The sequence below is a fragment of the Citrus clementina genome, unplaced genomic scaffold (assembly GCF_000493195.1).
Source record: "Citrus clementina cultivar Clemenules unplaced genomic scaffold, Citrus_clementina_v1.0 scaffold_6, whole genome shotgun sequence".
Lineage (NCBI taxonomy): Eukaryota > Viridiplantae > Streptophyta > Magnoliopsida > Sapindales > Rutaceae > Citrus > Citrus x clementina.
In genome coordinates this window covers 25,290,253-25,427,120 of record NW_006262139.1, presented here as the reverse complement: position 1 = coordinate 25,427,120, position 136,868 = coordinate 25,290,253, and the positions used below count along the sequence as shown (strand labels likewise).

General features: G+C 35.9%; 22 protein-coding genes and 1 pseudogene across 32 annotated transcripts in view; 11 read left to right on the top strand and 12 right to left on the bottom strand.

Moving 5' to 3' along the window:
- LOC18038512 overlaps positions 1-161 on the top strand; it is a 7,898-nt gene extending 7,737 nt beyond the window's left edge. For all 5 annotated transcript variants that reach the window (XM_024182805.1, XM_024182802.1, XM_024182803.1 and 2 more), the window contains exon 9: positions 1-161. This exon is cut by the window's left edge and continues 442 nt beyond it. The gene's annotated coding sequence lies outside the window, so the exon portion shown is untranslated.
- Positions 162-5,635: 5,474 nt separating this feature from the next.
- On the bottom strand, positions 5,636-13,205 carry LOC18038664 (UDP-glycosyltransferase 83A1). The gene is made up of 3 exons (XM_006431221.2): positions 12,711-13,205; positions 12,445-12,511; positions 5,636-6,489 (listed from the first exon to the last, which is right to left on the bottom strand). The coding sequence occupies exons 1-3, from the start codon at positions 13,189-13,191 to the stop codon at positions 5,664-5,666; spliced, it is 1,374 nt and encodes a 457-aa protein (XP_006431284.2). The 5' UTR covers positions 13,192-13,205; the 3' UTR covers positions 5,636-5,663.
- A 5,317-nt stretch (positions 13,206-18,522) lies between these two features.
- LOC18039314 (UDP-glycosyltransferase 83A1) lies at positions 18,523-20,117 on the top strand. Its single transcript, XM_006431220.2, has 2 exons — positions 18,523-19,048; positions 19,213-20,117. The coding sequence occupies exons 1-2, from the start codon at positions 18,565-18,567 to the stop codon at positions 20,115-20,117; spliced, it is 1,389 nt and encodes a 462-aa protein (XP_006431283.1). The 5' UTR covers positions 18,523-18,564.
- A 4,932-nt stretch (positions 20,118-25,049) lies between these two features.
- LOC112097423 (uncharacterized mitochondrial protein AtMg00810-like) lies at positions 25,050-25,802 on the top strand. Its single transcript, XM_024182664.1, has one exon. The coding sequence runs from the start codon at positions 25,050-25,052 to the stop codon at positions 25,800-25,802; it is 753 nt and encodes a 250-aa protein (XP_024038432.1).
- Positions 25,803-26,627: 825 nt separating this feature from the next.
- Positions 26,628-28,063, top strand: LOC18039313 (annotated as a pseudogene).
- A 7,330-nt stretch (positions 28,064-35,393) lies between these two features.
- Positions 35,394-37,586, top strand: LOC18038457 (F-box protein At5g39250). Of its 2 annotated transcripts, none has more exons than XM_006431217.2 (2): positions 35,394-35,520; positions 36,511-37,586. In XM_006431217.2, the coding sequence occupies exon 2, from the start codon at positions 36,612-36,614 to the stop codon at positions 37,338-37,340; it is 729 nt and encodes a 242-aa protein (XP_006431280.1). In that variant the 5' UTR covers positions 35,394-35,520; positions 36,511-36,611; the 3' UTR covers positions 37,341-37,586. The 2 variants fall into 2 exon arrangements, with proteins under 2 accessions (XP_006431280.1, XP_024038478.1); XM_024182710.1 differs by lacking the exon at positions 35,394-35,520 and adding an exon at positions 35,527-35,629.
- A 729-nt stretch (positions 37,587-38,315) lies between these two features.
- On the bottom strand, positions 38,316-39,173 carry LOC18039779 (expansin-A23). The gene is made up of 2 exons (XM_024182268.1): positions 39,053-39,173; positions 38,316-38,960 (listed from the first exon to the last, which is right to left on the bottom strand). Exons 1-2 carry the CDS (start codon positions 39,171-39,173, stop codon positions 38,341-38,343), a joined length of 741 nt encoding a protein of 246 aa, XP_024038036.1. The 3' UTR covers positions 38,316-38,340.
- Positions 39,174-40,401: 1,228 nt separating this feature from the next.
- On the top strand, positions 40,402-52,044 carry LOC18039730 (sister chromatid cohesion protein SCC2). Of its 3 annotated transcripts, none has more exons than XM_024182435.1 (28): positions 40,402-40,896; positions 41,440-41,535; positions 42,326-42,470; positions 42,545-42,641; positions 42,766-43,022; positions 43,350-43,457; positions 43,591-43,702; positions 44,212-44,308; positions 44,386-44,572; positions 44,695-45,126; positions 45,199-45,731; positions 45,809-46,019; positions 46,098-46,148; positions 46,255-46,413; positions 46,521-46,688; positions 47,195-47,494; positions 47,579-47,731; positions 48,074-48,243; positions 48,748-48,856; positions 49,115-49,282; positions 49,366-49,470; positions 49,535-49,768; positions 50,039-50,172; positions 50,251-50,544; positions 50,626-51,058; positions 51,139-51,231; positions 51,328-51,453; positions 51,538-52,044. In XM_024182435.1, the coding sequence occupies exons 1-28, from the start codon at positions 40,619-40,621 to the stop codon at positions 51,748-51,750; spliced, it is 5,463 nt and encodes a 1,820-aa protein (XP_024038203.1). In that variant the 5' UTR covers positions 40,402-40,618; the 3' UTR covers positions 51,751-52,044. The 3 variants fall into 3 exon arrangements, with proteins under 3 accessions (XP_024038203.1, XP_006431278.1, XP_024038204.1); XM_006431215.2 differs by having other exon boundaries at positions 41,440-41,549; positions 42,334-42,470; XM_024182436.1 differs by lacking the exon at positions 40,402-40,896 and having other exon boundaries at positions 41,441-41,535; positions 42,334-42,470.
- A 1,938-nt stretch (positions 52,045-53,982) lies between these two features.
- Positions 53,983-56,826, bottom strand: LOC18038394 (biotin carboxyl carrier protein of acetyl-CoA carboxylase 2, chloroplastic). Its single transcript, XM_006431214.2, has 7 exons — positions 56,259-56,826; positions 55,644-55,697; positions 55,403-55,554; positions 54,963-55,287; positions 54,768-54,839; positions 54,361-54,426; positions 53,983-54,273 (listed from the first exon to the last, which is right to left on the bottom strand). The coding sequence occupies exons 1-7, from the start codon at positions 56,424-56,426 to the stop codon at positions 54,250-54,252; spliced, it is 861 nt and encodes a 286-aa protein (XP_006431277.1). The 5' UTR covers positions 56,427-56,826; the 3' UTR covers positions 53,983-54,249.
- A 1,816-nt stretch (positions 56,827-58,642) lies between these two features.
- Positions 58,643-62,822, bottom strand: LOC18038393 (probable mitochondrial-processing peptidase subunit beta, mitochondrial). The gene is made up of 9 exons (XM_006431212.2): positions 62,020-62,822; positions 61,134-61,298; positions 60,892-61,029; positions 60,645-60,796; positions 60,436-60,544; positions 60,157-60,255; positions 59,581-59,646; positions 59,268-59,375; positions 58,643-59,149 (listed from the first exon to the last, which is right to left on the bottom strand). The coding sequence occupies exons 1-9, from the start codon at positions 62,686-62,688 to the stop codon at positions 59,063-59,065; spliced, it is 1,593 nt and encodes a 530-aa protein (XP_006431275.1). The 5' UTR covers positions 62,689-62,822; the 3' UTR covers positions 58,643-59,062.
- Positions 62,823-63,740: 918 nt separating this feature from the next.
- Positions 63,741-65,367, top strand: LOC18039871 (40S ribosomal protein S19-3). The gene is made up of 4 exons (XM_006431211.2): positions 63,741-63,959; positions 64,603-64,693; positions 64,774-64,957; positions 65,075-65,367. The coding sequence occupies exons 1-4, from the start codon at positions 63,876-63,878 to the stop codon at positions 65,145-65,147; spliced, it is 432 nt and encodes a 143-aa protein (XP_006431274.1). The 5' UTR covers positions 63,741-63,875; the 3' UTR covers positions 65,148-65,367.
- Positions 65,368-67,568: 2,201 nt separating this feature from the next.
- LOC18039870 lies at positions 67,569-70,929 on the bottom strand. The gene is made up of 8 exons (XM_024182089.1): positions 69,823-70,929; positions 69,674-69,719; positions 69,476-69,568; positions 69,253-69,372; positions 68,692-68,790; positions 68,172-68,231; positions 67,990-68,084; positions 67,569-67,886 (listed from the first exon to the last, which is right to left on the bottom strand). Exons 1-8 carry the CDS (start codon positions 70,734-70,736, stop codon positions 67,772-67,774), a joined length of 1,542 nt encoding a protein of 513 aa, XP_024037857.1. The 5' UTR covers positions 70,737-70,929; the 3' UTR covers positions 67,569-67,771.
- A 4,249-nt stretch (positions 70,930-75,178) lies between these two features.
- Positions 75,179-77,691, top strand: LOC18039445 (UDP-glucose 6-dehydrogenase 1). Its single transcript, XM_006431209.2, has 2 exons — positions 75,179-75,223; positions 75,984-77,691. The coding sequence occupies exon 2, from the start codon at positions 76,007-76,009 to the stop codon at positions 77,447-77,449; it is 1,443 nt and encodes a 480-aa protein (XP_006431272.1). The 5' UTR covers positions 75,179-75,223; positions 75,984-76,006; the 3' UTR covers positions 77,450-77,691.
- Positions 77,692-79,649: 1,958 nt separating this feature from the next.
- Positions 79,650-83,602, top strand: LOC18039444. Its single transcript, XM_006431208.2, has 3 exons — positions 79,650-80,286; positions 80,863-81,013; positions 81,615-83,602. The coding sequence occupies exons 2-3, from the start codon at positions 80,869-80,871 to the stop codon at positions 82,760-82,762; spliced, it is 1,293 nt and encodes a 430-aa protein (XP_006431271.1). The 5' UTR covers positions 79,650-80,286; positions 80,863-80,868; the 3' UTR covers positions 82,763-83,602.
- Positions 83,603-85,698: 2,096 nt separating this feature from the next.
- On the top strand, positions 85,699-87,851 carry LOC18038751 (zinc finger protein 90). Its single transcript, XM_006431206.2, has one exon. It carries the CDS (start codon positions 86,076-86,078, stop codon positions 87,558-87,560), a length of 1,485 nt encoding a protein of 494 aa, XP_006431269.1. The 5' UTR covers positions 85,699-86,075; the 3' UTR covers positions 87,561-87,851.
- Positions 87,852-88,808: 957 nt separating this feature from the next.
- LOC18039794 (alpha-1,4 glucan phosphorylase L isozyme, chloroplastic/amyloplastic) lies at positions 88,809-95,611 on the bottom strand. 2 transcript variants are annotated; one of them, XM_024181953.1, is made up of 16 exons: positions 95,132-95,611; positions 94,204-94,442; positions 93,998-94,099; positions 93,531-93,707; positions 93,078-93,353; positions 92,433-92,704; positions 91,849-91,966; positions 91,634-91,765; positions 91,274-91,525; positions 90,987-91,139; positions 90,646-90,774; positions 90,042-90,278; positions 89,812-89,888; positions 89,547-89,733; positions 89,232-89,432; positions 88,809-89,134 (listed from the first exon to the last, which is right to left on the bottom strand). In XM_024181953.1, exons 1-16 carry the CDS (start codon positions 95,358-95,360, stop codon positions 89,018-89,020), a joined length of 2,898 nt encoding a protein of 965 aa, XP_024037721.1. In that variant the 5' UTR covers positions 95,361-95,611; the 3' UTR covers positions 88,809-89,017. The 2 variants fall into 2 exon arrangements, with proteins under 2 accessions (XP_024037721.1, XP_006431268.1); XM_006431205.2 differs by having other exon boundaries at positions 91,274-91,765.
- A 5,191-nt stretch (positions 95,612-100,802) lies between these two features.
- Positions 100,803-104,987, top strand: LOC18039793. Its single transcript, XM_006431204.2, has 9 exons — positions 100,803-102,055; positions 102,260-102,343; positions 102,450-102,944; positions 103,046-103,181; positions 103,307-103,469; positions 103,571-103,699; positions 104,081-104,275; positions 104,418-104,540; positions 104,648-104,987. The coding sequence occupies exons 1-9, from the start codon at positions 101,773-101,775 to the stop codon at positions 104,759-104,761; spliced, it is 1,722 nt and encodes a 573-aa protein (XP_006431267.1). The 5' UTR covers positions 100,803-101,772; the 3' UTR covers positions 104,762-104,987.
- A 1,235-nt stretch (positions 104,988-106,222) lies between these two features.
- Positions 106,223-109,945, bottom strand: LOC18039471 (protein IMPAIRED IN BABA-INDUCED STERILITY 1). The gene is made up of 9 exons (XM_006431203.2): positions 109,235-109,945; positions 108,628-108,912; positions 108,212-108,529; positions 107,912-108,139; positions 107,712-107,809; positions 107,517-107,619; positions 106,903-107,418; positions 106,678-106,807; positions 106,223-106,597 (listed from the first exon to the last, which is right to left on the bottom strand). Exons 1-9 carry the CDS (start codon positions 109,625-109,627, stop codon positions 106,590-106,592), a joined length of 2,079 nt encoding a protein of 692 aa, XP_006431266.2. The 5' UTR covers positions 109,628-109,945; the 3' UTR covers positions 106,223-106,589.
- A 1,463-nt stretch (positions 109,946-111,408) lies between these two features.
- Positions 111,409-115,174, bottom strand: LOC112097229 (probable WRKY transcription factor 4). The gene is made up of 4 exons (XM_024181931.1): positions 114,599-115,174; positions 113,342-114,033; positions 113,099-113,254; positions 111,409-112,148 (listed from the first exon to the last, which is right to left on the bottom strand). The coding sequence occupies exons 1-4, from the start codon at positions 114,983-114,985 to the stop codon at positions 111,878-111,880; spliced, it is 1,506 nt and encodes a 501-aa protein (XP_024037699.1). The 5' UTR covers positions 114,986-115,174; the 3' UTR covers positions 111,409-111,877.
- A 1,741-nt stretch (positions 115,175-116,915) lies between these two features.
- Positions 116,916-120,406, bottom strand: LOC18039820. Of its 2 annotated transcripts, none has more exons than XM_024181930.1 (7): positions 120,017-120,406; positions 119,797-119,891; positions 119,378-119,498; positions 119,154-119,272; positions 118,116-118,296; positions 117,847-117,990; positions 116,916-117,623 (listed from the first exon to the last, which is right to left on the bottom strand). In XM_024181930.1, the coding sequence occupies exons 1-7, from the start codon at positions 120,290-120,292 to the stop codon at positions 117,324-117,326; spliced, it is 1,236 nt and encodes a 411-aa protein (XP_024037698.1). In that variant the 5' UTR covers positions 120,293-120,406; the 3' UTR covers positions 116,916-117,323. The 2 variants fall into 2 exon arrangements, with proteins under 2 accessions (XP_024037698.1, XP_024037697.1); XM_024181929.1 differs by having other exon boundaries at positions 116,917-117,623; positions 118,110-118,296; positions 120,017-120,404.
- A 1,306-nt stretch (positions 120,407-121,712) lies between these two features.
- Positions 121,713-123,329, bottom strand: LOC18039819 (lamin-like protein). The gene is made up of 2 exons (XM_006431201.2): positions 122,964-123,329; positions 121,713-122,162 (listed from the first exon to the last, which is right to left on the bottom strand). Exons 1-2 carry the CDS (start codon positions 123,172-123,174, stop codon positions 121,840-121,842), a joined length of 534 nt encoding a protein of 177 aa, XP_006431264.1. The 5' UTR covers positions 123,175-123,329; the 3' UTR covers positions 121,713-121,839.
- A 712-nt stretch (positions 123,330-124,041) lies between these two features.
- Positions 124,042-126,077, bottom strand: LOC18039461 (lamin-like protein). The gene is made up of 2 exons (XM_006431200.2): positions 125,764-126,077; positions 124,042-124,658 (listed from the first exon to the last, which is right to left on the bottom strand). The coding sequence occupies exons 1-2, from the start codon at positions 125,936-125,938 to the stop codon at positions 124,318-124,320; spliced, it is 516 nt and encodes a 171-aa protein (XP_006431263.1). The 5' UTR covers positions 125,939-126,077; the 3' UTR covers positions 124,042-124,317.
- A 1,735-nt stretch (positions 126,078-127,812) lies between these two features.
- Positions 127,813-132,027, bottom strand: LOC18039460 (chorismate mutase 1, chloroplastic). 2 transcript variants are annotated; one of them, XM_006431198.2, is made up of 7 exons: positions 131,386-132,027; positions 130,011-130,236; positions 129,767-129,853; positions 129,288-129,431; positions 128,731-128,823; positions 128,361-128,598; positions 127,813-128,133 (listed from the first exon to the last, which is right to left on the bottom strand). In XM_006431198.2, exons 1-6 carry the CDS (start codon positions 131,577-131,579, stop codon positions 128,365-128,367), a joined length of 978 nt encoding a protein of 325 aa, XP_006431261.1. In that variant the 5' UTR covers positions 131,580-132,027; the 3' UTR covers positions 127,813-128,133; positions 128,361-128,364. The 2 variants fall into 2 exon arrangements, with proteins under 2 accessions (XP_006431261.1, XP_006431262.1); XM_006431199.2 differs by lacking the exon at positions 127,813-128,133 and having other exon boundaries at positions 128,147-128,598.
- Positions 132,028-136,868: the final 4,841 nt, after the last annotated feature.

The following is a 136,868-nucleotide window of genomic DNA, read 5'->3' as shown; positions in this document are numbered from 1 at the left end:
ATAGTACATATTGTTTCTTGTATATTGCATGAATTCCAAGGAGAATTAGGTGTTTTTGAAGTATCTTTTGGCCAAAAAAGGAAGAGGGTCATTAGCTCGTATAAGTTGTTACATAAATTAGCAAATTTAGCTGCAGTAATGAATGGCTATTTTCTTACCCAGTTTGATAAATTGATGTCTTAACAGGAGCTTCCACTCAGAGGAATATAAACTGCTTTTCAAAAATGCTTTGCTCTCGTAGTACATCTCTCTAAAAAGGATGTGGAACCTTCTAATGGCAACCTTGTTTTGTCCGAAAAGTAGCAAGGATCTCTCTCAGTTCAGACGTTGTTGATTCGGTTTGTCCCCCCGTGTCCTAAAAGTGCATTGTATTTATATTTTAATAAACGAAGGAAGTAAATGACAAGACAAAGCTTTTTCATATGATTCTACGTACTTGATTGATTGTCTTAAAATTGACTCACTGACAGACGCAAACACGTCAGTTGTAACCACAACAAAATCTGCTGCGCCCACATTACGTTAGCGAATGATTTGGGAAAGCGAAATGAGAACAAATAGAAAAAGCTGAAGCTGAAAATTCTCTTTGGATCAGAAGATGGAGAATAAAGAACAAAGAAACAAAATTAGTCAATGCAATAAATAATGCTTTGTGGGGTTAGTTTTGATGCATACGAGGATCTGCCATTGGTGGGCAAGCAATCTGCTGACAACAGATGGTGGGGATGCCTTGTTTCTGTTTTGTTTTCGTTTTCAACACCACCCAACTGACCAAACCAAAACATAGCCAAGAATATTTTACAAAACTCAAAGCACTTTTTCTTTTGTGCTATAATTCCACCGTCATTGCCACGTGGGGCTGGCTCTTTTGCTCATCCAATCCAAATTAATGGGTCCCAACAGATCAACAAAATCACCTGGTGAGATCAGCCCCATTGAAGAAGGGCTTCTTTGATTTTGATAGTTTCAGATTTTGGGTATTAATTTTTTTGCTGTGTGGTCCTACTAAGGTCCCTTCCTCTTCTCAAAGCCATTTATCGTGGGATATATAATTTTAGGTACTTTTGTTCTGCACAAAGAAGTATAATCTCAAAACTATAAACTACAAGGAAAAGGGAAAAAAAATAAATATAATCTCCCTATTGGATCGGAATTTGGGACACAAGTTTCCTAGTTTGTTATGGACTATGCATCTCAAATGAATACTTGACACGTGCATTAGAGAGTTTGATACACAAAAGATTTTATTATGCAGATCCTGAATCCATGCATAAAATCAGTTATTGCAATCAAAATCTTAAACCACAAAGAAAAAAATAACAAAAATCCTTAGAAAGCAACAACACAGAAACCCAAAGAAACTTGGAGTGCAAGAAAACTTCACTTTTTTTGTTTGGAAATTGAGACAGATTATTGCTTGGAGTGCAAGAAAGACACGGAGGTTGTGTAGGCATATCAGGTGATTGAATCTGCAATGAGTGTGGCTTGGTTCTTGAAGGTTGCAACATCAATGAATATGCTGAATGAAGAACATCCGCCGATGATAACAATATAAAGATCCTAATCGTGCTGGAGGCCTTGCGAATCCTCTCCAAAGTAATTGGAACCTTGTAACTATGATGGCTAAGCAGAAGAATAATGATTCTCCAGCTAATGTTTTGCATTCAAAGAAGTGGCATGACCTGGAACAATGTTTAGGCGAAAGAGTCTTGAAGACGTTGCTGGAATGGCTGGTTGGCTAGATCTGGTTACAACTTACAACAATCAAGAATAAGGTCAATGAGATTTACAAGATTGTTGAGGAGCACTGTTCTCGCAGAGGAAGAAGGCTTGTGTAATCTTTGCTAGCTGCTTGTTCATTGCTTGCAGAGAAAGTAAGCTGAAGGAGTTTGCCCTTTTTTCCCCCTCTCTCTCTTTCGAATGGAGTTAAAGGGAAGGAGATTAACAGAGAAGTTGAGTTGATAAAGAAACATCTTGGAGTTGTCGTGGGTGTGTAAAAGCTGGGGAGTTTGTGAGAAGGTTTTGTAGCAATCTTGGGATCATGAATAATAATTTTATGATGGCCGTGGAATAGCTGATGAGTTTGATATAAGGAGAGCCCTAAGTCTGTTTTGGAAGCAATTATTTACATAATAACTTAGCTTTCTGTTGAGAAAAAGTCACTTGAAGATGTGTCAGTGGCTGCTGAAGTTCGCTGAAAACACAATCAAGAAAGTTTATATATAAAGATATTTTATCTATGTGCAACAGGGCTGGTACACAATTGGTTTGCTAAGGAAGAGTATGTTAAGAAACTTTGCGACAACCTTTGAGATTGTGAAGTCAACAATTTTGACAGTACTGTTTAGCAACTCATGATTGATTAGGGTCTGATATTATTAGCATCTGTAAGATTTGTCAATGACTTCCCTTACCTCGGTTTAGATCTTAATTTGATGGATTTCCCACAAAAGGAATTGCTTTTTTTTTGCCCCCCATGAATTCATTTATGTAGATAAAAAGCACTTTTGTCTTTCCGAACTCTGAGGTGGTACTTTATTCTATTTCTTCAATATCTTGGTCTACTCTGAATTTCTATAGTCTGTATGTGTAATGTTATTGTTTTTTGTTAACAAAAGAATAAGTAAAGTGATTTTTTTTTTTCATTAAATTCTAAGATGCTGTGAAGGGACCATTATTTGCTGGTAAAAGAAGAGCCCGAAGACATGAGAAGAATTTGAACCCATTAAAAGGGCAGTTCTGAGAGGCCCATTTTGTGAAAATCAACCACATAATAAGGGACAACCAAGATTAAAAAAAAAAAAAAAAGAGAATAGATTGACACTTCATTACAGCAATTACGTTAAGAAATGAAAATCCACCACATAATGACAAAGTTTTAGCTCACTCCAAGCAAAATTCCCATAAAAGTGTGGTTTACGTGAAACTGCATAGCCAAAAACCCAAAAAAAAAACAAAAATTAAATGAAGTGTTAGAATGGCTAATCCACATGGACGTTACGGTCATACCATATATATATATATATATATATATAGTTTGTTATCCATGCATGCCTTTTGAAAATATGATCAGTATGTAAGTTAATTTTAAAACTTCACAACATAAATAAATATTTAAAACACACAAAATTCATTCAAGGTTTGAATATACTACAACAAAGTCACAAAAAAAATGAAGTAATACAATAGTTGTAACATAATAGTAACCACCCTTAAAAATTAAGATTATTGACGACATCTTAAAGAATGGGAGTGTGATAGTTTCCAATAATAAAAAAACCTGGTGGCTGCCGCTTTATACCGATGACTTCGCCTCTTGCTTTAGCTTCAGCCTTGAGTTCGTCATTCTTCTTCTTCCTCGGCTTGATCTAAAAGCGTCTAAACTAAGGCAAGTGCAGAAGTATACAATTTTCATTTTGGAAATTTTACTCTTCAAACCAAAAGAAAGAGGGACAACTCCTAATTCAACAATTCCTATGAAAGAGACTACTATGAAGATATTGAACCAAAATATCAACAAGGATATGCGCAAAAAAATTATAAATTAAATATGATCAAAGCAACAGCATTGAACTTACATTATTGAGTTTCAAATAGTCATACTTTGGAAGAATAATGTCCATGTTGTGGTTTAAATCTAGAACAGTACGAAATAGACTACTGACAATGTCACCAAGACCTCCAACCTACAAGAGATATCATAGATAACAAAGGACATGGAAATAAAAAAAGACATAACTAGGGCTTTCATGTGTGAAATATACATGCATAGACACTCAAGTTTTAAATAACTTCACAGGATTAACAACCACTAAATTCACTCTTATTTTAAAACCAATTTAACTGTTTTAGTATCACCGCACTTCTTTTTTTTTGCAACTTCCCAAGTCACAGATGCCCAAGTTAAATTTCACAAATACCAGTTGCAACTAAAGAATGTACAGAAGCCTTTTCGACAAGTCAGTATATTATCAATAATTCCTAAAAAAAAAAAATTGTTCTATGGAACTATAAATTCTCTTTCTGGCCTAAAGTCATCAAGCAGTTACAAACAAAATTACCAAAATCCTTTTTCAATACCAACCACCAAATTAACAATTAGAAAGATAAAGAATTAAAGGGAGAGACCGAGAAAGAAACAAAAAAAATGTATTAAATTTTGAAAGTGAAAAGGAAGAGATAAATGATAAAAGCGAAAAAGTGAAGAATTGAATTTAAAAAAAAAAAAAAAAAGAGGAATTGACTCTGTTCTATCAAGAGTCATTCTTTTTCTTGTAAGCATCAGCCATGAATATTTATTGGACTTAAAAATTTAGACAAATAATTCTGATCTAACGTAACTTAATAATTTAAATCTAACACAATTTAATAATTCAAATCAAACCCTAACATAAATCAATTTCAAAATCAAATCAAACCCCAACATAAATCAATTTAAAAATCAAACCGTACTAACTTGTTTCTTGATGATTTTTGTGCTAAAGATAAGGCATGGTGGTGTTGAAGTAGTTTTTTGTCATGTTGCGCGGTTCAGAGCCGTATGTAACGGGCCGCTCAAATTTTTCATTAATGGCGGCTAACTTTGCACGCACGGGTGCATTTAATAAAAATACGCCTAATAGTGGGATGCGCTTAAAAGTGGGGTGTGCTTTGCTAAATAGCGGAAGGTACTTAGCAGCGTGGTGCACTCAACATTGAGCCGCTGTGTACAACCAGACAATTGTGGTGCGCTTAGCAACCATTCAAGCCTGGCCTTAAAATATAGAATTCTCCACAATTGTAAATAGGTTAGAGTTTTTTAGAATTGTGCATTAAAGTCTTATAAAGATATTTATGCAAGTTGCTCGGAAGCTTCATGAGCTTGGCATCCAAGTCTATAAATACCCCATGGCACTTGCCATTTTTGCTCACCACACAAAGCACATTTCAGCACACACAAGCTCTCTTGTAAAATGCTCTCTTGTATTTTCTCTTTGGGAGTAATAAAATTATATTTGACTATATTGCTCTCTCTTCTCTCTAGTATTGTCGCAAGTATCGTTGCTTGACTAGTTTGAGAAAATCATTAGGCTTACTTAGCAACTTTTGTGTTATAAGTTGTTTGAATGCCGCACGGGTTGTTGCACAACAAAACTCATCTTGTTACAAGTAGCTGTGAATGCATGGCATAGAGGTTCTGGAGCAATAGCTGTGGTGTTGCGCCGAGCACTTCACGACGTCGACTAGTTCTGGCTGTGCTATGTTCAGTGATAGATTCGGTGAAGAAGAAAGATTGGGTTTTGAAAAGAGAAATTTTGTTCCAAGCCGAAAGATCGTGTTTCGAAGAAGAAATATTTTTCTCTCACTTTTGTAATGCTATCACGCCTAATCACGACACCCGCATGGGTTTATTTTATGCGGTAGTTGGTGTATTGCAATAATAATATCATGCGGTGTGATATGAAGTCAAATTTTAGCCAAACATGAGATTGTATTAATTTAATACAATACAGAATCATAATACCATGTAATGCTGGGTGCCAAACACATTCTTAATTAATTTATAACATATAATGGACATATGAGAATTTCGAATGACTTTGATTTCAAACATGGTAACAACAACAACAACAACAACAACAATAATAATAATAACAATAATAATAATAATATATGGCTCAATTTCATGCGGGCCATTGCTTGATGGATTGAACGAAATTTTGAATTGCCTTGTTGGATGAACCACCTTCTCTGACACTACTAAGGGCTTTTTCCTTGAGCTTCAAGGCCCTTGCCTTAAAATTTTGATCACCGAGCACTTGATCCACCTTGTTCTTAATTTCTTCTCTTCCGATAATACCACTTTGGTTTCTGTCAAGCCTCAATCCCACCTTCCAAACATCACAAATGTAGGTGGCGTTCATGAATTGTTCAGCAAAGAATGGCCAGCACATGAAAGGGACGCCGTTGCTCACACCTTCCGTGGTGGAATTCCAACCGCACTGGCTCATGAAACATGAAATGGAAGGGTGGCTGAGAACCTTCTGCTGAGGAGACCAACTGATCATCTGTCCTCGAGCGGCTACTCTCTCTCGAAATCCTTCAGGGTATGCATCATTTGCATCATTGGTAATATCTGGCCTCACCACCCATAAGAACGCCCCGTTGCAGATTTCAAGTCCTAATGCTAATTCTTGGAACTGATTTTGCTCGAGTACCGTGTGGCTCCCGAAAGCAACATAAATGACTGAGTTTGCTTGCTGTTGGTCTAGCCATTCCAGACATTTTGAGTCTTCTGGCAAAAAGTGTCCTGCTGAATTTCCTAACCGGTTGCTTGCCAAAAGTGGTCCTATTGGAAGAAGCTCCGGAATCATACTGAATGCTCCACCCTCCAGCTCGTATGTTGAGTTGCATAGCTGGAAATCTGCAGCTCTCGTCGCTCTCATGTTTTTCACCATAAAATCAAAGAAGAATTTTTGCATGGTTAAGTCACCAATGCGAGTCCAAAATGTTAGATTTATTTCTCACATTATGTGGACTGACATAAATCATTCTAATTGTTTTCTATATTTTACCGAATTAATACGTGACTATTGTCAAATATTATGGAGCAATTTTGACATACCCTGTACAGTAGTATATTATGGACAAGTATATCCTTAATTGTGTTATTTTCGCCCATAATGGGATGGGCAATTTTGTACTAACACATGAGGGGTCCCTGCGCTCAACCACTGTATTTAAGTAACTTCAGCCCATTAGAAGTTAACTGTTCAAGAAATCTGTGGCATGAGTGCAGTGCATCTCTCTCTCTCCCGTTTGTCTCCCGTGTGTGTGTACAGTGAAGTTTGAAGCAAGCCGATCCTTGAACTGAGGCAAGAGAAAGGAATTCGGAAGCTAGACAAAAGTAGCAGCAACTTTGTTGAAGCTCCATAACAAGCTGCAAGCTCGGATTCATGGGAGATCGTGGTAAATTTCGAAATTTACTAAAATATGTGTTTAATTTGGAAATGCACGATTAAGGGCATAAAGTGTGTTTTTGTTTCATCAATTGGTATCAGAGCCCATGGTTATGCGTTTCCTTGTAAACCATAGTTGTTTTGTTGAAGAAATCTCACTCATGGAATTTTTTTATTATTTTCGGATTTTTCGAATTCTTCGAATTTGGACATATTTCCTCAAACGGTTGTTAAATAATGCATGAGTGATGATTTTGGAGCAAAGATATAATTTTTTCGTGTTTTTTGGTGGCCAAAATCGGGTTGGTATGGATGTGGATGCTGTAAATGTACTGTACAATACTGTAGCAACAGCCCGAGGTTGAAGATGATGGGACAATTTCATTTGGATCCCTAAATTTTGTGAATTGTCACTATGGCCCAAAATCTTTGCAAAATTTTCGAAATGGTCCTTGACCGAGGGTCAACTTTGTAAAAGATCAGTTGGTCCCTTAAATTTTGGTAAATTATATTATGGCTCAATATTTTATTTTATTTTATTTACAGTTTGGGCCAAAAGTTTTACTATTTAAAACAGTAAGCAGAATTCTGAAAATTCTGCAGTTTAGTCCAAAATCCTTTAAATTTTGGCGATTTTTTCAGAATTTGAAATTTAAGAATAATCCATCATTGTTGAATTGTATGGGCATAATATTCATATATTTTATTGAGGCATGTAGATATTTTATTTGATTTAATATCTTGTTAATTTCATTTGACAAAATTTATTTAGCCACAATTTTGTTAATATACGAAATATATATATGATGCAAAACTACAATTTAGAGTGATTGTGTATCTGCTTATCGTAGGACCAATCATGATAAATTATTTGGTGTTTTGCAATTGGTTGTCCATTTATAATTATGAATTATGGATTATGTGATGGATTATTATTGTTTTGACCAAGATCCATACGGGTGATGATACTGCCCTGTCGGCAAATCACTACTTGGTAGGATGCTTGGGAAGATAAAGAGGTTTGTTGAGTATTTTCTACTGAGTGGCTTGATTACCCTGTCGGTAATAGGTCAATGTTGGTGTTATATTCAACTTGTCTGCTTTATCTTTAGGTTAGTGCACTCCTATATTGCTAAAGGATGCCTAACATATTGTATTGCTATTGGAGAAACTTAGAATGAGGAGCAATTGATTATAGCATGATTTTAATTTTTGCATGCTTGATAATTCTTTTGTTATTGCTTCCTCAGCTCTAGATATTCTCTCCTTTCTCCAAGTAGCCTCCCTCAAGAATTTAACTGGGACAAATTTTGAGGACTGGCGTGAGTCCATTTTGTTTTATTTGTCTACACTGAATAGAGACTTGGCATTAAGAGTTGATGAACCAGCCAAGCCCACAGATAAGAGCACTGCTGCTGAAAAAGCAGAGTGGGCAGCTTGGGATGAATCCAATAGACACTGTCTGGATACAATGAAATACACCATTGATAGGACAACTCGAGATAGCATCCATGCATGTGATAAGGCCAAAGATTACTTGGCAGCTGTTGGAAGGACTTTTAAGAAGGTAGATAAGGCAGAAAAGGGTAACTATCTGAGGCTGCTTGCTAACACTCAGTATGATGGTGTTTCTAGAGTGAGAGAGCACATCCTTAAGATGACCAGTTACCATAAGAAGTTAAAGGACATGGATGTCAATCTGCCTGATGACTACCTGGTCTTCCAAATCCTTGAATCTCTTCCACCACAATTGGGCCATTTACTCCTATTGCCATTGGAGGTTATAAGTACTTCATCACGTTCATCGATGACTTTTCTCGTTATGGTCATGTAGAAGGGGAAATCTCACACTGTCATGGTGGCCACTACTCAAGAGAGTGGGAGTGTGAAGAAAGGCTCTTCAAAGGGCAACAATAAGTTTTTCAAGAAGAAAAAGTTTGGCAAGAAAACTTCACGTGGTACTTCTTCTACCACTTCTGGTTCCACTTCTGAGAGCTTTAATCAGGAATGTGGAATAGAAGCCCAGTATACAATGCCCGGGACTCCTGAACAGAATGGAATTGCAGAAAGGAGAAATCGTACCCTTCTTGACATGGTGCGGTGTATGCTGAGTAACTCTACCTTACCAGATTTTCTGTGGGGTGAAGCCTTAAGAACTGCAGCTTACATTTTGAATCAGGTACCTAGTAAATCGGTGCCCAAAACTCCTTATGAGTTGTGGTCAGGAAAGAGACCGAGTCTTCGTCATTTTCATGTCTGGGGATGCAGAGCAGAAGTGAGGCCCTATAATCCACAATCAAGGAAACTTGATCCGAAAACAATTAGTGGTCATTTTATTGGCTATTGTATCGGCTCAAGGGGTTCTAGATTTTATTGTCCTTCCCACACTACTAGAATCATTGAGTCTGATCGTGCCATTTATTTTGAGGATGATCACAATGGTGGGAGTTCTGAGCCTCGCAGTCTGACATTGAGAGAAGAACGTGTGGTTTTGCCTATTCCATCTTTTCCGACTTCTGCGATGGGATTACCACATATTGATGATTCTTCTGTTGATCCTGAACTTCATCATAATATGGAGCCTATGATTGTAGAGGATGATGGTACTGATGTGCCATTGAGGAGATTAGAGAGGATCAGGAGACCTGCAATTTCTGATGATTATGTTGTTTACTTGCAGGAGCATGATTTTGATGCTGACTCTTCATCTGATCCTATTACCTTTCAAGAGGCCATCAATTGTTCAGAATCATCATCTTGGATACATGCGATGCATGATGAGATGGCATCTATGTATCATAATGGGGTTTGGGATTTAGTTGAGTTACCAGATGGATGCAGACCAATTGGTTGCAAATGGGTTTTCAAAACCAAAAGAGATGCCAGAGGTCAGGTAGAGAGGTATAAGGCCAGGCTTGTGGCTAAGGGTTTCAGTCAAAGAGAAGGCATTGATTACACTGAAACCTACTCTCCTGTTTCTACCAAAGACTCTTTTCGTATTATCATGGCATTGGTAGCTCATTTCAATTTAGAATTGCATCAGATGGATGTGAAGACAACTTTTCTCAATGGGAGCTTGTCTGAAGATGTATACATGGTGCAACCTGATGGTTTTGTTGAGTCTGGTAGAGAAAACATGGTGTGTAAACTTAAAAGGTCCATTTATGGACTTAAACAGGCATCCAGACAGTGGTATTTGAAATTTCACGATATTGTCACCTCTTATGGGTTCCAGGAGAATATGCCGTTGATCAGTGTATATACTTGAGAGTCAGTGGGAGCAAGTATATCATTTTGGTGCTTTATGTGGATGATATCTTGCTCGCTGCTAATGACACTAATTTGTTACTTGAGACAAAGCAAATGTTGTCATGCAGCTTTGATATGAAGGATCTTGGTGAAGCCCATTATGTATTAGGGATAGAGATTCTTCGTGATAGATCTAGAGGAATTCTAGGTTTGTCTCAAAAGACTTACATTGATCGCATTTTGAAAAGGTTCAATTTGCAGTCTTGTGCTCCTGGGAAAGCTCCAATTTCGAAAGGTGACAAAATTTCGAAGTCTCAATGTCCCGATAATGATGTAGACAAAGCTAGAATGCAAACAGTCCCGTATGCATCCGTTGTGGGTAGCTTGATGTATGCTCAAGTCTGTACTCGCCCTGATATTGCTTTTCCAGTGGGAGTACTTGGAAGATACCTGAGCAATCCTGGATTTGAACACTGGAAGGCTGCGAAGAAAGTACTCAGATATTTGCGAGCCACTAAAGATTTTGTATTGACATATCAGCAATCTGACCATTTGAATATAGTTGGATATTCTGATGCTGATTTCGCAGGGTGCTTGGAAGACAAGAAATCCACATCTGGTTACATCTTTATGATGGCAGGAGGAGCTATATCATGGAAAAGTGTCAAGCAGACACTTATAGCTTCTTCAACAATGGAAGCAGAATATGTAGCCTGTTTTGAGGCTACATGTCATGCTTTATGGATGCAGAATTTTATCACAGGGCTAGATTGTATATTGGCCGTTCCGAGGCCACTAAAGATATACTGTGATAATTCTGCAGCTGTTTCTTTTTCTCACAACACAGGGAGTTCCTCACGTTCCAAGCACATTGATATTAAATACTTGTTTGTGAGAGAGAAAATTGCTCTATCTTGTGTATCAGTAGAGTATATCCCTACAGAACTCATGTTAGCCGATCCACTTACTAAAGCTTTAGCTCCAAAAGTATTTAGGGAGCATGTAACGCATATGGGATTATTTGAATCCACTTATATATGCTGAGTCAGTGGGAGTTCTGGTTTGTATTATGAGTTGCAACTTAAATGAGCTTATGTATTACTCATTTTGTTATCATGCATGCATGTTGTTATGTGATATTGATATGCCATATATTGTGTACACATTTGGCTGCGTATGGCATTATGTATAGAATGAGGATACGATGGTCCGAGACATTTTGCTCAGTCTCAATATGGACATTAAAGACTGAAGCGTTATGATTTAGCTTCAGTGTGCTTTCTTGAGACATTTTGATTTAGTCTCATTATGATTAAAAAGGAAGCTCGCTTCTCGAGACATTTTGCTATAGTCTCATTATGGTTATAAAGAAGCGATGGTCTAGGAGACATATTGTTTTCGTCTCATTTTGCTAGACATCTGGACTTTATGGAAATGAGCATGTTGATCACATTGTCATGTTATTTCCATAATTATACTTGTATACTACTACATGGTCACGTGTTTATAAGTGTCTTGTTATATGGAGCATCCTGTCGGTGCACATATGATTTGATATTTATGGCACATTTTGGACTTGTTTATGTTCTGGGTGATTGCTTGTATTTGACCTTTTGTTATAGTCACATATTGATTAATTCGGTTGTTTTCAAAATATTATTTTATTTTAAATTTATCATTAGAGTGATTTCTGTCGTCCAAGTTGGAGATTGTTAGATTTATTTATCACATTATGTGGACTGACATAAATCATTCTAATTGTTTTCTATATTTTACCGAATTAATACGTGACTATTGTCAAATATTATGGAGCAATTTTGACATACCCTGTACAGTAGTATATTATGGACAAGTATATCCTTAATTGTGTTATTTTCGCCCATAATGGGATGGGCAATTTTGTACTAACACATGAGGGGTCCCTGCGCTCAACCACTGTATTTAAGTAACTTCAGCCCATTGGAAGTTAACTGTTCAAGAAATCTGTGGCATGAGTGCAGTGCATCTCTCTCTCTCCCGTTTGTCTCCCGTGTGTGTGTACAGTGAAGTTTGAAGCAAGCCGATCCTTGAACTGAGGCAAGAGAAAGGAATTCGGAAGCTAGACAAAAGTAGCAGCAACTTTGTTGAAGCTCCATAACAAGCTGCAAGCTCGGATTCATGGGAGATCGTGGTAAATTTCGAAATTTACTAAAATATGTGTTTAATTTGGAAATGCACGATTAAGGGCATAAAGTGTGTTTTTGTTTCATCACAAAATAGTTCTCCAGTGCTTATTGCAGGCATATTTGGTGCCAATTGAATCATTTGTTCCTTGATTGGAGTCCCTGATATCAAATTCTATACATTAATGATCAATACAACCACATATACAATGTGATCATGCGCGCATCTGTTACTTTACGACTCTTCAACTCATTCTTCTGCCTACCGGGCGCTCCTAATTACTTATTCTTATAATATAATATATTAATTAAAGACAGAACAAATTAATTATTAAGACAAAGAAAGAATTAAAAATCTTACCGTTACTGTTAATGACCCCATCCTCTATCAGCTTAGGGATACTGAATGTCAAGGCCACTGTTGCTGCTGAGGTTATCACTACAACCGCCCGCCTGAGTTTCATCTTCTCAGCGACTTCAATAGCCCACCCCGCTGCCCCATCTGCAATGAGACAAGCTATTTTTTCACCTTCTCTTCCATGGATCTCTTCTATGAGCCCCTCCAGCTTTCCAGGCATAACCTGTAAACGTTTTTCTAACAACTTTCTCATATCACTCCTGTCATCCCATGGTTCGATTCCATCAGGGATCGACACCAGATGGATTTGCTCCCCAATGTAATTCTTTCCTTCTAATGATTCCAATACCCGATTGTGATTATACTCCGAGTTCACAAATGTGATTCTCAGGCCATGCTTGGCCAAATTTTGTGACAACTCTAGTAAAGGAATTACATGCCCTTGTTCTGGATTCGGTATTACCACAACATGGGGACTGCTCATTTTTGTTTAATTTTTTTTTTCTTACAGATTTTTGTTGCATGATAATAATGATATTTATAGGATCGCTTTGTGAAAAGCTCGAGGGCCTTGTGAAGAGGCAGGCTGCCTACAAAATTCTACAAACGTAGGCTTAATTATTACAAAACAAAATAATAAGCAGAATTGACAGTGATTTTCCGATAATTTGTGGCTTACGCCGTGCCAACGGACCATGTCTTCGGACTGTGCATCCGTAGTTCTGATATTATAGACTAATTAAAAGTAAACTAGCTGTTGTAATAAAATCAAAATAAATAATAAAAAAATCACCGAAATGGAATGGGCGTTATCTTTTATTTAAAACATTAAATTTTTATTTAAAATAAAAAAAATAATAATTAATTTGTCTTTGATTATTTATGTTTATTTATTTATTTTTAAAAAGGGGTTTTATGAGAAATTTTGAGGGGTGAAGACAGACCTACTCTCTTACAAATTAGTTGGCATGTCGCACTTGCGGGGCCCAAACTAATTTATTGGCATTTCCAGGTTATTTTTGATGTCGCACTCGGTAGGGCCAAACCAATTTATTGGCATTTTAACGAGGAGTTGGACTGTTGGCACCTTTTAATGACGCCAATCTCCTCATAAAATATATGTTCTTTTTAATACATTTTCTAGTTTTTAATTTATTTTTTTATTGTTAAATTTAAAGTAGTACTCTTTTATTTTTTTTTTATAATTTTATTGTTACTCTACATGTAAATTAAAAAGTTTATTCGATGATAAATTTTTTTAATGTCAATTATTAACTTAAATCACATATTTTAAATTATAATTTGAAAACAATTTGAAGTAGAAAAATATTCAATAAGTAAGAAAAATTATTATAAATTTGTATAATTTATTTTAGCTAGATAGAAATTACAGGTAGAAAACTTAAAAAAAGATAGATCATGAATGAAAATAATTTAAAAAAAAATCTAAGTGTGTTTATCCTTAAATATAATTTTATTTGAGGTGCGGGTGTTATAAAGATATGTAGCGTGCCATAGCTTCACTCTTGAACAATTTTGTTTTCGAGTTGAGTGGCAATATTTTTATCTCATCCACCCCTCTAATATTCATTTACATGTAAACAAAATCAAAATGAAAAAGAAAAAAAAGAGGACAACTAATTAATTTTTAAAGTAGTAACTAAATCGTTTTGTGTTCAATTAATCCCAATCGTTAAACAACTTATTCATCTTCCTGACTCCTCAATCTTTGAATTGCTAAACCAGCACAGTGAGTACTCAGGACCAAATCATTCTATTCATTATATATATATAAGATCCTCAATGTTTCGCTTCTTACAGCTCGACGAGCTAGCTTGGCAAGAGGGAGGTTGTCCGATAAGATTCTCAATAGACAGACACATTTGAGTGATCTTCTTCTTCTCTGCAGTAATGTCGATGTAGGTCTGGACATAAGTTATAATATTACAGTGAGGATAAATTGAGTATTCAGAAGAAAAAAACAATTTTAATGCTAGTCATCGGGTTGGTTGAGAGGGGGGCCGGCTGATGAAATAATATCTGGGGTTCAAGTATCATGACTCTCTCATGTTGCAGTCATTGGGCCCAAACAATTTATTGGCATTTTAACAAAGTTAGTTGGCAAGTCGCGGGTCCTTAACATTCGACAAGAGCCGCTCACTACTCTATCAGTGTAGAGCCCACTTGAACATGCGAGAGAAAGTCATTAGGGTGGGTAGAAAGAAAATATTAAAAAATTTATAAATATTTAATTTGAATAAATTTCATCCATTAATTTAATCTTGGTTGAATGAGTTTTAAAATATATAAAGATTAGAGTACTTTCAGAGACTGCTCATCCGACTCCTATATAATCATGAATTTTAGTTAAAGTGGGTAATTGGAAATTGGGTCATTGGATTTGAATCCAATGACTTATTATTTTATTTTAAAAGCATTTTAGTTAAAGTATGACATCTCTTAATCAAATTTAGCTCCCTCTTTATATATTTAGGAGTTTCTATTTTGTTAAAGCGATAATATCATTAATATATAAAAAAACATATATTTTAATATATTAAAAACTTTATTTTTTGTGTTTAATTTATTAAAATCTGTGTTTTTTTCATTAAAATTAAGATGTCTTCACTAGTGTATGTGTGTGCGCACATATATGCACACAATTTATGTATGTTCAGAGTTTGGATTTATTAAGGTTTCCACACTTTAATCTTTTCAAAGTTGTACAATGAAATTACTTTCATCCAACTGCTCAATTTTTTTTTCATTCTTAATATTTCGCAAGTTTTAAATGGAGCCAAATAAACTTCACCCTAGTGGCTCAGCCAATCCCACTGCTTTGTTATTAATTACTACAGTGAAAAGTTTAGTTGTAGGTTACAATAAATGTAATTTTGGAAAACCCAAACTAAAATTCATATCATTGGTCTTCTAATTTTTTTTTTTTTAAAGGAACCACCCAAATCCACTTTCTAATCAACCTTCTTAGGGTGCGTTTTGAATTGAGGTTGGGTAGCTGTAACTTAAACGATACAACACTAAAGTGTTTAGTAAATACTAACTGTTGTAGGTTGAAAGTTATGTTAATATATTTTTTCACTTGTTTGATAGAAAATTTACATATCTTGAATGATTTTGCCAAAATTATTATTTAAAATTTATATTTATTACATATTATTAACTTTTATTTTATAGTTACAATTTTTTTTTTCCTACAACAACTATAACTTAAAAATTACAACACCTCAATTTTAAACAGAACTTTAAAGCAACCAAATTTGCTAAATTTGTTGGTCAGCAACTTCCAATAGATAATGTTGCGTAGACTTCTATTAAAAGAAGGGTTTGTCTATCTTGGATCAGCTCCAAGATAGACCACCCACCACAACCATTGGATGCATGTACTTAAACTTAAAATAATTGTGCCAGAGTGCATTCAATGGTTGTGGACCTTGTGGTGGGTAGTCTACCTTGAAGCTGATCTACGGTAGCCACTCCCTTAAAAGAATCATCGTCGCGCCACTTGTAGAAGCCACCTGAAGTGGTGCCGTCATGCGAATCATTGGGCCTCAGGATTCAGAGAATTTACAAGTTGTATTTGCAGTCCAACTTTGTTTTCGTTGCAGGATATATTTTTGGTACTACAATTACTCTATTTAAAAATTAGTAAATAGAGAAGGAAAGATTGATCCTTTAAAATTTAGCCATTGCAAGCATGAATTTCTTCACCTTAAACCTTAATTCATCAAAGATTCTGTTAGAAACATGCAAGTTTATAAGCATAACAAAATTATAAACAGCAACCAACGACAATACAGCTGAAAAATAAATTAAGTGAAATTTAGATGAATATAGTAACTAAACAAAAACTGTAAACAGTACAAAATTATAGAAAAACTTCGAGACCTGTACTAGACAGTTTTCTTAAACAATATTTGCTACCTATGGTCTGGTGTTTTAGGTTCAAAAAGAAGCTGTTTCCGCAAAATGATTCTAGCACACCTCTGAATAATTTCTCGGCGAATTTCCAACGAGTTTGAAACTTTGAATTCTTTGACACGAATAAAAAGTTAAAAGAGGACAGAAATCTCTATGCACTTAGTTTTGTATAATGAATGTTGTCCGTTTGAAATGAAAGAAGCATCTAATTTATAGGCATTGAGAGAGATATTTTGGTTCTAAAAAACTCGATTGAGGAGCTGTAATGGCTGCCTTAAATTAAAAGCTTCTAACCATCATAATTAATTCTAAGCTTAAATTGATAAAATCATAATTCAAGTAGTTTAAGAGCCAATAAATTAATAGAAATTGTAAAGAATGTGGCTAAGGCAAGCCTGAAACAATTTGGCCGATGTTCGTGGATGCAAGACACGGGTGCACACGAGTCAAACTAATCAAGTCAGGATTTGCATCCCTAAGCAGGCGTGTATACAGGTGTATTTTGAGTAGCAAATTTTTATCCATACAAGCATCTTTTTGAGTATATAAATATGCAATTTTGATTTTCGAAGTATTTGCGGAAAAATGAGGGCCCCTAAGAATGATTATATATATGTGGTAAGAGGTAAAAAGTAGAACACGCCGGTTACACTCATGCGGTAACTTTAATTTCCTTGTTGTGTATTCAACTTCAGGAACTCCAATTAGGAAGCAGATGATCCAGTTGGCACCAAATATGCCTGCGGTAAACGAAAGGTATGAGAGTGGCAGATAGATTTCCAGTTAATTAAATAAAGTTTGTCATCAGCTGCCGGCCCTGACATTCCCCAAAATTATTTTAGTAACCAGCAGAACCTATGCCAGCAGATCTTATATGCAAAGAAGAGCAGTTTGAAGGACACGGCAACAACAAAACAAGAAACATCTGTCTCTGTCTGATTGTCCGTAATTAAGTTGGAAGAGAACAAGAAATTAGTTCATTTCGAGGGATGCATATGAAGTTTCTGCATAGGATTCATCAGCAGGGTTAAATCTAATCTTATCAAGGAAAAAGCTCTGAGTAGTGTCAGAGAATGGGTAATTACGGCGTGTATAGGCGATCGATGGCGGCATAATATACCCAATGCTTAGTTGAATTCTCCGGCACTACTCACTCTCAGCGGCTTTTTCCTTACAAGCGAATTGTTCATGCGATTAACTTGACAATTCTCACGCTGAACCCCTTCACCTTAATATTAGCTTTGATTGATCAAATTCTTGCATGCATGAGCATGAATAATTCACTCTGCAGGTTTTATTTTTTCTTGGTTAAAGATTACATATATGATAAAGTTAGACGGCATGTTTAGAAATCTCGCCATTGTTAGTTTGTTAGTCATATTTGTTAACCAAATAGACCAAAACTTACTTTTATTTAACGATTTACGAAATTTATTTCACTAGAAACCATTAATTTCACCAGATTGTTTAGCAGGTTTAAATCTGATCTTATCAAGGCAGATTTTCACATTGCCTAACTAAGAAGAAAAATCAACATTTAACGGCTACAAGCTGAATTTCTAGACGCTCGATCTTGTTCTTGCATGAGAATGACATTGGACTTAGAACAAACATGAAAAACAATAGCAAGCGATGAAAGTGAAGCAGCATTTTCTTTATAGCATCGTAAACGGCAAAACTGTAAATTAAACCATAAACAAAAGAACTCAGCTTATTTGATTCCCCACTTGAGTTTCAAATAAGCATCCATTAACAAGAAAACAACAAAGTCTAGCTAGCATTGGGTCCGATCCTCATCAGTATATTATATTCCTCCCTCACCTCCTATATAATAAAGTAACAGGAAATAGAACTCAGAAACTGCAATTAGCTGGGCTTGACAGCTGAATAATAGTAGGAATAAAAACCATAAACAGAAATGCTCAGACGACCACATGTTTTAGCTTTCCCTTATCCAGCACAAGGCCACGTAATTCCATTGCTGGAAATTTCACAATGCTTAGTTAAGCATGGCGTCAAAGTCACATTTCTCAACACTGACTATAATCACAAGCGGGTCGTGAATGCATTAGGCCAAAACAATTACATTGGAGATCAGATCAAGCTGGTATCTATACCTGATGGAATGGAACCCGAAGGCGATAGGAACGATCTTGGTATGTTAACCAAAACAATGGTTCGAGTCATGCCTGAGAAGCTGGAAGAGCTCATAGAAAATATCAACAGACTAGAAAATGAGAAGATCACTTGTGTGGTTGCTGATGGGAGTATGGGGTGGGTAATGGAAGTAGCAGAGAAGATGAAACTTAGGAGGGCTGCCTTTTGGCCTGCAGCAGCAGGACTACTGGCTTTATCTTTCAGTGTCCAAAGGTTTCTCGATGATGGAATCGTAGATGATAATGGTAAGTCTCTGTGAAAAATATAATATTAGCTTATGTACGTTCTCCCTAGGCACTAGGCAGGGAGACCATACAAGCAGCCAGCAGGAGCCTAAAAATGTAAATCATTCATATTTTTGTTTTAAATTGTTATATATATATATATATTTTTTAATCTCTTCTTGTAGGAACTCCAGTAAAACAACAAATGATTCAATTGGCTCCAACCATGGCTGCAATCCATAGTTCAAAGTTAGTGTGGGCATGCATTGGGGACTTTAATACACAGAAAATCGTCTTTGATTTTACAATTGATAATAATGAAACTATAAAGAAAGCAGAGCGCCTGATTTGCAACTCAACTTATGACCTTGAGCCCGGAGCATTGGATCTGATTCCAGAATTTTTGCCCATAGGACCACTTTTGTCCAGCAACCGGCTAGGAAATTCAGCAGGATACTTTTGGCCAGAAGACTCAACTTGTTTGAAATGGCTTGACCAACAGCAACAGAATTCAGTGATTTATGTTGCATTTGGCAGCTTCACAGTTTTCGACAAAGAACAGTTCCAGGAGTTGGCATCAGGCCTTGAACTCACCAACAGGCCATTTTTATGGGTTGTGCGGCCAGATATTACGAATGATGCAATTGATGCATACCCAGAAGGTTTTCAAGACCGAGTAGCCACTCGTGGGCAGATGGTGGGGTGGGCGCCGCAGCAAAAGGTTCTCACTCACCCTTCAATTGCTTGTTTCTTGAGCCATTGTGGCTGGAATTCCACAATGGAAGGTGTGAGCAATGGGGTGCCTTTCCTGTGCTGGCCGTACTTTGCCGACCAATTCCTGAATGAGAGCTACATTTGCGATATTTGGAAGGTGGGATTGAGGTTTAACAAAAACAAAAATGGGATCATCACAAGGGAAGAAATTATGAAAAAGGTGGATCAAGTGCTTGAGGATGAAAATTTTAAAGCAAGGGCTTTGGACCTGAAAGAAACTGCATTGAATAGTGTTAGAGAAGGTGGTCAGTCTAACAAGACTTCCAAGAATTTCGTTCAATGGATCAAAGCTGAGGCCTCGGTACAAGTTGCCTAGAATTTGAACAATTAATGTTGAGAAAAATCACATCCTAGCAATTGCACTTGCGTTCAGATATTTGGGTGAGATTCTCTCTAGATATATTATGTTATTACCAGAAAAATAAAAATAAAAGATATATAGCATTTAATTCTCTTTTCAGAACAAGGTATCAAACAAGTATCGTTCCTAGCAAAAACTGTTTGATTTACCAAGGAATGCCAAGTGTTAGCATATGTATATGTATTATGTTTAATATCTCTATACAAGCCGCGGCAGTTTGAAAGATATACCAGTAAAACCTCCATTATTGAGTATTAATACAGAAAAGGAAAGAGGCATGCTGAAAATCGCAACCCAGCTCCCAATTGCAGAGGGATAAAATCTGTTCATTGTCACACACTGAGGTGCTTTAGATGGAAATTCAATCAACTAACGCCCGTATGTTCAAAGGTGCATTTATGCTCTTGAATAGAAAAGGGTGCTGACAACAAACTCTTAGAAATTGTCAAGGAAACATCATTCTAAACGTCTTGTGCTCCAAGACCTGGTTACTAGGTGCCTACTTGGAAACATCAAGGCCAGAAAGAGATAAACCAATAAGCCAAAATTTGGCTTTAATTGATTTCAGGGCCGGCATCTAGTCTTCTGCATAGGATGCATCACTTTTGCTTAACTTCACACCAATTGCAGATTTTTCCATGACGCAAATGAAAAATCTTGCGTGAGAATGAAATGAGGTATAAAGCAAACATGAAAAGCAACAGAGAGAGTGATAAACCCAAGCAATCCCACTAAGCATTATAAAGACGAAAGAGTAAGCTGAAACCATTAATTTAAGTCCATAACAAAAGAACAACAAGAAATGAACTGAGCTGAAAGAATCCCCACTTTGAGTTTAAAATAAGCATCAATGCACAAGAAGGCACCAAGTCAAGCATTGGCTCCTCAGTCCATTCCTCCCGTGACTCCTGCCTGTTAGTGAATTGGATAAAGCTGGAGCAGAGCATGATGTTGCTGTATAGCTGGAGCAGAGCATGCTGTTGCTGTGTAGCTGGTTGTAGCAGATCAACTCACTGAGCTAACCTGTCAAAGCTGGAGCAGAGCAGAGCAAAGCGGATAAAGCTGGAGCATAGCATGCTGTTGCTATGTAGCTGGTTGTAGCAGATCAACTCACTGAGCTGACCTGTCAAAGTTAGTTAGCTGGTTGAGCTGATGTGTAAAGTTAGTTATGCAGCAAATGGTTATGTGATGTAACAAACTCGTGTGTGTTGTGAAGATTGTAGCTTAGTATAAATGTCAATCAGTATTCATTAAGTTGAGACATCTGAGTATAATAAAAAAGGTTCTTTAGAGTTCTCTTTCATTTTCCTTTACTTTCTTGCTTGCCAAACAATATAGAACTAAGTTTCTTTCATGGTATCAGAGCCATAAATGACAAATACAGTTCAAAACAACAACTCTTTTAGTTTTGGTACGCCTGTAAAGCTAGATCAAAACAACTATATTTTGTGGCGCACACAAATTCTAGCTTCGATCAAAGGAAATGGTTTGGAAGGTTTCGTCAATGGTGATCGAGAATGTCCTGAGCAGTTTCTTTTTTCTGGCAACAACAATGGAGCTGAAATCTTAACTGAATCTGGATCCAGATCTGTTACTGAATCTGGATCCAGATCTGTTAATCCAGAGTTCGTAGCTTGGATGAAGGCTGATCAACTTCTGCTGAGTTGGATGATGTCATCGATACAACAAAATCTGCTTGCTACTGTGATTGACTCAACAACCTCAAAACAGCTTTGGGAGACTCTTGCTAGTATGTTTATCTCTCAATCACAAGCTAGAATTCAAACACTTAGAATGCAGATTCAAACTATTAAGAAAGGTGCAATGCATATGTCTGATTACTTTGTAAAAGTAAAACGTATAGCTGATACTTTAGCTCTAGCTGGAAAACCTGTTGAGTTAAATGATCTTGTGATGCATGTATTAACTGGTCTTGATTCATCAGATTATGAATCTTTAGTCACTGCTGTGTTAGCTCGAGGTGAAAAGATAACATTAGATGAACTATATTCTTTGCTGTTGAATCATGAAAATAGAGTTGAGCAAAAGAAAGGAAAAATTGCTGGTGATGTGATGCATAACATGACAGCAAATATTGTTAAGAAGAACTCATATGTTGGAAAGAATAATGGAAATTTTCAGAAACAGTATGGAAATAACTCTGGAGGTGGTAATAATTCTGGATATGGATATGGTCAGTTTAATAATAATAGTAATTTCTCTGAAGTTGTTTGCCAAATTTGCTTCATACCTGGTCATGCAGCCTATAAATGCAGAAATAGGTACAACTCATCTTTTGTTCCACAGAGGAACCATGGTAGAGGTAATATGAATGGTGGCAGAGGTTTTAATCAAGGGCAATATGGTCGAGGAAGAGCCTTTAATGGTAATAGTGGAAGAGGTTTTGGAGGTTTTGGTTCAAATGCTGGTTTTGGACAAAATGTTGGTTTTGGTAATGCCCCCAGGGGTTTTGGCTATCAAGGAAATATAGTATATCCAGAGAGCAACCCATCTGCTTATTTCTCATTCAACCCTAGATCATCTAATTTTGTTTCTGGTCTAGGACATAATAATCTGGAACAGTCAAGTGCTTCCTCCTCCTCTGCTATGTCTTCTTCACTTCCACCTGAACACATTGAAGATCCTTCCTGGTATATTGATAGTGGAGCAACAAATCATATTACCAATGATCTAGGTAAGCTTCTGGATTCAAAAGTTTACACTGGTACTGAAAGGTTATTTGTTGGAGATGGAAATGCATTAGCTATTACACATGTAGGGTCAGTTGTGCTAAATACTTCAGCTTCTCAATCCTTATTTCTTAACCATGTTCTTCATGTCCCTTTTATTACTAAGAATTTGCTTAGCATCTCAAAATTGTTGGCTGACAATCCAGTTACTGTTGAATTTCTTGGTGATTTGTGTTTTATAAAGGCCAGGAACACATGGAAAATTTTACTTGAAGGTGTTGCTAAAGGTGGCTTGTATAGAGTCTCTTCTCATGCTGCTGTTCATTCAGTCTTTCTCAGTTCAGTTGGTCAAAACAAAATTCAGTCTCTTTTTGCTTGTTCTCCTGTTTTTAATTCTGCTCAGCTCTCTACTGTTAGCTCTTATGAGTTGAATAAAAAGTCATGTCTGTCAGTTGTTGCAAAGGGTTCTATTGATGTAAATCTTCTTCATAGAAGATTAGGACACCCAGCATCTTATACTCTCAAAACCATTCTCAAAGCTTGTAACAACTCTACTGCTTTTAATAAAGTTGACAGTTTGAAATTTTGTTCAGCATGCCAATATGGTAAAAATCACATGCTGCATTTTGATTCAGTAGAAACAAAAACTTCAACACCTTTACAACTGATATATGCAGATCTTTGGGGCCCTTCTCATGTTTGTTCTACCCAAGGATATAATTACTACTTGTCAATCCTAGATGATTACAGTAGGTTTACCTGGATTTTTCCCTTATCAGCAAAATCTGATGCTCTTGAAGTTTTTACCAATTTCAAAATATTCATTGAGAAGCATCTTCAACTTTCCATCAAAATTGTCCAAACTGACTGGGGAGGGGAGTTCAGAACATTTTCATCATTACTCACTACTTCTGGCATCCATTTTCGACATCCTTGCCCCCACATTCATCATCAAAATGGAAAAATTGAGAGGAAACATAGACACATAGTTGATGTAGGACTGACTTTATTAGCTCAAGCACATTTACCACTCAAATTTTGGTGGAATGCATTCCATACAGCTGTCTACTTGATAAACAGACTTCCAACTCCAGTTCTAAACAGCATTTCTCCTTTTCAAAAGTTGTTTCATTCCCAACCAGATTATTCAACACTTAAAATTTTCGGCTGTGCTTGTTATCCAACACTCAGACCATACAATAGACATAAGTTTGATTTCAGAACAGCTAGATGTATATTCATTGGCTACAGTTCACAACACAAGGGATATCAGTGTCTTCACTCTTCTGGGAGGGTCTATATTTCAAATCATGTAACCTTTTATGAAAGTTCTTTTCCTTATGAGTTAGGAACAGATTTTTCTTCAGTTTCTTCAAACTGTCAGTCATCAACTCATTCTGAGTCTTCTTTTAATTCTTCTACTCCTTTTGTTACTCAGTTACAAGCACCTTTAGCAGCATCATCAGAATATATTCTTAATGATTCTCAGTCACATGCTTCTATTTCCTTCCCAAATTCTACTCCAGTTTACTTTTCTGATAATTTCAATTCCACTTCTTCTTCTCCTTCTTCACCATCCCATCATTCACCTCCACATACCTTGTCACAACCTGCATCATCTGGTCATCCAATGATAACCAGGTCAAAAGCAGGTATCTTCAAGCCCAAGATCTACTTGTCAGCTTTACTAGCTCAAAAGTCAGAACCAACCTCTGTTTCCAAAGCACTTTCTGATCCTATGTGGTATAAAGCTATGCAAGAAGAGTATCTAGCTCTTAAAACCAATCACACCTGGGATTTAGTCTTACCTGCTACTCCAGTGAAGATAGTTGGCAACAAGTGGGTATTTCGAGTAAAGTATAACTCAGATGGTTCAGTTTCAAGGTATAAAGCCAGGCTTGTGGCTAAAGGGTTTCATCAGACACATGGGATTGACTACACAGAAACCTTCAGTCCAGTGGTTAAGTCCTCCACTGTTAGAGTTATTCTTAGCTTAGCAGTATTGAGTCACTGGGTTGTAAGGCAGGTGGATGTTAACAATGCCTTTCTAAATGGCATTTTAATTGAAGATGTGTACATGGCTCAACCTCAAGGTTTTGTTGATTCAACTAAACCTAATCATATCTGCAAGCTAAATAAGGCTTTGTATGGCTTAAAACAGGCTCCTAGAGCCTAGTTTGATAGGTTTAAGGATGCAATGATCTCCAAGTGGCATTTTCAGCATTCCAGGTCTGATAACTCTCTCTTTTATGCCTGGAACAGTAGTCATCTAACTGTTGTTTTGGTCTATGTTGATGATATTATCATCACTGGTTCCAGTCCATCCATAATTCAACAAGTTATCCAGCATATGCATCAAGCTTTTGCTTTAAAAGACCTGGGGGAACTTCACTATTTTCTAGGGATTGAAGTCAGCAAATCTTCACAAGGGGTTTCCTTGACACAAGCAAAGTACATTGCTGATATTCTGGATAAACATGGCATGACAGACTGCAGTCCTGTGCCAACTCCAATGTTTACAGATTTTTATCTCACCAAAGACTCAGGAGAGCCACTTGAAAATGTTTCTCAATATCGAAGTGTTATAGGAGCTCTTCAATATGTTACTCTTACCAGACCTGACATTGTCTTCTCTGTAAACAAGTTAAGTCAGTTCCTTTCCAGTCCTAGAACTCAACATTGGGAAGCATGTAAAAGGTTATTGAGGTACTTAAAAGGCACTATCCATCTGGGGCTGCATTTCTACAATCAAGGAGCTCTGCAATTACATTGTTTTTCAGATTCTGATTGGGCTTGTGATCATGATGATAGGAAGTCAATGGTTGGCTTTGCTGTTTATTTAGGTCCTAATCTTGTTTCCTGGTCGTCAAAGAAACAAGTTGTTGTTTCCAGATCCAGCACAGAAGCTGAGTATAGATCTCTTGCTCATGCTGCTTCAGAGGTTACCTGAATTAAATCCTTACTTGGTGAACTTAGTATCACATTAAGCTCCACTCCTATGATGTGGTGTGATAATCAATGAGCAATTGCTTTAGCTTATAATCCAGTTTATCATGCTAAGACTAAGCATGTTGAATTGGATATACATTTTATCCGAGATAAGGTCACTGCTAAAGAGGTTGCAGTATGCTATGTGCCTAGTCCAGATTAAACAGCAGATGTGTTAACTAAGGCTCTTACTTTCAAACAATTCAATTACTTCAGAAGCAAGCTGAATGTTCATCCTAAACATTTCAGCTTGAGGGGGGATGTTAGTGAATTGAATAAAGCTGGAGCAGAGCATGATGTTGCTGTATAGCTGGAGCAGAGCATGCTGTTGCTGTGTAGCTGGTTGTAGCAGATCAACTCATTGAGCTGACCTGTCAAAGCTGGAGCAGAGCATGATGTTGCTGTATAGCTGGAGCAGAGCATGCTGTTGCTGTGTAGCTGGTTGTAGCAGATCAACTCACTGAGCTGACCTGTCAAAGTTAGTTAGCTGGTTGAGCTGATGTGTAAAGTTAGTTATGCAGCAAATGGTTATGTGATGTAACAAACTCGTGTGTGTAGTGAAGATTGTAGCTTAGTATAAATGTCAATCAGTATTCATTAAGTTGAGACATCTGAGTATAATAAAAAAGGTTCTTTAGAGTTCTCTTTCATTTTCCTTTACTTTCTTGCTTGCCAAACAATATAGAACTAAGTTTTTTTCACTGCTTAAGTAGGATCGAATTGAACTCAGAAACTGCAACTAGTTTCAATTTGCTGAATCTCTAACGAATAAAAACCATAAACAGAAATGCAAAGACCACATGCTCCAGCACAAGGCCATGTACTTCCATTACTGGAGCTTCCGCAATGCTTAATAAAGCATAGCTTCAGAATCACATTTGTCAACACAGAGTATAATCACAAGAGGGTTATCGATGCTTCAGGCCAAAAAAATTCAATTGGGGACCAAATCAAGCTGGTGTCAATCCCGGATAGAATGGAACATGAAGAAGACAGAAATGATTGGGTAAATTAGCTAATGCAATTTATAAAGTCATGCCTGGGAAGCTGGAAGAGCTCATAGAAGAGATCAACAGACAAGAAGATGAGAAGATTAGTTGTGTCATTGCTGATGGGGCTATGGGTTGGGCTATGGTAGCAGCAGAAGAGATGAAAATTCAGCGAGCTGCATATTTGGCCTGCAGCAGCTGGACTACTGGCCTTGTCATTCAGCATTCCAAAGCTTCTTGATGATGGCATCATTGACAATGATGGTAAGTCCCTTAGCCTTAGTTACTTAATCAGCTGATGAAATTCATTTTCCTTATTCATTTCAGGAACAGCAATCAAAAAGCATATGATTCAGTTGGCTCCCACCATGGCCACGATCCACAGCACAAACCTGGTGTGGACATGTGTTGGGTCTTTATCACATGAAAAATAGTCTTTAATTATATGTTTAAAAACAATGACGATGTGAAAAAGGGAGAGTGGATGCTCTGTAAATCAAAGTATGACCTTGAACCTGGAGCATTGGCCTTGATTCCAGAACTTCTTCCACTAGGACAACTTTTGGCAAGCAATAGACTGGGAAATTCAGCGGGATTCTTCTGGCCAGAAGACTCAACACTTGTTTGAAATGGTTTGGCCAACAGCAACCGAATTCAGTCATTTATATTGCTTTTGGCAGCTTCACAGTTTTCGACAGAATCCTATTCCAGGAGTTAGCATTAGGTCTTCAACTCACAAACAGACCGTTTTAATTTATGGGCTGTGAGGCCAGATATGACCGATAATTCAAACGATAATGCATACCAGAAAGGATTTCAAGACGGAGTTGGCACTCGTGGGCAGATGGTGGGGTGCACGCCGCAGCAGAAGTTTCTTAGTCACCCTTCCATTGCATGTTTCTTACGCCATTGTGGCTGGAATCCCACAACGGAAGGCGTGAGCAATGGATTGGCTTTCCTATGCTGGCCATACTTTGCTGAGCAATTCCTGAATGAGAGCTACATTTGTGCTATTAGGAAGGTGGGGCAGAGGTTTGACAAAACCAAAATGGGATCATCTCAAGGGAAGAAATTAACAACAAGGTGGATCAAATGCTCGGTGATGAAAATTTTAAAGCATGTGCCTTGGAACTCAAGGAAAAGGTCTTGAACTGTGTCAGAGAAGATGGCCAATCTAACAAGACTCTCAATCAAGAATTTCATCGAGTGGATCAAAGCAGAGACTATTGGTTAAGATAGCTCAGCGAAGCTACCATTATTGCAGTTTTTTTGTTTTTCCATACATACATACGTACGTACATATATATTCTTATGTAAATACACACTTGTCACACATATATTATGTGAGTGTAGTACAAGGGAGGGATTCTAGAATCTCTCCCATTAAACAGTATCTCAAATATTATTCAGTAATATGTCAACAAGATTTGTTTTTTTTTTTCTTTCAAAAAAGTAAACAACACCATTTTTGATATATTAAAAAAAGAAAGAAAAATAAATAAAAAATTTCTTACCGTTTTAATATGCATGCGGCTACAATTTTGGATACTAATTAATTTGTCTAGACATTCATTCACCTTACATAGCTACCTACGAAGTAAATAAAATGGGTCAACAAATAATAAAAAATGAGAAGAAAAACATTTCAAAAATGTGAAAGAAAGGGAGGCAAAAGATTCTAAAATTTTGGCTTTTGTCACATGATACTCGTGGCAAGATGAGTAAATAGTCACTGTGTCGTTACCACCAAATCCAATACCAAAATGAAGAAAATCAAAGCTAAATAACGCTCCCAAGACTTTGAATTCACATCGACCTCTTTCGAGTTCCAATACCAATCATATGTATAACAAGGCCGCCGTCACTGCTCTTCTGCCGCCAACTCAAGCCTATCTCATTCATGGCTAAGTCGAAATGATTGTGGTGTAAAGAAGTGAAAATAAAAAATTTAGCTTCGATTTTTGTTTGATGAAGGTCCAAGGAGAACATTTTATTACGTGATGGTTAATAAGTTAAAGCAGGTAATAACATGGTTTTCAGTGCAATTTTTGTTTAAGTTTTATTTTTATTTTTTAAATTTCAAGTAATCTTTTACATATTCACCCTCGTTATATTAACATTATACGTGTATTTATACTTAACAGGAGGGGAGGTATGTGTGAGAATATAAACAAACTCACCATGTAAGGTAAATACTTCAAACTCCAGGGGAGGTACGTAAAAATTACCTTTTTGTTTTTAGTTTTTGGTTTGCTGTGTAATTGCAATTTGCAAACAAACAAATGAATGCGAATGTCGCAAGAAATAGAGTGACTCTCACTCTCCCATACTTTGATACAGTCCCATTATATCATGTACGCGTATGACATGGGATGTTGGCTGTGAAAGGGCTGTCACCCACTTCATCACAAGCCAGATAAATTTTGAGTCATAAATAGGAGAAAAAATATACATATATAATGATTTTACGAGTAGGAAACGCAAAAGAGAGAAGGTTCATGAGATTGTGTCGCTCATCATCATATTCATAAGTGGTCACAAGTGTTTTTTTTTTTTTTTGGCTATCTGCCATTAATTTTTAGTTAAAATTTTCAAATTACTTTTTTTTTTTTTTTTTATGTTTGTAGCCTAGTTTGTACCTTCTAACGTAACATTTAAAAAGATATAATAACTAATTTGAGAAGTGTATTAAAACAAATTTGCGACCATTACAATTAATTTATAAAGTTATAATTGGGTTAGACAGATAAACTCGTGATTTCAACATGACCCTATCCCCAGGACCAGGAGTAATTCTCTTCGGCTAAAGCTGAAGGTCGTCCTCGAAGGAAAATTGATTAATCTTATAATTTTGCTATTCATGATCGCTTGATGTCTTTGGCACAAAAGTTTAGATCTATTTTTCTATATTAAACTTTGCGTCTTCATAATCATATATAGTGATTGTTTTGAAACAGAATAAACTTAAAAACTTATGCGAAATGACAATTAATTCACTCAAAAATAAATTTTAACTCAAGCCAAAATAAATAAATTATAAAACAGATTCAAATCCCAATGCAGATACTGGGATTCTTCACATTTCCACCAAGAACAAGAAATGAAGTCACCGAAAAAGGACAAAAACTGAAAACATACATTTAAAAAGAGAAAAGCCGAAGACATTAAGATAATTAATGTTAAATCTCCCTACCATCTTCCTGCTCTTTGTCTTTGTGTCCCACCAAACAAGGTTATAATGGCAAATCCTTAGCCGTGCATTAAAAATAATAATAATAATAATAATGTATAACAGAAAGAAATTAAGAAGAAAAAAGAAACATATATATCTCATAAAAATTTTCATTGATAATAGGTAAATAAACAACAGAGGTTGCTATAATAATAATACATCAACATTATCATTTTGGTCCTCCATGCTAGTTGCAGATCCATAAAACTGAATCAAACTCTGCAAAATGAGCACTCTGGTCCTCAAAAGAATGATATAGTCAGCTGTTTCTTGAAACAACTGATCAGCTTTCACTGTCTTGTTATCGTCATCACCGTTGTTAACTTGGCCGCTAGGAATTAGGTTTTTGAGAGCCTCCAGCTTTGCCGAAACCTTACCATTGTTACTGACGAAGCTGCTTCTGCCTCTGCTTCGGCTTCTGCAGTACGAACTTATTGCATGAGCTGCTCTTCTTCTTCTTCTTCTTCTTCTTAGTAGTTTTGTTCTTGTTCTTCTTAAGGTGGTTTTGAGAGTTTTTTTGGTTCTCATTCGAGAGAAATTAAGACTTAACTAAGAGAGAGGAGCTAGAGAGTTTGATGAGCGAGTTGAGTAGGGGACTATGGGTTTAAGTAATGTTGAGTTTGGATTTTGCCATTTCTTTTTGTAGGTACTTCCATATTGCCATTGTATTGTCTTTGGCTGTGCTTTATTTATTTATATTTATTTGCTGCTTTTTTTTCGGAAGATATATATGAACCATGCATGGAATCATCGTTAGGCCCTTTGATTTGATTTAATTTAATTAATTTGAGTACGTAGGATCACTCCCTACGTACAACAAAACAAAGATGAACTAGATAATTTCATGCATGCGTGAAAACTGAATTATTAATTTACAGTAATATTTAGTTTTTTTTTTTTTTCAGAGAAAAACAAAAAAATAAAAATACCCATTCTCACCTGAATTAATTAAAGAAAAACTGCTGGAAAAGTTAAAGCAAATCAATAGAAGAGAATATAAATATATCTACCATATATCTAGAGCTAGCACAAGTTGCAGTCCCTAAGGATAAGGAGAGAGAGCATGCAAAAGCCTGGTCTGTCTGTAATGGCACATGTTAAGTTGGGCACTTGATGTTCTTCAATTCCTCAACTACCCTCCTCATATTATTCCCATTTTCAAGTTGATTTTTCCTTTATTTTATTTTATTTTATTTTTTATATGAGTCAATTGATTAATACATAAGCTATTAGAGAAACTGTTGCAGCTAAAAGATTTAATTAAGCTAATTAACAGTACAAGTATGCTTAGGGGCTTAAATGGAAACTTCCGACGAGGTTGCATTGCAACCGAGAAAGGAGTGGTACATATATTATTATGTACTCTATATCTACTTTCAATAATGTTTGGTTTTATGCGCTTCAATAAGATTAATAAGTGGGATTTGGATCCAAATTTAATTCTATTAGCTAGGTTTATTACATGCCAGCTCGATAATAAACAAGACTATATATCATATATCAGTATGGCATGCATGCGTTGCATATTATTAAACACACACATGACATATGTGTGTGTGTGTATGTATATATATATACAAACATAGAGAGAGAGAGAGAGAGATTGATTAATAAATTAATTAATGGGAACGGATGGTAGTTTAGATATAATAGAAGAAAAAGAGGGGCAATTCATCAGTGAATGAAAAGAATAGAAAGTAGTGACTAGTGAGGCAAGTGTTATTGGGGTTGTGGCTTCCCTAAAGGGTGCATGTGAAGGTGATATGGGCCAGGCCAGCAAAGCCCTCCAATATGTGGCAAAGGGAGAGAGAAAAAGGAAAAAGCACATGGGAAAGCACATGCAATTGCAATTGCAGCTTTGTGTGAAGAGAGAGAGAAATGTGCGTGACAAAGGCGAGACTCTAGCTAGACAGTGAAGCAACATCAATTGTACAGCATGTTCTGCACATTCCCTCTGCATGCTAAGCCTTACATATATACTGATCGACTCTTCATGTGGAACTGTCCCTGCATTTCCTTTCCGGCCCCTACCCATATGGTATATACCCCCTCCTCCCTTTCTAATACACTAGGGTTTATCATCTACTAATACCATACGTATACGCACACACACACACAAAATGGTGTACGCCGTTGCATCATCTGCGTTAATTAGCTAGAGATTTTAAGTTTTGTGTAGTAGAGATTCAGATTTTGCGTAGAGATTATTAATTAGCAATCTTGCATATGAATGTATGTATGTGTGTGTGTGTGTGTGTGTATTTATATATATATATATATATAGAGAGAGAGAGAGCGAGAGAACGAGAGAGAGAGAGAGAGAGAGAGAGTTGCATGTATAAATATTTGCCTTTCTCTTAGCTTCATATATATATTTAATGGTTTAAATTAATTATAAGTCTAGCAAACATATTTCTTACCTAACGCATGCATAATTAGATTCACTAATTTAATTAACGTGTTAATTTACATTTCAAGTCCAGAATCATACATTATTAAAGAGTCTTCTTAATTATGCACATGCGCGTACTTAATTTATTGTGTAAATTAAATTCGAGAAAGGACAGAACTAATTGATTGATTAAAATACAACGTAAATTAAATTAATTAATTATAATTACATAACACTTCCTAGCTACCATTGTAAGACTAAGTGAATAACACATATAAAAACTATTTTATCTTGTATCTTAACAGCATCACAAGTCATAATCACCATTCCTCTCAAATTTATTTATTCGTATCGATTTGATCAAAGCTGGCCATCAAAAGTGCTAGCTTGTTGCTTGATTTGATTTGATACGCACGTTAACCCTTGGGTTTCAAGCTATTAAAATCAGGCATGTGTGCCATGTGTAACAAGTGCATGTGATTATATTAATTCTCGTTATCTTAATGCATGTTTGAAAACCTTTTCCCAATAAATAAAGCTCGAATAAGGTTAGAGAGAACTCTCTCAGAGAAGCAAGCTGCCTTTACAACCAAACTTTAATTACTCTTTGATTTGGATAATCATAATAACCTTCTCCTCTTCTCCTGGATAAATTGATTAATTCTCATTTTATTTTGAAACGTGGAGTGCTATTACTGGTTTATTATGAGTGTGAGGCGTGGTAAAATGCTAAGTTAAATTGACTCATTCCCCTCTAGCCCTCTAGGTTAAACAAAATGAACAAGTATGAAATGAAAGTGATCTTTTTTTCCCCAAAAAAGAAAAAGAAATTTTTTGGAAATTAAATTGGGATCGTCAATTTAGTAAGAGAATAATTCGGGCAGGGCAGTAGCAGCGCATCTTTAGGTCGTATCCAGGAGGAGGCTCTTCTGCTTTATTCCTTTTTTTGTGGATTGGAATGGAATGGTCGGCTGGAGACCGCCCTGATCAACATGGGTCGCTCACCCTTTTTGTTTGGGAGCCCACGAGTCCATGTGACCCACTTGTTTTGTCTGATTCTAACACCCAACATTGTTTCTAATTTGTGCTTTCCCCACTCCTTCCTTTCGCCCGCTTTTTCCGCTGTATCATTCATGCCTGAATTTTGGGTCAATTCACACTCGCTTCTTGCTGGACCCGAACTTGTATTTTAAAATTCACATGTACAAAGAAAGTTCTTCATAATAAATCACTTAATTTTCATAAATGGTTTGCCCACTCCATATTATTATTATTATTTTTTAAAAAAAATTATCTATCGTCCATCCGTTTTTTCTAACTTTTTAAAAAATACACAATTTTTTTTTTGCTGTAATCCACCTAAAATTACATTTCTTTTCACTTTTCCACTTTCGTTTGGAGACCGTTAAAAAAACGGGAAATTTACACTCGTCCACCTGTTTGTTTTGCCTTTTTCAAAAATACACAAACACTTTTTTTTTTCAGTGCGCTACCTGAAGTTTGCTTTTTGTTGCATTTTTCCACTTCCGTCTAATTTCCGTTAGTGGATTTAACGGAATGTTAACGAAATGACCTTTTTACCCCTCAAAATTACAATTTAACCCAAAATAAATAGAAATTGGAGATAAATTAGATGTATTTAAATTTTCAAAAAAATAAATACAAATTTTCTAAATCTAGCAAGTAACAAACACTATTTTCCTCCAAAAAAATAAATACAAATTTTCTAAATTTAGCAAGCAACAAACATTATTTTCCTCCAATTTCTAGCATCCACATTTGAAAAAAAATTAAATCCATCCAATTTATCTCCAATTTCTATTTATTTTGGGTTAAATTGTAATTTTGAGGGGTAAAAAGGTCATTCCGTTATATTTGCTAACGGAAATTAGATGGAAGTGGAAGAATGCAACAAAAAGTGAACTTCAGGTGGCGCGCTGAAAAAAAAAGGTGTTTGTGTATTTTTAAAAAAGACAAAACAAACAGGTGAACGGTTGTAAATTTCCCTAAAAAAACTAACGGAATATTATATAAATGACATTTTTACCCTTAAATATAAAAGATAAATTATCCACCAACCACTTTTTTGGTATTTTTTCAAAAATACACAATTCTTAATTTTTTTTTTTGCTGAACTCCACTTGAAGTTATATTATTTTGCACATTTCCACCACTGTGTCGTTGTGAAAATGATAATTTTACCCTTATGATGTCAATAAAGTTCTAACGATATTATAACGAGAGTAGACCAATGAAAAAAAAAGTTAACTTTAGGTGGAGCGTTGCAAAAAAAATATATATTTGTGTATTTTTTAAAAACGGTGAAAAAATTGGTGGACGATGGATAATTTCATTTTAAAAAAAAAAAAAGTTTACCAACTCATTATATTAATACATTTTTTGAACTAACGGGAGAGAAGATGATTAAAAAGGTAGAACTTCAATGTAATAGTTAAAATAAATGAAATTCAAGTAACTTTTGACTCAAAAATAATGAATAATGCGACAACATATACTTTACAATTCACAATGAGATATCATGAAATGAGCATTTATCAAGTGCTTACGATTAGTTTTAGTATTTAACCTATAAATATTCAAAAGTAAACATTCCAATTACAAGTGGACATTGGTAAAGAAGTTGTACTTTTAGATTCTAAAAATAGTTGGTGAACCATTTATTTAAATTAAGTGAGGGTTCATAATTTGCAACCATTATTTGAAGAACCGTTATTATCATTGCCTGTTAGAATGGTCTGGGCCAATCTAACCATAAAATGGGCTTAGCCAATTTAGGGTCTTGGGCTAGTCCAAGTGGATCTTTGAAATCTTCCGATTGTTTTCAATTCTATTCAATTTCCCTTCCATGAATATTGACATCCGGAGTTGTTTTTGGTCAATATTTGCTCAGTTTAATTATTGAAAAAAATAAAATAATAAAAATGTTTAATTATTGAATAAAAAACCTTACGCCATGTACATGACGTATCTCACTTTTTCTGATCTCCTTTCTTCAACCGTAACTGAAATCTAGGGTTTTTCTAATTCAATCGAACTAATACTTTAGGTGAGAAATTCTCTCACTGGATCCTCTTTTCACTTCCTTTCTAATCTATTTCACTTCAATCGCTTCAATTTTCACTCTCTTTGTCTCCAGAGCCTGAGTTCGATCTAGGGTTTGCTTTATCTAGTCCTTTATATATGTGTTGATTTTATCTGTACATTTGACGAAATGCAGCACTGGGTTTACTTGAATGATCAAGATTTCATATGGGCATTTGAAATTCTAACATTTTGTTGGATAAAAAATTTAGACTTTTGACCTTATGTAAGAAAAAATTATTGATTTGCTGATGTTTTGATCTGCATGCAAAATGAGTTGCGTATTTTGAAAATAACCGATGTTGTTGTATATATATGATTGTTAAGGATTATTGCTATCTTTTTGTCGAACGGGCCCTCTAGATTTTTTCTTTTTCTTTTTCTTTTTGGTTTTATGAAGTATAGAAGCTCGATTAGGAGAGATTTGAGTTGTATTTGGTTAATATGGTTGCCAAAGATTTGATTTTGGAGTCGGTTGAATTGTCTTTTGCATATGCTAGTATTGGAGCGTGCTTATTATGTTAAGTTTTGTGAGGTAATCAACTTGGCTTTTGATACTATGACCGAAAAAAAAAAACTAGATTCTTGCCCTACATTTGATGCATGTGCATTTGTTATAAATTTTCATCTATATTCATGACTCCCCTGTGTACTGTATGTTTGTAAGTTAGATTCTGTTGGGTTTATTATATTGCAGTTGTGGTCATGGAATTGACTTGATCAGATGAAGGCTTTGTTTTGGCTATTACTTTAATTTAGTTGTCTTTTTGTATTGATTAGAAAAGCGGTTCATAGCCACCTGAAAATTTTGATGCTCGTTTGTATGTTTAAATGATTTTGCTGCTGTCTTTCTTGTTGTCTAGTGCATCTCTGTGTTCAATGCTCTAGTTTTGAACCCCATGATTGCATTTAGTTTACTTTACAATTTGAAAATTTCATATCTTCTCCTTTACAGGGAATTTCTTCTGAATCAGCTGCTTTTGGTGTCTCCAATGCCGTAAGTGGTTGTGGGAACACACTGTTGTTCTGCTTTTGATTATTATTAACCAGCTAGAAATGGCAGACGAAGAGGTTTTGAAGGCAGTTTTCCCTTTTCTGGATGGAAAAGATCTTGCTTCATGTATGGTTGTAAGCAAGCAATGGAGAGACATAGCTCGTGATGATTACCTATGGAAGTGCCTTTGTGCAAGGAGATGGCCTTCGTTTTGCAAGCGACCAAATCCTCCCACGGTAACCTACTACAAGTTATATCAGACCTTTAATAAACGGCAGCATCGTCGAACTCTTCTCCCGCCAAGGCTTTCCTTCGATGATTTGGAATTTTTCATTGACATTTGGAGTGAAGATAAGTTAATCTTCTCAGAAGTGGTTGCTGGCCCTGTCCTGCAGAATGGAATGATGGCTGATCTCAGTTGTGACCTCGAGGTTCGCGAGTACAAGATGACCATACCTGTTGAACCCAGGTTTACTGTAACTTGGAGCCAGACTGTTAGCGTTTCGGTGCTCGTGGTACGCAAGGATTCAAACAGAGTTGCTTGCATAATTAATAAATCTAGGTTTGAGTATATAGATCGGACAGCCCGTAGGGCCCATGCATTTGAGTATCTAGATTTCTCTCCTGATCACCCTTTCACTTCAGGAATCCGAGGATGGATTTCTCTGTGTTTCATGGAAGATGGAGATGAAGGTGTTCTTGATGTTTTTGGGATTGAGATGGATTTCTGTGATGCTGCAAACTCCAAGGAAGAGGTTTTGTGGCTATTAGACATGCTTGATTGGAAGTGAAGGGTGAAACTGTTTGCCAAGCTGCGCCAAAAAATGAAAAAGGTTCGAACTAGATTATAAGTTATGTCCATATCAGATGTTTTACCCATTCTGTGTGGGCTGTCTGTGGAGAGTCATTTGAACTCCCTTGCCTTCAGTCTAAAGACTGGTACAACTGCAAGGGTTTATCAGTTTCATTCATGTTCAAAGTTTGTACATATGTTTTTCATATTAATTACGCCAATAATATCTATTAGAACTTAAGTACGAATATTGGACCCTTGCCAAACAAATAGCGTTAAGCTATTCCGTCAAGTGGTGACATGGAGTCAGAGCCAGCTTGATGACCCAAGTCACCTTGTACTCGACTCTGTGTGTTATTGATTAATTGGAATATATAATAAGTTGTGTGTTTGTGCTTGTTGTCGTTGTTGTGATGGCTCTTTTTAGTTTTCATTGGCTAGTGTCATGAAATTTGTGGGAATTCGTGATGAATGTGGCATGTATATCTGGAGGACCAATTGCAGCTTTGTTTATTTCAAATCCAATAATTGAAGTTCTTAGATGTTTCAAACGGGTAAAAGTTTTTCACTTTATTACCACTAAAGTGTAAAACCGAAATTTCCAAAAACTGTAGCTTTTAAATTATAATACTTTTGACAAAAAATATTAGAGATATTATAAGTTTTTTATTGTTTAATTAAAACAAGTTAATTTTTAAACTACAGCAGCTATCTTCTCCCTAATTTTAATACCAAACAGGGCCTTAGAAAAAAGGTCTAATTACACAAAGATAATCAACAACTAAAACTCAAAATAAAAAATTATCAACCACTGAACAATTAAAACTCAACTGATTGGGCACGTTAATTTGTTGTTTATGACCGGCGGGCAAAATTCATTTATTTCTTCCTCAATACAAAAGCTTTGAAGAACATTTTACCATTAACGGTTCCCAGGCTAGAAAAGCAACAAAAATCACAAAATGAGACACCCAGTCCAATAAATATGGAATAGAACCCTAGAAATTTCGTCTCCCTTGAAAGGTTTGGCCAAATTGCCAATTTCTAGGGGCAACATTATCAAACAGCAGCGTCTTCCCATCACTTGTAGTCACCTGAAATGACAAACCCTGCCCCAGAAGTACTGTTCCTGTTTGCCAATTCTGGCCCCAGTTCCGAGACATGGGCAGCCAGCCTGTGCTTGATCCCTTGACCTGCACAGCGGTAACATCACCAGCACCCCCAACATTGTACACCAAAACCAGTGTCCAGTTCGGATTCCCTTTAACTTCAAACTTGACACCACCTTGCTTGCTACACAAGATTCTGCGGTATCTCACAGGAATGATCCCCGCTTTTGAAGGAGCTAATTTGACAAACATAGGCATCGAAAGATCAAAGTGTTTCTGGGGCGGATTGCACCATATGTCCTTTGACTTTGTGTAGTTTGGTGGGCAGAAATTGGTTGCTGTGATTTTGATTGAGCCGGCACCTTTTAAGCACCATTGAGGATCATTCACACAAATGATTTCGAAACAAGCACCGCAAGTTGAGCCATTGTTGAAGAGTGCTGTGCTTAGAGCTGCTGTCTCAAGGCCATATCCTTGTCTCTTGAGATCACCATAACCACAAGCTCCCTCTGTCATTATATAGTTAATTGTCATAAAAACTTGAATATGTAATATATGTCAGACTATTCTAACAAAAATAATATGATATTGACGCGCTTACGCATGGTTTCTCCTCCAGACATGTCACCATAAAATGTAGCATGAGCATCTTCCCACGCACCATTCATTTTAACTTCATCGTAGGGCAATCTTGAAGCCACAGCCATTGCAAGAGCAGCCATGAAACTGAACCATGCAAAGAAATTCTTAGAACTGTCCATAGCTTGAAAGCTCTATATGATTGATATAATTTTTAGACCAAGTTTAATTAAATTAAGTTTAAGCGAAGGTGAAATTTATGGGCATCATATTTTGATATGAAAGGAAACATTACCTCTGAAATTAAACTGTTGTTTATGGAGATTTTTAATTTTGGTTACTATAGAAAATAAATCAGCTGTGAAAGGAACAAAAATATATATATAAAGATTACACCGGTTGTTGCCATTGATATTGTGAGCATTAAGTGCAAAGAGCCAAATGATATAAAAAAATTTCTCAGTAGGGAAGGTACGTAATTGATAGAATTTCCTTATAAGTATGCAGCAGCCAGCACAGCATGGTTGAAATATCCAAAATGCATATAAGTTTGCAATTTACTTTGATTTCTTTCTATTTCTAATACAACTCCCTTCAATCACGCAACGCAAGCAGTGATTTGTTAGCAATTACTAGATTCTATCAAAGCACATATATATATATATATATATATCCATGGACTACTCATCAAATTGAAATAAAGCTATACGTATAAGTACGTATACCACATTCAAGTTACATATCATAATTATATATATAAAGACACTTTGGAAGCAAATTGACAAACAACGAAAAGAAAATACTTTTTTTAATTTCGACAAAGAATTAATGGATAAAAAAGGAAAAATACTAAAATATTTATCCTTTATAATTTCGACAAAGGGAATTGCATGTCCAATTTATTTGGTGATAGAAAATGCTTGCGCTACTTAAAAATTTATTAATGGGTTGAAACAAATTGTAGAAAGAAAGGTACACATTGACATTGCAATACCCAAAAAGAGTGTATTAATTCCAATCAGGGTTATTCCATAAATACATGAAAATACGGGGCGCAATTATTAAAATCATTTCAACACAAAGCCTGTGAGGCAAGCCTAGGCCAAAGCACACGTCACAACCTGCTAAACAAAAGGGGCATTCCCGGGACTACCCAAATTTAAATCAATTTACAAATTATAAAATATGATTTTAATTCTCCGAAGTTCAGCAAGAACCAGCAAACAAATACAATTATAACAATCCCTTCAAATTCAAAATAATTCCCCCCCATAAGAAGCGAACATCGGAAACTCACAATGACACACATAACAAGGGCATTACCGTAACTTCAGAACCGTAGACTTTTATTTTCTCCCCGCCTATAAAATCCAATCCTCTTTACCATCCCCAAAATTACTTTCCCCGCCATTTGCCTGCTCTCTTTTTTCTCTCTCTTCTAGGGCTCGGAACTCAACTCAACTCAACTCTGCCAGCCCATAATTTCCCACCAATACCCCTCAAATTTCCTCTAATTGCAACAATACCACTCCCTTTTAATGCTTTTGTTCCACAAATTGCGAACTACTCACCGGTTGTTAATTAATCGATGAGCAGCTTCCCGAGCGCTTCGACTTCTGGCTCGGGCTCGGGCCTAGGCTCGACCGGCCAGTGGGGGATCGGCTTTTCGAACACGATACACTCGGAAGTAGCTCCGTGCTTGCCGTTGCCTTCGCTTCCAGTGTTCTGCGGCGCTACGGATCCGAACCTGCGGTTGTTCGATGAAGCTAGCGCTGGTGTCAGTTATAGGTTGTTGAATCGTACTGAGATTCTCACTCAGTCGAGTCGAATTGCTGATCTACTTCGTGTAACCGATGTTTCGTACTTGTAAGTGTCGGTTTTTCTAATTTCGTACTTTCTCTATGCTTGAATTGGTTTGCTTGAATGTTCATTTCGGTTTGTATAAGTTGCTCGTTCTTTTAGATTCAGTTGCAAGCAATTTGAAATGGACTGGTTGGAAGCCAAAAGATTTTCTAAATGCTTTGATTTTCATTTTAATGTGTTTTATAAGTAGCTGAATTTAAGTAAATTGAATTTTAAACGTTTTCAATTGATTTTTTTTTTTTTTAAATAAAACTGAAACTAATCATTTTGAATTTTTGACAAATTCATATTTGAATTCCAAAATAGAAATCAGGAACTGTTTAGGAGAAATATTTTGACAACAAAAAAATATATTCATTCGAAATTAGAGAAATTAATGATTGTGAGAGTTAGTGTTGTTGTAAATTTCACGAGTGTAGCTCTGTTATATGAGGTAATTAAATGATGAATTAGTGGTACCAACAAGTGAAGCTCTGTTATATCGTTGGTTTTCTTTTACATAATCATCAATCTGTTATTGCATTTCTTTTTTTATTGCATTTATAGGAATCTTAGAGATGAGGCAAAGCCAGATCCCTATAGCGATATGGAGCCTTTAGAACTTCACAACCAAGTTCTCCAATATAATGCGGAAGCTTTTGAGTATGTCACTCCTGGTAAACAAAGTATTCTCAGTTGCTCTTTTATTTTTTATTTGTTACTTTTATAAATATCTCCTGCTAGTGCTCGGAATAAATTGTACTCATTGAACTAGACCAAATCTACCTATTTTTTCTGCTGTAGGTTAGTGACAGAACAACTTTGACAAAATTAAATATTTTTCTTATAATTATGAAAAATGAAAGTTATAAAGGATTATCGTCTTAATCGAGAAACTTTTAGTTGGCATGTTGAATGCTACTTATGTTAGTGACTGGTATGCTTGTGGATACTTAGGTGTAGTTAAGTCGATACTTAATTGATAAAAGAGGACAGTAGGTTTAAAACAGGGTTGGCATTGAGCTATTAGTTTTTGCATCACAAATGAAGGCTAGTGACACATTACGGCATGTTGGTATGATGGAGTTGTTCTGTTTTGAATATAGTTTAAATAGCAATTCTATGGGTCTTGAGCGAAATTAAGAGTACTAATGAAAGAATAACGTGCGTCAATTCCATAGAGGTTTGCAGAAGTGGTCATTATCGATTTTTTGTTTTCAATGTGAGAGGAAATGCTGTGTTGCTGCGTTATGTACTATACATAGACATACACTCTCGACCATTCTAATATTGTTGCCAAATGCAGCTAGCTGTGTTGTGCCTTCCTCTCAACCCCCCCCCCCCCCCCCCCCCCCCCACACCACCACAAAAACAAAGAAAAAAACACTATTTTTTATATATGCTGTTATTGTATGATTTAATGTTGCTGTAATTGTTTATTGCATTGTTCAAGTCTCTCAGGTCATATTAAGGAGCAAGTTTCTGGCGGTGAATCATTTGAAAGGAAAGACCGTGAGCCAAGTATACTTGGCGCTAGTGGTTTGCAGAGAGATTATATTGGAGCTCAGAATCCCCACCTCGACCGTATCCTTACAAATGTAAGAATGCACTTTGAGTTCCGTAGACATAATTCAATTACTTCTGTAATGCTAATCTAGAAGTTAAATTGCAGGATGTATCCACTTCATCATCCCGGAAACCCAAAATCAAGAAGAAAGGTGGGGATAACATCTCTTCCTCAGCTCAGCCTGATCCTATTGAGGTTCAAGGTTGGTGTACTTGTGTTTTCCCCCCTTGTCTCATGTTCTTTCTCCTCTTTTTCTTTCCTCCTTTGCCTTTCTTCACACTAAGGTAAAACCATCGTTTTGGTTCCCCCCCCCCAACCAAAAACAGATGCTACCATTATGAACTTCTGTGAGATGTTGGAGGATTTTTGTGGCAGAGCTGAAATTCCTACTGATGATCAGAATGACACAGAGTTGTTGTCTTTACCTGTTGCTGATGTGAGGATTGTTGTGAATGAAATAATGTCATTACGTGCAAAGAAACTTCTACATTTAGTCTCAGTAGATATTCTGGTGAGACTATTGCGGGTTCTAGATCATCAAATACATCGAGCAGAAGGTTTATCGGTTGATGAACGTGAGCATGTAAGTAATATGATTATTTTTCTGTTTATTGCTCTTGTGACATGTAGATATTCATGTTTTTACAAGTTAGTTTGGCACTGCCTTGTCTGTTTCTTCTGATGTGAAACATCTATTTTTAAATTGATGAACAGATACTCTTTTTATTTCTGGAAGTTAATTCTACAGTTTTTATGGCACATAATGCATGTCTGAGAATCATTCAGAGCAGTTTATGTTTGTTGCCTTTGCAAATGTTCTAAATTTCATAATTTTATTTTGTAGAAATTCTGGTTACTTGATAAATTTGATTCTTTATGTTTCTAATCAATTTTGTTAATTATGTTGCAGCTAGATTCAGATAGAGTTTCCATGGTCTTTTGTGCCCTTGAATCGATTCATGCAGCTCTAGCTGTAATGGCTCATGACCACATGCCAAAGCAGCTTTATAAGGAAGAGGTGCATGTTTTATTTATTTTCTTGTTAAATTTATTACTTCTATTTCTGCTAACTCTCATTTCCTTAGTTTTTAGCTTTTATTTCGTGTGATTCGTGTGATCTGTAATGATCGTTTGTAATGTGCTTGAGCCAGATCATTGAAAGGGTTTTGGAGTTCTCGAGGCATCAAATAACAGATGTTATGTCAGCTTATGATCCGTCATATCGTGCTCTGCATAAAACTAGTGAAAGTGCAGCACTTGAGGGTTTGCATTCTGATTTACCCAACCTTGACTTTTCTGTTTACTAAGTTCCAATATATCATTTACTTTCATATGCTTTGGCCACTATGATAGCTCGTATTGATTCCTCTATGTATATCTTTTTCATTTTTGTATAAGAGTGATGATACAGCTACAAACTCTTGTACAAGCTTATCTTGTACAAATTGATGTGGCATTAATTCATTGGTTGAATGAAAATATAAAATAATAGAAATAAATCATGTGGTCCAAGAGATATTTAATTCAACCAATTTTATCATGCCACATCAATTTGTACACAATAAATTTGTACAAGAGTTTGTGGCTATATCATTACTCTTTGTATAAAAGAAGCTTTGATTTATTTTTATATGTTGTTCTTTTCTTTTATTATGTTTCCTTCTTATGCATTAGCTGTTATCTAATACTGAAGCAACTCTCCCTCACTTTTATCATTCTGCAGTTCTTTGGTTGAAAGTAAACAACTGAGTTGAATGTCTTATACTTTGCAGTTGATGAAGATGAAGAGGTGGATGCTGACTTAGGTTCAGCTAGCAAGAGACGGCGGACAATGAAGAATGTCAAAGTGAAGAGATCTGCATTTAATAGGTTTGCCTATCATATATTAGCTTTTAGGGTGCTAGAAGTCAGGTTTCTTCTTATTGTTGTTGTTTTTGCCTTGACAGGGTTTCTGGTGCTGTGAATTCGATACTTCAGAAGCTCTGTACAATTCTTGGTTTGCTCAAGGATTTGTTGTTAATTGAGAGATTATCTGATAGTTGCATTCTGCAGCTGGTGAAGACAAGCTTTACGACATTTTTGGTGGATAATGTCCAGCTCTTGCAATTGAAGGCTATCGGTTTACTAAGCGCGGTAGATATTTTTTAAGTTTTGTTTCTTCATTTCTGCTAATGGATACATGTCAGTCTTTCTTTCATACATGGTAGAATGCTGTTTGAAGAAATCTCCTAACATTTTTTATCAATGGAATACAGATATTCTATTCATACACCCAGCATCGCACTTATGTAATAGATGAAATACTTCTGCTTCTTTGGAAGCTGCCATCCACGAAAAGAGCATTGAGAACTTATCACCTACCTGATGAAGAACAGAGGCAGATTCAGATGGTCACTGCTTTGCTAATTCAGTTGGTTCATAGTAGCGCAAACCTCCCTGAAGCTTTGAGGAAAGCAACAAGTGGTAGTACCATATTAGAAGTCCAGATTGATTCTAGTTACCCAACTAAATGCCATGAAGCAGCAACAGATACATGCTGTTTGTTCTGGACCCGCGTTCTTCAGCGCTTTACAAGTGTAAAGGCTCAGGATGCTTCTGAGCTGAAAGTTATGATGGAGAATCTTGTCATGGATTTACTGACAACTTTGAATTTACCGGAATATCCAGCATCTGCTCCTATTCTGGAGGTAACTTTTGTACAAACTTGTTTTCTTCGTTAGTTTATGTGTTCTACTATGCTTAGGGATTTGTACATGCAGGTTCTCTGTGTCTTACTTCTACAGAATGCTGGGCCAAAATCTAAAGACGTCTCAGCACGTTCAATGGCCATTGACCTTCTTGGTACAATTGCTGCCAGGTTGAAGCAGGAAGCTGTCCTCTGCGGCCGGGAGAGATTCTGGATGTTACAAGAACTGGTCAGAGAGGATAGTTCTGATCAGAGTTACCCTAAAGATCTATGTTGTGTTTGCTTAGATGGAAGAGTTGAGAAAAGGGTGTTTATGTGTCAAGGTTGTCAAAGATTGTTCCATGCTGATTGTTTGGGTGTAAGGGAACATGAAGTGCCAAATCGTGGCTGGAATTGTCAACTTTGTCTCTGCAGGAACCAACTTCTTGTACTACAATCATACTGCAAGTCACATTGCAAGGGTGACATTAATAAGAGCCACAGTCGGTCAGAAAGCAATCCCGAAACTTCTGATACAATTACAAAACTTGAAATTGTTCAACAGATGCTCTTGAATTACCTTCAAGATGCTGTTTCTGCGGACGAAATGAATCTCTTTGTGCGATGGTTTGTACTGAAAAAAACTTCTTTCCTGACTTGTTTTATACTTTTATTGCTTCTAATGGAAGATCATTCATCTGCAGGTTTTATGTGTGCCTATGGTACAAGGATGATCCGGAAGCTCAACAAAAGTCCATGTACTACCTTGCTAGACTGAAATCAAAAGAAATAGTGCGTGAATCTGGGACTATTTCATTGTCTTTGACTAGAGACACAGTTAAAAAGATCACTCTAGCACTGGGACAAAATAATTCTTTCTCTAGAGGGTTTGATAAGATCCTTCATCTGCTTCTGGTGAGCATTTTTTTTTTCCTTTGTTTCCCAACATACTAGGTAACATAATCTTTAGTCTTACCACCTGATTTATTGCAGGTTAGTTTAAGGGAGAACTCTCCTATAATCAGGGCTAAGGCTTTACGAGCGGTAAGTGGAAAATATCTTTTTAAGCTGTTAAGCATTTTGAGAAAGAACATGATCATTGTTGTGGTGGTGCTGATGGCATCTATTTTCTTTTATATGATGGAAGCAGGTTAGTATAATCGTCGAAGTTGATCCTGAGGTGTTGTGTGACAAACGTGTACAGTTGGCTGTTGAAGGAAGGTTTTGTGACTCAGCAATATCTGTAAGAGAAGCAGCATTGGAGCTTGTTGGCCGGCATATTGCTTCACATCCTGATGTTGGTTTGCAGGTATGCCTAATCAATCTACACATTCTTTGTATTTGGTGGCGACACTGATGTTTGAATTAAAGACAACTGCATTTGTTCTCACCCAAAACTATCCGGTTATGTGCCAGTATTTTGTGAAAGTAGCAGAGAGGATAAAAGATACGGGAGTAAGTGTGCGGAAAAGGGCAATCAAAATCATCCGAGATATGTGCACATCAAACACTAACTTCACTGAATCTACAACTGCTTGCATCGAGATCATATCTCGTGTTAATGATGATGAATCCAGTATACAGGTAACCTGAATCACTAATTTTATTTCAACTTTATAATTTATGCTTTGCTTCCTATTGGGGATTCACTTATAGTTCTGTAGTGGTTCTTGTGAGAGACGAGAGAGAGAGAGAGAGAGAAGCACTAATCTTTTATCTATTACAGTTTACAACTTGATAAATTCAGCTGATCCACACTTTTAGCAAGTTCTGCTTTCTATTGAGGGATTGTGTGACTTGAGTTGGAATAAGCTGATGAATGACTTTTATTATTTTATAGATATATGGTTTTAACTTAGTTTTGAGGCTTCATTTGGTCACTGCAAAACTTTCATGAATTTTTTTTTTTTGGTGGGAATCATATAGGATTGGGAAGGTCCATGGATTTGTTAAATCTGCTCACAACTAGTTAGACTGTAAATTGGTAGATATTTGGCATATTGCTTACTAAATACATCCTTCATATCTTGTATGGAAATGTCCCATTTCCTCATACTTGGTCCTAGTATTTATTTTTCTTTTATCTGCAGGATCTTGTCTGCAAGACCTTTTATGAGTTCTGGTTTGAGGAACCTTCTGGATTGCAGACTCAATATTTTGGAGATGGTAGTTCTGTTCTGTTGGAGGTGGCTAAGAAGACTGAGCAGATTGTTGAAATGTCAAGGGGGTTGCCAAATCATCAGCTTCTGGTCACTGTCATTAAGCGCAACTTAGCTCTTGATTTTTTCCCTCAGTCAGCTAAAGCTGCTGGGATCAACCCTATGTCACTTGCATCAGTACGTCGACGTTGTGAACTAATGTGCAAGTGCTTATTGGAACGGATATTGCAGGTAATTTTTTAGCTTGTAAAGTCATTAGATTTTGGGGGCTTTGTTCAGTTTCAAAAGACATGTTGAAAAACTTGATTTGTTCAGGTAGAGGAGATGAATAATGAGGGAATGGAGATGCGTACCCTTCCCTATGTGCTGGTCTTGCATGCATTTTGTGTGGTGGATCCAACACTTTGTGCACCTGTTTCAGACCCTTCCCAGTTTGTCATCACTCTGCAGCCATATCTCAAGAGTCAGGTTGTTTGAATTTCATTTTACTTTTTATTTGGCATGTCATTCTGACAATATGTAATATGACTTGATTAAAGTGATTGCACTTCTTATGTTAAAGGGTTCCTCTTTAAAATTACTTCACAGCTGGTGTTTTGGAAATAAATGTTCTAGCTTCCATCTTGCAAGTCCAACGATATTTGTCTTTTCAGAGCATGTCCGAAGTTATATATTGATGCAATAGAACTTGAAAACTTAAATTCTTTCTTTCAAGATTTAGATCCTTGAGATTGCCTTCATAAGCAACTCTATTTGCAAATTGCCAACTGTTGCCTGTCCCTGATCCACTCCTTTTTATCTGGTGTTTAGGTTGATAATCGAGTGGTTGCAAAATTTCTAGAGAGTGTAATTTTTATAATTGATGCTGTGTTGCCCTTGGTTCGAAAGCTACCTTCGAGTGTCATTGAAGAACTGGAACAAGACTTGAAGCACATGATTGTTCGGCATTCTTTTTTGACAGTGGTCCATGCTTGCATCAAGTAGGTTCCGTACTTGTTTTCAAATAATTGGTTTCTTTGACTGTTCTCATCATCCAGTGGGGGTTTGAACTGATTTAATTGAATGCAAGAAACAATTATTCGGTTCTATGTCAATAACTGTAACTCCTTGTTTTTGAATTGGAAGGAATTGCTTAATTTCAGTATGGTTCTGAGTTACAGCTATCTAGCTGCTGGTGGTGGAAAGGTTGAAAAAGATTTTGTTTACCAGATTGTTGCATCTTGATCTATTCAACTGATGCTATAGAGGGTTTTCAAGTCCTTACGATGTCAACATTTTTTTCTTTGTGCAACTTGTTCTGTCTGCAAGATCTCCCTTTTATTTTATTTTATTTTCTTTTTTGAAATGGGTGGGAGAGCACAGCAGGCATTTGTTTGTGTAGGTTGACAGATTTTTCCTTTCACATGCAGGCATATTGTCATGCTTCCATCTGTCAGAAAGTAATTGTTTACAACTTCAATTACTCTATTGTTTTCTTATAACAGGTGTCTGTGCTCTGTGAGTAAAATATCAGGAAAAGGGTTAAGCACAGTTGAGCATCTTATTTTGGTTTTCTTCAAGTATTTGGATAGCCACAATCCTGATAGCAAGCAGGTTGGTTTGCTAATATCAAGTTTTGATTTATTTGTCCCATAATTTGTTTTGATTGAGTTCATTATTCTATGGCTAGCGTCTTAGACATTTATATATTTGTTGCTTCCACTGTCTGAAAATTCTGTGATTAGATTCGCATATTTTTGTATTTCATTGTACAAACTTGTTTTTGCATTTTATTCTTTTGCTTTCTACACTTATTCAGTACAAAGATTTTATTTTGAATTGAATGTAATTTCTCCTTTTTTCTTCTACTAGTTTCAGCAAGTGGGGCGGTCTCTTTTCTGTCTTGGATTGCTTATCCGTTATGGGAGTTCTCTGCTGACTACCTCATATGAGAAAAATATTGATATTGTCAGCAATCTCAATCTTTTCAAAAGGTATCTTCGTATGGAGGATTTTAGTGTAAAGGTTAGATCTTTGCAGGTATGCTCTTTTCTGCTCAACTTAGTTCATCTGAATCTTGTTTCAACTTTTAGGCATCTCATTTATCTTTTGGATCTTTGTAGGCCTTAGGCTTTGTTTTGATTGCTAGACCAGAGCATATGTTGGAAAAGGACATTGGCAAGATATTAGAGGCAACATTGGCTGATTCTTCTCATATCCGACTTAAGGTAAAAATATCACTTGATATATCCTTCTCCTATATTAATTTTACTAAATCATTCTGTTGACCAGATGCAAGCTTTGCAAAATCTGTATGAATATCTTCTTGATGCGGAAAATCAAATGGAAACAGATAAAGGCAGTGGTAATGAGGTTGAATACACTGTAGAAGATGGCCACAGTGTACCTGTTGCTGCCGGTGCAGGGGATACAAACATATGTGGAGGTATAATTCAGTTGTATTGGGATAAGATATTGGGAAGATGCTTGGACGCTAATGAGGAAGTTCGCCAGACTGCCCTTAAGGTGAGAATCTAGCTTCGTTCTCTTCTCTGTCTATTCTATGATAGGAGCTGGCCTTATGCTGGCCAGGAATTTCTACATTATGACTAGTTGAATTAGAAGTTGAATGGAGGATAAAGGACCTTTTTGTGAATTGAGTATGACCGATAAAATCATTAAGTATTTTATTAACCTAAAGCTAATTAGGAGCTCAAAATAAAAACCAAGGAAAATAGAAGCCTTATATCAGATTAATTTTGTTATCGGACTGTTGACTGTTTGCTGTTAATGCAGATAGTGGAAGTAGTGCTCCGTCAAGGTCTTGTTCATCCTATTACTTGTGTTCCATACCTAATAGCGCTTGAGACAGATCCTCAGGAAGTGAACTCAAAGTTGGCTCATCATTTACTGATGAATATGAATGAAAAGTACGTGCCTTTAAACACTTGTAGTATTTCTGTGTCCCTATCAATTGTTTTTGCCAGCTGACAGAAGCCTTATTTCAGGTACCCTGCTTTCTTTGAAAGCCGCCTGGGAGATGGCCTTCAGATGTCATTTGTTTTTATACAATCCATCGGTGGTGGTTCTTCTGAATGTCGAAACCAGAAATTCCAATCCAAGGCTGCAGGAACTATGAAGGGGAAATCTGATGGAAGCTCTTTAACTCAAGCAAGGCTTGGGGTTTCACAAATTTATAAGCTTATTCGTGGGAGCCGAAATTCGAGGAACAAATTTATGTCATCCATTGTCCGGAAGTTTGATAACCCAAGCTGTAGTGATTTAGTGATTCCTTTTTTGATGTGAGTTATTTGATGCCAATAAATTTCTTCGTTCAATCATTTGAGAAAAAATGAGTACAATTTTTTTTCCTCTTTCTACAGGTACTGTACTGAAGTCCTTGCCTTACTTCCATTTTCTTCACCTGATGAACCCCTTTATTTGATTTATACCATAAATCGAGTTATACAAGTTAGAGCTGGAGCACTCGAGGCAAATATGAAAGCGATGAATACCCATATGTTACAAAGAGATGCTCAGAAGACCACCTATGAGAATGGAATGGTTGATCAGGAATCAGCTGAGCCTGTTTTCAATCACATGACTTCAATGGATTTAAATGGGACAATTAAGGAAGAGCCTGCTGCTCAGCCTATTTTCTATCATATGTCATCAATCGACTTGAATGGAACAGTGCAACCGGAACCCAATGATCAACCACTCTTACATCGAATGCCTCCATTGGAGGCAAAGGTGCATGTCATGAGTTCGGGTGAACCACGTGACATCCCCAAAGATGATCTTCAGAAAGTTCAGGTGGCGCATTTAACCAAATTATTTGAAAAAAAATACAAATAATAAAAAAGCTTAAAGCTTATTCTGTGGTGTTTATACAGGTTGACTGTATTTCGGCTACTGCACTGCAACTTCTTCTGAAGCTGAAGAGGTACCTAAAGATTGTGTATGGTTTAAATGATGCTCGGTGCCAGGTAAATTATAGAGATTGGTGCTGCAATATAACATAAGAGGCTTAGTTTTTTCATTGTGCTACTGAATTATCCGTTTGACATATTTCTTCTAAACAGGCATATTCTCCAAGTGAACCCCAAAAACCAGGAGAACCTCTTACCAAGCAGAACATCCCCTTTGACATCAGTGATACACGTGTTGCGTTGCCATCCACTTATGAAGACCTCATGCAGAAATATCAGGTACTGCGTTTAGGGAAGAAGCCTCTTACAGCTAAATGCTGATCTTTATGAATATTGTTTCTTACTGGTTTTGTTACTCTCCAGGAATTTAAGAATGCATTGAAGGAAGATACAGTTGACTATGCAGTATACACAGCCAACATCAAAAGGAAGCGCCCTGCACCGAGAAAGGGGGTGAGATATGGACGAATTATTGGCGGGGATGATGATGAGGACTATAGTGATGAAGAATGGGGAGGTGGAGCTCGGAAGCTGAGTAATAGCGGCAGGAAAAGTTATAGTTGTAGAAGGAGGTAGGCAGTTATTGTAGTTCCAAGTACATAACCAACCAGTAGGCTAACATGTACATTATAGGAATCGTCAATACAGGATAGGATGATGACAGGGAATAGAATAGACACCTTGAAACAGAACAAGCAAAGCACAGGTAGGATGGAAGTGCTTTCTTGATCCGGAAAACTTTGTAATTTGCTAGGCACTGGATTTAATTACTGCACATTCTTTCTTTTGATGAAATCCAATCTTACCATTTTTTTGGTGGAAATGTAATCCCTCTTTTGCCTATGAAATTACATATTTTGCCCTTTGTAAGATTGGATTTGCACAATGATATTTTGTCGCATCACAAAGCATATTGAATGTACATGGGGATCCAGCAATGTTACAATAGTTGTACCATGCCACAATTTTTGTCTGAATTTGGCAAAATTCTGATCATGAATAAGAAAATGGCCTCTCCCCGTGCGGGCAACCGACAGCCGGATTGTTATGCTATTGGAACGAGTGATTCCGCGTTGAGTTATTGGTGGGCGGGATTCAAATTGAAAGTGAGGAGTCCAAACCAAATGGGTTTTTGATGATTTGATACTTGGGTATGGTAGCAAGTGCTTCTCGAAGTAATGTTCATTTTTTCTTTTTTTGAAACTTAATGATTTGATTCTGTGGTTTTATACTTCAGTTGATTTAATGAATTTGTATAATATTTTAATTATATTTTTTGGTTTAATTTTAATGGGAATCTATAGATTTAATCACTTTCCATCTTTTAATTTTAAAAGAGACCGTACTTACAATTTTTTTTTTTTTTTTTTTTGGGTAATGTTAACCAATTACACATGTAAAACTCTGAAACACCTATTTTCCTCAACCAAATTGGCGGCGAACGAAACCAACAGTAGCTACAAAATTCTAAAACTTTAAAACACTAAACTTTGCCGTTAATCAGTGGTGGTTGTTGTTCTTGACATGAGAAACTGTTGGCCATGATTCATACATCTCAGTGATGGCAGCAAGGCTTTTACCTGCAATTTCAAGTCCAGACAATGGGTAGCAAGATCAAAATGCTTGCCCTTGTGAAAGTGACAGCGGCCTGCGAACATAGGTGGCAAAAGAAATGGCGGCATTGGCAGCTAGAGACTATAAATCTTACCAAAGGCGGATTTTTTATCATTCTCTTATTATATTTAAAGGCTATTTTTATGGTTTGTTGATTGGATTTTTTTGATAATGGTATAGATTATTGGGTCCGTAATGGGACTGCAAATTAGCAGTTGTAAAACCAAGAATAATTGTATAAAATCATGGCAATTGCCTTTGATATTTTTATTCCATAAGTTTGCTACCATTCATTCCCTAAAATTGGATTAATAACCACGGTGTAAGCGTTTGATAAATTACATCTCATAATTTTGCCGCCATTCCCTAGAACCGGATTAATAACCACTCTGTAGTTTAGTTTATTCCTATTCTTATTGCCACAGTGTTGTTACCAAGGACCACGGTTTTAATTTCTTTATTCACAACCATAGTCTGGTTGCCTAGCTCCATTTTTTTTGTTCCCAAATTTATTACCTTCCATTAACAGCATTAACGTCCAGGTGTCAAGTTATTAAGCGTTGGATCACTTTCATTTGAAATCAATGGTATACTAGCAAACAGACAAAAACTGCGGTACCTTACCACAGTCGGAACGCGGCCTGTAAATGGCTCATGAACTGTGGTAACAATTATTTTGCGGCGTCTTGGGAATTTACATAAATTACCTCGACGTCAACTTTCTAAAACGAACCAATTGAAATGTTTTTTTGGTTGCACAAAAATACAAAACTACCACAGTTGATTAATGCTATCTTACTCCGGAATTGGAGGTATTTTTATCTAGATTCAGCTAGCTATGGTAGAGTTGCTCAATACCGTTAAAAATCACACGATCATAAAACAACTGATTTTTTACTATTTATCATTTTCATCGTGTGGTTATAAAATAGTCCTCTGCAGTAGAATAATTCTACCAGAGCCACTGCCTTTTATCCAATGTTTATTATTTTTTTTCCAACAAAAGTGAAGAAATGAAAATGTTTTTAACTGGAATTGTTTTTATATGATAAATTGACCTGTTCTGTTAAATTGCCAAGTGTTTTCTTGCAACAGTGTAACCAAAATATTAACAATCCTCTGCCAATGACGCGAAATAATAATAATATAAAAATAATAAATAGACAATACATTTGATCCCCCCCAACATGACTAGGCAATGAAAGCTTTCCCTTTAATAACTCCACAAAAATGTCTCAAGCTATAATAAACTACTTCAGCACAACTCAACGCTCCTAAATATTAAATTATGCTCTGTTGTAAACATCAAGCATTGTAATTGTAATGAACGTACTTCAAACAAATTTCTGAGAAATTATTACACGAAAATTACTGTGGTCGCAAGAAACTAGATATAAAAAACCTATAAACTTCAAGATACAGTGAGGTCTCCACGTCTTGAGAAGGTCCTTGCGGAATTCCTCACGGTACAATTACAAGAAGAGGCTGCATTGAGACAATACATGAGATAGATAAGTTTACATCATGACACCAAGACCGATAAAGGGAGAGAGGCGGGAAGAGAGTCATTACTGTGTCTACGCTAACTGATTTTCCATCTTCTGCCAGTATCTCAGCAATGGTTCCAGATTGATCAGCCTGAAAATCCGATATGGAAATTAATATAAAGAAAAGCAAATCAGGTTTTACTGCCCTTGGCCTTGTAGAAACAAAAGAGTCGTGATAAGGGGAAGAGAGGGTTGAAGTAGTTGGCTAACATGACTGAACAAAAAACAAGAAATATTTCCCAGAGTTCCTATGTTTGGGCCAATAGGTGGTGTATATATATAAGAAGTGACATATGGAGAGGTTGATTTTTCACAAATCCTGGCTAGACTGCAACAAACTGTGAGAAATGGTAAAAGAAAAATCAGTATGCACAAAGGAAACGAGACACTAGAATTACTACATACAGGATAGAAGATAAAGCAAATACATACTTCAATTTCATTCATCAATTTCATGGCCTCAATGATGCAAACAACTTGACCTTTCTGCACCTTATCTCCAACCTGAAAAAACATGCGCAAGTACTATGACAGAAAAGTTCCCTTACTCGTACTGTGATTTTCGTTTAATTGCTTCTCTGCAAGGACAAAGTCTTAAAACCTAAGCTCACCAACACAAGCACTTACCTTAACAAATGCTGGTTCTCCAGGCGCAGGGCATCGATAAAAGGTTCCAGCCATGGGGCACTTCAGCGGTGGATGAGATGATTTCTTTGCAGGGGGAGGTAATGCTGGCACCGGCACAGAAGAAGCGGGGCTTGCAGGAGCCGGAGTTGGAGTGGGAGCAGCTGCTGGGGCTGCTGGCGGTGGAGTCGGATACATCATGTGAGGCATAGTGGGTGGCATATTGACAATGCGTTCTGGTGGCTGCAAAGCTTCCTTTTTCCTTATTATGAGCTCACAGTCTGACTGCTTCATTTGCAGTTCCATAATATCTCTCGAATCCACAAGTCTGCTCATGAAGATGACATCAATTTCCAACTAAACTGATGCGTCTTTTGTATTAACCAATTTGCATACGTGCAGAAACTGAAAAAAAATATATAAATATATAATTTTTGACTTACTTAACAAGGTCAGATACTTGTGTCATGAAAGCTGAGATAGCCGAAGCATCAGGAATTTTCTTTTCTGCAGATTCAACTTTTTCTTCTGATGATACAACTTCGGACCCGGTGTCAACTGCAGCTGTGGAGTTTAAAGGCTTCTTGGCAATAACCTTAAAATTACAAAGTAGGCTTAAAGCATATTTTGAGAATGTAATCTCATCAAAACACGAAAAATTTCAACCCACTATGAACAACTCACGTCATTAACCTTTGCTTGCACCTTCCAGACAGCAGATTGCTTCTTGATAGAACACTGCAAAAGTCAAATAAAAAATGAACAAAATCAGCAATCAAATCATTTTGCTGCAGCGGTGGTCTATACCGTTTACACACACGTGATGAAGAAGGGAAAATGATATAACACTACAATCCTTTCACAATCTAGAACTCCCGAAGATTATCAAGTAGTTCAAACACAAGATGAGAATCAAAACTTGAAGCAACAACAATCTACCGGCCGTTCTTATGATAGTCACACACTATCAAAGTTCTTATGATATAACCCTCAACTTTCCTCCGTATGAAATAAAGGACCAAGATTTATCATGAAGATAACAAATGTCAGTCGCCGTAACCAAACTGAAGTGAGTTCATTATACAACAGACTTTATATGCACTACACTTAAAAAAGAATAAACCATTTTTTTTGGCATGTAAGTTTAATCAGCTTTTAAGTAGTTAAAAAAAATCCTAGCTTTATGTCGAAAAGACCGCGTAGTACATAACCAAAAGGCCAAATCAATGAAAATGAGAAGTTTGAAAGAGAGAATTGTCTAAAAAATAAAAGAGAAAATAAACCCCGGGACGACATTACCTGGAACCCAGAAAAGGGAGCAGAGGAAGCAAATGACAATGAGGGGTTCGGATTTGAAGAATTCTGAAAGGAAAGCATCTGCTTTTGCTGTTGTGGCTGCTGCCCACCTGTGGATCCAACAGGAGCAACCCAAGAGATCTTGGGACAAGGAATCCAGATAGAAGCCATTGTCGATGATTATGATTTTGGATTTGTTTTTTGGACCCCAAAAGAGTGATAATAAAAACAGATCCAAAAAAACCGAAAAATTAAACCAAAAAAAAAAAAAAAAAGGAAGCAGATTTTGAGAAAGTGTTTCTTTTTTCTTCCTTCTTTTGCTGGCTTCTGGGTGGGTAAGAGAAATAAGTACGAGAGGAGGGCGGTGAGTACAAAGAAGTGAAGTGAGAAATCTAAGGGAACCACGAGGCTGAAATTAAAATTATATATATATATATATATATAATTACACACACATATGACACACCCACATATGTATATATATATTAATTAATTAATTCAAATAGATAGAGAAAGGGGTTAAAAACGGAGTAGAGCTGCTTGTGGGGTTTCGATATTTCCTATGAGACACATTGTTGTTTTAACTAACTTCAACAACTTAAACACACACGACGCATCATATTTGTTAAGAGAGAGACAGAGAGACTTTGGGGGCGGGGTTTCCCTCCAATATCAACACGTGTGTCATTGTGGGGTCCTCTCCTCCTCCTCCTCCTCCTCCTCCTGCTCCTTCTATCATGTGTGTGTTGGTCTGATGACAATCACAATGACAAAATTTGATGCTTAGCTCTCATCGTCTCCTACCAATGTGCAGCTGCGGTAACCGACGGTTCATCTTATAATTTCAAAGAACATATTATTATTATTATTATTATTATTATTTCGTTTATGTAAAATGTCTTCACTTTATAATATTATAATATTATATACATAATAATAGAAGATCACGCAACTCAATTAACTCATCGGTAGGCTGATAACTTAGGAAAGAGTTTGGAGTAAAAAAGAACGTAGCTTTGGATTCTTAAAGGACGATCTCGTCATTGAAGGATGAAATTCTAAAATTCTGAGCAAGTCTTTTTGCATGAAAATTAAAGGTCTTAGGAAAAGAACGGAGTCACTTTGAGGGCCTAATAAAACAACTTTTAAAATTTTTTCTAAAGAATAAAATGATCTCGAAAGAATTGCAGAAGTCTTCAAATTCATGAGAAGCTCTCTGGGAGGCATTTTATGGCCCATATATGGATTTGGTGGGGAAACAAAAAAAATCATAATTTTAGTCCAAAACAAAAAGGCAACAACACACAGTTTTGAGCCTTTGAATGATGATTTTAAAATTTTAAGCTAGTTTCCTTAGAAGTATGTCGATGTTGGTGAAACTAGACCAGAGGAGGAAAAAAAATCGATTTAGAGGCCCCAGATAATTAATATGAATTTATAAAATTAAAAAAACTGAAAAATTAAAAAAATTAGCGGGAGTTGTCGGATTGATGGGAATCTCTTTGGAGGCCTTTCTACAGCAGAGATATGGTTTTAGAATTTTGGAGGATAAACCCCAACTTTGGAGAACCAAAATAATTTTTTGGAGGCCTTTCTACAGCAGAGATATGGTTTTAGAATTTTGGAGGATAAACCCCAACTTTTTTCTTCCGAACCTAATTTGGCCTTCGAACCAAACACTATAACATACAATTTTGGGCCTTTAAATGATAATTTTACCGTTAGAGGCCCAACTCGAGTTAGCTTTTTACACTTGGTGAAACCATACCATAGGGAAAAAAAGAGTCAATTTGGAGGCTCAAAATATTCTTTTAGAAAATTTTTGAGAATTTTTGTAAAAGATTAAAAAAAAATCCAAATAAACTATCAGAAGTCATTGGACTAACGTGAAAATCTTTAGGAAGCCTTTTTAGTGAAACTAGATTGGAGGCAAAAAAGAGAGTCAGTTTGGAGAACCAAAATAATTTTTTTTTTTTTTGAAAAAAAACCTCCAAAAACTAGCAGAACTCGTCGGATTAATGTGAAACGCTAGGAGATCTTTTTATGCCCCAATAGTGTTTTAGTGGAAAAAAACCTAATTATTATTTTTTTCAAGGCCAATTTGGGCACAAAAGTAAAGGCCATATAGCACACAGTTCTACGCCTTTATATGGCTATTTTCTCGTTAGAGGACCAAACCTTAAAAGTTTCCATCTAACTTTTCGCAAGCACGTACATAATGGTAAAATGAGAACACGGGAAAAAGCAAGAGTCAATTTAGAGACCGAAATTATTTTTATGAATCTTCTAAAACATTTTAAAAAAAAAAAAGAGCAGAAAATCCCAAAAACTAATAGAAATTGTTGAATTGATGTGACACTCACTAGGAGGTAAAAAGAAATAAGACCTTTACAGAGCCTTTTTGCTATTAATTCAACAGTAACACTTAATTATTATTTACCAATCAAATTGGAGGCAGGCAGTTGAGCCACCAATGCAACCAACCAGAAACATTAATGCCTTGAAAACCAAAGGCAATATGATGTGATGCAGCTGAAAATTTATCATCATTCAAAGCTGTCACTTGAGCTGTTAAGCTCAAAGCAATGAAAATCCGAGGGCCAAATCACTGAAGAGTGAAGACAGCTTACTTATTTCCTGAACAAATTATGAAGTTACAGAAGCAAGAGCTAGAAAAGAATTCAATAAAATACCATAGCCCTGAAGCCTCTCCCAAGGGCATTGATTGTGTAAATTGCAACCCAAAAATTGTTTGAAATCTCCGCCCAGGAAGGCGGGGATGCAGTAATGAACAACCATGAGATAACTTAGTATCTATTCCAGTAGGTTCTGCGTCTGAACCAGTTGTAGTCGGGTAAACCTTGAATTGGACCCATTGCAGCAATTGCGATATCCTGCACAGACCAGAAAATTAGCAAACCAGTTTTGACAAGCAATTTTTGGTCCCAGAAAAATAATAGTGGAATGTTACAAGCACAATAAGAATTGTGGGGGTACGAATGTAGTACATACCCTGTCGTAAATAAATCTGTTTGCAACGCGCTTGACAGTGCTTGCATCTACGGAGTCTATCCTAGCAAACAATTCAGCAAATGGGATTCTTCGACCATATGTAAGCAGCTGCAAGTAAAAGCAGACCAAGGTGAACAAATAAAAAGAAAAAAAAGGCAATATTTTGGCAGTAGCAGAAACTATGAGCACATGACAATCACATTGGTTATTCTGGCTGCAAATAATCAAGCCCAAAGTGATTATTCAATCGTATAATAGACATTGCAAGGTATAGGTAATGCAAAAAGGCTGGCATAGTGATAGGAAAATATACCTGGCGTCCAATATCTTCAGCTACAGGGCTTGTTCCATCAATGTGAAGCAACAGGGATGATTTCAACTGCAACCAAAATACTAGTCAGCGCCATCCATGAATACATGAATGAGATTCCATCATCTATGCAACACATAAACCAATCAAGTTTCACAAATACAAATATGTCTCTGCTAAGAGGAAGAGGATGATAATGGCCACCCTAGACATGTATGATAGACTAATGATGGATTATGCACTGACATGAAATAAGACCATACGAAAAGAAAAGATGTTTAGATTCTGATTTCACTTGAAATCAAAATTAGACACAGATATACCATTTATCCATCTGATCCTAAGAAGCACACACTTGATAAAAGAATGTTCAGATCCAACAGAGTGAGAACTCTGATATGCATAGCAAAGCACGTAAATGGACAATGCAATTCCAAAGAAAGGCGCAATAGAATATCAGTAAATTGCTAAAAGTAATAATATCTTTATCATTGATCTTTCATTGTATTACAACCCTACAAATGTCGGGAGTAAGCAAATGTCCAAATATCCAGGGTAAGTAGGAAGTGAAGCAGCAACCTGATTACGGGCACGAGTGACATCAGCTTCTGAAACCCGATAAGCTAACTTGGTAGTCTCGTACATAATTGCATAGGCCAAATCATCTAAGCAATCCGGCTAAAAACAATACAAAACATAATAAAACTCGATCAAAATCAATATTCAGTTTTTCAAGTTCAACTTTTCATGCAAAAAGAAGAAATAAATTGCACAGAAGAGTACCATATACATTGGCAGAGAAGAAAGTTTTCTGCAAATGAAAAATAAATACTTGTTCAATGTAGGTAGTGACCTCACCTTAGCAACAGCATAAACACCAAACAGACCAGTGTCTTTGTAGTTCGTGTTGAAGGCCATCATGCTTTCTGCAATTTCATTAATGCCAACTCTCTGTGCCAGCTCGGAACTGTTAAGGGATTCTCAAGAGCAAATCAATATGAATGCTAATGGGCAAGTAGTTCTAATTTGTGAACAAGATGCTTTATTGACAAGGACAAAACACTCACCCCATGTGCTTTCCACCCACTGAATTTTTATTCCATGAACCCAACATTGCCTGCATAACCATCAGGGCAATTGAATCTGGATCTGTCCAAGATGCTCCAGCGAAAGCAACCGCAAATTGTGCCAAAGGAATATCGTCATCAATTATTCTAACCTGTTTTCACACCAATAATCAAAATAAATATCTCAGAGATGGAAATTTGATAGCATAGAGGACAATCAAATGTATTTAAATCACACTTCCCCCACCTCAGAACCAGTGAAAATTGCTGGTTCATTTGCAACTAATTGAGAAGCAGTGGTTGGATCCGCTGATAATTTTGTGAACAATTTCTTCACTTGCTCAACAACTTCTTCATGCTTCACAGCTCCAGAAGCAGCAATCACCTAAAATGAAGGTCCACGCAGAAGGAAACATAATCTGTTGATCAGTACTATGGCCCACACTTAAGACAAAAAAATATCATTAACGTCAATGGTTATCTCAGTACCATTCTGGGAGCAGTATAGTGAGTGTGAATATAGTTCTGCAGATGTTCTTTTGTGATTGTCTTGATATTCTGAGCAGGACCGAGAATAGTTCTCCCCAAAGGAGTGTACTGGAATGCAGTTGCATGCAAATGATCAAAAATGACTTCCTCTGTTTGCCCCTCAACCTGCAACAATAGAAAAGAACATGATTATGATCTAAACAATTTAATCAAACTTAAGGGAGACACTGAAAGAAATAATTTAACTTTCCATATAAAATAACACACTGTTGCATTATGTTATGTAACGAAATGACCATAATTGGTAGGCTTGAAAACCATAAAAAATCATTATTTATTCAACAAGAGCCAAATGCAGCACATATGGAGTTTTAAGCTTACTAATACCGAGCACATTAGTAAGTATTAACAAGAGAAATGAAAACTCCCAAAATTTCATCCAATTCACGGCGTGTTAAGTAAATCAGACAAACACTCAGCATAAGCAAGAACAACCAATCAACAACTAACTTAGAAAAAATACAAAGACATATTTTAACATCAAGTAAGGTATACAGTATTTTAACAATATTGGACAACAATAGTATTCCTCTTCGGAAATATGAAATAGATGCTACCTGTATGCAACTAAAATGAAAAATAAAAAATGAGTAATGTACAATAGAAATAGTAGTAAAAATTAGCAAAAACTACAAAACACCACCGACTATTAAACAATTAATACTCATGACACCAAAAGAGCAAAACAGACATACATTAAGCTAAGCCTACTCCCTGACTAAGAAAAAACAAACCGTTCCAACACCATCAACAAATCAAAACTAGCCAATCCTATCCATAATTTGGAAAAAAAAAAAAATCAAAACTTTATTTATTTAACTCTTACCTCCTCCATTTCTCTCAAAATAACATCCCGTTCCCTGGTGATCCTCGCTTGATCAAACGTCGAGTTCTGCAAAATATCTGCCAAAATATCCAAAGCATTATTCACATCCTTATCCAACACCTTGGCATAATAGGTCGTCTGTTCCCTGCTAGTGTAAGCATTCAAATGCCCCCCCATATTCTCGATCTCCTCCTCCAAATCTCTCGCAGTCCGCTTCTCCGTCCCCTTGAATATCATATGCTCCAAGAAATGAGCCGTCCCGTTCGTCTCATCAGTCTCGAACCTCGAGCCGGCGTCAATCCAAACTCCAACTGTGGCCGTCTTCGCGGCGAGGTTCGACTCGGTGGCGACGCGGAGTCCGTTAGGCAAAGTCGCGATTTTGGTCTCCGGCGCAGCGAGGATGTGCGTGTGGGAAGTAAGGGTTGGGTGCGGGGATCCGTACTTTAAGAACTTCGGGTCGGGGTTTTCTAGGTTTTTGAGCTTGGCTTTGACGGCTTCGGCGAGACGGTCGTAGATCATGACATTTGGGGGAGGCGGGGACGGCGGCGGAGACGATGGTGACGTGGCGAGGGGTGAGGCGGAGGAGGAGGATCGGATGGCGGTAAAGAGGGCCGTGGACGAAGGCCTGTGAGACCGGCGAGCTAGGGTTAGGAGATGCTTAAACGCCATCGTTTGGACTCACTGATGATAAGTCTCGAGTTTCCTTTTCACTCTTGAGTCGAGATTGCTATGGTTGGTTTATAGGGTTTGGGGTGCCAGTTCTATTATTGAGCGGAGGGACACCGTAAAAAGGCATGAGTTTAGTTTGAAACGGGTCATTTATTTGTCTCAAATACGGTGTCGTTTTCGCTGGCTCTGCTTCTTTCTCTTTGACCAATATTTGTTTTTTTTAACAATTACCCGTAATATATATTCTATTGTTATTTTTACGATTATTATTTCTTAAGGAATTTTTTTTTAATAACATGAACGTTCCCTTTTAAGGAATTTTATTGTTATTAATATGTGACTCTGAACTTGGCTTCATCGTACATATTTTTTTGTATTATCATTATTATTGTTATTATTGATCTAACGGCAACTTAATTTCCTCATTACTTATTTTTTTTATCATTTTTTGAAATAAATATAGATAAGATTCTTGTAAAAGTAATAAATTCTCTCTAATTGCACAGTAAAATAACTATAAAAATTTAATTAAAATCAAAAGTGTTTAAATTGATATTTTAAAATTTCATCTCAAATAATATGAGATGTAATGTATCATTTATTAAGAAGTTGATAACTTCTTATAAGATCTAAAAAAATTAATTATATTATCTCACGATTTAACTGATGAATATTGTATATATTTAATAGTAATTTAGTAGATTCAGTTTATATTTATTTGCCGCTTGATGGTAAATATAATTTATTAAAATGAGAACGTTCATATGGAGACGGATTGACTTTGAACATGACAAATAATGATTCAATCCACCTTGCTTGTGGTCCGTATGGACAAACAAATTGATAAACGCAGTTGGCAAGTCATCGCAGGACATTATTTTCCAAAATAATATTTTTGGCAACAAAAATATGAAAAAGTTTTAAGTTGAGCAATATTTGTAAATTGACTAAATAATTTGGCCATATCTACAATTTTATAAATGTTCTTGAAGCCAAAGCCTAATTAGACACTTAGCCCAAGCCCAACAACAAAACGCTACGAACGGGAGCAGAAACCCTAAAATCGACGACTATATATACACATCGAAAATAACCAGCGGAGAAACCCTAGAGAGAGAGAGAGAGCAATTCCACCACCTTCTTGCAAAAGCGAAGCTTTTGAGTCGCTGTCCTGCTCTGTTGTGACCATGGCTACCGCTAGGACTGTCAAAGATGTGTCTCCTCATGAGTTTGTGAAGGCTTACTCTGCTCATCTCAAGCGATCTGGCAAGGTAAATTTACACAAAGCTTCTCACAAACGTATACGTATGTGTATCTGGGTCATGTTTTTCTTTTCTCTCTGTAGTATATATTATGGGTCATTTGGGCCTAATTAGTCGCTGTCCTGCTCTGTTGTGATCTGGTTTCTAGTTGTATTATGTTATTTACTTCTAGGTTTATGGTTTTAACTTGTTTTTGATTGTTTGATTTTTGAATTTAAGTGGAAAAGGAGTTGGATTTTCATTCCAGTTCATTTGTTATTGAGGTGGTTGTGGATAGAAATTTAACTGTTTGGTTCATACAATGTTATTCGACCTTGACTTTAATGGAGATTGTACTAGTGTTTAAACAATTTAATGTAGTTGTTGGTGGGTGTGTAAAGCAAACTGATGGTCGGCATGTTTGTATAATGCTGTACGAGTGTCTTGTTATTAAGATATAAAACTGCCGGAATTGGTGGACTTATTACTGTTCATGCTTACTTTTATTTAGGAGTGTGTAAGAATCATGTATAACTAGTTTGTACATTCCTTGGTAGATTTTCAATTGAAGAGAAATTTTAGATTTGTTCAGCTTTGCTTTTAATGTGATATTTGTGCTTCAATAGTCTTGATTTGTTTTTATTCTTTTCCTCTTTATCTTGTCTGTAAATAGATGGAACTTCCCCCATGGACTGACATAGTCAAGACTGCCCAGTTCAAGGAGCTTGCTCCCTATGACCCTGACTGGTACTATGTCAGAGCTGGTGAGTTTGTGTGACCAGTTAAATTAAGTATTGGTGTGAAGGTTTTATGCAGTGTGTCTTATACTTACACGGCATTGCAGCCTCCATGGCAAGGAAAATCTACTTGAGGCAAGGGCTTGGTGTGGGTTCTTTCAGGAGGATTTATGGTGGAAGTAAGAGGAATGGAAGTCGTCCACCTCACTTCTGCAAAAGCAGTGGTGCTATTGCTCGCCACATTCTTCAACAGTTGCAGAACATGAACATTATAGATATTGAGCCCAAGGGGTAAACTCTAGATATCTTTAGGACTTGTTTAACATGCACCATTCTTCTATTGTCAGTTATTTTTGGGGTATGTTATGATCTTATGCTTATTCCAATCTCTATTTTCTTGTATATCAGTGGAAGGAGAATTACTTCCAGTGGCCAACGAGACCTTGACCAAGTTGCCGGAAGGATTGTCGTTGCTCCTTGAAGCTGCTTGACGGTGATCTTGTTTGATTTGTTGCAGGTTTTTGTTAGTTGATGGAATGATGTTGCATTCTTAAGTAAGTTTTGATTCCAAGCATGGACTTTTTATGATGAACCCAACTTCAGTTTTGTTGCTTTTAGATGTTTGACATTTATCTGTAGTATTCACTATAAATTCCTGTTATCCAAGAGGCTGTTGTTTTATAGATATTATATTTCTGATCTGTTGTTGATTTCATTAATCAATTCACAAGGATGGGAAAGATATTGAGAGATGGTGTCATCATCATAATAATTTTCAATTTGCACGATCAGTACCAAAGTTCTCCTTAGCTTGCATATTCCACCTGCAGTGGAGAAGATTTTATTGTTATTCTAGCAAATCTTTCAGATAGAAGTAAAAAAATGATGTGATCTTTGCAATAAAATAAGTCGACAGTCTGCCAATTGTGTCTGGCAAGTTCTTCAGGAAACAAGCCAATGTTGTTTTAAGTAAACAAATTTAAGCAACTTGGGGAGACGGAAAAGAACTAGCCCGGACCAGGGACTTCACGTCATTAAGAATTTGGCACCATGGGAAAGAATTTTGGGTGTGATTGGTGTCTGGTATTGCATTGTATTAAGGGTGGGCTCAGCATTAATTTATAATAATCACGTGTTTGGGGAATAATTAAGGGTCATTGGGCTTCGCATCGGAGGGCGTGCTAATACGGCAACTACCGCTCGACTCACCTTTTTTTTTCTCTTTTCCTTCTTTTGCGATTGCAGCTTGCTTTTTTTTTTTTTTTTTTTTTTCTTATTTTGCATTTTTTTTTCTTTAACTTTTGCTTTTGCTTATAATAATAATAAAAAATAAATATAACATTGGCATCGGACGGCAGCCCTTTCAGGGGTTTTTTTAGGGACCGATTCACTCTGCATAGATTGACTCCTTCCAATCAACCAAAAAACAAAAAAAAAAAACAAAACAAAATAATGCAACACAATATTAAAAACGAAAGCAAAAAACAACCAACAAAACTACAGGGACCCAACAACAAGAATTCTCTCTTATAGTAATCCTCGAAGGGCCTTTAGATGAACTCTTATCCTAGGCCATAGTTTATTTTTGTCTTGGGCCACTGAAGCCTAACACCAACTAATGGAGCCCCTCAATGACTCCAATACAAGTATATCATCCTGATACGAATAGTGATACGATCCTACCATCTTCGGCACCCAACCTCCAAGAGTGAGACCACCAACTTTAAGCAACTTGAATTGGAATGAATTCCATAGAGTGGAGAGAGAGAGAGAGAGAGAAATAATGCCATATATGGCTACAAAGACGAAGGTCAGGAAACAAATTTCATATAAGAACACTCATCTCAAAAACTTTCAATTAGATGTACCTTCTGCGGCTCTGCCTCTTTCTTTCCATCTTTTATTGCTCTCCTGCCATCTGATTGTCGCGTAACACAGTACCTTTGTTTCTTCTAGTTTCATTAAATAATCATTAGCACCCTTAGAACCCTGAAAAGGCTGCTTCCTTTTGCTTCATGTTCTTTCCTTCTAGTTTGAACGATGCATAGACACCATCACCATGATTGTCCATAATCTGATTCGCAATCAAGATTTTTGACATTGAATGTTGAAGATTAATATCTAGAAATTCTCGGTTTCGGATTTCTAGTGGATTTCGTGTGAATTTGCTATTAAATCATTTTTATAGAGACGTCGTAACCCCTTATGTTGTAATAACGAATTCGCAGGAAATTTACATTTAGACATCTGCATCTTTGGATTAATATCTTCGAAATTTGAGAAATCAAAATTACATTACACCAGTCCTCGCACACATATTTGAATCGGACTAGAAATTTTGCTGGAAGTCTCACTAAAATGTCTCGGATAGTGACTAGAGGCAAGCAGTAATCTCCTCCTTTGGAGGATTCTTATGCAGTCTTGAAAAATATTCAACACTTCTTTTGTCCGAGAAGATTTTACTTTATATTCAATCAATTATTGAAAAATATTTAACACATCTTTAGTGTCAGTAGATTTTAACACGACAGTCACTGTTTATATAAAAATTTACAATTTTTTTCTTTTCAACACAGGAAACCAAGGCCTCAATATACTCGGAGAAGTAGTATTCCCAATACTAAGAGAAGTGGTATTCCCATTAGAAACAAGAAACGACCTGGCACATGGATAAAAAGGTTTTAAAAAAAAAAAAAAAAAAAAAAAAAAGGACTGATTCAGCGATGTGGACCGTGAAGGTGGCTGACGCTGTGAAGTTAATTTGATATATACTGCGTAAATACGACGAGTTTTAGAACTTTTGGAAATTTTGACTAAATAATGTCCAAGAACGCTCGCTACCAGAGCTCTACCATGAACAAGTAAGAAAATGATTGATCTTTCCGTTAATAATAAGTCCGCCAATTACAGATTCTTCAAGTAACAAGCCAGGGGACATTAAAAATTGCAACTAAATTGGTTGCTGCATATACAAATAAAAAATGGATACAAAAGGAAAGAAGGAAAAGAAGAAACGAGGATCAGAGAACTAACATTATTCAGAAGTTGGAATCCAACGTAAAGAGTGATGCCGAAAACTTCTCTTTAGACTTCTTTGATGGCATTTTACTGTTGGCAAGTGAAGGAGCTGATATCATTCCATGATAGGCAGCATTTGATCTTCTTGTGCTGGGGTATGTGAAACTTTGGATCTCTTGGAATTGTTGGATGCTTCTCTAACCTGAAAACAAACCAAAACAAAAAAGAGCTTAATTCATTGTGCCTTGACTGCTTAGCATTAAGTGCTATAAATAATGGCACCTTTGGTTTCAGAAACACTTTACCTTCTGGGAATGAAAGGTCTATCAAAATAGGGCATCGGCTGTGCTTTTGGAACGAGCTCTTTCCTCAACCTTCTTGTTTCTTCCTCTTCTAGCAACTGCAAACCAGAAGGGCAGAATAAGAATATCATTCAATAACATTGCAGAAACATCATCTCAAGATCATGCCTTTTCAAATCATGTACCTTCTGCTGCCTCTCTCTTTCCATCTTGTATTGCTCAATCACGGACATTTTCTCAGCTACCTGATTCATCATATAACCCATCAAAAAACATTATCAATTCCCTTCTAAGAACATTTGTCACAATCTAGTGAGGCCCAGGTCAGTGATCCATGTGTGCACAAAGCACAGACTATTTGGAATTGCTGATAATTAAAACCTAACTCTCAATCAGTATCCAGTAAGAGAGTCAAACCCTACATTTAAGGTGCTATATTGTCGCATAACACATATGCGCAAGAGCACACATTCAAGCCACTAAACTATAGAAGCTTTGCGGCCTATTTGTGCTGAGAATCAGAATCTACCACAAGAGTCAATCAATATCTTAACTCAAGGTTGTCTCAAAACGTGCACAAATGTCATGATCTTATTTTAGATGACCAAAAAAACTTGAAGAATCATGCCTTTATAAACCACCTTTAATTGGCTAATTAAACTGTATATATATCGAGCAGCAGACCATCAAATAGTGACGATTTACCTGTTGGTCGAACTCAGCACGCTCCACTGCCCGTACGTCACTGTGGAGCTTCAGGTCAACCGGCCTTGTACTCTCTTTCACAGCAGGTTTAATTAGACACTGAAAACACAAACACAAAGGCCGTAGCAAGCGATCCCTTCAGCACAAAGATATAATAAAACCTCAAATATCATAAATCCCCCCTGCAAGTAAAAAAAATGCTAATGGTCGTATATCAACATTGTAAGCTCTTATCTTCTCTTAGCAATTGAATAATCTCACAATTGTTGTAATGAAATTCAACCAAGCAATCGAATCCAAAGTTAGTAACCATGAGAATACACAGAAAAACAATTTAGTAGCTCAAACACAAAGCCAGAGTAACTGATCTCATTAGCACAAAACATTTGAGCATTCTCATTATTGTCGTAACAAAATTCAAGCAAGGCATCAAAAATCCCAATTAGACATTTTTTTTTTCGCATTCAATTTTAGAGGCCACGACAAAATTAAAAACAACTTGAACCTAACAAGAGAATTGAAAGGAGATTTTCCTCCATATATTTGAATGAGAGGTCTCACCTCAGGTTCATCTGTTGTCCAAGGAAGGCCTTGAGCAACAGGAATCCGCAACTTCTCCTCCTCATGCACCATTTCTTGCACCTTCTTCATGAATTCCTCCTCCTTCTGTCTTCCTCTTTGCTATAATCATAAACCAATTACCAAACAATCACAATGAGATTCACAACAATCATAAGTTGAATATTGCTTGGTCAACTCAATACTCATTTGAAAAAGTATCGACCTCAGTTCTTAGCTTAAATGGTTTTTGGCTTGTGACTTTAAGTTGCTTCTTATTCCATCTCCTACTTCCCAAGGTCCCACATGATTCAGAGCTCTAGAATTCAAAGAAACACAAGTACAAAAACCATCAACTCAAATTACAACTATGCGAGAAATTCAGCAAACATTAAGGTGACCAATAAAGACATGAGAAGCTTACATTTCTCCTGCTTCTTCTGCCTCCATTCGACGCCCTGCTAGAAATACTGAAAAGGACAAGGTCAGTATGAAAAAAGATAATATAGAAAATCAAACATGAGGTGGTGGCTAATGAGTTGAAAGCAATCAAATCAAAGCATTGTTACCAACCTTCCTCTACTACTATCCCACGAAGAAGAAACTGAAGCACGAGAATCCAGCCCCAAATTCTCAGCAGTCAAGATCAAATCTGATGGACAAAATGAAGAACAAGACGACTCCCGAGACTCAGGGGCCTTAGGCTGTTGGGGAAGCACTTGCAGCCCAGGCAATGCCCATTTCATTGCCTTCTTCTTAACATCAACCTTTTCTTCACACTCTTTCTCCTCCTCTTTTCCCACAGATTCCTTAGCATTCGGTATGGAAAGCAGTTGCTCAAAGGCCTTAACCAAATGCATAACCTTCCCATTTTCAGGAACACTGTTTCTTGCTTCTTCAAGCAACTTAGCCCTCCTCCTCTTGCTTGTTGAACTCCCCTTTTGTTGAGGTGACTCATCCTCATTCAAATCTTCATCATTTTCAACATTTTCACCCTCAAAGTTATCCTTATTTGCATCATCGAACTCATCATTGTCTTCAAGAAAACCATCCCTTTTCTTAAAGAAATCCTCCTGTGAAGCCCTCAGATTCTCATAAGCTACACAAAGACACTTCTTCACATTCCCTGCACCAAATCTTTCTTTACACTTGCACTCAACAACACTTGAAACTGAAACTGGACCTGTACCACCATCTTTCTCTTTCTTCAAATTCTTCTTAGGCACCACCACAAATTTCCTCTCTCTAATCTTGTTTCTTGGCGAAAAAACAACATGATTCGTGTTTTTTGGTGCCGATTTCCGTGACTTTCCAGACTTTGTCAATGGAGAATTTGAGGTTTTAACGACATTAGGGCTTGAATGAGAGATATTAGGATTTACATTCTCTGATAATTTTTTCATTTCTTGAATCTTTGAATGGCACTTCTCACGATCTTTCACTGGAGTCAAAGGCTTCGAATTCTTTGAAACCAAACTCGACTCCATCGAGAATTCGATCAAGAAAACAGTCAAGAGCAGGAAACCAGGGATGGATTTTGTTAGTTTGATGAGAAAGAGGGAGAAAGTCAGGGTTTTGATTTGACGAAAGAACGAATGAATCTGAGGGAATAATTGATAGAGGATGGAGAAGAAAAAGGAACGTTGAGATTTTGGACGCTCTGTGTAACGGCTAGTTTTTTTTTTTCTTTTCTTTCCCTGATGGGTTGTTTGTTTATAAATCGTTGGATTATTTAAATTGAAATTTTTGTCGGTGTTTTGACCGCTGGATTTGCTGAGGGTAGGGCTCAGATTGATTGGATTAACAAACTAAAGAACCGTTACGGAAAATGGTAGTGTGGCTAGTGCTTAGTTGCCAGAATTAATCTAACCGCAATGCAAATTTTAAATTTACCCCTCATCATTAATCAAAAATACAATCAAGTTCAAGGCCCTCACTTCTTTTGGGCTTCTGTTGGCATTTACCTCACTATATATTTTATCGGCCTCATTTTGATCTTGTGTTCGTGACTGAGGGACCGAGTGCAGCTTCATTTTGGGCCAAGTTCATGAGCCCACTTCATCAAGAGAGAGACGCTGCGCTAATCTTTTGAGTTTTGGGTTTGGTAGTAAACATCGGACTTAATTGTAACATTCAAAAAATTTCGAAATAATATCATGTTCATGTACTCGAGATATTTAGGCAGCGTTTATTTTTTCAGAATGTGTATGAATATAAAAATTTGAATATCTGAATATAAGTGATATTTTTATTTGTTTTCATAATAATTTTTTTTTAAATTTGGTTATTTAATATTTATATTTCTGTAAATCAAAACAAAAGAAAAAGGATTATATTTTATAGTTTTGGAAAATAAGTTATTTTATAGAGAATATTTTGGAATATAATATTTACTTTTAATTCAAACATTTTCTCTTTAAGATAAAAATCATAAAAGTTTACTTTTTTTTTATTTAGATGTAAATGTTGAAAATCAAACATAAATTACGAAAAAAAAATAAGTAAATTTTTTTAAAAGTCTAAAATTAATAAAATTTCAGACTTCAAAACAAATAACCTTTTAGTTTGTATCTCAATTGATGTGTCAATAATAAAAATTATCATTTATATTAAAAAAAGATAAAACTAAATAATTATTTATTACTTGAACAAGTCAGATAGCGACATATCATTTATCACATCAGATGAGATACAAATTAACAAATATGAAGATTCCATCCTTTATATATTTGTTAATGAAGTATATATGTATATTGCATCACTGAATGGATTTGTCTTTTTTACTTGATGATAAGCATATGGCCACAATAATCACATACGGTGAGATTTTTTTTTTTTTATTATTGTTTATTGTTTCTTTTACTATTTTTTTGTCTTGAGTTGTGAGAATGATAATTTGTCATCATCACCACGATCTTTTTTAAGTTTACAGTTGGTTCAATTCTCTAACATCTAACCTTCCAAAATTATTTTATTTTATTATACCTTTTTTTTTTTAAATATGAATAACTTCGGATTTACTCAACATATTTTCTGAGTTGTTAAGCAAGTTCATTCTTAGATTTCAAGTTGTCTGTGCAGCCCCTTTACCAAAAATATGGTTGAATTAAATATTGTCTATTTTTTTTCATGCCGTTAATGCACATGAAAATCATTGCCCGCGCTTAGCTGTCACTTTGCCTAATTATGCCTTCGGGGTTTAATTTTTTGAAAGACATTTTCTACCAACTTCATTTCGACCGAGTTTAATTGATCCTGTCTGGTCAAAATATGTGTTTTAGTCTGGCAGCATGATAATTGCATAGGAAAAGGTAAAAAATTATTATCTTTGGTCTGTCAATTTTAGTTACTGAAAGGGCAAAAATAATATCGACTTTCATGACATGATTAGAGTAATTAAAAAAATAAATTAATTAAGCCAAATATGTCTTGTGTCAGTCAGATGATATTGCCCACTTTCATTATCAGGACCTGTCTATGGTACAGATTCTGTAACAAACATCTCCCGTCATCCCACCATCCAATTTTCTATTGTTTAGTTTCTCACTCCACATCCAACCACATCCAACGGCTGATGCTGCAGTCTGTACCTTACAGATTCTGTAAGCTAGTCTAGTCCTCATTATCATTGTAGAATTTCTAAATCTTAGATTTACAAAAACGACAATATCACAATATTACAGTTCCATCCCTCGTAGATTTGTTAACTAAAAACATATTTATTTCAATAATGACTAATAATATGACTATAATTCTTTAGTACAATTTAATAGGTCGTGACATGTTGAATAAAAACATCTCTTACCTCACATGACTTATTTATATTTATTTTATATTTTCATTCAATCAATCATAATATGCTGTATTAATTTGTATAAACAAAATTTTACTCTTCAATCAAATGTATATGGTAATATTTTATACTGTTTTTAATTTTTATACTTTTCTTTTAATATACTGATAATTGAGAGAGTGAAAACAGACAATGTGAATTTTAAACAATGGCAACTATAGAACATCAACCTAGTAACATAAAATTTGATAATGTATGATAAGTCGTAGCAGAAAATTAGTTAGATAATATTGATTGGTTTCAGATTGACAATTTAAAATGTGGATGCATTCCCTTTGGAGAAAGACTCAATGAATTATATATATATATATGTATAACATTGATTAATTTTACATTCTGTTTTACAAAACAGAACAAATTCTAACGAAATTTTTACCCCACAGGCGAAACCATACTTAATTTATGACGGGATTAGTATTTGCATTACAAAAATTGCAAGTAAATCTTGTAGAAATATCCGGGAAGGTTACAAAATCAGTGCTTTGTGTTGAAACCGCGTAGAATAAATCTACAATTTCTATATTCTGGCAGAAAAAAAATCTGTGGGCACTTCTGTAAATTCGTTGATTGACCGACTGACCACTTTACATTTATGCCCTTCATTGAGAGCTCCCGTCAACTATTGGAACAATGGGGCAATAACATCTGGACCCCTAATTTTGATTAAATCACAAAAAAAGGTAGTTTACAACTTTTGGTCACAAAAACTTTTTTAATAGAAATAGCGGCGGAAATGTTCACACCCAACGCTTTAAAAAGTTTTAATATATTAGGTGAAAACCAAAGCTTTTAATATATTAATTTAAAAAGTAAACTAATTGGCAATAACCATCTAATTTTAATACCAGTTAATTTTAATGATATTTGTTGATTGTTTAATAAGTTTTATCAATATGATTTCATTAGTAATGAGAAGATGCATTTGAGAGTTGATCTTAAACATTATAGTTGTAATGTAGTTTGAGATTTAGGATTAAAAAATTTGTCATCTATTTTTTATTTATGCTACGGTGGGTACTTACTACTAAAAGATTAACAATATATCTAATTGTCTACAAATAATTATGCTGGTGTTTACTCTCCCAGTTTCTATTGCAACTAATTAATGATCTTTTTCAGCTATGCGTATTACTAAGAATAGTCTTTGTAATAAAATAAATGTGATTTTTTCACAGGCACATTGCTAACAAATATCTAGAGAAATATTGCCAAAAAGGTTAGTATAGAATCAATTGTAGATGACTTTCGAGGTATGAAAGAACAAAAAATTTGTTTTTGGTATATGATGAAATTAGATGTACATATAATTATTTTGTATTGTGATTAATTTAAGACTTGAATAGCATGTATTTTTATTTGTTCTGACAATAACTTTTTCATATGCAAATAGACAACCGCAAAATCCAATTATTGGCTCCACCTCTGAATAAAAAACAATAATTTGAGAACTTCAAAAAGAAAAAGAAAATATGATTTGAGTATTATATTTCAAATTAGCTTTTAAAAATATAGTAATGTAATTAATGAACTTATTAATGGATTTTACACAAAATTTAACAATAAAACTTATATTGGTTCAATTGGTAAAGCTTCACAATGTGATGTAAGTGAGTTTTCGGGTTTATTATGGGTACTTGACTCTGGTTTGATACGATAAATGTCTTTAAAAATTTAAAAAAAAAAAAGAAAAAAGAAAAATAATCAATCATTTTGATATGTTCATTTGATTTGATTCATGAGTTTAGGATTGATTTAAATTTTTTTGATTGATAAGCGATCAAACTTAATTAATTTAAAAAAAACACAAATAAAATCCAAAAATACCCACTTTAGTTAAATCTCATACACACTTGATCCAAGTGGGATTTAGTAAACTTTTATAAATAGATTTAAATAAAATTAAAAACTTGAGCTTTTCTTTTAAAAAAAGAAAAGTAAGGACTGGGAGGTTATTATCCAATTTGATGGTAATAAACTGGAGAGGACACGGGGGTCATTTTGGTAAAAGGGACGGACAGATCTCGGACAAGAGTTGAGTATTTATACCCACCCCGCTCTCTCAACATTTCATATCGTTGTAGAAACAGTTGTTTTGATTTTGAGAAATCGAAGCTCACTGAGGTAAAAATTAAAATCTCAATTCTTCGTACTCTCTCTTGATCCGAAATGTGATCTTACCTTTTTTTAATATCTGTTCTTTTCATCTCTGAGCTCTTTGTTGTGTTAAAAACTTGTGTTTTTTAGATATGAATCGAATGAATTGTTGTTGGATCTGAAGCAATTATGTGTAGATCTGTTATATGGGTTTGATCCTTATTGTGATTCGACAACTGGGGTTCAGATCTTATTGAGTTTAGTTGATTTTTTAGTTCATTTTTATTTGAGCTGAATCGGGTTACTTGCTGTCTAACGGAACTTACTTGGAGTACAGTACATTGTATGAAAAATGGGTTCGCTTTTTCCTTTTTTTTGTTGGTTCGAGGCTACTTCGCAGTTTGAAGATCAAATTGAGTTTGTTAGTGTAGATCTTGGAAAAAAAAAATTGTGTATAAACTATTCTGCTTGTGTAGTTGAGCTATGCATGTTGGACGTAGTGCGTAGAGTTGCTGAAAACTAAAATTTTCCGTCGTTGTGGATGGAAATGTATGTATTTTTTGCCTTTTTGATTGTTTGAAGATTCTGTAATGAATGACGAATGACTGACCTCGTAGTGATATACTTATTTTTTATACAAGACTAGTTTGCAAATTGTCGATTCATTTATTTTGTTTACTGTTTCGTATTTGAAAGCGGGTTATGTGTTATGAAATGCCGGAAATGGGTAATGTTGCTTGTTTTCTCATGCATGCAAGTTAACTTTTGTTCTTTCCATTTTCTGCAGGTTATATTGATTAGTAAAGGAAAATGGTGAAGATCTGCTGCATCGGTGCTGGGTATGTTGGGGGGCCGACAATGGCAGTCATTGCACTGAAGTGCCCATCCATTGAAGTGGCTGTTGTTGATATCTCTGTGTCTCGGATCAATGCCTGGAACAGTGACCAGCTCCCCATCTATGAGCCTGGACTTGATGGTGTGGTAAAGCAGTGCCGAGGGAAGAACCTGTTCTTCAGCACCGATGTTGAGAAGCATGTCTCTGAGGCTGATATTGTCTTTGTTTCAGTCAATACCCCAACCAAAACTCAGGGTCTCGGTGCTGGCAAAGCTGCAGATCTGACATACTGGGAGAGTGCTGCTCGTGTGATTGCCGATGTGTCAAAGTCTGACAAAATTGTTGTTGAGAAATCAACAGTTCCTGTAAAAACTGCTGAGGCAATTGAAAAAATTTTGACCCACAACAGCAAGGGAATCAAATTCCAGATCCTTTCAAACCCGGAGTTTCTTGCTGAGGGAACTGCAATACAGGATCTTTTTAACCCAGATCGGGTCCTTATCGGTGGTAGAGAAACGCCAGAAGGCCAGAAAGCCGTCAAAGCCTTGAAGGATGTGTATGCACACTGGGTCCCAGAAGACCGAATTTTGACCACCAACCTGTGGTCTGCAGAGCTTTCGAAGCTTGCAGCCAATGCTTTCTTGGCACAGAGGATCTCATCTGTTAATGCCATGTCAGCTCTCTGCGAGGCAACTGGAGCTAATGTCAGTCAGGTGGCATTTGCTGTTGGTACAGACTCTAGGATTGGGCCCAAATTCTTGAATGCTAGTGTTGGGTTCGGTGGCTCCTGCTTCCAGAAGGATATTTTGAATCTGGTTTACATCTGCGAGTGCAATGGCCTTCCAGAGGTGGCTGAGTACTGGAAACAAGTCATTAAGATCAATGATTACCAGAAAAGCCGTTTTGTGAACCGCGTAGTTGCCTCTATGTTCAACACGGTTTCAAACAAGAAGATTGCCGTTCTGGGATTTGCCTTCAAGAAGGATACCGGTGACACCAGAGAGACCCCAGCCATTGATGTCTGCAAGGGGCTTTTGGGAGACAAAGCTCGGTTGAGCATATACGACCCACAGGTCACCGAGGACCAGATCCAGAGGGACCTTACAATGAACAAGTTTGACTGGGACCATCCTCTTCACCTCCAGCCAATGAGTCCCACCACGGTGAAGCAAGTGAGCGTGGTCTGGGATGCCTATGAAGCAACAAAAGATGCCCATGGTGTCTGCATCTTGACCGAGTGGGATGAGTTCAAGACTCTTGACTATCAGAGGATATATGACAACATGCAGAAACCAGCATTCGTGTTTGATGGCAGGAATGTTGTTGATGCCAACAAGTTGAGGGAGATTGGTTTCATCGTGTACTCCATTGGTAAGCCACTCGATCCATGGTTGAAGGACATGCCGGCTGTTGCATAAAAGAGATGCCAATGGGCATGCTCGTGTCATCGGGCATCAGATTATAGATGATGAATAAGTCAGTTCAATTCTTTACTATATTTTGATGAGTTTTTGTTGTGCCTTTGCTTTTGCTAAGTAAGAGGCTCTATGTTTTTGCCTTGTCACTTTATTTGATGATACTACTGTCTGTCTGTTACTTGTTTGTTAGAAGACTATTGATTTTTATTTGATTTAATCCGTTACGACCATTATTATTAGAAGCCAGATATCTCATGCGCTACTCAAAGCCGCACGTTGCAGTTGCAGATATAAATATTTAGAGTCGCTGAAGCTATGAGAGATTCATCTTAATAAACAAATGGAAAGTGGGAACCATTTTGGCTCACGATCCAAGACAAGTTCTCCAATGAAGAGCTGAGTTGCAATGGAATGGTTGACTTCTATAAGATTAAAAAATCATATATTACACAAAACACAATAAGTGATGAGAAGTACTTCTATCAAATCCTCCTCACTTACTATATTTTAGAAAGATTTTGGTAAAACTAGAATCTTTTACGGGATAATGTCCTTTTTTTTTTTTTTTGAGAAATGACAATGTATATTCTTTCTTCAAAGAGTGGGACTATTGTCACCTTTATAAATTTCTCTTAACACCCCTTTTCTTAAGTAGTCCCATTAAAATATTTTAAAAAATTATAAAATTCTTTTAACACCTCCATCAATGATAAAAATACTCTTAAGTAAAACTTATTGTGTAAACTCTATTTTTTATTTTTCATTATTAAAACACATTTCAACAATCAGATCTCTTCCATTTAAAAGAAAAATACAATAACTTTTTATTCTCTCCATTATAACTATCGGTGATAAATTCTTCACCCGAAAATTAGAGAAAAAAATATTTTTTATTTATAAAATGAAAAAAAAAATATTTGACTTTTGAGTGAGGTTTAATTAGAAATTGTCATTTTATATAATTTTAATAGAGGTTAAAATTGTAAAATAATTTAAGCGGTGTTTAGTGGGGGGCAATAGTCTCACTCTTCTTGAAATTATAAGTTACTCTTTTCATTTAATATTAGAAATCTCTTTGAAAGTTAATTTTTGTTAAAACAATAAACAAAATATAAGAAAAAAACTATTTTTTTTTAATACTCTTTTGCAGGTCATCTGAGACCACAAAATATTTGGCATTTTTTCAATTAGAAAATCATATGCTAAAAAAAATTATAAAGTGACGAGAACTTCAATTTCTCGTAACAGTTTCATTATTTTATGGTCACTAGTGTTTTAAAAATATCTAGTTAATAGAATTTTTGTTTAATGAGAAGATGTCAATTATTTAATCTTACAAACACACATTTGAAGTTTATTTGACATTGCACCAAAAAAATAATTATTGTATAATTTTGTAGTCTATTTTTACAGTATATGAAATCTTTTGAGATTATGATTAGATAACAATGTAAAAATATTACATGATACATCAACGAAGAAAGTGATTTACCACCGCCACTTGAGTTTAAACTTTGATTTTTTAGTCTAAAATCTTATTATGGAAACGTTTTCAGTTTGCCTAACAAAATGTAAAACCCTTTTCATCCCTACGCCTTTTTATCATTTGACTTGATTTTCGTGCTTCAATCTCGTTATGGGTACCAATGGGCATTTGGTCTAATGGGAGAAGCTTTACACTTATAATATTGAGTGTAAGGGTTTGAGCCTCCATAAGAACATTATGGATGTTAGTTTCAGTTCTTCCTCAATTATCAACTAATTGAGTGAAGACAATTTCTCTCTTACGAAATGTGAGTGGAGTTAGCACCCCTCGAATATTAGAGAGAGTTTAAAGTATTTGGGCAAGTGTTTCAGTGGGTTAACGTATGGCAGTAGTCCCAGTTATTTAGTATGATTATAAATATTATAATTATAATATCTATTATAATATCAGTAACAATATGTTTATAACATAATTCAAAAAAAAAAAAATCGTTATGGGCATGGGAACATTCCTTAAACAGAAATGTGAACTGCCAAAATAATAAAAAATAATAAAATAGATTTCAAAGAAATAGATTTTTATGACTTCTTTTGCACATGGCACAGTTGTGTACACCCACGTGGCAAAAAGACACTGCCCCACCTCCACTGACTTTGTTGCATCAAATTCACCAGACAGAATCATTTGCACATTCCAGGAATCATAAAGACATAAACGACATCATGTAATTTCCTACAGGATACTTACCCCTTTCCGTAATTTCGCAATCCAGTTCTTAGATTCACCAAACACGGCCTATAAATTGTGCCCTAACTTTACCCAATTAGGTGACCGATTTCGTACTTCAAATTCTTCAATTTGGTTCCTAAATTCTTCAGATTTCATTCATTTCATCGTCAAATTCCACCAGTTTCGTTTAATTTGATCTCTTCTCTATCGATCGATCCCGATATCTTCGTTATCTGTTCCTTGTTTTCGATTCTAGGGTTAGGGTTTTTGAAACTTTTGTAAAAAATATTTGATTCGTATAGGTTTCTGTTCGATTTGTAAATTTAAGCATATAATCTTGCTTTTAACTGTTTAAATTCATCTGGGTGGGACTCAATTTTTTGGATTTATAGAAATTTATAACTTTTTTGGATTATTGATTTTTTTTTTGTTTTAAATTTTACAGTGATTCTGGGGGTAATTTTTTAATTCGTTTTTCCAGAATACTTATTTTTAAATATTCAATTAACAGGGATCTAGATTTCGTCCTTCTGTAAATTAGGGTTATTCTTTATTTATTTATTTAATTCATTCCCTTGTTGTTATTATAATATCCCTGCGAGCCCGAGGGAAGATTTTGTAGGTAAGAAATGGCTCCTGTAGCTTTGTGTGTGTATGTATATATATTTAATTTTTTACCATTATGAATTTGTTTATATGTGTTTGTTGTGATAAGCTGTTGCTTCTAGTTGTCGGCCCATTGAATTGCATATTTGGATGCTTTAATAGTTACATATCATGCATTTTGCAATTTGCATTGCTATATGGGTAGTTTATCAAGTAATATTGGGGTTTATGTCTGCACTAAGAGCTAATTTCTTTTACAAGAGTAGAAATGGCATTAAGGTCAATAGAACTGGAATTAGAGAGCTTATAGGATGTTCCTGCCTTTTCTTTAAATAAGCTTAAAGGATGAGTGCTGATTAATGTTATGAAATGAGTATTTACTGGTTCATAATGGGGCATATGTATTTAATTTGGTACTTTATCATTCATGAAGGTGGATAGAATAACATGCTTTGTGCTGAAACTAGATATTACATTGAAAACTTGTTATCTTCCGTAGTTTGAAAAATACAAGGTCATATTTTTCAAATTACAGATATATAAAGCTTTGGATTTCATTTCTGAATCTTCTGAAAACAATTGTGACTTTCAGGGAGAAATGATTCACAAAAGAACTTTTCATGATGAGGATTGTTTTGAGTTCCCTTGTAAGCACCCAAAACAATGGGAATGCACAAACTACCTTGCTCCAATGGTGCATATGAGTCCTCCTGCTGATGGTCATCAGAAACCTCAAACTTCAGGTAGTAAATTAATACCTGCATTTATACTTTTGGTGCATTACTGGGCAGGTGGATGGGATACATTTTGATTTATCTCAATTGCCTTTGTTACTTATGCGGAGGCTATGCTGCAGCTGTTTGCTAGAGTGACATGTTGCATCTCCATGATTAGCTTTAGACTATTTGTGATCTTAGCTTTTTTTTTCCCCCCTCCAATTGGACAACTTACATATGTTTGCTGTCCTCTGGAAGGATTTGATTTGTTTCACTCCGACTTGCATGCTTTTGCTTTGTGGTAAACAAAGCAGACTTACAAAGCTATTGTTGTCTGTCAATAATAGGGAGAACTCATCCAATGCGGACTTTGCTTTATTGATATTTTATTTTCATGTTGCTAATATTCTGGAGTTTAAAGTTCTGGTAAATCAATTGCTATATGTTCTGACCATTAACTTCTGCATGTTTGGTGATGGGGTTGAACAACTAAATTGATGTTCTCTATAAATACATACATTGCTTAAATTGCAATGGGATATACATGCACATGCTTCATGAATTTAATATGATGTGGAGATGTTAAATCTTGGTAAGCTTTTGTTACTAACCTGGCTTCATTATGAAGATGGTGATGGTGAGCAGAACATCAACAGATGTCGAGATCAAGGAAGGTTTCTGTTTGGACCAGTTGCGGAAGTTTCAAATGGGACTGAAAAGGAATTTGAAATAGGTTCAGACTGCATTTCTCCCTTTTTATGGGCAAATGGCCTCTTTGCTGAAGGAGATGCTAATTCAGAGGAGGTTTACCTCTCCCTTTTCCCAGAATATTTTGCAACTGAACACCAGATAAGGACTTTTCTTCAATCTGATGAGATTTACTCGTCTCATCTTGATCATCCCCCTGTGAAGTCAGTTTCAATTGGTCCTGAGTATCAAGCTGATGTTCCAGAATGGTGCTTGCAGGGTTCAAAGAACTCTCTTGCTCATCTAGATGGGTCTGATCGTCAAGTTAGACTTGAACGATTGTCGGGTTCTTGCCTTGTGGTTGATGACGATCAGGGGGAGAAGCTGTTGGGTACTTGTGTCATATCAATGCCTGATTCTGCACCATCTGCAAATTATTACTCTCAAAGCTTGGTAACCAGAAATGACTGTGAATGCCTTGATAAGGGTTCTATTAGATGTGTGAGACAACATGTCATGGAAGCTAGAGAGAAACTTAGGGTGAATCTTGGCCATAAGATATTTGAGGAATTAGGTTTCCATGAGATGGGAGAAGAGGTATCAAAGAACTGGACTAAAGAGGAAGAGAACAAATTCCATGAGGTCGTCTCTTCTTACCCTGTATCAATGGGGAAGAACTTCTGGGACCGTCTTTCGTTGGTTTTTCCCTCCCGAACAAAGAATGAACTCGTCAGCTATTATTTTAATGTCTTTATTCTCCAGAAACGTGCTGAGCAGAACAGATTTGACCCACTAAACATTGATAGTGATGATGATGAGTGGCAAAGATGTGACCTTGGAGCAGCAGAGGAAGATGAGGAGTCTGGTGTGGAATTTTTATCTAATCAAGATGTTTCTGCTTATCAGCAGGATGATCATGTAGAGAATTGCCAAGATGATACAGAGGGTGGCTACTTGATAGATGATTGTAAAAATGATGCAAATGTAGTCCATACAGTTGCGACTGATGAACAGGAGGATGGAGATGTTGATGATATACCAGAACCACATATTAGGGACTTATTTAGTCATTCTAGCACTGACACTTGAGTTACAGCTTTTGTGTAACACTCAGAGCAGTAAGTGTGGGAATTAATTTCTTTGAGATGATTTGTGGACGTCATACGAGTATCAGCTAGACAATGTTGATTGCTGAGCTCCACATGATACAAGGACTGATGCAAAGCAGTACCCCTATCAAGAGTGATGTGTTTGAAGGGGTGGATGTTATTGTTTGATTGAGACAGACAGTCAGCATTGTAGAACTGTGTAATGGTGAAGCTCATTACTAATACAAGGTTGTCAATACTAGGTGAAGGAATTGATTTTGTTACTCAGTGTGAATGAAGTGATATATAGCGAGGAAAAGAATGAGGATGTAAAGGTTTTGATACTAGCGGTAGTTTAGTTATTGGTCATGGCCAAACCAACTCAGTTTGGCCTTTGTCAGCATAAATCTTCACATCCTTGGAGGGCTTGATGTGACTTCGAAGAAAATTTTCCGGACCTGACAAGTAACCAGAATGAAGAAGACGGATGATCTGGTTTTACTGGTAAATTTTGTTATAAATGAATGACGTCAAAATCTGTTGGCTTCTCAGAGGAATGCTCGTGGAATTCTGCCTTCAATCTGCTGCAATTATCTAGAGTCGTTGGTTTCTTATTACTTATCAAGATCAGGAGGACTTCACCACCAGAAATTTGGTGGGAAGTGGATATCAAAATTAATTGAATTGACATCATTTTTTCATATTCCTGTATCTTTTCTTGCACTTGGTTCTTTTATGGCAAGCATTAGCGATGAGAGTATTGGATTTTGGGGTTAGCGGGGGTGGCCTTGCTGTGCTAGCCATTTTGATAGGAAGTGAATAAAATTTAAGTTGTATGCAATTTTAGTTTTGTTTTGTTTAATGGACAACTGAGCACGATACATATGAACAGAAGCTAGCTGGTAGTGCTATTGAGAAATCAACAAAATGAAGCTTGGTGCTGTCTGGGAAGTAAGAAAATGAAGGGAAGTTACAGAATTACAAAGGAAAAGTAACGGGCAAGTCATATTTATTAATTAATTAATTCTTAAATCCAGATTCTTGCCTTTATTATTCTTTTAATAATAATAATAATAATAATAATTAATATTTTTTCTGTTTTAAAATATTAGTTCTTACAATAAAATAAATACATCTCTAAACCCTTTGTACAAGATGCTCAGAAAAGCAGATGCATCAAGACATGAGTGGTAATTATTATTATTATTATTATTATTGCTATTTTTGTGCTATATTATAGTCTTCCTCCTCCACGTCCGTACAAGAAAAGAAAATTTCTGTTATTTTTGGAGCTTTTGCTCGTTAGTTGCATGTATAGCCAGCGTGATACCTGAACAAAGCTGGCCATTGCCGTGCAGACGGTAGCAGATCCTGCAGTGTCCGGCCCCTGCCCCCAGGCTGTGGCGTGCAATTGCATACCAAATACTATATAGCCAACAGCAATAGCAAACAAAAAGGAAGTGAAATATAAATAAATATAGCAGCAAATTATGTTAATTGCTTTGCTGCTGCTAGTTGATACATATATATGCAGTATAATAATAAACTTAACTTCAAGAGGAATCAATATTATTAATTCCACTACTCGCTTCATCTCACTCACAGCAGTTCAATTGTTTCGAGGCAGCGTATGTTAGTTAATTAAGAGATGATGAATGTTTTCAAGCTTTACCCATTTTCCCGCTATATATAGTCCGAGTCTCTTTTGTCATTAGCTACCTATAATACATTACACTACGCGCGCGCTTCATGTAATAAAACACACATAGAGTTTACCTATTCTTGCATTGACCTTGACCAAGAAAAAATAAAAATAAAAAATTACTTGGTCTCAGAGGTCTAAACTCAAATCGATTTCGACTTTATTATTATTACTATTGAAATTTCCACAAGTTTACCAACTTAATAAATAAATAAATAAATAGGGGGTTCCTTCCTTCGATATCTATAGCAGTAATTAATTGTTAAGTCTTTCAAAGTCTGGTTAAGTAAGTCCTATACTGGAGCTTAATTAAAAAAAAGAAAAGAAAATAAAAGCTAACTTGTGAAAAAACTGAACGGGGGATGCGTCAATTCTTTAGCTCACTGCCAAAGTGCTAAAAGCTTGGAACAGATTGATTGGATGAGTCACTCACTCAACCCATAATACCAAAATGAAATGAAAAGCTTTTTGATGAAGTAATAATAATGAGATCCATCATCCATAAAAAATGAGCACGTGGTGCTTTCATCACACCAAAATTGCGTTGCCATACTTGTATTAATTATGCTGCAGTTTTCAACTCATCATTGAAAGTGTTTTGATAATGGTACGATGGTGCATTAATTATGTCAAAATTATATATATATATATAGAGAACAAAAGCAAATGGTACCCGTTGATCAATTTAGGATCATTGTAATATCACAATTGTTTTTTTGGCTGTTATTTATTTCACAAAGACACAATCTAGAAAATAGATAATTGTTTGTCCTTATTTATTTGAGATAAGAATTATTATTTAGTAATACATTCCAATTTAAAATTTAAATAGACAGGCAGGCAAATAATTGTTTTTTCTTCCCTTTTTTAATTAAAAGCTTTCAATTTTGTTATGTGACTTGCAATAACAATTTTCAAAAATACGGATACCATAATCATATCTGAGCCCGAAAAATTGTCATTATGTTCCGCCCTGGCAGAAGATTTCGATTTTGGTAAACTATTTAATGGAACTCAAATTAACTAATATTATACAATTTTTCATTAATTTTTTCTCAAAAGCACTAAAATATATTGATTGTTTTCCTAAACGCCCCCCCCCAACAAAAAAAAAAAACAAAAAAAAAGTGAGTTTGGCTCATAAATTAAATGTCATAAAAGAAAAAAAGTGTAGAGTTTGCATTTTTCATTTGCTTTCCATGCAAGCATTTCCCCTCAATTGATAGATAGCATCAAGTATCAAGAGACAGTTTGAGAGAGAGAAACGGATCTTCTCTCTCTCTCTCTGTCAGTCTCAGTCTCTTTGTTGTTCCTATTCCAGTGCTGTGGCTACTGCCAAAAAACAGAGTACTTATACAAACAATTTGTTTTTGGTTTTGGGGCGCAAACAAATTCCTCTTCTTTCTTGCCTATCAAGAATACAAAACAAATCTCCAATATGCGTTTCTGTTTGATCACTTCAAACCCCAAGATTTTTGCATTTTTCGGTTAAAGTTTGATATTTTGTTTTTTGGGACTTGGGCTGTCGTTAATTCATCTGTTTCTTAAGCGTTCCTTTCATTTTCTCCAGAAAGTGGGATTTCTTTTGGTTGGTTTTATCAGCTGGGTTTCAATGGATTCAGCTAAAGGAGATGATGGGCACATTAGTTATGACCTAAGGGAAAACCCCAAGAAATCGTGGAAATTTTCAAGCTTTAATCACGCTGCTTCTGCTTCTGCTTCTGCTTCAACGCAAGAAAGCCAGTGCAAAGTTTGTGGTAAAGATTTCGAGTCACTGAAAGCACTTTATGGTCACATGAGGCATCACTCGAGGAGAGAAAGGGAAAGAATTCAATGCAAAGAATGTGGGAAAGCGCTTCTGTCTGCTAAGTCTCTTTCTAATCACATGAGGGTTCACTCTCAGAAGTTAAGGGCTTGTAATGAATCTGGAGCTGTGAAAAGCTTAGTTTTGAAGAAAAAGAGGTCAAAAAGAAAGAGGTACAATTTTATTGGAAGTTCTTCGATTTCTACCTTGAATGAATCTTTATCATCTGTTACTGAAATTGATCAAGAAGTAGTGCAAACGGCTATATCTTTGATGATGTTATCTAGGGGTGTGCAGGATTGGGGTAAGTTCTGTTCTTCCAGTGAGTTTTCATGTAATGATTCTGTAACTATTGAGGTTAAATCATTTGGTAAGAAAAAGAGGCTTTTGACAAATAGGGCTGGTTGTTTTGTTTCTAATGGCAATGGGTGTTTGCTGAAGAAACCAAGACTTGAAAAGTTGGATTCCATTGTTTTGTATGAGAAGGAAGAAGATGAATGTCATGAAGTGGGTTCTGGAGCTGAGAGTGATGAGGGGAAGAAGGTGAAATTGGAACTTTTTATTGAGAAGTTTTATGAGGAAGGTGAATTTGAGATGCCTAAGCTGGATGTTAAGCCTGGGTCGGTAGCAAGTGATGATGACATTGGGAAAGAATCAAGTGAGGATTTGATGGAAGAAGATGGATTAGATGCAGAGGCTGGAAAAAGAATCATTACTTCAACTTCAAGCAAGAAAGTCGGTTTCAATGCATGTTATGCTGAATATGGGGGAGATTCCAGTAGCAAGGCAATGTGTAATGCTTCTGATTATGATGTTTTCGATGATCCTCAGAAGGAAAGTGAAATCAGGTGCCAGGCCTGCAACAAGATATTCTGCTCTCGCCGTGCACTTGGAGGGCATCAAAGGATGCATAGCGCCAAAAGAAGCTCCTTACCGGTAAAGACTACAATGTTTACTGAAACTGAGCCTCATTCCAAGCTTGTGAAACTTGAATGTATTGAGGATTTAATGCAGAGAGGAAACAAGGAGCACACGTGCCGAATCTGCCTGAAGGTTTTTGCGACAGGCCAAGCATTGGGAGGTCACAAAAGGGCTCACCTTGTAAAGAACTTGGACAATATACTGCAAGATATTACTGTGGAGCAAGATTATTCTGATCTTAGCAATGATTTAGATCTTAATATCTCAAACACGCTTGAAGAAGAGGTTCATGGTGATGCTGGGTCTGAGCTATGGGTGGTTGAAGGTAAGCAGCACAAGCATGAGAGACTGCTGAGCATGATGGCCAGCTGAGACATATGAAGCCAGACCTAGGTGTAGTATTTTGTTACTTGAAGTATATAGTTCATAAAACGGTAATAATCCATTTGCTGGTTGGAGATTAAAAATGTTTTTACTGAACCTAGGTACTGCTCTTAAGCTTTAGTATCTTCAGACTTCAGCTATCATTTGCACTGGTAAGTCTCCATTATTGAACAAGTGGGGGCTTGCTCACACACTTTTTCATAGGAAATTTTGATACTGTAATAGGAAGTTTTCTCCTTTTACATTGTTGTTACAAAATGATCTATCAACATAATGGACAAGCGGATGCATTTTTCATTGATCTCGATATGTTGTTGATGTCCTATCATTGATCTTGATTTGAGTCATCAACTTTCTCTCATTCTTTTAGGCCAAAAGCTCAAAGAACAAAACAGAAAGACTGGACCTTTGTGCTGGATTTCCTGGTGGTTGTTTTATGTCTGGTGACAATCGAAATTATTTAAATATCTGAGCTGACAATGGCTGTTTGACACCTATCTTAAAAGCACCCGCATATCAAACCATTTTACTTTAGGGGAAATGACACCTGAACCCCTTAAAGTTTGTCACAGTAGATGGTTAGAGCTGGTCTTTTTCGAAATAGACAACTAAATCCGACTATTTACTGTTCTGCAAAAGTCACATCTAAACTGCCTTTCATTGGTAAATTTCATTTATTTGGATGAAATTTGGGACTTTATAGTGTATTAATCTTGTCGGTGATATGGTACACTAATAATAATAGAACGGATGGGACTCGTTAATAAAGGGTTTAAATGTCTATTTTAACTTCATAATTTAATAGGACCATTATTCATAGCGCCAATTTAAATCCGATGAATCATTATTAAGTGCGTCGTTTCGAGCCCAATAAATTTATCATATAATTTTATTTCCATCTAAATGTAAATTAGGGGTGAATATATTTTAGATCTCACCTCCAATTGGCCATAACCAATTAACGATGCGCAATAAATACACAGAATCTTTAAAAAAAAAAAAAAACAATAGGGTCCAAAGGTTATTTAATTTATTTTTCAAAAACGATAAACCTAGCTTACAATTACTTGAAGCAAATATGGCCCACTGAAAGACATTTATCTGGCACCACAACCGAACAGTAGGACGGCACTACAAAACATCTAAAATTTGATATGTAATAAAGATGAAGCCTAATCTTCTTATTTTTTTCGCAAGAAAAGCTTGGAAAGCGCACTACTTTTTTAGAAAAGGTGGTGAAACAAGATTTTCAGTTCTTATTTATTTTATTCTATTAACTACGTAATACAGTAATTATATTCATCGAAGATACATTTATTCACGGCTTTCATCCAGGGATCATAAGCATTTTGCTTTACATAGAACATATATCAACAGGATGCCATAAGTGATCAGAAAAGCCTGTGGTAGTCCCAACTCAAGTACTAGGAACAAGCATTACACAGTCACGGCAATTCGACGGGTATTATGTTCCATATGTCTCGGGCATATTCCTGAATCGTTCTGTCGCTGCTGAACTTGGATGAACCCGCTGTGTTCATGATCGACATTCTCGTCCATCTCTGCCCATCAGTTACAGAATGTTAAATTGGGCACAGCTTTGTGGCTGCTACGCTTAAAAAGTGCAGCGATGACATGAAAAGGAATTATAGCACTCACCTTTTGATCGCAATATGCTTCATCAACCTTCTCTTGGCATTCCAAGTAACTAGGGAAATCTTTGCCCACGAGGAAATAATCTGCCTGGCCAAAACCTTCATTTCCTTCCAGTGATCCCATTAGTTCATCATAGTTGTAAGAACCAAAAACACCAGATTTGACAAATTTCTTCACTTCTTCAAAACGTGCGTCGGGAACAAACTATGTAAGAGGCAGATAGGTTAGAATACAATGAGGGTGCTGAAAAGTTCGTTACAAACAGATCAAAAGAGAGAGGGAAAAAAAATAACAGAAATAAAATGGCAATAAGCTTACTTTCCCCTCAGATCTTTCTTTTCTCAATCCTGCAATCTCGTGGGCTCTGGCACCAAATAGGAAAAAGTTCTCCTCTCCAACCTCTTGCCGTATTTCAACATTGGCACCATCCAAGGTTCCAATCAAAATGCAACCATTCATTGCAAATTTCATGTTACTGGTACCACTAGCCTCCATCCCGGCAGTACTACAGCAGCAGACAGAGAGAATGTAAGACAATCACCTAATGCCAACCTCTCAATTAAATAAGAAAATTGCAATATACCTGATGTGTTGTGAGAGCTCACTTGCAGGTATAAGCAATTCAGCCACACTTACATTGTAATCAGGGACAAAAATAACCTAAAAATAGGACAGAGGATAATATAATAACTCTAATTAGAGATACAACAAACTAATAGAAAGCACCACAAATAAATCAGATTTAAGTTACAAAGAAGCTCTTCCACATTCTCCTTACGGTTCATTAAAAGATATTCAGTGACAAAAGCATACCTTCAATAAGTCACCTATTTCAGGATCATGATTAACCGTGGCCCCAACATCCGTAATAAATTTCACAATTCTCTTGGCTTGCACATATGTAGCAAATGCTTTTCCTCCAAATATACAAACTCTTGGTACAAACTTGGCCTTCCTTTCTACTGCACTCATTTCTTTCATCTTTTTGTAGCGGTAAACAATTCCCAAGATATTCATCAATTGTCGCTTGTATTCATGGATGCGCTTCACCTAAAATTATGTTATCCAGTCTCAATTTATCAAATATAAAAATAAGTGTGATAGACAATCGGTGAGGAGTGAGGGAAAAAGGATAATCTATTCTTTTGTGTATAACCATCACAATAGTCTACATAAAAGAAAACTAATAAGCTTAAGCAAAGTAGGCAAATAATATTTCAAGTGCAGAGGTTGAAAGCCTTGTATCACAGATTCTTCTCAAATTATTCAACATTAGAACCCATCTAGCATTTTACGCCACTACAATCGGAGGTTCTCTACAGAATTCAAAATTATCAACTTTTTTGTATTTTATAAGAATTTTTGTAATGTAATCTAATGCTAAAATGGAACAAGATTAAATAGGAAGAAAATTAACCTGGATGTCAAACATTGCATCGGGGCTAACAGAATAGCCTGTTTTTTCTTTGATGAAAGACACAACCTTCATCTTGTTGTTCCTTTTTGCCGCCCTAAACTGAGATTGGAGATCCTCATTATCTGCAAACTATAAATAAACCACAATGCTTTAATCAGAGATATAGCAATAACCACAAAAAAGAATTAAAATATATCTTATTTTAAAAAAAATTAATAATGAGTACTTCTGACAACAAAAGGATATCCTTGTCAATCTGTTTTCAGCAGTGGGAACATGTGATCCATTAATAAAGATAACTTGATGCATAAGAAAAGTGGATATGGTTGATTAGTGATTACCTTTCTTAACTCAGCCAACTTCCCAGTATTTGTGACCCAGTCTTCTGTGCCTAGCCAACTAGTTAAAATACTACTTAAATCTGGATTACAAAAACGGATCCACCTTCGTGGTGTGACCCCATTTGTTTTGTTTTGAAATTTCTCAGGCCATAACTGCCAAAAACCATAGCATAGAGATTGATATTAAGAGCATTCTTTGAGATAACAATAGCAAAAGAACTGAAAAACTTTAGTCTTCCTAAATTATATATATATATAATGGAAAAATAGAATTTCCAACATTTTACCTTATAAAATTCATTAAATACTTCATTTGTCACTATTTCGCTATGTATCTCAGCAACTCCATTTACTGCATGACTGCCCACAACACAGAGATTAGCCATACGGACTAATTGTGGTGGTTCTTGTACTGCCTCTGCTTCTTTTTCCTCTTCTAGGACGTCGTCTTCTTGTTCAGACTCTAATTCTTCATCAACCGGTCCACCTTCTTCGTCACAATTTTCAAGTTCATCATCAGGAACAACATCAGTACTTTCCTCTTCTAGGACGCCGTCTTCTTGTGCAGACTCTAATTCTTCATCAACCGGTCCACCTTCTTCGTCACAATTTTCAAGTTCATCATCAGGAACAACATCAGTACTTTCCTTGGTTTTAACAAACAAATCTGCAAAGGTGGCAGGCAAATCAACATTTTCTAGGATTCTCATTTCTTTCAGTCTTTTCTCCAGTAAATCGGGATCTGCTGTACCGTACTCTGAAACTATTGTGTGAACCAACTGGAAATATGAAATGGTAGAAATTAGAAGATGAGGACACCAAAAAGAGAAGGCTTTGATTTATTTTTGTATTCCAGAACTACCTCCTCATCAATCATTTCTATAATCTCCATGTGTCGAGGTAGCAATTTTTGCATAAGTTCAAAACTCCATTTCTCCAAAGCCTCTGGTAGAACAGTGTGGTTTGTGTATGCCACAGTCCTAGCACATAGGATGCAGCATGTGAGGGATATAAGTTGCACATAAGGTACTGAAAGAAGATATAACTTGAAGATATCTATGCTACTTCATGATTTTCACACTTGAGAAAAATTATGAGCTAGGCTGGCTGTATTGAATCCACAACAAGAAATAACAGCAAGCAAGGCACAAATGGCTAATTCTGGATGATGCACAAGCCAATGGAAAAAGAAAAAGAAAGCAGTCAATTTCAATAAATTATATAATGTTTGGATAAATAAAGCACACCTATGAAGAAATAAGAAATGTCAAACATTGGATCACATTCACTAAACTCATCATGATTTTTTCTAATTTCAGTTATCCTTAAAACATAAACTACACTTCAGAAGAGTCTATTTCCACTTGTTCAAACATAAATCAAAAACAGAAGACAGTAAAATGAATCATCGATGCACATACACAGGAAAATAATAGTAGGAGTTACCTCTGTGTGATATTCCAGGCTTCCTTCCAGCTTAAACCTTTCAAATCTATCAAAATTCTAATCAGCTCAGGGATGCAAAGAGTAGGGTGAGTATCATTCATTTGAACAGCAACTTTCTCAGGAAATTCTTCCCAGTTTACATTTGCAGCAGATCTTTTCTCAAAACGTGCAATGATATCTTGGAGAGAAGCAGAGCATAGGGTGTATTGTTGTTTTAAACGTAGGACCTTGCCCTCAACTGATTCATCCCCAGGGTATAGTATATAGCAAATCTGATAGCAAAGAAAACGTTATAAAGACACTCCTTTTACCAGTTGCACCAACATAAAGGTCAAAAAAATGAAGAAAATGTACCAAAGACAAACCCAGATGCAAGGAAAACAGAATTAGACCCTATAATTTGTGAATGACTGCTTTTTCGAGTACCAATACCCAACTTCATTATTTCAGTTTTTTATTTTACTTTATTTCTTTTTCTAGTCTAGAACTTTGGTGGTCCAGAAACTCCGGTATGAGTAAGGGCTCAAACAACATCTTTGCTGATTCAATTTGAGGAGATGTGCAGACAAGATAGTTAATAAAGTTCTAAAACAAGCACTCACGATAATTATAAGAAAATAAAAACAAGTACGACTGTACAGGAACCTTTTCAGCATTGGTTAGGGCTTCAGCTGCTTTGGTGTGATCTCCAGCATTAAAAGCAGATAGATCAAAATCTTCCGAAGGAACCATAGTAGACCAAAGTCGCAGGTTGATTGTGGTTTTAGTTTTATACCCAGGTATAGGGATATCATATGCAACAGCTTTTATATCTTCTCCTCCAATCCAGTGACTTTTCCCATCTGATCCAGGAACAATTTTGCCATAAAATTTTACTGGGTATGAAACATCATTTCTCTCTATTTCCCAGGGATTTCCCAACTACAAGAATAACACCAAATTCAAATAAAAAAAGTTAGTCAACCACAATAGAGAGACACAGTTTAAATTGTAATAAAAAAAATAAAGTAACTAAAAAAATTCAATGACATAAAAATGCCTTCACAAGCACCACTATACAACGAACCGGTTGAAGTTGAACAGAAAAGCAAGGGATACCTCAAGCCAATCTTCAGCAACTTCCTCTTGACCATCTTTTGTAATCCTCTGTTTAAATAACCCATACTTGTATCTAAGTCCATAACCCCATGCTGGGTAATTTAGTGTTGCCATAGAGTCCAGAAAACAGGAGGCAAGACGCCCAAGTCCCCCATTACCAAGTGCAGCATCCGGTTCCTATCATTAATTGACCAAAGAGCTTAGTCTCCACAACAGGTCTGGGCATGTATATACTCAAGCACGCAGATTGACAAAATGAGCAATATCAAGTTCTCACCAAGCCAAGAGAGAAAAATGGTTGGTAATGGCCCTTCCCAACCACCCAAAGACTGGTATTCATCTCAATTCAACTATTTAATTAACTTGGTCATTTGAAATAATTTTATCGTGAAGGAAGAGGAATTCTTGACCAAGATCATATTTTTTCCAAGTTTATATTCAAGGAGAAACTTATAAAATAACTTCACCTGAGAAACCACATTTTCAAGACTCTGTCCAAGCTTGCTCAGAGCCTCTGCATAAGCACCAGTAAGCCCCAAATTTCCGATTGCATTCAACAGTGCTCTACCCTACAAAAAAAGAGGAAAACGATGAAACCAAAAATACTGAAAGTTGTAGGTTACAGAAATCAATGTATCACCAGAGGGAGTCCATTCAGGAGATCATGACAGACCTGCAGAAACTCCATTGATAAATAATAAGCCTGCTTCACATTCAACCTCTCATAGTACTCGTACGTGGAATTCCAGTTAATTATGAGAGAATCACGAACACTTTGTGCGGTAGCAAAGAAAGCCTTTGGAGGTTCAAATTTCTCAGGAGAAAATAAAGGAGTGAACTCTGCATGATATTGGATACTTGAGGCAACAGAGGCAGTATCTGGACCAGATGAATTCTGAGAACTTGAAGTGTCTAAAATCAAAGTACCACCCAAACAACAGGATAAGTATCAAACAAATTGACCACGGTAATTTTAAACAAAAATGTCACCTCATTCAGAAGATACAGAGAACAAGACTTTCATCATTATGATATCACCTTGCAGATTTTAAGTCTGCAATTGACTTCGAATGTGCTAAAATCATAAATGCAAGCTTCTACTAAGCAAAATTCAAGCTTATAAATTATTATGTGATATTTTTATAAGCTCAGGAGGATCCTAAACCAACTCCTCCATCATGTAGCATTGGCGTCACAATGCTACTGATAGAAAAAAGCTACATTTCTATATTCTAAATGACCAATCACACGTTGCCATATCAGTATCAAAAAAGGATCCGGACGCACTTAGCATCTCAACATAACAAAAAAAGAAAAAAAGAAAAGAAAAGAAAAGCTAGCTTAATTAGATGAATCTCAATCAATTTGAGGAGCAAGACAGAGCTATTATCACCAAAATAAAGTATAACTTTTTCCTTTTTTTTTTCTTTTCGATATATTTCACCCAATAGTGGGTCCCAATCCTTTCTCAATGCTGACATAGCAATAATATGATCATCACTCCCTATAATCACATTTAAAAAAAAAAAAACTTGTTCATAATAAGATTTAAGATTTTTAGAAACAAATAAAATTAAAAAAAAAAGAAAAAGAAATCGGACCTTCTTCAGTAACGCGATCTTTGGTTTTCGGCGACGGCTGACTGGAGACACATTTGATGCAAAACGACGTCGTTGGAGGACGAGAGTTGAAGGTTCGGATCAGCAGAAGCTTCTGCTTCGACGTTCTGTTTCTGGAACCGAATTCAATGAATCTAGAAAGAGAGCTAGTGCACTGCACCAACGCTTCCGAAGGTCGGGTCGACATTGAAGAAAATTGCGAAACTGCCATTCTCTCTTTCACTCACGGATCACAGTTTCAGTGAGCGAGTGTGAAGTGAAACTGTCACTGAAACTGACACTGAATGAATATAAGTGAGGGGGTGAGTGAGTGAGTGATTGACTTTTCTTATCTCAGCTCGATGATTAACTTATTTAAATATGTTCGGGCATGGATTCCCTGCATTAGGAAATTACGGCACCACTTATTTCACCCGCAGTGTTGTGCCACGTCAACAAGAGAGGCTAATCTCTTATGAGGTGTCTCCTAGTGAGTGGGACCGGGCTGGCTTAGTGGAGTGATTCTAGGAGGTCTTGAACTGATACGAGCTAGTTAAATAGGGGTGTTTTTTTGCTAGAAACGACACGTCGACAACATGACCCGCCGATGCCTGGTTGTTTTAACACCGTCCAGTTTGGAGCATATGATTGGTGGACGGAGAACCATCTGGTGCAGCCAGATCTATATTGTGTTTTCTACAACTCCGAGTTGCCTCCTAGATTTAATTTTTTAACTTAATCATGATTACTATATTAACCATTAGTCACCATTAATTAATGTGATTATTTCTGCGATTTTCGCTCCACTTGCTAGCATTATTTTATTTTCTTTCTTGTCCAACACTCTATTTATAGGCAACTTAGCGTTGGCAGTCTCAGGAATTGACACTTCGCGCAAAGGGTACGCAGCAATTTACAAAGCTTGTGTGCTAGTACTGCCTATAAAGGGCACACGTTACTCAAATGGCTCTACCGCTGCTAGTTCTGCTCACAAATTTCTACTTACTTGTCATTGAAGCCTTGTTTCACTAAGATTACACAATTATCTTGGGAGATTTGATGCACAAGTTGTTCTAGAGGTAATGTTGATTGCGTGGTTCCATATTCTCTTATTGTTGCCTGTTGTGAATCAAGCTTTGTGGAGAATCAAAGTGATCAAAGAAATGATGTTGTGATGGTTTAAGAAAATTAAAGGAGTCTTAGGCTCCGTTTGGTACAGCTTATTAAATAGAGCTTATAACAGTAGAGCTTATAGCAATAGAGCTTTTCGACAAAAAGTCATTGGGTGTTTGGTTGTCAATAAAAAAAGTATTTTTGAACTATTAAACTGTGTGATATTTTTTTATTATATATTTTTAGAAAAAAATTCTCTAACCTCTACTCCCAAAAGCTCAAATTTTGGGCTTTTGCTAGTATAGGTAAATTAACTTATTTAAGCTAAAAAAATTCTACTAAAAAAATAATCAAACACCATAAAAAATTTTAAAAAGTGCTTATACGATTAAATAAGCACTTATGGCTCTTAAATAAGCCATACCAAACAGGCACTTAGAATATGATGATCTTGAGTTGATGACTCCTCTCAGCCCAGGACTATATGATGACTCTAGGCCCAACCATGTTGCCATAAGATAACTTCATGTTGTAACTATACCAACTCTCTATTACAAGGCAGTTAGAATATCATGAAATGAAAATGCTCTCTATCTAGAACATTGGGAGAAGACTGAGAGAAACGGTAACTTATATGTTGTCATTTTGACTCTCTTCCTCTCTCACTGTTGTAAATATTTTTTATTGTTAAAAAAATTTTAAAAAAAAAGTGGAAAATGATGAAAAAGTTGAATCTATTCACGTATATCACTCTCTTTCTCTTGGCATTGTAATAATTTTATATTGACATTGTAGATATTTTTGTTATTTTTCACTTTTTATTTTTTTAACAATAAAAAATATTTACAACGATGAAAGGGAAAAAGAGGCGAAACGGGCAACACAAGCTGTCGTTTCTCGCAGCCTTCTCTCAACATTCTAAATATTTATCATGACTCTATCTGGAATCTATCTATTATGGAGCAATCTGAATATATGACTCCACAAATGCATACGAGAAAATTCGAACTTTCTTTCCAAAATTATTATAGAAATAGAAAGGAGTTATCACACGGCAACCAACTCCACTAGTAGTGACCAACACAGCATAGAATTATTACATCTTTCTTAATTTACGACTCCGGGAAAAATATTAGTTGTTGGATTCTCAGAAGATCCAAGAGAAGAGATACATCATCGAATATTACTTTTTTCAGGTTCATGGAAAGGAAGCTACCTGCTGGAAGTCAAGTTCTTAGTACACTGACATGCTAAATGCATTGAATAATAATAATAATCTATCCACCTTCAAACATTTGGATATTGTATTTGAAGATCACCTCATTTTGCATAGAAACCCATCAAATAAATTTAAATGGAAGAAGAAAAGCAGACAAATCAGTTCGAAATAAATATATATCCTCCAGCAACATTTTCCAATACAATTAAATTGCCACTCATTATATTTTAATCCGACACGAAGTTTCTCACTCACTGATCATACCACACAAACAGGATTCAATAATTCTTCATAATATCCACTTCTAAGCTTCCATGTGCCAATGCCTTGCATTTATCAAACACCAACCTAACTTTGTAAAATATGCGTGCAGTCACAATGAACCTAGAATCATCACTTTAAATCTTGTTCCCTATACACACGATACTCAAAATGGCACCTGGGAGTTTGTTCTTGTTTCATATACATATGTCAAAATTCTCAATAAATAACAGAGCTTCAAAAAGTGGAGCAAATTAATAAAAGTTAGAAGACGTATAATTAGCGTATACACAGTAAACTTCTTTATAATGATACCCTATATAAGTGAATAATCTCTATTTAATCATAAGGAATTATGGTTTTAATTTGAGGAGGAATTTTAGAATATATTAAAGGTAGTACAACCAACTAATTAATGCATATATGATATGTGTAATTAGGGATGGTAAAATCCTCCACGAGTTTGGGGCCCCATGGAGCCCCACCCTAAATGGGGAAAATTTTAAATAATTTTTGGGGAATGAGGTGGGGAGTGGGGGGAAAATAATCTCCAAATTCGTAATGGGGTGGGGTTTGGTTTTGTACTCCCCACCCCACCCCCACCCCAATCCTCATTATATATAAATATATTTTTAATTCTTATTTAATAATTTTTATTTTATCAATTATAATGTCAATTAATAATTTTTTTTAATTTTTATGCAACATAAACAAGATATGAATGAAAGAAAATCCTATAATATTTTTCAACTCTGAAACATTGTTATATTTTCTTTTCTCTTTTAAGGTGCTACGCTCTTTAAATATTTTTCACTTTTAATGTCATTTTAAGATATTGTTTCAAATTTTTAGATATTTTTTTAAAAGAATTTAAATATTTTATAATATGATGATAATTTTATTTTAAGTCTCTAATTTTTAACTTACTAAAATAATATATTTATACATATTAAAAAATAGATAAATGGGGAATGAGGTGGGGATGGGGAAATCATTCCCCACATGGGGATTCTCCATCCCCACCCCACTAAATTTATTGGGGAATGGGGTGGGGAATGGAGGCAAAAATTTCTAACGGGGTGGGGAATGGGGTAGGCCTCCCCACCCCCACCCCACCCCATTGCCATCCCTATGTGTAATTAAATTTAATATAATCACTACTTACATGATTGTTTGTCAAAATAAATACACACATATCATAGTTAGTACCATTTACTTATTGTATGACTGATATAATACTTTTAATGTATTTTAGAATTTCTCCAATATGAGCTAATTATAAATAAGAATAAATTTCACATTGTAATAAGTTATATAAATTCTTTTTTCTAGATCCTACCAAAGGAATTTGCCTCCAAATAGTAATAAGGATCCATATTACAAAAATTATATGTTATGTTACATTAAAAGTTTAAGATGAAATAAAATATTTTTCTAAAATTATTTGAGACAATGATTTATTGATTAGAATTTTAATGTTACTTTGCATATATTCTTATTTATGTGAGATAAAGTACGTGCCATTACTTAATGATTTTTTTTAGAAATCTATTCTTATTTATGTGAGACATCTATTAGGACCACTTAAATTTTTAAGACTATTATGGCAACAATGCAACTTTTATTGTTTATCAGATAACTTATTTTTGGAGTATTATTGGTGCGATATCTTAGACATTACAATAGCCTTGCTACAACCCTGCCCACCTCGTTCTTGAAAATTCGCATTACTCGAGTAATGAAAAATAAAAATTAAACACTTTTTGCTATCTAAAAATTAATATGCTCAGTTTTTGCTCCACGTAAAATATTTATTAACGAGACTTGAATCTTACATTTTTGTATTATTGCCATAGATCTTACACACCATTTGAATTGTTATGATGTGAGTGGATTTCGAAATTAAATAGATCTCATGAGTTGAATCATCTAATAATCATAAAAAGTTAGCTCTTAAAAAATAAATAAATAAATAAATAAATAAATAAACGAATCAAATTATGCACTTAATAAACAATTATAATTGATGCCAACTATGTGAATAAAGAATTAGACTATGAATTAGGATAATATATTGTTAAAAGATAATTTCATTATCGAGGAACAAAATAAGAACTGTCTAGGGTTTTCATTTTTGTTAACAAATAATTGCCCTCGAAAAACCCTCCCTGACTAATTAATGATTTTGGAACCCATGAATTCTGTGACAATGAATTAATTTAAGTGGTCATGATTTATTCATTAGAATTTAAAACCTTTAATTAGCTAACTAAATGGTTGATTGCTGATTTGACATGCACATGTCACCTGGCCATTGACTTTGTAATCCCCGAAGAAAGTAATCTAGAGTGAAATTAACGGCTGAGATCATCAAATTTCCTCGAAAACTTAATACCAAATTTGTAGATCTGAATTTGTCCTCATATTCTCATAGCCCAACAATTTGTCCTCATATTCGAAGAAAGTGGTAAAAATATCTCTTAAATAGATATGATTGGAAGTGACTTAATTATAAAGGTATTTCGGCTTGAAAGAGACATTTTGTGTAACCTATCCAACTATTAAACAAACATTAACAAAAAAAGAATTTATCAAATGCTTTGGACAATATTCTCAAGAGTTGTAATCAAATTCTTACATCTCATCAGTAGTGTTAACGTATTACACTGACTAAACCAATCTTTTATTTTTATTTGATAAAAAAAGAATCTTTTATTCTCAAGAGTTGTAATCACATTCTATGTCAAGGACATATTAGAAGTACCGTGCGGAATTCGTCTGGAAAATATATTCTAAAATAAAATGAAGTAAAACAAAATAGAAAATTAAAAAATAATAATAATAATTTTGCCGCGTAAATTAACAGAAATAACCATAACAAGATAAAAAGATTTAGTGGGCATTCGAAAAGAAAGAAAAACAGTTAATGGATTAACTGACAGAGAGATGACGTGTCACCCAAAAAAAAACAAATCACAAAAAGCTTTTGACAGCGAAATTTGGAACACGCAAAGCAAGCTAAACTCAGTTAATAAAAAACATTTTACCCAAACAAAACACAACCGAATTTGTTACTAAAAAGAAGGAAAAAAAGGCAAAAAAAATAAAAAACAAAAGCTCTAATTCATCTGTCATTCTTTCTTTCTTGCAAGTATAACAAACAAACCAACAGTTAACGGGCGTTTTAGATTCCTTACCCGTTCTTCTTCATTTACAAGCCCCCTCTAAAAATCTCTTCATTAAATTCGTTACAGATCGCCTTGTGGCCCTTTTCGGTCCCGGATCCGCTTGTTCGGATCCGACCCGACCCTCTCTTTTGGTGAAGGAGAGAGACGGAGATTGAAAGAAAAAAAAAAAAGGCTTCTTTTTATTATTATTATCTTTTTTTTTTTTTTTATATATACATTCAGGTTTGGTTTCTTTATCTCTCTTTTTGTTTTTTTTTTTTCCTCGGTGATATGTTTTCTGTTGTTGGTGTGTTCATTGTGTTCTTCTTTTCTGGGCTCGGCTTCACATTGTCTGTCATAAATTATAATAATTAATAATACTGCTTGCGTAATGCATGTTTCACCTTATAAGTTTTTTTTTATCCCCTTTCATAGGCAGCGCTTTGTTCGCAAAATCGTGTTTCTTGCTTTCGTCTTCTTTTATCTCATCCATCGGGGACCCTTTTGGCAGTGTTTTGATTTTCTCTTCAAATTTTCCAAATTTTTCAAAGCCAACATGTAATTGTCAAAACAGCAGCTTCTATGAACTTTAACACAAACATTCTCTCATTTTCCTCTTCTTGACTTACTTTTTGTAATTTTCTAAACAATACTTGCCAAGGGACGTTGATTGGTCCAGTTTCTTACCTCAACTAATTGAATGATCTTTTCATCCAAGCCTGCAAGTTTAAATTTCAATTGATTTGCATGTTTCTCTCTGTTTATGATACCTACATTTGTACTCTTTCTTACTGGTACGTTTGTAAGGTTTAAATAGCTTCTCTAACGCAGAAATATTTAGTCATTTAATTTTAACAGGTTTCAGTTAATAAAAGTCCTGGATAATGGGCAGTTGTGTATCAACACCAGCAAGTAGGGTTAAAATAAGGCGAAGGCGCCATCACCGATCCTCCAAATGCCACCGGAAGATTATCAATTCAGGGCCTGATGGAACCAATAAGTTGAATAATGACCCAGGATCACGCGTAACAGATTTTGCTGTTAGCGAGTATGTACATTTGGATTTTGAGAAGGGTGCAACTACCACCTGCAGAAGATCTGAAGTCACCAATTCAGCATTCCATCTTACCCAAATGCAATGGCACCTTAGTCAAGTTGATGCAAATGGTATATAATTGTCTCATTCTTTTGTCCAATTTGGCGAATTATGTGCTGGCATACTTATCCTATGATGATTTAGATATTTTTTTTTTTTTTTTTTTTATCTCGACTTAATTTTTATAGGAGTCGCTGTCTTTCAGTTGCGTGGCCAAAAATATATGCCACCTTTGTCATAAAACTTGAAATTGACTGTAAAGTTTATATATGCAGTAACTTGTCAAGAGGATGCTTGGTTTGATTCGGTCAGTATTCTGGACTCTGACTCAGATGATGATTTTATTAGTGTGCACGGAGGTAACAAAAATCAACCTTTTTCTCAACTAGATTGAAACAATAAAACCAGCTATACCACAAATTTATAAATTTTTTCTCTTTTCTTTTTTATTCCCCCCCTGGATAGATGGTTTTCCAGTAGCAGGGAATCCAATTGGTAACATTTCAAGCAGCCATATGCTTCAGTATGAAAGTTCTTCATGCTTTATGGATGGCAAGGGCAAGTACGAAGAATACCATGAAAGTTATGTAAAGATAGATGGAGGTAAACCAGAAAAGTATTCAAGCAAAGATGAATTTAAGGGATCAAACAAGTCTGGAGTCATCAGCACCCAAGGTTATGACTTTTCGTGCTCGGGCAAGGCCGATGAAATTTGCAACAGGAGGAAGAAATTATTAGAACATTCTTATGGAAGCTTTAAGGGCTTCAAAGATGAGAAATGTAACTCTGAAGGGAAACCCTTAAAATTGGGCTTACATCGGTTGAATCCTTCTGTAAGTTTCAATGACAAGATTCTGAGTTCGGCAGCTTTAGGGCCACAGCCTCAAAGAAAGAAGTCGGCTGTTTTCCGTCTTTCTTTCAAGAGGAGATCATGTGATGGAGAAGAAACAACAGAGCAATGTGATTATTCAAGTTCATATTCGCTTATGTGGCTCGAGTGTTTTCTATCTGAGTTTTCTTTTGTTAAGTACTGAACTGCAAATGAATTGACATACATGTAGGTACTTCAAAAAAATTCCTGTATCGTCCCAAGGCAGGATTTGTAATTCCATGCTCCACAGGAGAGAAGCTAACTCCAGGATGTTGGGCTGAAATTCCACCATCAACTTTTAAACTCCGTGGCGAGACATATTTCAAGTAAGCCAATTCACTTAATCTAGTGACTTTCAAATGAATTTGGAGGTTACATGCAATGAGTAGTTATCTTCTATGTATTTATGAGCATTGATGAGGATCTAACTATGTAATAATCAACTATATAGAGATAAACGCAAGTCTCCTGCACCAGAGCACAGTCCATTCACCCCCATAGGTGTTGATTTATTTAATTGCCCAAGAAAGATAAATCACATTGCCCAACATCTTGAGCTTCCTTACCTCAAAGCTGATGGCAAGGTCCCTCCACTTTTAATTGTCAATATTCAGGTACCTATTTGTATAACGATTAGAAAAATAGGTTTTTGCTTGCAGATTTTTTAGTTAGCACAACCATCATATATCTAATCATTTCTTATCTCTGTTGGCAGTTGCCTGCTTATCCTGCTGCAATGTTCCTTGGAGATAGTGATGGCGAAGGGATGAGTCTCGTACTGTATTTCAAAGTCTCTGAGAACTTTGAGAAAGTAATCTCCCCCCAGTATCAAGAAAGTATCAAGGTAACGTCATTTTAAATGTCTTTAGATATAGCTAGTTCTCTTTGTTATTTTGCACAAATGCTTTTCGTGTTCCCTCCGGCCTCAGAAATTTTTTGCTGCTCTTACCATTGGCCAAAAGAAATGTATTAGTCAAAGCTACTATATAATTTCAGTATAATTGAATGGATTGAAAAGTTGAGGCCTTTCCATTTCAGTGTATTTTGTATTGACCATACTAATGTGTGCTAAGCCACATGTATTCACTGATTCTCATATTTATGGCATAAATTGTTGAGACAGTTTCCAAGACTTCATTGGAGTGAATGTGACATTTACTGTTGATCTGCTTTTGGCTATTGAATTTAATCTTTCACTTCTCTCTAATGATTTGTTTTATGGCAGAAATTGGTTGAGGATGAAATGGAGAAGGTTAGAGGATTTGCAAAAGACTCAATTGTTCCTTTCAGAGAAAGACTAAAGATAATGGCCGGACTGGTTAATCCTGAGGATCTCAACATGAGCTCTGCTGAAAAGAAGCTTGTCAATGCTTATAATGAAAAACCAGTCCTCTCACGCCCCCAGCACGAATTCTATAAGGTACAGCACAGATTTCCCGTTCTTCGGTCCTACCATTATGAGCTCCAAGTGTCATTCTACAGCCTTATGGACTGTGTGAAACATGTAAATCCTTTTTGCACATTCTAGTGCTCAACTACTGCAATGTTTCTATCTCTTGCAGGGCCCGAATTACTTTGAGATTGATCTGGACATTCACCGGTTCAGCTACATATCGAGGAAGGGATTTGAAGCATTCCGAGAACGTTTGGCAAACGGAATTCTTGATGTGGGCTTAACCATCCAGGTAAAAATAGATCAGTCAGTTCATTGCTTGCTTATGATATATGCCAAACACTTTAGGCTGTAGGTCGAAATATTGCTAAACCCTTTTGTTTACATGCCATGAATCAGGCACAAAAGCCAGAGGAATTACCAGAGCAAGCACTCTGCTGTTTGAGGTTAAACAAGATTGATTTTGTTGATTATGGCCAAATACCCACACTAATGACCATTGGTGATGATTGAGAATTAATTGATACGGCTGACACTCAGTAACATCTACTCTTATCTCCCCCATGTAACAGAGGATCAAGGTGTTCAAGTGAACCTCCCTGTAATTTCAACTCTTTTAAGTAAATGAAAGGGAGTAGCGAAAGCTAGTTCCTTGTTACGAATATCTTAATTATAATGTTCTTTTAACTTTCTTTTAAAGCAATAACAAATTGCTCTATGTATTAATTATATTTTATTCTGTGTATGTGTCTCTCTAATTAAGCCTTATAGCTTTGCATTTGTGCAGAGTCTGTACATGGTTTCTCAATCGAACTAGTTTCAGTTTCTCTTGGGTAGTAGATTATATTCTATAGATATCCCAAACCAAAAAAAAAGAAAAAAAATCAACATTAATATGAGACTTTTTTTTTTGGGAAGATATTTTTGATAGCCATTAACTGTTTTCTTAATATTACCAGATTATAAATTCTATACTAACGCAGTAATTATTACTAACTTAATTTTGGAAAAAAAAATCCATATTATATACTTTACTTTCTAATTATGAAAGTACAAAAAAAAATATTACATTTATAAATTAAAAATTGTAACCATTGTATGTTGGTATTGATATTTATAAAAGAATTTTCTTTCAAAATTTTCAAAGAAAGAATAATATACACACACACACACACTTATTCTTAAATTCTAAATTAGATTTGAAATTATTCATGAAAAATTATTCTTTTAAACTTAAAAATAAAACCCTGACTAAATATTACCCCGATCCCTACGAAGGCCAAAGCTCACACCACATCGCAAAGACGAACAAGCGTTAATGACATGAATCATGAAAAGATGACAGGACCATACTGCTAAATATAATAAACAACGGTGGTGGAAAAGGTAAAAGAAAGAAAAATAAGGGCATCCACTTGGAAATCATCAGGTTATAAATAGAGATGGAATGATGGGGGGTAACCCTAAATGTGAAATTGCGCCCAAGGCCGAGCGCTTACCTCTTCAGCTAGAGGTGGCGTGGTATTCCACTGAGAGAGGGTATTTTTCAGGTGGCGTACGTTAGTGCGATGGGCGTACATTAAGCAAATTTTGGGGCTCCATGGCCGCTTTGCTGCTTTAGTGTTTGCAGCTAAAGCGAGGGGATTTGCCCTACATAAAATATCTTCTGCTTGTTTTTCTTTCTTTTTTTCCGATAATTTACTTCTTTTTTTTTCCCCCTCAAAATGGATTCAGTTCCTCGTCAAGGTCGTGTAATTCGTCGACATCTGAAGAGTAACTAGGGAAACTTCTGGTTTTGAATTTTGATATTTTGCCATTTTGTTATTAAATTTCGATCTTTTTTTTTTTACAAAAATTAGGGTTTTTGGTAATGATACATACAGAGTTCAGGCTTTGAGGATTGTAAGTTTTGTAAATAACTAAATAAAGCAGAATGAATACTAAACTAATTAATAAAAATAATACGCTGGAGAAGCAACCAATTTAAAATATTTGTCACAGAACAGAACACAGTTTAAAACAACTTCAAAAGGGATCATCTTGTTGCTGCACTGAATTGAAAAAAAAAAAAAAAAAATTGGCTTCGGCTTTGGCCTACTACTCTTATCCTTCCTTCCTCTAATAAAATTTCAAATAAAAATGAAAAAAAAATTGCTGTGCACGTGCAGTGCAGTGCAGTACATGCAGCATTTGGCAGCTGCGCGTTTGCTTTCCTCTGTAAACTCATTAGTATGATACGTGCTTATAATTTTGATCACAAATAAATCAATCTAGAACAAAAATCAACAAAATGGAGAGCCGTGTACGCGTACAACCGAGCAGCTGCGATTTCAGCTGATTATCATCTCTCTGCAGCAACCAATATGAAATAACACCATTAGCTTTACGACAAGCATGAAAACCAAATGTGGAACTTAAGTTTCGAGTACCTCTGTAGAACCTTGATCTTCTATTTGCATGACGGATGGTATTTGCATTCCTTTGAAGAATTTCATCAATTTTCTGAGATTCTGATAATAGTGGACCTGAAAATTTAACTTTTCCTTGCTCCTGCTGCCCCTAACAAATTGTGAGGGAAAAATGAAAAAAAAAAAAGGTTACGGTCATGATAAAAATTTATTTGGGTCATCCTGAGACTACTTGCTATAACTTACCGGACCATTTCCGCGACCGATCCCCACTTCTTCTTTATCACAAGTTTCCGTCAAATAATCCTGCACATTCAAAGACTGTGCCCTGCTGTGAGATTGGTTTGGTGGCATCCCCATCGGACGCATGGAAGCCTCAAACAAGTCTTTCTCCTTAGACTTCACGTGGATCACCGTATCATCTTTTGTTAAATTAGACGTATTGTCTTCAAAGCCAAGGCCTGATGTATCAAATGTACTGGTGTGACTTCTTAATGACAGCGAGGCTGCAACTTCATCTTGTTGGTTTTTCGCCCAGGCAAAGCCGCTTGATGCTGAGATTTGTGTTGGAACTGTGAAGACGGTGTCCCCGTGTGATGCATGCGATGTAGATGTAGCTCGAGATGTCTCTGATATTGTATCAAACGTTGGATTTCGTGGCTCTCTACCTACAGCGCTTCCTCTTCCCTTATATGTACGTGAAGTATTATTGTCGTTATTGTTATTTTTTCTATCGGCAAAATGAGCCTCGTCTTCCAGTTCCTACAAAAAAAGAACAAACACAAGTTAGGCTAACCCTTCCTCTGTTCTACATGATTTATGTACAGAACGAGAGAGGGAGAGAACTCTTTTGCAGCCACCTTACTACTATAACTGTTTGGCTCTTGCAGTTGCAGGGTTTGACGAGCTCTTCTCTGTCTTTTGGACGAAGCTGGCTCCCGCATCCTAGCACGGACCTTTCTCCTAAACATAAAATGACAATTACATCAGAAATGTTGGTAACCTAGAATACATAATTGCATAGTACCCAATATATACATGCTGATGCTATTCACCTCCGTGCTTCATCTCGTTGTTTGGCATCAATTTCCTTTTTAGGTGGATACTTTGGCAAGCTTGAGGGATCGCAAGCATAGGGTTGTGTAGTAAAATACTGAAGGATTAGACAGACAAGTTAGAAATCTAAAGCCCGCTGCCTAAGATGATTTGAGCATCCAACTTGAGAAACTCACTCAAATCTTCCGTTAAGTGTTACCTCACACATAAGGAGAGACGAGGCGGTCCCACGTTTGTATGGTTCTATGGAAAGGCAAGTGTCTATCAAGTCCACAGCAGTTGGCGTAAAATCTTTACACCTCTCTCGAAGACAACCTTCATAAGGATTTTGGGGTTTAAACATATCCCCATGAGGAAGCTTAGACTTTTTCCAGTACTCTTCGGGTGGAGAACCACAAAGCTTAAAAATTTTGTGCAATTGTTCAACCTGCAAATTGATAGCCACATAAGTAACATTTTAAAGTAGGCCAGTGATTTAGAACTATAATAGCACAATCACCTCGGTCCTCCCTTTAAGTATAGGCTTTCCAATCAGAAGTTCCGCAAATACACAGCCAACACTCCACAGATCCACTGATACATTATAGTTAGTTGACCCCATTAGAAGTTCGGGGGGACGATACCATAAAGTCACTACACGGCTTGTTAGTTTTTGCTTGTTCTTTGAGGTAAGAATGTTTGCTAATCCAAAATCCCCCAGTTTCAAAATTCCTTCGTTGTTGACCAAAATGTTAGATGCTTTAATGTCACGATGCATTATACCTCGCAAGTGACAGTGCTCTACTCCATGTAGTAGTTGCCTCATGTAGCATTTTACCTACGCATAAAATTTAAGCTTAAACTATAGAAACCAATGCCGCATACACATATTACCTTTGCACAAACTCAGAAACACAAATCAAAAGCCTAACATGCCTGTGGCTCGCTAAACTTGATGTCGTGGCAAGATGATAGTCCAGCAAGATCGTGTTCCATGTACTCGAAAACAAGGTATATGGTATTCGACAACCTTGATGTAATCACCCCCTCCAATTTAATGATGTTGGGATGATCAAGCCTGCGGAGAATCATTATCTCTCGTGCCATAAACCTAATGCTCTCGGGTTGAAAGTTGTCAAACCGCACCTTCTTCAGAGCAACCATCTTCCCCGTTGCAACTTCACGTGCTCGAAATACACTGCTGTATGTACCTTGTCCAATCTACACAACACAAAAAAGGTCAAAATGAAGCCTCGTCAGCAATTGTGAATCAAATGGGACCAATGGAACACCAATTTTGACATAAACTAAAACTAAGAGACAAAATCATCGTCGTAGGACTTCTTTCTGTGTCAATTGTAACCTTAGTTCATCAATAAAAATAAATGTTCGGGGGACTTTTAACAGAAATGTCGAACCTGCGCTGTTACGATGTTAAGTTTTAACAAAAATGTGTATAATGGCTCAAATATGAACTTCTTCTCAATCACGCTTCTAGAAACAACTGAAAGAACAAAACCAATAAACCAAAAATCTTTCATACCTTCTCCAATTTCTCAAAAGATTCAGCACGCATAGGCACCAAACCATAAACAGCTTCTCCAGCGGCAGCGGTGAGCCAAGCAGGCCAACCGGCGGCAATCTGTTCAGCATCAACATGCCTAAGAGACAACCCCAATTTAATGCTAAAAGCATTACTCTTCTTGTTAGAACTCCCTTTCTTCAATTTCTTCAACTCCCGGCTTCCCTTTGGCTTATCCTCCGATCTCTCCCCTTCTTTGGAACCAAAATCAAGAGCCCCAGATGGATTCTTGGATGAAAAAACATAATTCAAATTCAATGTTGCATTTTCTGAAGCCCTTGTTTTTGAAACAGAGGCTTCAAAAACGGGGGAGCCAGCCGCCTTCGCCGCCTTTTTCGAGCTAACGCAACCCATAAATCACCCAAATCCCGAAACTGAGACTGCCCAGATCGGGAGATGGATCCAGAACGGGGATTCACCCCTCACATTAGGACGAATGGGTCGCCATTAGGTCCGAAAAAACGAGAAGCACTAAAAAAAATAGAGTTATAGAAAAAAAAAAAAAAAAGACAGAGCAAGTTCTGTTTTTTCTGTTTTGTATCTATGTTTTTGGCTGTGAGTTGCGAGATTTGCGGAGGATGTTTTTGTAACAAAACAGACCTGAAAATAGAGAGAGACACTGAGAGAATTGGGGGTCCCAATTGGAACGTCTTTCTGTTTGTTGTTTGCTGTCTTCAGGGTTTCTTGGTTCTGCAAAAGATGAAAATGTGACTGTTAACAGAACTTCTGTTATTATCATTTTCTTGTTATGTTAGTTGATTTTGGTGCCAAAGAGTTCAGTGGACCTTGTGGTGGTTGCATTGCATTGCATATTTGCATGCAGCGATACGACACCGTTTCTTGATGAATCTTAGACTGGTCATTACTTATTTGACAGTGATTACTGACTAGACTTATTATTACTAATCATCATCGTCAACAACTTAATTAGGTGGTCTTACTTTTAGATTAATTGTTATTTCATTGACAAGGGGTCTTGTTTTTTCTTGATCGGTCCATAAAAATCAATAATCCCATTAACGTGAGCAGGGGGTCGATGTTCCTGTGTATATTATAAGTATGGGTTATTTTTTCAAATGTATATTTATGTTTTGCAAAACTTTTTCTTTCTTCGGATAGCCATGGAACATCTTATGTAGTTTGAGTAAATTTCAGCGATGTTGTGAAGTGTATATATATATATTTGTTGAAACCTATATATTTACAATTAGAAATTTATTCAATTTAACGTAAATTAACTCTATTGCTGAGAGGAGAATATAAGTCCTTGATTGCAGGCCTTATTCTCTCTCATTTTTATTGAGAGGATGAGCTACCATTGGGCTATAATCTAGGTATTGTTAAAAAAGAAAAAAAAAAATGGCTCAATGAATTTCTATTTTTATTCTCTATCGTTTTGTTCGTGGTGTGTTAGACCCAATCTCTCCAATAGTATTTATTTTGATAATATAAATTTGAAATAAATTGCAATTCGAGTTTTCCAGGTTAATGTGGCAAGAAATGTACATTATAATTAATATATTTAAAAGGATAAATTTTGATTTATTCTCTCGTAAATTAATTATCTTCAAATCACTCTTTCAAATTTTGAAAACTTTATTTTAGGTCTCATTTTTATTGAGGTGACAAAAAAAAAGAGAAAAATTAAACCCACCCCTATCTAAAATTTATCCTCTTATTTTTAAAAAACCACAAATTATAGAAGGGGGGTTATTGTAAATTTATCCTATCTAAAATTTATCTAGAATCTATTAAAAGAGAAAGATTGAAATTATAGCCACAAAAAAAAGAGAAAAGAAGAAAAAATGAAGTTGACTTAGCTAACTGAAATGCTTAGTTATAACTAACAAACTGTTGAGAGACAACTAGGATTGGGAAGAAATGGATGGTGTTTAACAGTAAATGAAAAGGTTAAGCTTTTACTGTTTGGGTCAAAGAAATAAGAACTGATATGCATGTTAAATCTATGATAATGTTTTTTGTTGCTTCTCAAACGATAGACATTTTTCTTAAAGACGTCCCCCGGGTCAAGATGAGAAAGTAACCACTAACCAGCAGCTAAGCTTGAAAGTTGAAAATCCAAGTCCTATAAAGTGAATAAGCTTGTGTCCTTTCACATGAAAAATAGATGCCAATGTTAAAGTAATCTTAATCATTCCAAAGCACATTTGTACAAAATTAAGCTCTTTTAACCTAACACACAGTTAATATCGTGTGTTTGAATCTCCCACCTTAGACAAGATACAAAATTTATCTATGCATATCAAGATGAATTCCATAGTTTCCCCCGCCAACATTTTTGCAATCAACATGCAAAGGGCTGTTATTTATCAGGCTAAAACAACATACACATTTCCAATCTTTCATGGAAAATCTACCGTCTAATGAGAAAAATCAGACATGATATTAATTGCGAATCCAAATGTACAAAAGCAGGTTGTCTTGGAAGGGCAACTTGGCAGCTAGAAACGCATATGGGAATCCAATATCAACCAAAGGCCATGATCTTCCATATGATTCTTTTTCACCTTGCTCCCTGTTAATTTGCCGTCACCAGCTTCTTAACAGGCGTAGTGATTACTTAACTGATTTTGGCAGAAGATTTTACACTATGATTTGCTCTTCCTTTAGCCGGAGAAGCACTGGTCTTTGGTCATCATGTCCGAAATCCATGTCTTTAAGTAAGGGGTGCTTCTCAGTCACCACTTTGTTTGGTTTTAGCCGTGGTGGTGCACAATGGCTGCCATTTTTTGCTGCTGGGACATCATGATTATGTTTCCCCTCATATGTAGTTACGACAGCTTTGGGGTCTGTTGGAGCTCTCTCAACATGCTTACGAACATTGCATCCGGGATTAGTGCATTTGTAGTAGCTCCTGTAGATAGATATGTTCACACATCAGAACAGTTTCCATCCCATTAATAGAACAAATGGGTGATAGTACCAGTGGCATGAAAATTTTAAGGAAACAAAAACATGGAAACAAATAAAAAGATTCAAAATACCATTAAAAAAAAAAAGTAGGAGACCAAAAGAGAAAATAAGTGAGAGGGCGAAGAAAAACAATTAGTTACCCTAAAGAAATAGGAAGCAAATGTAAAATGACTACACGTACATGAAATGTGTACGATACTAATTGGCAATTTCAATTATCTTGCTGGATGGCAATCTCAGTGAACAGTTGCAGAACCATTACAATTATGACTAGGAATTATTTCTGGACCAGCAAAAGAGAAAAAGAAAGTCTCATGGACCAGCAAAATAGAATTTGCAAGCTTTTGATGATTATCTGGTTGAGCAAATGGACAGTAAACATAGCCCATGTATATTTCTTTTTCTCATCGAATCTATGATTAAAATCAAATCTCATAAAGGAAGTACAAGAGTTACAAGCTCACAAATTAAGAGATGCAATTGGGTAAAAGTGGCAGTTTCATGGCCAAAATTATAGCATGGTGATCCACTGAATTTTATCGTTTCGTGACCTCTAAATCCATGGAACGGCATAAATATCACAGGTACCAACATCATCAAACAGTTTTTCTATAGACAGATGGTAAACTGTTTCAGACAATCATTTGGTTCTATCATTGGCCTTCACCCAGCAGTATGGAGTCCTTCTCAATCCTTAAACCTTTGATATACATGTAACTTACTTTTATCTGTGAAATTAACAGCTGTAAAAACGGAACTTTCTCTTGGGGGGGGGGGGGGGGGGGGGGAGTGCCTTATGACCTCTATTTCAACACTTTCCAAGAATCCACTGGCACAAAGTGAACGATTAGAACAAGATTCCAAGAAATAGATAAGTAACCAAATTAATACCTTGGATGGGGGTTCCCTTTGACCACTTTCTGTCCATACTTACGCCACCTGTAGCCATCATCTAAAAGATCAACTTCACTTCTTGTCTGCACAATGATCTTTGGCTCTGTGACTGTCTTTTGAGACAACACTACCTCTGATTCTACAGCGATGTTCCTGGTTTTGAAGACAAACAAACTCAAAATTTGGAAGAATAAAGGACAGCATCTACATGAATATATACAATACTTTTTTGAAACTTGCCTTCTCTTAGTGTTTGGCTCATCATCATCTCCCTCTTTTCTATTCTCTGCATCACCTAGCTCCTCACTGTCACTTGAGTCAGCAAGATGTATGGGGGCTGCTTGAGCAGATTCCTGATTACTTCCTAGAACAGAACTAGCATATAGAGTTTGACCTTGCAAAACAGGTTCAGGATTAGCCTGAGAATTATTATTTTCATTTGCATCACTGCTATCTTTCGCACGTTTACTGAGTTGAGGCTTTTCATGGTTGTGCTCGTTTTTGTAGATAATCTGAGTTATTTGGGCACTAGAAGAACGCTCAACTTTCTTTTTGACAGGGCAATTTACATGTGTACATTTGTAGTAGCTTCGAGGATATTCGTTGCCCTTAATTGGCTTCTGCCCATATTTACGCCAGTTGTAGCCATCATCAGCGGGTTTATCTACAGCAGAAGGATGCATATGTTTCCCATCAGAATGAGAGACCTCCAGTGGTTCCATCATAGAACTTTGAGGGGCTGAGTTTGAATGTGGCATCTGCTGTTGAGAAGGTTCATTGGGAGTGACTGATAGATTACAAGTCAATGACTCTTCTGGAGCTGATAACAATGAAGGTTGATATTCAGCTTGCATGTGCATACTAGATTGAGCTAGGAAAGCTTGAGCTGTAACTGTAGCCAACGCCTGCTGGTGGGACATTCCAAATGGGCTCTGTATGGATTTGAAGATACAAACACATGAATGACTGATACAAAGACAAGCAGCTGCTGTGTATCAGTATTGATACAGGAAGAAAGTATGGTCCATCAGCACCCACTATTCACACATTAGCCATTGCAGTCATATTGCTCTTTGTGTATCTAATCTCATTAACAAATCTACAAATTTATGCTTCAAATCCTGGGGAGCCAATATCAAAGTACTTGCTTATTAGAATTAAGGCATTGTGATTCAAGATGGTTTCCAAATTCCATCATTCACACATCTAATTTTCCAAACCCTCAAGCAAGCAACTTCAAAGCAATACATAATCATCATAGAATAAGAAATTCAAGGAACCCAATCTTTAGACAAATCATTGACTCTAAAATGAACCAAACAACGTAGTTTTTCAAGCCACCATGATGTTTCCTCACAAAATATTACCCTCTATCTCTAACGAAATCCAGAACCATCTAAATCATAATAACTCCATTTTCAGCTTAAAAAACAGCAAACAAAAGAACCCGAGAAGGCAGAAACAAAAAAGCAACACAAAAACTTATCAAATGATTACCTGAGGTGAAAAGAAGCCAGGTGAATTAAGCAACCCAGAAGGGCTTAACCCAGGAGGAACAGTAAACAATGGAGACCTTGCAATCATCAAACTTGTTGGCCTATTCTCTTTAAAACCATAACTCTTGTCGTCCCCATCTCCATCCCCATCTTTACTGTAATCAACCAAAAAGCTCTGAGCTTGCTTAGATGCCAATGGAGAAGCCATGGCTCCAGCAAGAAGCTGAGAGAAAGATTGATTGTTCAAGTCCTCAGCAAAGAAGCTAGACACCAGAGTCATGGGTCCAGGGCTCAAACCAGACCCATATAAAGACTCCATTGAAGGACGAGGAGGGAGAATGATTGTTGGGCGCTTCTTCTTTGTTAAGTCCTCTTTCCCACTTGCCATTTCAGTAAAATAAAAGGTCTGAGCTTTGGCCTTTGTGCACAAAGTTGGTTTATTCAGAAACAAAACTTGAATGTGTGGTAATAGGCTTCTTTCTTTCCTCCTTTGGTTAATGTTTATCTGCGGTTAGTTGATGGTAGTTTCATACTCATCTTGAAACCAAGTCCATGGAGTGGCCAATCAAAAAAAAAAAAAAAAAGTTCATGGAGTGGAGCAATAACTGAAAATGACATCATTTTATTTATTTTTTTATTTATTCAAAAGTAAATTAAAAATACAAAGTATTTTATTTTTTATTTCTATTTTCTTGTACGGCTCTTAATTAAGCAAGTTAATAATAAAATTTGTGGTAATACTTATCTTTCGTTTTTGGGTAACATTGAAGTTATGACAGTGGCTTTCATTTATTTCTTTAGCTCAGAGTCAATGATAAAAGTGTGAATTTTATATATCAACCAGTGTAATTAAACAAATTTATAAAATAATGCATGAAACAGACCCCAGTAACATGCCAAGTGGATAAAGTGGAGCCAAACACGGTGTGTATGTCTTTATCCACTCTCTCTCCCCCCCCCCTCACTTATATGCCCGTCCAGACCGGCAAAGCCATAAAGTACGAGAACGACCTTCAAACCCCCCCTCCCAAAAAGTGATTTTTCTTTTTAATTTCTTTTGTTTGTTTAGCCATTAGCATGATGAGTCGTGACACAACATAGTATATTTCAAGTTATGAGTTACAAAAAACTTCTTCAAATAATCAAACGCAGAGGCTGAGCTTTAATCACAATCACAAAGCTACCGTACTTTTTAACGTAACTGGAAATATATGTCACCCCGTTGAGACCTACCATACCAATCAACTAACACAAATTCTTTAAAGAGACCTTGAATTATATTTTTTTCTTCACTTCAAATCGTTGTTTATATTCCGACTTTTCTAAATCTTCCATCACTGTCTCTCGGAGTCCTTGTAATATTTTAGTTTTCTTTATTAAATAATTTGATGTCTTTATAAATTATAACACGCAATAGTTACCAAGATTGCCTTCGCTGGCTGTGGTTGTTGTGGGCCAATTGCGACTATTTACATTTATTCAGTTTTGATGCCCAGATTCAAAGAACACGTGATCAAATGGGAAATGAATCTGATGAATTTGCTCAAATGGCTAGTGACACAATAAGAAATTGATGGAACCCACGACCCAGTCCCACCGAGGAAAGGCAAAACTGCAGTCTCTTATCTCACTGTATTTATATGGCGGCTTCGTACCGTCTCCTTAAAGACAAAATTTATTATGACTATGATTAAGATGAACGACCCTTTTTAGCCTAGGTCCCACCAGAGACATCAGCTTCCGCTGCCTCTCATCATCATCCATCCACCGTTTGATTGGCACGATTGTGACGGGTGTCAACTCACGCAACATTCAAGCATCAGCTGTGGCCAGCCTCTGCCTGTGGACACTCACACCCTGATGATTCAATGGGATCATGTTCAGCTTCCCTCAACTACTTAAATATTATTTGAATACGTACATATTTTTAATTAGAGTTCGGTTATGTTGGATTTACTTTAGGACAGAGCATTGATGATGATCGTATGATGGTAAAAATAAAAAATTTATATTTATTACCATGATCTAACTATCATAGTCAGTGTTTTATAGTGGGACAGCTTCATTATAACTACCACCTTTTAATTATTGGGTATAACTCTTATATCAAATGCAAGTTACATGTATTGTAATTCAACCAAACAATAGTCCCGGCCATAAATTTGACATTTATTTAGTTTTTATTTTTCACAAAAATAGATCCCAAGTATATTAAAAACAAAAATGCAGGGATAAGCTAGAGAGAGACTCTCACTGGCTAACTAGCCATAGATATGGGTTTCAATCAAGTTGAATTGTGTTAATGTCAGAAATGAAGAAACGTGGTACCAAACTTCAGCAAGTTGACAATTCTTTTAATCAAGTTGGGAGGTTGGTCACTCTTATTCCATTGTCAAATTCTCGGTTCACAATCCATTTCATCAGGTAGGGGCCACCATATTATCCATGTGTGGTAGTGTTACAGATTGTCATGCATGGATCTGTGAGTGAGTGACAACGAGAAAGACTTAAAACCAAAAATAGGAAGGATTGTGATGCACGTGCCACATGGGTTTATGGTAGCATCTCTCCGTTTCATTTCATCTGGGCTTCAATTCAATTTCACAATCACAATTAGTCTAACAAATTCATTACCTCCCAACTCAATCAACTAATGACGGTACATCAGAAGTGATTTTACTAAACTGAATAAGGCATAGCTACAATGAAATGAAAGTAGGAGAAATTCACAATTTGATCTCGGAAAAATAAGTTGATGACACAGCTAAGCCTTCAACATCATAAGTTCGAACCAATCTCTGTCTCTTACAAGGGGTCTCAACCCAGCCGAACTCCAAATGGAATGACTTGAATTCTGCAACGCTCTTTGCAATATCACAAGGACATCCCATGTACATGCCTCCTGGCAAAAATGTAAATTGGTATGCGCCCTCAAAGGTTACCAAGTTGCCCGAAATGGTACCCGTCCAATGCACATTAGTTGTAACCTCTTGCCCATCAGATGTATTAGATGTTGAATTAATATCCTGAATATATTTCAAGGAAGACAAATGGAACTCAGATTTTTAAGTTAAATAAACCAAACGAACATGTAGGTAGTAAATATTTATGCTTTATACCAATTCAGAATGCAAACGGTCTCTGTTAAAAGTTTACCATTGGTCAAATTAATGGTAGTAGGCTCTCTACAACATTCCACTTCAATGAATTTTTGGTTGATGGTTAGTTCAAGCATATTGATAGATTTACCTGGATTAGCTGACCTTTGTCATCCATTTTGAGTAAAGCAACTGAGTCAGCTTCAGCAATTGTTGCTCCATAAACTCCACTGCGCTTTGTTATAGAATGACCTTTCCATTTACCAAGAAACGGTAAAATCCTGTCTTTGTTGTCCTGAAACCAATGACAGAAATCAGGCGTCATGCAAGATTGCCCACTGTAGTTTCATTTCAAACAAGTTGTTAATTCTACGAAGTTCTAATGGTTAACTTTATATTAGTTTTGGGACTTACCCCTACATTTTCAAGAAAAGGAGGAAAAAGCACCCCGCCATCTCTATCCTCTAGGAAGATAAGAAGCATTTCCAAAATGCCTTTAGGGTCCATGATATGAAATGCTCTTACTCGCCTATCTTTCTCCTGTGAATATAGGCAATTCTCACATACAATAGCAGGTTGTCGAGAGGGAAGCTTAAGATTTCTGCAGATTAAAACAAAGTTGTAAAAAAAAGGCAAGTAATAGCATTGTTGAAGAACTTATAAAAATTAAGATAAATTGCATAAACGCATACCATGCAGACCAACATAAAGCAGGAAAACATTCTTAATCGCACAATAGATAATAATAAAAACATGGGCCAAGCATGAAATCAGATTCTAATGGAACCAAGGAATTCTTTTCCCTTGTATACAGGGGCACAAAGTTTACAACCCAAATGCCATTGAAACTATGATTGTGTTGGTTTCAGTGAATTCCTAGACCACAAAAATCTCATATCCATTAACATATGATGCCTGGAAATCGAAAAAATCAAGATTATCGAAACCGTGTTCATGGACAAAATCTGATCATTGCCATATTTTAGATATAGTTCCCCACAATCAGACTGCACTCATGTCCATGAACTAATAAGTACTAAAATGATGTTGCTTAGAAATCAGGGGAAACCTCCTCTGGCTGTACATATGGGAAAACACCCAAAGACAAAGGAGAAATCTGAGGAACTAGCTAGACAGGCAAATTGGCTTAAGAAGGAGTTTTGACCTTCGCTAGAAGAAAGAAGAAACAAGAGAATAACAGTTCTGCAAGTGCATCACCACCATACAGGATGACTATCTATGAGTTAGGAAATCACACTTGAGTTGTATAGTACGTAATCATATGGTGGTTGGTGCCATATAGGTAGGACAAATTGACCGTGAATGACTTGGCAAGAACATACATATATCTATTGATGAGCAAGAGTAAATGAATGCATTAATCTGACTCCTCATTCTATAGATTATGGAAGTCTAAGCAACAAAAAAATAAAGCCTTCTAGACTGAGGAAGACTGACTTGGGTGATTCTTCTCCGGTGTCGTCTTCCCCCAACACTCCTTGCCTTAAAACAGTTTCTAACATGCCAGCAGTCTGATACCTCAAAGAAAATGCCCTCTCGTCGGGAAAAAAGCCAATCTGCAGACTAATCATAATGGACATTGATGAGAAAACAAACAGGATCATTAAAGCAAAGGTATAAATCTGCCAAGATTGTACTAAAAAAAGAACAAAGATAACCACCTGCTGATATTTGTCCACAGTGAACATGTTGGTTTCTTTGATTTTGTATTCAGCCCATTCCGGTTCTTCCTCTTCATATCCAGAAATTGAAGTGCTTGATGGAGGTTGTTTAATGTATAATCTACAAAGTACAACTGGATTTAAGCCGCAAAGAAAAAAGAAAAAAGAAAAAGCACAAGATAATATAATCTCAAAACCACAGCATTCATCTAATGCATTAAATGAGAAATTTTATTGTCTCAATAACAAAGCATAACACAATTGAAGTTGTCATGATAAACGTTCAACAGAAAAATTTATTGTGAATCATATTTTCAAATTCAGATGGAAATTGATGACCAAGAATAAGTGGGATTAAAATTGTCAAAAAAATAAGTAAAATTTAAATCTGCAAGTGAGTGAGTAGAAATAACAGTTACGTTTGAATGAGACTGATGAGTTCATCTTCTCCATAAGTGCTGACAGCAAGCTTTGTACTCACTTTTTGCATCAAATTCCCATGACCATCAAATTGCTACAAAAATCAAATCAAATCCCACAACGCATCACTTAGCAGCACTGCACTCTACTTTACTTTAAAATAAAATATAGTAATAATAATAATAATAATAATTGCAGCGAGAGTGATGGGAGATGTACGTGGAAAGAGCCGGACCAGTTGCCTTTGTTGAGATCAAAAAAGCGGTTGAGATTATCGATGCTCATCATCGACTCTTCCTCCTTCATCTGTTCCGCTGCTGTTGCTGACGAGGAATTCTTGACCCTGACCAGGGTGGTACGGGGTAACGGGCTTGGGTTGGAGCGATTTGGCGGGAAAGTTGAGGTTCTGTTATGATTTGGCGGTTGTTGTTTGGTAATGGGATTGGAAGGAAGGAAGAAGGAGAGTGCGTGACAATTGAAAACCCACGACGCCATGCCCAGCGTCAAATGTCAATTGAAAGAAATAAAGTTGAGGTTCTGTATCTGAATATCTTCTTAATCTTATCTCCTTCTCGTCTGTCGTCTGTCTTAGTCCATGGTATTTACTGAAGGCGTTAACAGACCGCGTGTGCGACATACAGTTTGTTTCCTTTACTGCTAGACGACCTGTCATTTACAGCTTGCGACACGTACTAGTTTACTACTATCGCTATTCACCCGCTTGGGTTAGATTAATTTAAATTATTCTTTCAAATTTCGACATTGGGATGATGAAGAAGATCAATGTTCTGTTGGTTTTGATATAAGAGATACCAGTGTCACGGGCTGCTTAAATTTACTAAAAATGTGGATTAAATTGATGCGTGTGGGTATACTTAGAAAAGGTCCGCCTAACAGTAGAATGCACTTAGCAGATAAGCCGTTTTATACAACTAGCTAGCCATGGTGAGTTTAGCAATCAACGAAACCCGGCCCAAATTCTATAATTTTCTACAATTGTAAATAACCTAGAAATTTCTACACTTTTAAGTTCTAACCCCTACCTATATATTTAGGTAAGTTGCACCCACTTACTAGGAAGATTCATGAGCTAGCACCCAACTCTATAAATAGGGGTGAGCTCTCACCATTTGCACAACACACACCACACAACACCACCGGTATGCACACTCAGCACACAAGCCACTCTAGCTCTCTTGTAAAAAGTTCTCTTGTATTTACTCATAAATTAAGTAATAAAATTATATTTAATCATATTAATCTTTCTTCTTTCTAGCATTATCGCAAGCACTCTTGTTTGATTAGTTTGAAAAGTTCATTAAACTTACTTAGTAACTTTTGTGCTAAAAATTGTATAAGTGCCGCACGAGGTGTTGTGTATTATACTTATCACGTGACACGAAGCTGGCTAGAATAGAAGCTGCAGTATATTTTTTTTGTCTCCCTTAATTGCGTAATAAATACATTTAGCATTATAAAGGATCAAAGATAAATTTTCTTGACTAAAGTTGGTTGGTGTGAGTGATTCGGCACTCTCACTCCTTAAGAGAGATTAGAGGTTCAAGTCCCGCTCTCGTATAAAGTCATCACTTTGGCCAGCACTTTACCCCTTACGGAAAGATCCAGTGTGAGCGGAGATTAGCCTGAATTGTGATACGGATTTAAAGATACCTACTATAGTTGTAGGCCACTCAGGATCACCTTGTGTTTCAGACAAAAAATAATAATAATAAATTTTCTTAATAAGGCAAGGGAATCCTTTTGTCTCATCGGGGATGGGGACAAGACGTTGATGATTCATCTCATTATTATTCAATTTGATTTCATTCCAAATTTCCTTTTCTTATTCATTAAACAGAAGAACTTTTTATTTATTATTATTTTTTAAAAAGGAACTCATATGCACGTAGAAAAGCCAATTTCGACAATTCCTAGTTTTTTTTGCCAAATCAATATTGTCTATGCATATCATAATACATTTTAATGTTCCACTACAGAAAAGTAGCCACCCAAGCTAGATACATATAATACTGTATACATACTTAAAGCACGCTCCATGTCAAAGAAATTGAAGCTGTGACCATTACTAGAGCCATAATCCGGCTGCCGGTACTCGACGGAGAGCCGTTTCTCGCCTGAACCGGAGCCGGGGTCGGCGTGGTTTCTTGAACAAAAATGGCAGCTTTGAGACCACCCCAACAGAAGCCTCGACCACTGAGGAAGTAGTAAGGCCTTGGCTCAGTGAGCTGAAACACATCTCTCCCGCCTTTTGTTATATTCTTGATGAATCCTTGATCATTGCAGCTCTCATAACTTGTTTTGTTCACCTCCAACACATTGTACATGTTCTTGTCAAAGTTGAAAACTTGTAAAACAAAAAATAATAATAATAAATAAATAAATATCTAAGTGCACAAATTAGGATGAAACTTCATCATTTGTACGTGACTCTGAATTTATTATGTGCATATAATCAATTATTTTAATTACATTTTGTATCTTACCACCGAAGAGATAAAATTAAAATCAGTTTCTTCTTGATCTGGTATCTTAAATTCATGTTTGGTTAAAAGAAATAAGAGAAAAGAAAAGGGACAAAAAGAGAGAGAGAGAGAGAATTAAAAAAAAAAAAAGATTTAATATCAATTTCATTATTTGACTTGGACAAAAAATTCATTTATTCATATCTCCCCTTCTTTTATTTCTTAAAACTAAAACATATATGCCATAAAGTTTTTTCATGACTTAAAAGATTACTAGAAAAAAAAAAAAAAGAATCATAATTTTCTTCAAATTGGGCACGCATGCATACAATCAACATTTCCTATGAGTTACAGCAATAGTTAAGGGGAAAATTTTTGCGTTAAGTATAAAGAATACGTAGATAAGAATGAATTAAGATGGCTTTTCACGATGTCACAATTGCCCAAATTAAAACTGCAATTTACAGCTAAGATTGTATAGAGAAACAAATAATTACTAAAAATAAGAAAGATTAGCTGGCAGAGTTAGAAAAAGAAAAAAGAAAAAAGAATCATAGATCATTATGATTGTTAAAGAAATTCAATTTTCCAATTTTCTTTCAGTACGTAAAGCACAAACTTGATTGATTGTCAAAAGCCTATGATTATGAAGAAAAGAAGAGAGAGAGAGAGAGAGAGAATACTAAGCCAATCGTTGACGTAAAAAGATTCATGGCTAGACCATTCAGTGAAGTTAACACTGGGAGTCCATCCCAATTTTCCTCCCACTCGATGCAAAGTGCCGGTGCCCGAAACACACCCCATCATCATGCTAATCATCATCATCTTTGTGATCAAACCCCTAATTTTGCTGCACATAACCTCCATTGGTTTCACTTTCAGTACTGACCTCATCTCACCCTTTAATTCCCTCTATCTTGACTATTGAGCTACCTCTGGTGGTTGTGAAATTATTAAAGGGTTTTTAGCTTAAATTAGCCAACCCAAAAAAAAAAGACTGTAAGATTTATTACTTAGCGTAACGACAATGGAGTTGTTTCTTCATGCCATGTATAGCATGAAAATTATGATCTATGAGTTGGCGAAAGGATACCACGCCTAATTTAGCAGTAACGTTCAATTTTGTTGTACCAATCAAACCCCCCACCTTTTTTGGATTTTTGTTTTTTTTCTTTTTTCTTTTCTTTCTTATCACATGATTACCGAGCATGTGTTGATAAATAATAAGAAGTTTGAGAGTACTTTTGTCGTCCCGCTCAATACAACGAAATTATTTAACATAAATATCAGCTAATATAAATTATGCCGTTCAATATACCAAAATCAATCCGAGGCAGTCAATGATGACATTTGCAGATTTTATCATATGATTTGTTGAAAGATTATACAATAAGAGATATTATAAGCTTCATTTATTTTAGCATCAACAAACCTACAATACTTACCATCTTTACGAGATAAAGCTTCCCTTAGCAAATTAATAAAATTATTAACCATACTATAAATTTTTGGGTGCTCCTGGAGCATAGGATATATTGCTCTTTTTTTCATTCTCTCCTTATCATGTATGCTTCATATGTGCGTGCATGCACACATGAAAAATAACAAATAGATAAAAGAACCATGAAACATTGCTCCAATAGTAGATGATTATGATGAACAGGCACAGCCGTCCTTATATAATTAATTAATGGCCCATTTTATAAAGAAAAGGTGGCGTGGCATACAGCATGTTACATACCACTAAGAAATTCAAAAGCATTTCCCCAAATCATGCATTCAATTTCTCCAATAAATAAAAGAAAATCTTAGTCTCTTTGTCAACAAATCCAACAACCACAACACTACATTTCAAATTCGAACACCAAACACTACCTTCACTAATTCACGACCCAACACAAAATAGTTTGCCCCAGTAAGAAAATTTTCCCCCCGAAAAAATAAGTGGAAGAGGACTCAGTTCCTTTCACAAATAGATTTAAGGAATGTCTAAGGAGATTCTGATTATCCTTATAAATAATTCTAAGCTTGACATTGTTACCAGAACCGGACGAATGCATCCCAGACAGCACCAATGGCAAAAACTGCTGGCAAAACAAGCTGGCCTCTGTAGAGAGTACTTGGTGTGCCGCTCTTTTCTTTAATAGGGGAAGCCGAGGGAGGAGGAGGCGGGTTCTCAACACGGACAGCTAACTTCATGCCACCATAGCAGAAGCCCTTTCCGCTGATGAAGTAGTAATGCCGGGTCACATTCAGAGGAACCACATCTCTTCCTGCTCCTGTGGTCCAGTTGTGAAGGGGATGATCAGAGTTGCATGATTCGTAGTCTGTTTTGTTCACCTCTAGCACGTTCATCTGGTTCCTGTCATACACAAAGACTGGGGAAAAACAGAGTAACCAAGTGGCAATATATCAAATATATTATGCAAAGTGAATTCTTAAAATTGGTGGAAACAGAATGATCAATTGATGCATTAGCACAAAGTGAATGCTGTACAAGAGTTCACATAATAAGTCAATGATACTCATGTTTTATAGTATCGATTAATTCAGCTGAAAAAAAAAAAAAACAAGCATGTTACCCAATTTAAAAAAGATACCGAATGCATGAACAATAAAGTTGCCAGTTTGGGGAAAGGATGAATAACTAAATTGTTATGGTTCGCGAAACAAATACCAAAAGAGAAAACAAAACCTTTTCAAAGAACGGAAACAGAAATTCAAAACCATTTTTTCAACTAACAGAAACCGACAACACAAGAAAGGTGAGTAAGAAGAGAGAATTCATCTCCACAGCGAAACGAACTGAGAGCATCAAGCAAAATCTCCCAATCTTGGTAAACCATAATTGCAGAGAAAACAAATGAAAGGAGAAATCAAATCCGAACAAGCACTCACAACAGCTTCTTACATATCTACTTTTCCCACTTTCTCAAGTTTTCCATTAGCCCTCAATGTCTCGATGGAAGAAGTAGTTCCACATATATCGACAAACAATTAAAGATCTCAATATTTACAATCCACGACCAAGTTGTTATTTTTAACACAAACATAGCTACCCTACTGACAAAATCATAGGAAATCAACCGTTTTCTTCTTCAATGCCAACAAACTAAAACTGTTAAAGGCCACAAACTTGAAACAAGCAAACACAGAACAAACAAGAAACACAAAATTTCAAGAGTATCAAGTCACTTCAAGCATTAGTAGATCTAACAAATTTAGCTTCAAAAGCAAACAGACAAAAAAAAGAGGACTAAAATTAAACAATATGAGCTTTGCCATCGCTACTCACTCACACAAATCACTACGACATAATAAACAGCAGCTAAAGGAGCCCCAAATCTTAAACAACATACAAAAGAACCGGTCCAAAGCCAAATTCCATGCAGAAAAAAAAAAACCCCAATAAGCTCCAAGTCACCGGCAACTCAAAGGAAGTAAAGAACAGATCTTAAGATAAGCAAAGAGAGAAGAACTTACAGAGCCAGTCCCCATTGTAAAAGTGCTTATCTTTTGCCCATATGGTATAGTTCACGTTATTGGTCCAACCTTGGTTGGCTCCCACAATCCATCTAGTTGCATCCACCTCCGGCACCAGAATCGTCATGGCAACCACCAGCACGGCCGCCGCCGCCACCGTCATTCCTGCCCTCATTCTCTCTCTCACTCCCGCACTCTCAGCCTTCAAAAAAGAGTTTCAAAGCGGTTTTCTATTCGTTGGGTTCTTATGTTGTCGCTTTTAGTATGGTCCAATCGAGAAAAGTTATTACTTTTTTGTTATTTTTGTAGGAGTCTCTAGAGATCTGTATGTATGATGCATGTACGAGATACAACTAACATGGGTAAATAATTCTGGTTAAAATAATGTTTATTTTACCCAGATCCGATTGCCTTGTTAAATTAAAGGAAACAGAATATCATGCAGTCAATCCTATGATCTCCGCGATCTAAGATTAAGATTCTTTGATTTAATCATCATAAATTTTGAATAATTAGTTGATTTAATTAGCCATATAAGTGTCATTTGTTCAAAATTTTCTTATTATTTCCAAATTGAAATACAAAGCTATCTCTTATTTCTCTGTTTACCTTAATGCCTACTAAACTCTCTTTGTTTTAATTTAAAAAATGATCCTTTAAACCGCATCGTGATTGTTTTTCGGCTACAGGATATATAAAACACTATGAAGTGTAAACTAATGCTCTTACCTTCGTCTAATTAAAATTTAGATGCCTATTTAAAAAAAGAGAGAGAGAGAGAAAGTTGTCCTCGACAGCTTATTTCTGAAAGGAAAATGGTGGAAGCTAGCTATCTATTAGAAAAAAAATTTAAGCATCAAGGTGTGCATTTTTTTAATATGTATATAAGTATATTAAGTAAAGTTGTATCCCTGTAAATGTGTTAGTAATATTAGTAGCAGCAAGAATAAAACTAAAACTATATTTAAAAGATAAAAATTTGAGTTGTTGTACCGCAATAAAAATTAATTTTCGAGATCCTTAATTAGGAATTGTAGCTAAAAAAAAGAAATAAATAAGTAAGTAAAGCTGACAGCGACTGCACGTTTCAAGTCTTAGACGACAGTTGGGACAAAAGCCCTCAATGCTTCACGTTCCTGGGCTTTGGTCACCGTGTCTCCCTGTCTCCTTTTTCACTTCGCATTGATGGTGATGGATGATGGTTCTCTTTAACTGTTGCTTTGTTTTCAGTTTAACAACTTACCGGTCTTACTTACAGTCGCAGTTTCGGTTTTTTTTTTTTTTTTTGAGCTAACGTATGACTGGACTGGACAACCTTCATTCAGTTTAATAAAATATAAAACACACCGTTGAGAAGAAAAAATTATAAAGTTAATACTAATTAATTAATATCAAAGTTTTACCCTTATTTTGAACTTGTCACATATTTCTACCTATTTATTACGACTTGAAATCTACTATGATTTTAGATATATACTTATAATACAATCCATATATCTCGTAAACATTAATTAAATAACTTGCTCCCACAAATAATTTGAGTTGAGAGAAATCTGGTTCTTATACAAAATTTTGGGATAAGAGCCCTATACGGCCTTCAATTGAAAACACGTTTACGTTACACTTTAAAATCTGACACATAATTTTGCTAAATTGCCTTCTTGCGTGCCTGGCTACCTTGCGCTTGGTGCAGCCATGCAAATTTTGTCATTTCTGAAAAAAATAAAATAAAAATGTGAACATGATGTGCGTAGCGTAGCTTTTGTTTGAATCCTCATATCATTTATGCATTTCTTCCGGTTTATTCTATTTTTGTCTATCTTTGAATGCATAACAGTTGGATGAAAATAACAGCTTCCATCAAATCTTGAACGTCTGTTTGAACAATTAAACTTTTGGGGACCATATTTACTCTATTTTTTTTAGAGAGGCACACAAAAGAAAAAAAAAGCAATTCATTTTTTATTTCTATTTTAAATTTGTCAATGGGTGTTGGGTATAAGGTTCGACTGATTTCATGAATTAACTGGGGCAAGCCTTGGAAAAAAAAAAAAAAAAAAAAAAAAAGCCCTGAAATATAAAGGTGATTGTAGTTCCAAACATCATGATGAATTGACAGCAAGAATAAATTACTAACATATAAATTTAACAAGCATGATTATTGGAATAGTTTTATACGATTTTGCCTGCTAAAGATATTGGTAAGATCCACGGCTTGCCTCTGCATCCTTGGAACCTTGTAAGGACCGAAATGGCCAAATTCATCATGATAAATCATAAATATGGTACACACAAATCATCAACCGAAGCACCGTGTTACGTATCGTATAAGGCTCTCTCCTTTCACCTCTGTAACATGCAGGCTCAGATCTAGCGACCAAGAAATATAGAGCATCAATTTCATGAAATCTCAAGATCATCTAGTTATGGGATAACTGCTACTTTCACAATTATAAAAACGCACGTGGGGGGCGGCCTGTCACAAGCTTATTTAATTACAAACTTCAGCAGCAGCAGCAAAACCAAAATCCAAATTGGAGTTTCAGATAAAATTTGTTAACGTATGTTAACATAAAAGGGTGAGCGAGATTCTATACCTATTCAATCCAACCTTCTCAATAAGTAAGCGACTTGGACTTCCTTTGTTAATGGCATGATCCAGTCCCCATACAGATCTGCCACCAAGCTTGGGTTTATTTTGTAAACGGGATGAGCTCCGTTTCCATCATGGGGTGTAACTTCTTGACCATAAGCTCTGGCTTTCATCAATACTCTTTGTTTGACCGCCTCCTCTACTGTTGGGTATGTCAGAATTTCCATCAACTTATTGCTGTCCTGGAAAAATTCACCGAGAAAATCATATTAGCCAATGAAATCCAAGTTTGAGGAGTGACAATGAATTTTACAGGGACCATGAAGCAGAAGTGTGTTTGGAATGAACTGAAGAAAGGATTACTATAATTATACCTGTGCCTGAATGGCAGCTTTATATGCATCTGGATCTGCTAGAAATTTTGCTTCCGCTACAAATTTACCATAATGTATTCTCTTGGACAAAATCTGCGATCACAAGAAGATGTGAAGTGCTCAGCATTCATTAGAAGTGAATTGGCCAAGATATAATCACTCCTTCAAAATGAAACTAATCAGATTGATGCAGTGATCTCACAGGATATTTCATCCTGGCACCACAGGTATATTATAGTACTTTGGTCGACAGGTATAGATAGGGAGTAAATATGTGACATATGTCACACTTAAGCCTGATGCAGGAGGCAATATCATAAACAGGCAACAGAAATCCTAAGAGAGATCAATGAACCACAATGCACTTTATGTTCAACACAATACACAATGGTGACATACAGACACTTGGAATATGCAGTTGAGAAAGCTCAGTTCAGGAAACTTTAATTTTGATGAAAAATATCAGTTCCTTGTCAGTGCTATCCAAATGCCTCCATTTGGTAATCTGACTGTATGAAATCTTCAATGAATATAAATAGATTTGTTGAGAAACATACCTGCAAGCACATTGTATCACAAACAGCAGCTGATCCACAATTGCCATCATCTCCTTCCTCTACTAATCTTGGGATGAGATCTCTGAAATACATGTTCCAAACTTTAATATTTATATTGATTGAATCAGCTATGGGATGGAGTACCTGACGATTGTTTATAAAAAAAAGGTTTAAATCAGAAGCAGAACCAAGAAAAAAAATGACCAAAACAATTGATAAATAAGGATAAAGATAAACTACTCTTTAATCAAATTCATAAACTACTCTTTAATCAAATTCATGTTGAGGCAATGCTTACATGCTGTGAATTTAAATTGAAAAAGCTAACTGGAATTTCAGAGTCATAGCAAAAAAATAACTGCACAAACATGTCAGGGAATTGATCTCTGAGGTTGATCTCCAAACAAGGATCTAGGAGGACTAAAACTATCAGGGGATAGAAACAAAAACATTACTTACAATGCATTCTACAAATTTACCTGTGGGTACTGCATAGGTGGCAACACTGGGTCAGGCAGTTGATCAGGAAAGAATGGATGCTCATCCGGGCTTTGGTATCGGCCCAACTAATATGAAAATAAATTTGGTTAGAACTCAAATGAAATAAATCTCTTTTTCCTTTCTCCATTTGCAGCACACTCAAATCATTAATATTAAACAGGTTTATCAACTTAACAACAAGGGTAGGATAAAACAAAGGGAAAAAAGAAAACTGTTAAATACCTTGGAGTGAAGTTTTTCAGTTTCTTTAAGTATGTACTCCACCAATGAGCAACGTTGTCCGTCTATGGTGAAAGCATCAGGGTCATATGTATCTGCATTAATACAATATTGAGCTCTCTCTAAAAGGCTAAATATTATGCTATCCTCTTGTCGAATTAATGATTTTCTTATGCCCTCCAGTTTCATGTTTTCACTTTCATCGACCCTTCCCTTTCTTTTTGATGACCTACACAGACAAAAAGCCTCGATTACATACTCCGCTTACTGTGACTCGAAAGCTAAAATGCCCAAAGTCTTACAAGGGAAAGCCAAAACGTTATGAGGTAAATTCGATAATAGACAAAAACACCTATAATGTGTTCATATCAGCATATGGCAGAGTGAGAGCAGCAAGCCATTACTACATAGCAAGAGTTTCAGAGAGTAACTGAAATAGATGTCATAAGTTTGCAGTGAAATTTGCACTGAACAATGTCAATGAACTATTAGTGTCCGGAAGATTATGGTGTTACAATTCACCAGATAAAGTCACGTACACATGATGAAACTTGTTCAAACAATGGAATTCACTATAATGGGCAGTTCATTTAGGCCCATTAAGAGCACGCAGCTTGATGTTGGAATGCTTTTGCTACAAATAATCATGCTTGTTAATGAGAAAGACAAATGTTAAACTTTTATTTGAAATGGCAAATTCTGTACATCCGAGGCAAAATATATGACTTTGGATTACATAGACAAAGACCATATTATAGCAGAGGTCCTAAACAATGTGAAAAAGATGGCTATTTTGTTACTCATTAATCTATTCTATAGGGCAACATAATACAGGGTCTCTAGAAACTAGGCACAACCTCAAACAGATACATTTGAGGTGGAGTCAAAACAGATCCAAGAATCAAGCAAGCTCCCTCCCAACCAACCAATGAAAAATTAGGTACATAAAAAATCAGGGACACATCCACCTCGCCCATATCGAGTCAACAATATCCTTAACAATACAATGTTGGAAACACAGAATTATGACAACAAAAACCCAAAAAAAAAAAAAATTCCAATAACTTGTAAAGGTCATGGCTTTAGGAAAACTGCCAACCTAGAACCAGACATCACAATTCCAAGAATCACAGAATAACACACCCTCAAATCTTAAAAAATGTCGATAAAAATTTATTGGAAAAAAAATGAATAAATGCACTAAGAACTCTAGCCACATTGTAAAGGTCATGGGACGTTACCAAGTATTTCGAGAATCAATAACCAACACATCCTAAAAGGTCCAAAAGATATCAACAAAAATAACAGATACTCATTATTCAAAATCGAGTGAAAACTGCATTAATAAACAAATTTAAAAGAAAAATTTGAACATTACCCAATAAGAGCGGTTGCAGCCATGGCATTAACGGGTTGAACACGTTTCACTGGCAAACTCCAAAACAAAACTGTGGAGACAGAGCTCTGTCTGGTTCTGAGAGTAAAAGGGTAACTAGGTCTCCAAAACTTGGATGCATTAAGACCTGGAATTGTAGGAGAAGAGGCTGAGGCTCTCAACAGCTTGGTCTCCATTGAAAAGAAAGCGTTTTACAAAGAATAGAGAGAATGAAATGCAAATGGGGGCTTCAAAAACTAAAAAAGGTTTATTGGCGAGGGGTAGGCGGTTAGGTGAAGAAGCTCAAGAGTTGGTGGTAACACGAGTGGGAACGGACACCGCAACTTGGCTTGCTTACCTTTGCCCTATTAATTTAATCTATAATTGTTGCTTAGAAAAAACGAAGCTTCCATTTTGTTATTTTTATTAGATGCGATGTGAAAGAGAGAGAGATGCGGTCGCTCTAGACTCCTCTGCGTCTACCAACGGAGGACGACATCGCATCGCACTTATGACCTACCATCATCTATCGATTCGTCGTCACTCATCATGTCATGTGGAGTTACAATTTTGACACGTCTCCAATGGTCGATGGGGTTCTTGCTCGGCCGGCCCTAGACCACTGGAGCCCTTAAGCAAAAAAATTTCTATGAGACCTACTCAACATGAACATTCGAAAAACATAAATTTCTAATTATATTTTAAATTTCAACAATAATCGACAAGATCCATAGAAATTTTAAAGAAGTAAAATAGTTCAGAAGATAATTTTTTTACTTCCTTTTGAATTAATATTTCAAGAAATTATTTTTTTCCTTTTAAAAGCAAGCCAATAAATATAATAATTTTCATTATAAAAAGAAGCGTAAGAAATTATTTAATATAAAATAATTAATAAATTAACTAGATTTTACATTGGAAAAATAATAATGAATAAATTAGCAGTTAGTATATTTCATTAATTATAATTCTTTAATATTAAGTTTACCATGTATAAAAAAAAAAAAAAAATTCTAAGAGAGGTTTAAAAAATATTCTTTCCTATTATACCTAATTTAAAAAATTTATGAATTTTAGTATTGGCCTTCTTAAAATACAGATCTTAAGTTACCGCCAACTTTACCTAAGCTTAAAACTAGGGATGGCAATGGGGAGGGGAGGGGAGGGGACCAATCTCCCCGTATCCATCCCCAATATTTTGCGTATGTCCCCGTCCCCTCCCCGTACCCGTCAGAATTACTTGAGAGAATTCTCATCCCCTTCCCGAATAATAACATGGGATCCCCGAAGGTCCCCGATCCCCGAATAACTAATACATTTTTTTTTTCGATTTTGAGTTAATCATATTAAAAAAAATTCAAATAAAAGTAAAGTTCGAAATATATTTTACATTAATATCCATTACAAAAGTCACATACATTAAATTAGTAAGTAACGCAGCATGCAAGGGATATAAACTTCTTTTACAAACTATTATGAAAAAATTAATAGTCTAATACAAAATTGTTACAAATAAAATCGAATTTAGATTCAAAATTAACTTTTTCAATGGTGGCGTGGACACTTTATAAATGTGGACTATTCCCTTTACAACACAATAGTTAAATCGGAACAAATCAAGAGTAAATATTAGATTATATTATATTATATTATATATTAAAATTATGATTCGCTGTGGGCAATTATAACATCTAAAAATAAATAAAAAAATAAATTTAAGTTTAAAATATTTAAAGAATATTAAAAATAAAATTTTTTGGGCTAATAGAATCTACTCGGTCTTTTTAATGTCCTAAATAAAAATTTAGGACTTTAATTAGTTAATTAGGCCTAAAAGTTTAATAATATAAATATTTTGATATTTTTTATTTTTTCCAATATTTATAATTTTATAATTTAAAATTTATTTATTAATAATTTTAAAAAATTAAAATAAAATTAAAAATTAAAATGAGAAAATAAGTAGAAGATGAGGATTCTACCTTATCTCCATCCCCTCCCCAAATAAAAAATTAAGTATAAAATTATTTTCATATTCTTCCCAAATAAAAAAAATCTTCAAAAATATTCGTCTCCGTAAAAATTTTTGTCATCCCTACGTAAAACCGCCTTCACTTTTGTTCTAGAGCTTGTGGGGCAATAGCGTCTTAATAAGAGCAGACACGTGGCCTTCATACAAGTGGTGCAAACATTTATAAATTATTTTACACAACGATGTCGCTCTTTTTCTTATAGAGGAAATCAGAGTTAATAATTGTGCATGCGTCATTTAGCGTCAGACTCAGCCCCCACTTGTTCGCGCACCAGACATTCCACCAAGTGCGCCGCGCCGCCATTCCCGTCAATATGGTAGTTAAATCTAACGGCTCCATCTAAGATTTGAGGAATTGACCAATTTACCCATTATTTGAATTTGAATTGGTTAAATTTCAAAATTCCAGATCACTACAATCAAAAAAAAAAAAAAAAAAAATTCCAGATCACACTTTACAATTGTGTTGCTGCCCTTAAAGTACAATTTATTTCACAATTGTCAAAAATCAACGGTACGCGTAGAGCTGTGGGACCTCTCCATATTAATATCATCATCATCATCATCATCATCATCATCATCATCATCCCCGCAAATTCTGGAGCAATGCTTCCAAGTTGCAACTAAAACTGGGGAATAAATGTATGCTAAAAGGGTTTTTTTTTTTTTTTTTTTTCCCTGAACAGAATCTATATTATTCATCATCATCTCACTTTCTTTGATTTAATTTATAATTATATAGAAGGAGAAACCTTAGGTGCAACTGTGGTACCGTGCCACAGTTACATCTAATCGTTGGATGCCAGTGGATCCCATTAATCTAACTGTATTCAACGACTAGATGCAACTGTAGCACGGTGCCACAGTTACACCGTAGCTTGATCTTATATAGAAACCTATCCAAAGACAGAAGCTTAAAAAATCATATAAAAGACAAAAAAAAAATAAAAAAAAAATATTGCGTTCATATGTAATGTAACATTGTTTCTTTAATCTATACGTATCATTATTTAATTCAAAATGATTTTTGAAACGATCAAAACATGCATTTCTTTTGATAATAATGTATCAAATAATAATAAGTAGCCTACCAAGGAAGAAGAAGTCGCATCACATGTCCTATATAATGACAAATTCCAAAATAATAATAACAATAATAAGCGTCTCCATATTATTTGGCCTTTTGAATTAAAATATAATAAATAATGAGTAGCAATCTGACAAAAGGGCATAAATCAAATGAATCATGATTCATACTTATCGTGTATAATACGTATCCAATGTGGCATGCATCGTAGTGATAATATCTTTGCACAATTACAATGACAGTATAAATTTGTTATCCTAAATAGTGTAGCACATGGTCTTTCATTTATTCATTAAAATTTAGTATTACGAAATCATTTCAGTAATAATAATATAAACAGTTAATTATTGGCAAATACATGAGATTAATTTATTGCTGGCACGCTCGTCGGGAATTCGAATATAAACTTTGTATTCTAACCGAAGAAGCATATGGTTACTCTAAAATTTTAGGGGGAATTTATTAAATATAAACGACCAACTAGCTTTGCAAATGCAAGTTTATATTAACAAAAGAAATTGGGATTTACTAATTTCTAACTAGTGAAGAGGAAAAAAATTTAAGAGTGTCCTTCTAGTATGCTCTCTTTCTCTTTGAAAATAGAATAAAAGAATGGAGTAGTTTGGAGCTTTAATGGCTACATATCTCACTCATTTATTTTGAGTGTCTTTTTGTTATTTTTCGTTGGTGGTTAAATCGGGGGAGTGATTTATGAGAGTGGGTAGGAGTCTTAAGACACTGGAGTTCCAAACACATGGTAGGTAGTAGGTAAACAGTTGAGTTGTGCCCACCACTCATGGACATATAGGAATTAATACGTAAATGCAAAGCAATCTCCATCCGCGAAGGAAATGAACGTAAGTTAATTTTCAGAAGTGGCATGGAAGAAAAAGGAGGACGCATTATGGCTAACTTACTGATTGCGAAAATATTATTGACAAGGAGCATACACACGAAAAGGATCTGGATTGCATTAGTGCAGGCATGGAAAACAGCAAAAGAGGTGAAAATTGAAAACTTGGGCAACAATATCTTTATTTTAAAGTATGAGTTGGAAGCTGATAAGCGAAAAGTAATGGTTGGAGGGCGATGACATTTTGACAGAGCCTTGATTGTACTTAAAGAGCCCAACGGAATTGGAAATATGAGAAAGTAAGAATTCACACATGCAATCTTTTGGATACAAATTCACAATGTTCCGTTAGTATGTATGGAGTGAGATAATGTTCAGAAGTTGGAGGGAATTATTGGGAGAGGTGCTAGAGGTAAAAACCGATGATAAGGGGGAATCGGGCTTATAAGTAAGAGTTAGAATAACCATTGAAATTACGAAACCATCATAGAAAATGTTTTTTTTTTTAGTTGGATTATGAAGATGAAGTGGAGTTGCCAGTATTGTATGAACGGCTCCTAGATTTCTATTTTTGCTATGGAATTATTGGACATCAACTTAAAGAGTGCTCAACATACAATGGGCAACCAAATGAAAAATTGCCTTATGGAGTTTACATAAAGGCATTGTCCAAAGCTGAGAAAACCAAGTTGAATCGAGGAAGAAATAGAGGGAATAGAATGTTTGAGCAACCACTCAATGGATTCAGAGAAGTAGAGCATCATGGAAGAAGGCAACCACAATAATATGGTTTGAACCCAAATGCAAATGAACCCGAGGTAAACCAACCCGGTTCGGAAGAAACTGATAGTCCGGCAGCTAAGACTGATGAGCTATTAATGCAAATGACTCTTGAACCGAGAAAGCAACAAGATAATAGTCAGAAACAATCGAGCTTAGTGGCTGCTGAAAATGTAGCTGACAACATAAATGCTTATGAAAGGCAGGGAAAAGAAGCGAAAAAAAAGAATTGGAAGAACACAAGTAAAAAATTGGTGCTTAATTTAGCACTTGGCCAAATTCCAAACACCAGCTTAAGTCAAGAGAATGAAAATTTAAGTTCAGATGAGGTGGTATATGATGGGCCAAATACAAACACCATTAGGCCTAAGAGAAGAAAATGAAAGTTACAGGCTAAAAGTGCAAGTATCAAAAGGCATAAGTAAAGAGAGGTTATTTGTGGGAAAAAACTTATTTGTGAATAATTAAAACCAAGCTCAAACCACAAAAGAACACGGATTCAAACCCCCTCAAAACCAATACAGTTAAAACAAACTCCTGCAATTTATTTTCACCAAGATACAAACTGAACTGGGATGGCTCGGGAAGGGAAGAAGAAACTAATCTCACTCAAAATGCAATTCAAGTGGTGGAGGCTGTTGATCAGCCCCACCGACAACCATGAGCATATTAAGTTGGAATATCCAAGGGATGAGGAATGACCGGATGCTCATAGCTCTTTAAAAATTCCTCTA

Excerpts from the sequence above, each read along its gene's own strand:
- LOC18038664 (XM_006431221.2), bottom strand. The coding sequence starts at position 13,191 with ATGAGCAGTCCCCATGTTGTGGTAATACCGAATCCAGAACAAGGGCAT. Across the intron at positions 12,512-12,710 it reads TGGGGTCATTAACAGTAACG|GGACTCCAATCAAGGAACAA; the intron begins GTAAGATTTTTA and ends ATTTGATATCAG. Across the intron at positions 6,490-12,444 it reads GCAATAAGCACTGGAGAACT|ATTTTGGACTCGCATTGGTG; the intron begins ATTTTGTGATGA and ends AATAAATCTAAC.
- LOC18039314 (XM_006431220.2), top strand. The coding sequence starts at position 18,565 with ATGCTCAGACGACCACATGTTTTAGCTTTCCCTTATCCAGCACAAGGC. Across the intron at positions 19,049-19,212 it reads TGGAATCGTAGATGATAATG|GAACTCCAGTAAAACAACAA; the intron begins GTAAGTCTCTGT and ends CTCTTCTTGTAG.
- LOC112097423 (XM_024182664.1), top strand. The coding sequence starts at position 25,050 with ATGATCTCCAAGTGGCATTTTCAGCATTCCAGGTCTGATAACTCTCTC.
- LOC18038457 (XM_006431217.2), top strand. The coding sequence starts at position 36,612 with ATGGCAGACGAAGAGGTTTTGAAGGCAGTTTTCCCTTTTCTGGATGGA.
- LOC18039779 (XM_024182268.1), bottom strand. The coding sequence starts at position 39,173 with ATGGCTGCTCTTGCAATGGCTGTGGCTTCAAGATTGCCCTACGATGAA. Across the intron at positions 38,961-39,052 it reads GTCTGGAGGAGAAACCATGC|AGGGAGCTTGTGGTTATGGT; the intron begins GTAAGCGCGTCA and ends ATATAATGACAG.
- LOC18039730 (XM_006431215.2), top strand. The coding sequence starts at position 40,619 with ATGAGCAGCTTCCCGAGCGCTTCGACTTCTGGCTCGGGCTCGGGCCTA. Across the intron at positions 44,573-44,694 it reads CTATCGGTTTACTAAGCGCG|ATATTCTATTCATACACCCA; the intron begins GTAGATATTTTT and ends AATGGAATACAG. Across the intron at positions 50,545-50,625 it reads TTAGTGATTCCTTTTTTGAT|GTACTGTACTGAAGTCCTTG; the intron begins GTGAGTTATTTG and ends CTCTTTCTACAG.
- LOC18038394 (XM_006431214.2), bottom strand. The coding sequence starts at position 56,426 with ATGGCTTCTATCTGGATTCCTTGTCCCAAGATCTCTTGGGTTGCTCCT. Across the intron at positions 55,555-55,643 it reads TGCAAGCAAAGGTTAATGAC|GTTATTGCCAAGAAGCCTTT; the intron begins GTGAGTTGTTCA and ends TGTAATTTTAAG. Across the intron at positions 54,274-54,360 it reads AATCAGTTAGCGTAGACACA|CCTCTTCTTGTAATTGTACC; the intron begins GTAATGACTCTC and ends GTCTCAATGCAG.
- LOC18038393 (XM_006431212.2), bottom strand. The coding sequence starts at position 62,688 with ATGGCGTTTAAGCATCTCCTAACCCTAGCTCGCCGGTCTCACAGGCCT. Across the intron at positions 61,299-62,019 it reads TTTTGAGAGAAATGGAGGAG|GTTGAGGGGCAAACAGAGGA; the intron begins GTAAGAGTTAAA and ends CTATTGTTGCAG. Across the intron at positions 60,797-60,891 it reads CAATTTTCACTGGTTCTGAG|GTTAGAATAATTGATGACGA; the intron begins GTGGGGGAAGTG and ends GTGTGAAAACAG.
- LOC18039871 (XM_006431211.2), top strand. The coding sequence starts at position 63,876 with ATGGCTACCGCTAGGACTGTCAAAGATGTGTCTCCTCATGAGTTTGTG. Across the intron at positions 64,694-64,773 it reads CTGGTACTATGTCAGAGCTG|CCTCCATGGCAAGGAAAATC; the intron begins GTGAGTTTGTGT and ends ACGGCATTGCAG. Across the intron at positions 64,958-65,074 it reads ATAGATATTGAGCCCAAGGG|TGGAAGGAGAATTACTTCCA; the intron begins GTAAACTCTAGA and ends CTTGTATATCAG.
- LOC18039870 (XM_024182089.1), bottom strand. The coding sequence starts at position 70,736 with ATGGAGTCGAGTTTGGTTTCAAAGAATTCGAAGCCTTTGACTCCAGTG. Across the intron at positions 68,232-68,691 it reads GTGCTGAGTTCGACCAACAG|GTAGCTGAGAAAATGTCCGT; the intron begins GTAAATCGTCAC and ends ATGATGAATCAG. Across the intron at positions 67,887-67,989 it reads AGACCTTTCATTCCCAGAAG|GTTAGAGAAGCATCCAACAA; the intron begins GTAAAGTGTTTC and ends GTTTGTTTTCAG.
- LOC18039445 (XM_006431209.2), top strand. The coding sequence starts at position 76,007 with ATGGTGAAGATCTGCTGCATCGGTGCTGGGTATGTTGGGGGGCCGACA.
- LOC18039444 (XM_006431208.2), top strand. The coding sequence starts at position 80,869 with ATGATTCACAAAAGAACTTTTCATGATGAGGATTGTTTTGAGTTCCCT. Across the intron at positions 81,014-81,614 it reads TCAGAAACCTCAAACTTCAG|ATGGTGATGGTGAGCAGAAC; the intron begins GTAGTAAATTAA and ends TTCATTATGAAG.
- LOC18038751 (XM_006431206.2), top strand. The coding sequence starts at position 86,076 with ATGGATTCAGCTAAAGGAGATGATGGGCACATTAGTTATGACCTAAGG.
- LOC18039794 (XM_006431205.2), bottom strand. The coding sequence starts at position 95,360 with ATGGCAGTTTCGCAATTTTCTTCAATGTCGACCCGACCTTCGGAAGCG. Across the intron at positions 90,279-90,645 it reads ATGCAATGTTTGACATCCAG|GTGAAGCGCATCCATGAATA; the intron begins GTTAATTTTCTT and ends ACATAATTTTAG. Across the intron at positions 89,433-89,546 it reads AAGAAAGATCTGAGGGGAAA|TTTGTTCCCGACGCACGTTT; the intron begins GTAAGCTTATTG and ends CCTCTTACATAG.
- LOC18039793 (XM_006431204.2), top strand. The coding sequence starts at position 101,773 with ATGGGCAGTTGTGTATCAACACCAGCAAGTAGGGTTAAAATAAGGCGA. Across the intron at positions 103,470-103,570 it reads TTTTAATTGTCAATATTCAG|TTGCCTGCTTATCCTGCTGC; the intron begins GTACCTATTTGT and ends CTCTGTTGGCAG. Across the intron at positions 103,700-104,080 it reads AGTATCAAGAAAGTATCAAG|AAATTGGTTGAGGATGAAAT; the intron begins GTAACGTCATTT and ends GTTTTATGGCAG.
- LOC18039471 (XM_006431203.2), bottom strand. The coding sequence starts at position 109,627 with ATGGGTTGCGTTAGCTCGAAAAAGGCGGCGAAGGCGGCTGGCTCCCCC. Across the intron at positions 108,530-108,627 it reads TCAAGTTTAGCGAGCCACAG|GTAAAATGCTACATGAGGCA; the intron begins GCATGTTAGGCT and ends TTTTATGCGTAG. Across the intron at positions 107,620-107,711 it reads CAACGAGATGAAGCACGGAG|GAGAAAGGTCCGTGCTAGGA; the intron begins GTGAATAGCATC and ends TTTTATGTTTAG.
- LOC112097229 (XM_024181931.1), bottom strand. The coding sequence starts at position 114,985 with ATGGCAAGTGGGAAAGAGGACTTAACAAAGAAGAAGCGCCCAACAATC. Across the intron at positions 114,034-114,598 it reads CTGGCTTCTTTTCACCTCAG|AGCCCATTTGGAATGTCCCA; the intron begins GTAATCATTTGA and ends AAATCCATACAG. Across the intron at positions 112,149-113,098 it reads AAAGGGAACCCCCATCCAAG|GAGCTACTACAAATGCACTA; the intron begins GTATTAATTTGG and ends ATCTATCTACAG.
- LOC18039820 (XM_024181929.1), bottom strand. The coding sequence starts at position 120,292 with ATGGCGTCGTGGGTTTTCAATTGTCACGCACTCTCCTTCTTCCTTCCT. Across the intron at positions 119,892-120,016 it reads ACTGGTCCGGCTCTTTCCAC|CAATTTGATGGTCATGGGAA; the intron begins GTACATCTCCCA and ends TGATTTTTGTAG. Across the intron at positions 118,297-119,153 it reads ACCGGAGAAGAATCACCCAA|AAATCTTAAGCTTCCCTCTC; the intron begins GTCAGTCTTCCT and ends TTTAATCTGCAG.
- LOC18039819 (XM_006431201.2), bottom strand. The coding sequence starts at position 123,174 with ATGAGGTCAGTACTGAAAGTGAAACCAATGGAGGTTATGTGCAGCAAA. Across the intron at positions 122,163-122,963 it reads TTACGTCAACGATTGGCTTA|TTTTCAACTTTGACAAGAAC; the intron begins GTATTCTCTCTC and ends TTGTTTTACAAG.
- LOC18039461 (XM_006431200.2), bottom strand. The coding sequence starts at position 125,938 with ATGAGGGCAGGAATGACGGTGGCGGCGGCGGCCGTGCTGGTGGTTGCC. Across the intron at positions 124,659-125,763 it reads TTACAATGGGGACTGGCTCT|TCTTTGTGTATGACAGGAAC; the intron begins GTAAGTTCTTCT and ends GTTTTTCCCCAG.
- LOC18039460 (XM_006431198.2), bottom strand. The coding sequence starts at position 131,579 with ATGGAGACCAAGCTGTTGAGAGCCTCAGCCTCTTCTCCTACAATTCCA. Across the intron at positions 129,854-130,010 it reads CTGAAAAACTTCACTCCAAG|TTGGGCCGATACCAAAGCCC; the intron begins GTATTTAACAGT and ends TTTTCATATTAG. Across the intron at positions 129,432-129,766 it reads CACCTATGCAGTACCCACAG|GTACTCCATCCCATAGCTGA; the intron begins GTAAATTTGTAG and ends AACAATCGTCAG.